Source organism: Glycine soja, chromosome 19 (assembly GCF_004193775.1).
Source record: "Glycine soja cultivar W05 chromosome 19, ASM419377v2, whole genome shotgun sequence".
NCBI lineage: Eukaryota > Viridiplantae > Streptophyta > Magnoliopsida > Fabales > Fabaceae > Glycine > Glycine soja.
Window position 1 is genome coordinate 38,239,220 of NC_041020.1, and position 129,930 is coordinate 38,369,149.

A 129,930-nucleotide genomic window follows, 5' to 3' on the forward strand; every position below is an offset into this window, starting at 1 on the left:
GATTTGTTTTATATTTATTTTGAGTCTTAAAAATATAATTCATATGTATATGTTTTGTTTGTTGTTTTATTTACTCATGATAAATAGCATGCATTAAACACATTCAAATGATAATGAATGTTATCTTGTAATTTATGTTAGGTAGTTATGAATCATAGATGGATAAATGGTAGTTACACAAGTGACAAATATGAGAGTGAGGTAGAATATTTTTTGGAAATTTCTCAAAAAAATATTTCTTATAGTAATAGGAGGTTCAATTCTTCTTGTGTAAAATGTTTGGATTAAAGGCAATTAAGTGTTCTGGAAATAAGACAATACGTACTCTACGATGGGTTTTACAAGAGTTATACGTCATGGAAATGACATAGGGAATTATTACAAATGTGGCCTATTGGATTTGAGTCCCAAATTGTCAAAGTTGATGTGCATGAGTTATCAATTAGAGAACATGATCTCCCATATTGGTGGAGATCTTTGAGAATACAAATGTGTATGACAACTTGTGTAGTGATGCAATGACATTTTTATACCTAGGTTGTAATAAATTCACATTATTATCAACAATGTTGAAAATGTTCAATTTAAAATAAAAAAATGGGTAGAGTAATAAGAGTTTACACAATTGATTGAATTGTTAAAAAACATATGAAATAAAAATTGTGTAGAGTAATAAGAGTTTAAATAATTGATTGAATTATTGAAACATACTTTTATGGAGATAATACATTGCCAAATCATACCTATGAAGCAAAAAAAGGTCTTGTGCCCAATAGATATAAGATACCAAAAGTTGTTTACCTATTTCAATGATTGCATTCTGTATATAAAATGCTAAAAAATGTTACAAAAGTGTTAAAAAAGCAAGACATCTCAATACAAAATGAGATATACGGTTTTTTTTTAATGATGTGAGGCCTAAAATGCCTTTTGCAAAGGTGTTTAGCATTTTCAACAAAACTATTGAGTCATAAGATGAATTAAGACTCTTAAAGATTTTGATTTGATACAAATAAATACTAAGTTTAAAAAGTTGCTTTTGAAATGCTAACAATCGAAAGCATTATATATGCGTTTAACGGAACAAGAGTTAATAAACAAACACTAATTCTGTGAAGCATTAAAGACTAAGTTAACACTTTGATCTATTGATTCTTTATGCAAAAAATGTTTGTATATTTTTCCTAGGATCTGCTGAAGTGAATAAAGCAAGAGACTAATGAAGTTTAAACTCTTCTTTCTACATAAAAGACATGCCATTATTGTGTAGATTTGTTCTGATCAAAAGTTTATGTGATTATCGAAGCCAATTAAATTGTGTTACTAAAGAAATATAAATAGAATGGTTTATCATAATAGACTGAAATAAAAGTTAACATGCATTTAATGCAACATTTAATGCTCCAACAAATAGCTAGTCCAGATGATGCAATAGATGCAAACAGAAGGTCATTTAGACACAACGATTACTTGTTGAAGAAGCATTGTTACTTGCCTAATTCTTTTCAATGTAACAGAAGGTCGTTTAGACACAACGGTTTAGAGTTAAATGAGTGAATATGTGATGAAAAACTTTGTTACTTAGCTAATTCTTTTCAATGCTAAGAAATTTATCAATCATTTCTTGGATTTAGCAATATGAGTCAAGATTCTATGATCAAGAACTTAGAAAAGGAATAACAAAACAAGATCACAAGCTTTATAATCAAATATATTTTTTTACTTGAAATTCACAATAAAGAACAATTAAAATTAGACCAATTATAAATATTTAGTTTTAGGCTTTTATGTTACATTTCACAATTTGTTTTTTTTTAAAGGATTGTGATTTTTAATACAAGTTACTTTAATTATTCAAGGTTCTACGTCAATTATATATAGCCTTTTCAAGCCTAAGAAAACAATTTTTGGCTTAATTTTGAATTTGAAATAAAAACTTAAGATTTATTAATTGTATGAAATTGGAATTATATTTCCAATTATACAATAATTGGTTTTACTATTTTCTGGCTATGACTATTAGTAAAAAAAAAACTTGATATTTTTATCTCTTAACTTGACCTAGCATTTTAAGACTTCTAATACTAGTAAAGCTTTTCCTAAAACAAAATAAGATTACACTTTTTCCTCAAGTCTTGATGAAGATTAATGAGGATCAAAGAATTAACAATTTATAGAGTTTGCTCAATACCTTTAATATGACCTTCAATTTAATATTTCCTAACAACAAATTTTCCAAACATATCAATATTCAACTGAGTCAAGATATCTCTATCTTGATCAATAGTTGTTGGGCCTCCATGCGAACATTTATGTTATGTGTAAGAGACAATATTTAATATGCTAGGTGGGTGATCTCAGCAGCTTCAAAGCGAAAATATTTGTCATCATTAAGAAGAGATTCACCACATCTAAGGAGAGCATTATGATCAAAGTGCAAGTGGCAAAGGACTACAACATAGGAATTTGAGAAGGCCTCTCTCCAACTATAATTAACAACATATCTATCTTTTTTCCTAGAGACAAACAAATTGTTGCAACAATGACTTTGCCAAGTACAGTTATCGCCAATGGAGAGAATATATACAAAGTTACAGAAATCCATCATGTTAGAAAATAAATTGCTCTAGAATTAGAAAAACTGTCTCATTTTTGTTTAAAAGGCTAGATGACATAATTAAAATCTCCCAACATCAAGGTAATTATGTCTCTCGTGTTTTTATATAACTCCACGATTTAGTACTATCTATTGTTGCTACATAACATTAACCAATGTGATCCTCAAGTTAATTCAATTTTAGTTAAACTCATTTTACTTGAATATTGCATCTAAAATATATACATATTAATTGATTATTAAAAAAAGAAATAAAATGACATAGTGCATTTGATGGTATTTCAATCATCATAATACATATAATAAAAAATATCTTAAAATACAACAATACACACCATACTAAACTTAAATACATTCAATGAGAAATACATATGAAAATAGGCAGGAAATTATTATACTAAACTTATTCATCAAGTCGGCCATGACTATAACATCTCTAAACCATTGTTGTTGGGAGAACTTTGAGGAAACCTCATCCTCCATAGAAAATAAGGGGAAAATAGAATAAAGTTGAAAACATGTCACTTCTTTAACTAAACAAGGGATTAAACTCTTTGAGTGTGAGGAGCTACCTGTTATAAACCAATTTCTAAAAGTTAAAACTCTAGAGACATAAGTGTTGGGAAAGAGAAAAAATGCTCATCATCCAGCACATGTGTAGTAGTGATCTCTCATGTATATTGGATTACTTTAGGAAGTGGAAGTACAAACTGAACAAGATCATATCCAATTCCATTGTCATGGAAATCGAGGTCGAAATTTTTAGCACCTTAAGGTGATCTCGACATCTACTCCCAAGAACACAAACATTACAATTATAGCATTTACACACAAGCATGCAAGGGAAATAATCATACATTTGTACATATATGATAAATAAATAATGATGTTAAAGCATTTCATCATTTGCAATGGATATCAATCACATGTATAATACCATTGACTAAACTCAATATCATAAAGGCATAGATAAGCAAACAAAATAATACAACGACTGATTGTCATGCTATTTATGAAGACTAAACTCAATAGACATTTCTAACAACTTGAACGACTAGTTAGACGTATCTCTTAAAGATGTTACAACAACAACAACAACCTCACAACTCACAAGGTAAAAAGGTAACATGTGCCTAAAATAATTTTGGTGACACAAGAATTGAGTCATGTAGAGGGGAAGAGTACATTGTCAAGATAGACATGCGAGGGTAATTTCTATCATGATACAAGATTTGAAATATTCCAATTCCTCTTTGAATCCTAGATCTGCCTATCCTCTCGGAGCGGTTACTATTATTGAATCAACCACATAAGTGAACTTGACACCACTTTTTAATCCAAAATCTTAGGGTTCAAATTTATGGGTTTTGCCTTCACTTATATAGTTCTCAAACTTTTCATTCTTATACAATGTGGGACTTCACCTCACACTTATACTCCAACAATTAATCATGACTTCAATAGAAATGAATTAGGTCTCTCTAATTATAGATTTACATAGTTCTCTTTTTATTTTCGATTAATGATATTCAGTTGTACGACGTTGACTGGTGGGTTGGTGAGGGGGTGCCAATCTCGTTCGGATGCTCTCGCCTACTATCTTTCTCAATACACATTGCCAATGTTAAAAGTTTTTTTTATACTAATTTATATTTTAAGGTTTTGTTTGATTTACTTTTTTAAAGTATTTTTCTATTTAAATGTAAAACTCCTTTATTTTCAAGTTTTGATCATTAAAATTGTTACTTCTATTTTTAAGATTTTTTTACTTCAAAAATTATATTTACTCTGAATTTTTTTTAAGAAGAAAAGCTAAAAGAGAAAGTCCAAAACACCATTTCAAAATACAAATGATCCTATATCGAAGAAGTGAATAATTTTTTTTCTTATTTTGATTTGTATGTTTAAATAATAAATAAATCATGCCAAATAAACTTATTAAGCTGTTAATGGGCTGGGATATAAATAATGCTATGAATAACGTTGCGTGTAAGAGCCTGAATTGGGTCACCACAAACTTGTTTTAATCTAGAACATCTTGTTTCCATTATTGTTTTGATGGTAAAGTTTCATGATGTTATCTGTTATCAATCATACAACATAAATATAACTAATATTGCAAATAGGACCCATTGTCATGCTATATAACCACAAAGTAGCTTAGGCCAAATCATTGTGATATAACAGGAGTAGAATTTTCCCTTATCTTATCTACCCCAACCCTATATACTTAGGAGTGGAATCTTCAATTGATCTTAAACTCAAAAAATTGGCATGATTAGGGCAAAGAATTTGGGAGAAGGAGATGGAAAAGAAAGAAAAAGGAATAGCGTATGAGTGGGTGTATCCTACCTATACACAACTTACTTCTTTCCTTTTCTAATCTTCTCTTCTCCCGCATTGGACGAAAAACATTTTTTTGTGATAAAGTAGGCTTAGCTGTGGGGCACAAAGGCATCTGCATCTCCTTCTCATCCAAACGTAGCTTTCAAATTCTTGCGTTATTGCATTCGTCATCTCTTTTTCCTTCATTGGTCGTTTGTTTGCTCACTCCTTCTTAATTATTATTGTCTTTGAAGGGTTTGAATTTTAGTAATGTCCCTCGCCCAAAATGTTATCTGTTTATGTGGAGGCATCCTTTTTTGGGTTTAACTCATCAAATTATTTGCTTACTAGGAATTTTCATAAATAGGATAATTAGCTTATTTGTTTAGTTGCTAGTATTTTTTTTTATCTAGACCACGAAATTTTTTGAGATAATATTATTTGGGTCGCGTAAAAAATCATCATGGACGATAAATTTTTTTTGCATCTGTTGATCTACATGTCTAGTAAATATTAAAATAACACACACACACACACACACATATATATATATATATATATATATATATATAATATCATAATTTTATTTGCTGATCAAAAGAGGAGTCATTGTCGTTGATTTAAACCTTATTGCTATCATAATTGAGTAATTATCGGAATGGCTTTTTCTTAGTAAATAATAATAGGTCGCCTTGGGGTGAACTGTGACCACCTTAAATAACTTCATTTGTTATGTTACAGGTGAATTTCAGAGTTATTATTTTGAAAAGAATTTTACTTAGTCAATACTTTTTTGTAGGATAAATGGGTGTCTTTTAACCTATCAGATTAAAGAAAAACTTTGTTTACGGTGTGTGACTGATCCAATAAAAATTTTGTATATAATAAAAATTAAACACAAATTCTTTAATTAAATAAATCATTTTTACTCATATGAAACACAAATTCTTTAATTAAATAAATCATTTTTACTCATATGAATACAATAAAATCTTGCACAATTTCACCAATCTTTTGGATTAGTTAGTCAATACTTTTGATTTAAAGATCATAGTCTCACAATTATACACGTAAGAAAGTGGACTAAAGATTAAAAAAAAACAGATATTTTTTAAAACATAGTAAATGTAAAGACCTTGGAAGAAGGATACGATTACTAAAAAAATCTTTAATAGAAGTCTTTTTAGCAAAAATATATAATAAGTAAGTTGAAATTAAATTTTTTTAACTTAATATATTAAAAGTGTTTAAAAAAATAGTCATTGAACTAATTAAAAAATATAAAATGACACAAATATACGTATTATATGATTATTATTTTATTAATTTTTATTTTGTACTTTAGGTGATTAAACTTCTAGTTTTATAGTTAACTATGATAGTTCCCTTATAAAGATATTAAATTTATATTTTATAGGAGTAATTTTTTTATACTATTTTAATTTTTAACATATTTTATTTAGTTTAAATTTAATAAATATATATTAGTATCTATATGTCAATAAATATTTAAATATATTTTATGAATTTATTTATTTTTAATTATAATATATAACATTCAATAAATATATAAAATACATTAATGTTGATTTAAATTATTTTATTGAACAATCTATTAAAATTGTGTAAGTGTATGTTTCCTAATAATAAAGTATATTTGTGTGAACTAATTTAAATTTTACTTGTGTAAATTAAGAGAAAACACCATAAATGACTCTTTATTAATTGTGTTCACATAAAATTTAATTTTAACAACAATTAATATGTTTTAAAGTATACTTGTAATTATATATTTTTCACATTTTACTTTGATTAACAAAAAATATATCATACCAATTTAGATAATTCTTAAACCTATCATATAAAATAAAAAAATAGAATAAATATAATATATAAATATTTTCATTTATATGGTTCTTATGTATTATAATTGATTTAAGATTCTATAAGTAATTTAATTGATTCTATTGAAAATAGAATAAATATAAAATCTATATTAATTAAACTACTTGAAGGAAATAAATATGAGAATAACACGTGACATTATTCCAAAGAATAAAATCTTCTTTTATATACAATAATATAAATATTAGCATAGTAACTCGTGCAAAGCACGAGTATTAAATTTATATTTGAGAGTTTATAATTATTATATAGTATTATAATTTTGTAATATATTATCAACTACTTTGTGTATTTTTTTTAATAAATGTGTATGCTAGTATGTAAATTAAGTGTTATATTAAATTATCTTTGAAAATAATTATCTATTTTAAATTAATTTTTTATTTTAAATTTTAGTATACCAAAATAATACCGTTAAATTATTTTCGTAATATTTTGACTTTTGAGAATTTATCATATTAAAAGAAGAAAATATAATAGCATAAAATAAACTATAAAAGAATAAATTAAAGATAAAAGTTAAAATTATTACATTAGAGGAAGAAGATAAAAAAATGAAACTATAAACAAACTTGTTTACACCAAGAATATATTTCAACCAAAAGTGTTATGTTAACTACTAATTTGTGCAAAATATAAAGATCACTGAAATATGTATCATCTGTTTTAACAAAATCTTCGCATCGCTAGCTGGAAATCAAACTAAATTATATATAGTAGACATATAGTCTTCTTTGTATGTCAACTACTAATTTTATTATATATTTTAGGTATTTATAATAAGATAGTTATTTGCATAAATAGAATAATAATTAAACATTTTCCTAATAGAATTGAATGAAAATATAATAAAATAAAATTTGTTTACATAATAGAATAATATTTATTTGAATGAATAACTAAATTGAATAATGTCATTTAATTTTAGAGGAAATGAATATAAAATTATCAAACGATATTATTTCATAGAATCAAACATTCTTGTTATATATATATGTGAGATTTTGACTCTTGTTATTGTTGTTTAAAGATTGAATATTTTATCATAAAATAAAATAAATAGTATATAAATGTAAATAATATTAAAATAGTGTGTATTTGGGTGAATATGAGATATGTCTAGTTAAATATTAATCCTTTGAGGTTGATTTAAATAATCATTGTAAATATTTTTGTTTGACCAAAATAATGCTATAAGCATATTTGAGTTGATAAGATAAAACTTAAAATTAGTTGAATTTTGAATTTTTGATACCATTATTTCGGTGTGATATTACACCAATGTATATTTTTTGTATAATCTAATCATATAATATCATGTGGATTACATAATCACATCGGCCAATCAAGTTTAATTTATTTTTATTTTTGTAATTCAAATTTAAGGACCTAATAACAATTTTTTTATTTTTTTTATTTTTGATTTTTAATTTAATATTTTATTGAAAGATCACTTTATCTCTAATCTTTCTAATTTAATCTCTAATTTCCTAATCTTCCCCACACAACAACCACAACCAAAGCTTTTATGTTAACTCGATTGGGAGGAGCAGGTCAGAGTCAACCATGCGGAGGAGGAGTTAACAACATTAGTATTTTTCCTACCGCTCTCCCTCCACAAAGTGGAGGAGAATTACTTGTGAATGAACAAGTAATTAAGTAAACAGTACCAGCAACAACGTGGTTCCAAACCTGAAGAAAAGGTCTTGCTTCTAGGTGTGCATCCACCACTGTTTTCAGGAATTCACTAGCATCCCAACACCTTGAACGCATTCATATTTAGAAAATTAGGGATTGAATTAGAAAGATTATAGATAAAGTAATCTTTTAATAAAATATTAAATTAAAAAGCAAAATATAAGATTTGAATTGTAAAAAAATGATTGACTGATGTGATTATATAATTTATATGAAATTACATGATTAGATTATACAAAACATATATCGGTATGACTTATTTTAAAGTCGCATCAAAGTAATGGTTATTTTTTATGCATATATCTTTATTGGAGATAAACATGTATGTTTAAGATCCTATTTATCATGTTATCAATTTTAATAAAGAATTATTTTTTATTTTATTATCATATTTATTGTTTTATTAAATTATTAATTTGACAAGTTCTTGATTAAAATTAGAAACTTGTTATCATGATAGAGATTATAATAATGAGAAACAAGTTCTTTATAATTTTAATCTAAGTTTTTTTTATGAGATTATTGTGAACATGACATCAATAATCCGAATAGATCAATACATATGTAATGATCTTTATTAAATAAAGATTAATAGATTTCATTTATTAAATTGCATGTATAGATTATGTATATGTGGATGTTATCATTGAACTAACTTAATTGAAAATAACTAGTGATTAATATTACCTTATATGTCAATAAGAAGTTTTCCAAGAAGAAATATAATAGTTTCCTTTGATTTGATATTATCAAGTTATTTGTTATATTTTAATTTTGGACACATACTGTCTTAGGGCACTAGTTGAATGAATATGAGATATGATTAAATACTTGAATTAATGATTAATCAACAAGGAATTCATCAACTCTAGGCAATGAGTTTGAGTTCTATAATAGAATTAAGGCATTGGTAATTGAATGAAAGAAGAAAAAAGTTTCAAGTTATTCATTGATTAAACATGTTAGTTTACTAGAATTTGACAATAATACTATATTCTAGAGTTGACCTTGAGCGATAAACGATGGAAGTAAATACTACATTATTCTTGTGTTAAAGAACGTTGTTAAACACCTACCTTGATTAATACTACCGTATTGAACCTACAGAATCACATACAAATAAGTGTTTCAATCTTTGTAAAAGAAAATAATTTATTTGATAATTAAATTAGAGAATTTAATTTAATCATATAAATATTTTAGTGGAATATTGTTATATTTTTTGTTAACACCAAGAATGTAATTAATATAAAAAAGAGTATTATTTTATAAATGTGGAAGTTGTCCATAAAATAAGAATAATATTCTAGTGCTACATATAAAATCAAATCATGTGATTAATTCTAAATTATTTTTGTATTTTTGTCTTACATAAAGAAGCTTCTTAAAATAAAAGTTATAAGATATTTTTTTTTTATAAAAGCAAAGATATATGAAATTTTTAAATAAAATCTTTTTTTCTTTTAAAAAAAGCCTAAATCTATGTTTCTTTAATTGCACAGAAAATATATACTTAATACTAAGTGCACCAGACACAAATTAGACAAGTTTTAGACCTGAAAAAAAAAAAAAAAAGATGATTTATTCTTTAAAATTCAACTTATCAAAGAGTTGATGATTAATCTCGATGTAAATACATATAAATTTTTTACACTATTAAAAAGAATTGTTGTTTCAAAAACACACATTCACATAGATAAGTCTATTTTTCTTTATTTATTAATGTTATATATTTTATAATGAAAAATATATCATAATTTTTTGGTGTAAGTGTGGAGCACAGTTCTCTGTAACTATCATTGTCAATGTTTTTAACACTATAACGATTTGTAAAAAGAAAAAGTTCTATGCAAAAAGTGTCACGGGAAACCACGTTCTGAGTTGAACGCTGTGCTTCAAATGCTATAGCGATTTGTAAAAAGAAAAACCACGTTCTGAGTTGAACGCTGCGCTTCAAAAAGCGCTTATACTAAAAGTTATTTCCAATTAAGTGAGCAGGTCAGGGAAAGTGGAGATAAATGTCATCCAATGACTGAAATGCTTTAAAAAAATCTTTTAAACGGCGGGAGAAGACCTGGTTTGCATTGATTCAATAATTTAAGAATAGATTAACATATTTTTATATTATTATTTAATTATAAATTGTTAAGTATACTATAATAAGTTTATTCACTTTTCCATTAAAATAAAGGTTATATCTATGACTGTGTAAAAAAAAATTATACTACATTATAAAGATATTAAATTCATAATTTACTTATCTGATTTTAGGATGTGTTTTGTAAAAAATATATATGGCCTACTTCTTTTTTACCCCTTTCAAACAACCTTAGTCGATCAATCTTTCAAGTTCCATCTAGATATCCTATGATATATAATTTTTTTGCATTTTTATATCCATGGTGGATAGACACTTGACATTCTTGAGAAAAGAAACCCCGCAATAGAAAATAGTTTTAGAGACACCTCAAGACCCCAAGTCAGACTATTCTCCTACATAACAGTTGTTTGATTCTTATATTAAACCCCTTGACTAGAGTAAACCCTACATGCTTTCGATTAAGTTAATACCAACTAGTTTCATTAAATAATAATAATTATTTTTATATGTTACGTTAAATTAAATAAAAAGCGTCCTCGAATTCTCAGACCCGGTCGTTCTAGATTTGTATGCAGAATATTATAAAATATGAGAACACGTTACCATATAAATGTTTTAGAACCAAATAATAATAAGCTTAAGTGTTAATTAATAAACTAATGAAGTGATCACATGGTCACATGGATATGTTCGCTGAAACAAGTCGAACTAGTCAAGCACAACACAGGGGAGAACTTCATGTTGATAACACTTTTCATGACTTAGGTAATTTGGTGCCCAAGCTGCTTCTACTTCAAATTCTTTTTCCTCCAAAAAATGAGAAAAAAACGGTAAAAAAAGACAAAGCGAAATGGATACATAAATTCGATGATTTAAATTAGTGGGCCTCAGCAATGACACACACAAGTGTAACATACATGTAAAATTTTGGTTTATAGCGCAGATCTTGATTCAGAAGGCTTTGGTTTTTTAAAATTGATTTTGACTAAAGGATTCGGTGACATGAAAGCTACGGAAATGATTAAGCAGAAACGGACATGGTTGTCAAAAATGCAAAATGAAAAAAGAAAAGCCCCCAAATTAACAAAAACGAATCTTACCCTACAGTGGCTGGGGGCACTCTTTCAACGAAAGTGAAAGATATGTGTATATTATCTAAACTCAAACAATAAAAGCGCGCCCCGTTGCTTTTTTTTAACCTGGCCCACCTAGTCACATTAACACAGATTTTATCATTTTATTTTAACTTTGGCATCATATGTAATCGGTACTACCAACAAATATTGACACAAATAGCAATAAATTATGTTTTTTTAACAAAATTATTCGACAAAAGTGAATAGTCACTACCTTTAGCTGAAGTTAATTCATATATAATTAGAAGAAAAAGATATAATAGGCACTCTTTAATGCAGCTGAAACCCGGAAATTGTAAGAAAATTTACTCCATCACCAAAGTTGAGCCAAACCCACATAGACTCACTCAAGAAGAGACCCCCCATGCCATAAGTTTGCAAGACCAAGTCAGAGTTCTTAGACCAAACGACTATATACTTGGACAAGCAGCATAGCCAAGTTGACACGCTGCACATGGCCATGGTGTCTCATACATATCTTCTTTCATATATAGTTCAATTTATTTTTAGGAGTATATAAAAAAAACAGCAATTTCCGACATTAGTTATGGTGGTTTCGGAACACAAATTAACGGTATACATCAACCACATGATGTGGTCCAAGTCTACACTGTTCATAGATAACTTAGAATTTCATTAATTTGGTTAATTAAACTAAACAAAGCTCTCATTATCTCCATTCCATTACACCCCGTCATAGTAATAATAATAATAAAGGAACTATGTAACAGAAATTACATAAAGAAAAAAAAAAAAAGATACTAGTTTCATATCCATTTTCCCTTCCCAAATTTACATAAGATCAGCCTAGCTAGCTAACTTCCCCCGTCCAGATTCATTAACCCACGAGAGGGGCAAAAAGGGAAAAAGCCAAAAGAAAATTTTCAGCGAATCTATCTCATCTCAAATTCTCAATATTTTTTTTTTCTCTCACATGACTTTCCACGACTCGAGAGTGGGGAAGTTGGAGAAGGTGTCAAAATCTAACCCTGAGGAAGCGAAGGAAGCAGCGTGAGCGTCAAGGAGGGGTTGGGCGAAGGGGAGTGGGCCGGGCCCAGAAAGCCCGGTGCCGGGCCCAGAGTTAACAGAGGCGGGCACCACCTGCTGCTGGTGATGGTCCAGCAGGAAGGCCGACGTGTCGAGCGTCGGAAGGCACCCCACGCCGGCGGGGAACCTGGCGAGGCCCGAGGCGCGCTGCGGCTCGGGCTTCACCACCGCCGCCGGCGCAATTGGCGCGCCGCCGAACCGCACGCCGGTAACCTGCTGGACCATCTGCCGGAAGTTGGCGGGGTCCGCGGTGATGAACGTCGTCTGCGAGCGCTTCGAGGCGCGCGACTTCCTCTTGGAGATCTTCCCAGAGGGCGGAGGCGCCGCACGGCGGCGCGGCGCCGACTCCTGATCGGAGCCGGAGAGGCTGGACACGGTGGGGGTGGCGGCGGCGGCGGCGGGCTGGTGCAGAAACGGAGAAAGGTGGTTGTCCTGCGGCAGAACAGCGCCGGAGAGAGACTTCTGAAGAGCCCTGGTTAGGGTATCGGCGTCGCGAGCGAAGAACTCTGCGAGCCATGAATCGGTGACAGGTGGGCGAAGCATCCATGGCTCAATGCTGGCTACGTTCTGAGATGATGCCATGAGAAACTAAGAGTGAAGAAGTTTTTGTTGGGTTTGGTTTGTTACGAAAATACATAAAATATTGTGGAGAAGTAAGTGAAGAGTGAAGAGATTATAGAGAGGAAGTGAAGAGTTGGGAATGGGGTGATAAATAGGGCGGTGGACTAGTAGAGAGAGATGGAAAGCGCGTTGTTTGGGAGAAGAGAGGACACGCGTCACTTTTTCCGTACGGTGTTGTGAGCTAAGCTGATGCTATTGCTAAACTCGCTTTAACCCAACCATGGTTTGCTTACTCTATGCCACTGTAACCTAACGCCCTTCTTTTCTTTCCTTTCCCTTTTTTTTACTGCTTCTAGTAGCTTTCGGTTTCACGATTTTTGATCAGCCATGTTAAATAATTAATAATGTTTTCAATGGTTTTTTAATTTATAAATGCTTTAATTAATCATTTTTTCAATGAAGTTTTTAAGATATTAATAATTTTTATAATGAAGTTTTTTAAAAATATTTTAATTAGTATTTATATTTGTTGTCTAATTAATTAATGAAATAATATAAGTATTAATCTAAAAAAATACTATAAAGAAATGCTTGTTTGTCGGAGGTAATGTACTTTGTGTAAGTACCTTTCAATCATGATATTGATATAACTGTATGTTCTTTTTTCGGCGCTCTTAGTTGGTAATTACTATTAGTATGGACTAATTTTTTTGGAATTAAAATGAATGCTTTATATTAGTAGTAAATATTCTCATTGTTTTTTAAAAAATATTAAAATTTTAAATTTGTACTATTAAATGTTTTATTTTAAATTTGTAATACACGTCTCACCATTCATGACTGTACATTAATTAAAATTAAATATTTTGATAATTTTAGTTCTTTTGAAATAAAATAATTGAGTCACATACTCACATTAGAATTATTCATTTTTTTAAAAAAGATTGACCTCTCATTACATTTTTTTCATACATAGGCAGAGGTTAAATTCAAAATCACATATTTAATAAATAAAATTATTTATCAATCATATTATATATAATATTATTGCTTGGAATTACTCACTTTAGAGTTTAGAGAAATAAAAAGTTTGGAACATTTATAAAAAAAAAACTTAATAGTTGATTTTTTATATAAAAAAAGAGTTTAGATAATATAGATATTCATGCATTTGAGTTAAGACATCTCTAATATTTGAAGAAATACATATAAACTGTTTGTTGATCAAATTCTTACAATGGTAATGAGATTCAAATTTCGGTAGTGTGAGACAATTCTAATCTTTATCAATTTGAACGATATTCAATAAAAAAAAAAAAGTCAGGTGTTATGTATATATTCTCATGCATAGTATAATAAATATTTTTATATATTGTTTAAGAAGAATGAAATAAAATATTATATAATGAATATAAATATATATTTTTGACAGGAATATAACATTAAATATTAAACATTTAAAACGTTTAATTTACTATTTAATGTTGAAAACAATTAAAAGTTTTTAATGAACTATTAAATACTTTAACTTTTACTTTGTTGCATTTATTAGAAAATCCAACTAATTTAATGTACACTATTTATTAATATATATATTTTTATCATGACATGATTTTCTATGCGGTGAAGCTATGGCCATTTGGGAGTTTTTATCAAAAAACATTTAAAAAAATATTTAACTAAATAATACAATCCAAAAAATATTTACCTTAATGATACTGTCGCAACCTACCATTCGACGGGAGAGCAAGGCGAAAGGCAAAAGTATGCCTTCTCATGAAGAAAACGTTAGAAAAATCAAAAAGAGGTCTGCGAATTTTGAAAATAAAGATTCGGGAGTTGTTTACGCATAGGAAATGTATTAGCATCACACGCGCCCGCCAAAAGGAGCTGCAGCCTTTAATCGAGTGTGCATAACGTGACTTCAAAATTATTTATTTTCCCTTTTTTATATTTTTTTGCTTTTTTGGGGTCGACAAGGTTGTTGTCCTTGCTCCTACGTATCCTCATGTGCGATGAGGAATTCAAACCTACGTACGTAGTTTTTTAAGTCTGAAAGCTTGTGTGTTGAGTTGGTTTTATGCTTTTAAAAGGTTGTGTGTTTAGTTGCGAACAAAGAGTCGTTTAAGACATTGGACCTTGAAACAATGTTTTAAATTTTGAAAAGCGGAGAGAATCGATAAAGTGTTGGACCTTGAATCGTTCTTCAACAACATTTCACACATTCTCTTCTTTAGCCAACAAACTGAATTAAATTCAACATGAGTTCACAAAAATGAAGTTTCTACTTTATAAATTTATACAAGAATGAAAATATTTACAATCTTCACAAAAGAAACCGTAAATTAGAGGCACACTACTATTTTTTTACTTATTTTCAATGCAATAAAAGTTCATGAATAGCAATTAACAAACTCCCCCAAATTTATAGTTTTGTTTGTCCTCAAGCAAAGAAAATAACAGTTTTCTTGTCCTCAAGCAAAAGGAATCAACAGTGGTTAACCAAAATGGTGCTTGTTTCATATGTTTCAATCACACAAACAGAGATGACTAAACATGCATCAACCAACAACCTTCCAAAGTGAAGTGCCTTATATTCAAAGACATGAGCATGTGCATTAAGTAGCAAAAATGAAATAGGCTAGCAGGCATGACAAGTATCAAGGAAGGTCAACCAAGCTTAATCCTCACGACCACTGTTTCTCTCATATGCACAGGTGTTTTAGGTATTCTTCATATAGACAACTAACACAATTTCCAACTTTTGCATTTCATCTCATTCCATACAGTCATAAACACACAAAATGAATCTGAAAGACTTTTTTTGGCTTGTAATGAGGCTGGGCTAAGAATAATTCATGGTTTTTTTAAGATGCAAAAAATAGGTTCTAGGAGAGCATTCATTCATAGATCACCCTTTTCTTTAACTTTCCAGCTTTTATTGACATGCCACAAATAACAGCATAATTAACAGCACACAGAGTTTTCTTTATTTTTGATGTTCTTTTTCTTTGTCTTTTTTTAGCAGTTTATAATTACTGTTAATGGCTGAGACTTTAACGCTTTGTGCAGCTATTACTTACGTTCTTGAAATATAATTCACCCAAACACACTCCCCCAAATTTGGGACAAATTTGTCTTAAACCATACAATGCTCTCCTATAACCTAAGATAGGGTATACAGAGATAGCATTTACATTTAGGTTCAGGGTTCAATGACACATTCATTCATATTCAAGCTCAAAAAGGTGCAAGGGTTTAATCATTCATAAACATGGTAAGGTTATTTGGCTAAGTGGCTAAAATCAATTCAACATGGCCTTCATGATTTCCAAATCATGCATTCATTCAATATTCATAGATTCATCCAAAAATCAGTACTTGATGCTAGTCGTCCTCTCACAGTTTAAGATTCACAAACTGACCGGGTTACAACAATTGGTTATACCTTCACTATTTTCCTGTCATGCAAGATAACATTTTCACTCACGCCCCTAATTTTCATGCCTTTTCTCTTCTACATAAGGCAGACTTATTCGAGGTATATGATATTGCAACGCAAGTCACTCATATTATGTAATCAATTTAGTTTAAACCAAATATCAAAACAAACATCATTTCTAAATAAAATCATGAAATGCAAGAGTCAACCACTGTTCAAATTCAAAGCAGTAAAATACTAAGTAAATCAATAACTAAATTAAAATCTGTTCAAAAATCAAAATAATTAAATCAAGTCCTGTCAAGTTTCAATCATCCTGATTTGGAGTGGGCCATGGATCCCAAGTCCCCTGTGCCGCAATGACATCTGCTACGTAGTCAACATCAATGTCTGCCTCTGTTGCGCCTGAAACTCCCTCCTCAACAGCCTCCACTGGTGCATCCTTAGCCCCTGCCTCTGCCTCTGGGGTATCCTCAGCCTCCCCAGCCTCTGAAGTGTCTTCAGAGGCCTGCATCTATGGTTCCTGGGCCACAAGAGCCTCACCTCCCCCCAAAAAGGAAGGCTAGACTCCGGGCCAAGGCCACCTATGCCAAGAAGTCCTCCATGCTCATGATCGGCCGCTACTGAGATAAATCCTGCATACTCTGCATCACCAAACAAAGGTCGTGATGAATGCTCTGTAGCATCGGCACAATGACATCACTGCTCTATGCTGAGATTAATCTTTTAATGTACACTATTTATTAATATATATATTTTTATCATGACATGATTTTCTATGCGGTGAAGCTATGGCCATTTGGGAGTTTTTACTTAAAAATATTTTAAAAAATGTTTACCCAAGTAATAGAATCCAAAAAATATTTACCTCAATAATACTATCGCAACCTACCCTTCGATGAGAGGACAAGGTGAAAAGCAAAAATGTGTCTTCTCATGAAGAAAATGTCTGGAGTCGCCACCAACGTTTATTTAAGGAAAACATTAGAAAAACCAAAAAGAGGTCTGCGAATTTTGAAAATAAGGGTTCGGGAGTTGTTTGCGCATAAGAAAGGTATTAGCACCCCACGCGTTCACCACAAGGGGCAACAACCTTTAATCGAGTGTGCATAACGTGACTTCAAAATTATTTATTTTTCCTTTTTATATTTTTTTGCTTTTCTGGGGTCGACAATGGTGTTGTCCTTGCTCCTACGTATCCTCAAGTGCGACGAGAAATTCAGACCTACGTAGTTCTTTAAGTCTGAAAGCTTGTGTGTTGAGTTGGTTTTATACTTTTGAAAGATTCATTTTAGTTGCAAACAAAGAGTCGTTTAAGGCATTGAACCTTGAAACGATGTTTTAAATTTTGAAAAGCAGAGAGAATCGTTAAAGCGTTGGACCTTGGAACGATCTCAAGTGATATTTGATGAAATGAAGTTAGTTATAAGTTGGTTTTATCTTGGTTTTGTTTATTAACTTTCAATCTTTATAAAGACAATTTTACTCCACTAGTGATCGGTTAAGATTGAACTATATAAAGAAAAAGAGATTAACGATGATAGATGGAAAAGATGAATGTGCACAAAACAACAAAGGGGAACCCCTAAGGGTGCATAGATCAAATTCAAATCTTAAAAGCAAAACTAACCGATGGTCGCACGAAAAACACCGAACAAGGAACGATGTAGGGATTGGTCAAAGTCGTGATTCGGTAGCGCCTCGGCTTCGTTTCCTCTTCTTTCTCTCTTCTCTCAATTCTCTCCACTTCTGAGCCTTGGAACCCCCTCTCAACCTCCCCTTCACGCCTATTTATAGAAAAAAAGGCACTTGGGACAATGGCAGCTCGCCCAAGCGAGCTAAGGCTTACTCCTGAAGTAACTGGCTCGCCCAGACGAGCTGATTCCTTCACCTTGAAGTCATTTGGGGGCCCAGGCGAGCTAGAGGCTAACCTAGGCGAGCTAGAGGCTAGCGGGCGAACTAGGATATAGGAAGCTCAATAAAAAGATCATTTTGCCCCTCCTTTTTGGTATCTTTCGCATTCTTGATCAAAACATTGAACGATCTTTTATCTTGTGGGGTAACTAGTGTCGAACAAACGCAGTTCGACTAGCGAGAATCAAAACATCAGTAAATGATAGTCCCCAGACGAAATTAGGATATGACAAATACAAACTCGATAACAAGATCCTTAAAAACGTAATACTTAAAGAAAAAAAAAACAAAACACATATTACCAAATTGATTTCCCAATAATTGATTTAATAATATTTATAAAAAAAGTACCTTTTAATTACTTAAAAAAATAAGTAAAAAATAAGTTTGGGAACCAATTTTTCACTTGTTACAATATTTTACATCATTGGAATAAATATTTTTTAGATTATATTATTTAGATAAAAAAATATATTTTTTTGGTAAAAAAACTCGTCATTTGGTCAATCTAGTGCCAGAATACTGTTGTCATTATACATACGAAAAAAATCTAAATGTTGTGATATTATGTAATGTTTTACATTTTTACATATACAAACCATGTTTTTAAAATAAATACTAAATTAGTACATAATAATATTTTAAAATGGTTAATAAAAATGACCTTTTCATTCTTCCTTTTAAAATGTTTTTAAGTAGTAGTAGACTTTTTAAAAGGTGCAAAAGTATGAATTCGTGTTTTTTTTAATTTTAGTGCAAGTGAAGAATAACAAATTTTAGGTGTCAAGTGTTATTTTAGAATAAGAAGTATTCTTTTTTTGGTAACGAAATAAAAATAAAATAAGATTCCATGGAAGATGGATAACGGATATAGGATACAGATACTAATATTAGTGGAGAAAAACAGAAAAAGGTGTGAGAGAGGGTTGTTGTGATTGTACGTAGTATGCATGGTTTAGAGAGAAAAATAAATAAAAAATGAATTAAAATAAAATATAAAAATAAGGATCCTTTGAAAAATTATAATATTTCTCAACAATTTTATTTCTCAACAATTTTATTTCTCTGCTTCCTTCTAAACAGACCAGTAATGTCAGCAGAGCAGAGTATTGAAATTGTTGACGGTCAAGCCGCGTCGTCTTCCTTTACGCGTAAACTCGCTTCCCGATCCCTGTTTCTATATGCAGTACATTTTTAAATTCATTAATTATATATAGAATTGTGTTAGCTATTATACAACTTACAAAAAGATTCAATTACTTTAAAAGTTTCTCTTTATCTTTTATTTTCTTCTAATTTAAGGATTTTATTAAATTATAAAAAAATAAAAAATGGGAATGAAAAATAACTTTTTAAAAATTATTATTGAAGTAATTTCATCTCTACTTACAACTTACATAATATATTAGTAGTAATTTACACCACAACACTATTTTGAGATAAATCTTTATTTTTACTTGTAAAATCGATATTACTTCTATAAAATAATATTGGCTCATAGGCTGTTGTTTTAGAATAAATATTCATTTTCTACTTGTAAAATCGACATTACTTCTACAATCGATTCGAGGGTTAATGTTTTGGGATAAACATTCATTTTTACTTGTAAAGCTGGCATTGCTTCTACAAAATAATATTGACTTGGGGCCTATTGAGTCCAAAGACATTTACGTATGAAAGACTAATCAAGATTCTTAATTATTTTGATTATATACAAATAAATACAAAAGAAATATGTTACATGATCTGCGTTTGATGTTTTCATACGATAGACAAATAATATCATAATTTGATATTTAATACTTTATTTATTTTTCTATGTCTCAGATTTTGTTTGCAAAAACATTTTCTTAGGATCTGTTGAATCCTATAAAAAATAAATGAAATCAAGATCTAATATGCCATTAAAAGACAGGACCTGCTCTAATACAAATATGTGATCGTTTGTTGCAAACCTCCATACACACAAGCCTTAAAGGAAGAGCTACATGCATGAAGAAAGGATGTGCATTAAATGCACCCAACAATATCTTTTTATCATACAAAAATCATGGCAAGATCTACCTATTATGAGACAACGATTATATGAAGTCAAAGATCTATATAAACCAGAAGTCTTTTGAAGATAGATAGAGTTCATCTTCTATGCATAATTTTTACTACTCTTCTTAAACAATATTTTCTCTATATCTTCTTATTAGATTAGAAAAGCTCTCAAAAAATACATTGAATATCTTGAGAGAAAAAGACTAAGTGCTTAGATTGAATATCTTTGAGTCATCTTTCATCACAAAAATCTTGTCTGAATTGATTAGAGCCAATAGTGGCTTGGTAGAAGAAAGAACATTGGGTATATATTAAACTAGAGTAGAGTTTAATTTCTAAGAGCCAGAAGAGTCATAAATGGTCGTGATACAATACTTGTATTTCTTGAAAAGTTAGTGAAATTTGATGATTTATCAAGAACTAGACGCAATCTCAGGGGTAGAGACAGACTAATATAAATCTCTGTTTATTCTTGTTTCTTATCTATTTGTTAGCTAGCTTTGGGACTAAATTGTGTTTTAACTGTTATAAGATAAGCAATGTCTTTGAAAATTCATTTTTCTCATCGTCTAAAGTGTTATTGTGTTAAAGACTTGTTTTCTTATGAAGTTCTTTATACAGACAAAAAATTTTGTTGCTTTCAAAAATATTAATCTATTACGTTAAATAACCCCTCACCTTCTTATGATATTTGTTTTTACAGTTTTGGTATTAGAGCAAATAGGCACTAGTGTTCTGAGACAAATATTCATTTCTACTTGTAAAGTTGTCATTGTTTCTGCAAAACAATATCGACTTGGGGGCTACTGTTCTGGGACAAATCTTCATTTCCACCTTTGAAGTCGACATACTTCTACATAGCAATATTGACTCGAGGGCTACTGTTTTGGGTAAATCTTCATTTCTTTCTACTTGTGAAGCTAGCATTGCTTCTACAAAGTAATATTGACTCGCTGGCTACTGTTCTGGGTAAATCTTCATTTATAGTTGTGAAGTTGACATTCCTACAAAGCAGTATCAACTCGAGGGCTATTGTCTAGGATAAATCTCCATTTCTATCTACTTGTGAAGCTAACATTGCTTCTACAAAGCAATATTGACTCAGGGGCTATTGTTTTGTGATAAATATTGACTTAAAGTCTAAGGGCCCCTAAGATTAGAGATCTAAGGAAAATATGACTTAGGGGTGAAAACCTTAAAGAAGATAAAGCCAATGTTACAAATTAATTGGAAGAACAAGACCCCCAATGCAAAAATAGCCAGTAGGACCCTGACACGTGGTCAGAGGTGTCCAATCAATTACACTATAAATAAGAGGTCCACAACTAAGTTTGAATGTAACTAACACACTCATTCAATACAAAATCAGCAAAGACTTTCCCTTTAGAATTCTCTATATCCTCTAACAATTAAGTTAAATTATAATTTTATCCCTATGATCTTTAATTGCAAAATTTGGTTCCCTAATTTTATAAATTGTTGATTTTGGTCCCACAGTAGATTATTAACTGATAATTATGATTAATAGAGCTATTAAATTAATTATAAATTGAATAAAAACTATTAATCATTAAAAAAATTAAATAAAATATTATTAGTCTTAATGTGGTGCAATTGTCGATAGAGTTGTATAAGATAATGGAGGTGAAAGAAGTATTTGTGGAAAAGAGGAATAGTATAATGTTGTGGAGGATTAGATTAATAATTTTTTATTAAAGTTTTTAAATAATTTATAATTAACTAAATAACTCTATAAATAAAAAATATTTATTAATATTCTACCAGGGGATCAAACTTGTCAACTTATAAAATTAAAGGACCAAATTTATAATTAAAAATTTGGAAAATTAAAATCATAAATTTAAGAAATTTAAATAACCAAAATTATAATTTATCCTAATAATTATATGTCACGGGTTGGATGGGTTATGAGTTCAAAAAATAGAATGTTATCCAACTATTCCTTAACAAATCTCAACGAATTGAATTAAATTTAACTCTAAATTCTCAAGGATTCAAAAAGAACTAATTTATGAATTATTCAAACACATGAACATCTTTGAAATGAGTTTGAACTTTCATCATTTATTTATTTTTTCTATTTTTTCATTACCAAGTTTTTAAGAAAATAGATTTTAATCTTAATGTATCATCTCTATTTTATTTATTTATCGAAAAATTTAAAAAATAAAATGAAAGAAAAAGAGATGAAGAAGATAACCCCCCAAAAAAAAAACTTAGTCAAGCCTTTCCAATTCTGAGTAGCCATCTCCGCGTTATCATTACAAATGAAATGATTATCATAAGCCATTGATTAAAGATATAAAACAAAATGCAGAATACCTCGCTTTAGACATTTGAGGCAAAGGGAATTTTGGTGTCACGTGCGGTGCCATATTGTTTGTCAAGCCACGTTAAAAGCACCACTTATCCTTATAAAAGCAATGTAAATTGAGCTAATTGTGAATTGGATGAATATTTTATTCACTACTAAAAATGATTTTTTATTTATGCTCAATTACCCGTGTAAATAGTGACTAAGTATGTCGCGCTTTTGATTAATCAGTAATTAGTTTTAGTAAGGAATTATGAAACTTGAATTTCAAGACATACCTTTTCACACTAATATTGGCAATAAAATTTAAACACGTGACTTCAGACAAATTACCTAAAATTTAACCACTAGGTCGACCTTAATATTGAATTTCAGGATATATAAAAGAGGATTGAAAGAGATTTTTCATTTTATTCAATCTTATATCAAAGTCTTATTTTCCTAAGAATTGAAATTTTATTAATATATTTGGATTGAATTATTTTCAGATATGATTTAAATTAATAATTAATTATAAATATGATTATTTATTGTTATAACATATCATGATTAATAAGTTTTATATTTAAATATTTTAAATGAAAATGGTTTCAATATAATTTATTCTGTTTTAATTAGTTTTACTATAAAAATTTTATAATAAATTTTTAAAAATAATATAAAATTATTTATAATAGTTGGTTTATGATTAAATTAAAGCTTAATTGTATTTATGGTCTCCTTTTTTTTATTTGTCTCCTAACTTTATCTCATAATCTTTTAGACCTGTAAAACTACCAAAGTCACTAAGCCATTTAATTTTTGGGGTAAATAATATTTTATACATAACTTGACTTCTGTATGAGTTTTTTTTAAGAGACTTCTCTATGAGTTAGTTAGATTTTTTTTTTCTCTCAAGCACCACAACTATGCAATTTTTTATTTGCTATTAAATTTTTATTATTTTAATTTTAAAAATAGAAAATAACAAATATTTTAATATTAAAATAAAATACATTATACTTAATGTGATAAAAAAGAATAAAGAGATAAGAAGAAAATCGATGGAAAAAGAGATGAAAGAAAAAATGAGTAAATGTTTATATTTGTTGTGTAAAAAAATAATAAAATTTAAGATGATAATTTTATTTATCAGAAATCTTTATTTTAATTATACACATTTATAAATTATACAAAATTATATGTAAATTAATAAAACTTTATGTAAATTATAAAATACATGTAAATTTATCATATGTAAGTTGTAAACTAATGAAAATAAGTAAATTGTACTAATTAACCATTCATGGGTTTCTAACCGTGATCTTATCTTGCTTGTGTAGTCCCTCTTGTAAAATAGCATATTTTTAATATGTTTTATGCATTATTATTTGATAGATAAAATGTTTTGCAACCAAAAAAACTTCATGTAACCAAAAAGATAGATAAAGTGTTTGTAAAATTTATTAAATAAGGTGTAAAATACATTAAATATAAATTGATGCTCACATTATCTAATGGAATTTATAGTACATTATTCAATAATAAAGAATATATGTTAAAAAAGATATATCAAAGAGTTTTGCTTCAATTAAGATGGGTCTAATTAACTGCCGCGTTATTTTTCTTGTACTTTCTTTTAGTATGGTCTTGTTTCAAAAAGTTTAAAATATAACCGTTTGGAAAAAAAAAGTACAGGGCTTTTTTATACGATTTTTTTGAGGCTAGGGCTTTTTTTATATATATACTAAAGGACACGCATTATTGATACAAAGTTTTCTTATAAAGTTGATTTTTCCATATATTTGGAAAATTTATATTATCTGATGCATATGATAAAATGTATAGTGCTAGGAAATTGACAAAGAATAATTTTAAGCCATCTAAAGCCAATTAATTGGATAAAGCTAATTGACACCAATCGTAGGACGAAAAGTCGAAAAGCATTCACTCATTGCCTCCTATATATCCGGCTGTCTTACATCTACATCTACTCTGTTCAGGGTAGTGACAAGCAAAGTTTCACACACTTATAATATTTAGTTGGAGGTAAAATATACTTTTGTTGACTCAAAATATTAGTTTTTATTTTATTTTATAAAATTTCATATGCTTTTAGTTTTTATATTTTTAATATAAGAAATTAAAATCACGTCACATTGAATATCAGAATTACTAAACGTCTTACTTATTGATTGATTAATGTCAGCGAGTTATTGTAATTTTTTTTTTGTTTAAGTTGAATTCTTATGAATAAAAAATATATATAGAGACTAAAAATATATATAAAAATTATAATCAGCATTTTGAAATATTTAAAAAGATTATAAATATATTTTGTATTTTATTTAATATTAATTTTTTAAATTTTTTTAAATTTTGAAATAAGAAAAATAGTGATACTAAATATGATATCGTTATTATAGTGAATATATAATATAAAATGTTTGAATTTTTTTTTCACATTTCAATATTTAATATTAAAATATTTTTTGTTTTTTTTTAAGTTATTAAAATATTTCTAGTTGATTGTCATAAATTAATCCATTTCTTAAAATCATAGAAAAATTAAAAAATAAATTTATAATAATTTATGCATCTTGCTCAATTAACTAGACTCTCGTTCATCTTTACAAATTAAAATGATCATCCATTATAATTATTAAAATAACGTTTTATAATTTTAACAATGATTTGATGCTCATAATATTCAAAATTCACCTATAGAAATGCTATTCAGCTACAGTATAATTTTTTCAGATTCCAAACAAAAAGCAACTATACTAAACTTCTCCATGTATTGGTGTGATGATCTACTCATTGTCAAGATCTCACCTGAATTTTCAACTGCTTGAATTCCAATCATTAAAAATAAAATTTACAAAATAAATTATAAAATAAAATATAAGTTAAATATTTTACACCGTTATATGAATCTGCATCACCGTGTGCAGTTCTTTTTGAACTGAAGGTGATTCTATTCCTTACTTGATTGCATCTTTATGAGTGCATGCAGACTCTATGTTGAAGCATAGCTGGTTCGAATTTCTTATAAGTATCCTCACACAGTATTTTGAAACTTGGACTCCACTACTCAATGCTTGCGTAACTAGTAAGTAGGATATTCTGAAATGTAAGCAAAATGTAAAATGTAAAAAAAAAAATATATTCTTGAGTATATAAGAAAATATTAAAAAAATATGATTTTATATCAAAATAAAATAGAATAATCTTAGTGTTTAATTTTTTAAATTTAAGATTATAATTTTTTTACAAATATTTATCATGTCTAATGTTAATTGAACAGATTTGGACATTTAATAAATAAATTAAAAAATTAAAAATACTTTGATAAATAAATTCAAAATGTATTTTGAATAAATAATTAATTAAAGAGAGAAAAATAACTTAATTTTATATTAAATTTTAAAAGACATGTTCTAAAAAAATGAAACGCGACTGCATAGAAATGTGACTACACAAAGAAATTATTTTATTTTTAAAATAAAGATATATAATTATTAAACTTGCACGTATATCTTTCCTATAAATAAAACAGTATTCGTTAGAAGAAGAAGAAGAAAAAAAAAAGACTCAAACAGTGGAATGATATTTTGAAGAGACGATTTTATTTTATATTTTAATTTTTTTTCCTATAAATAAAATTGATGAGATGTGAAACTAAAAAATTCTGGCCAAATGTAAACATAAAAAAGCATGAAAAGTTATGGGGTAGACCGTATGAAAAAGAATGCTTCTTTAATGGTAGCAAACGGGATTATGTGGCTTTGGTATCCGTCTCATATGTCCCTACACCCTTAACCCTATCCTATCTTTGTTCACATTATGCAGATTTTTTTATGCTTTAATGCTTTGGCATCTCCACAGAACGCCATTTTGCTATCAATTTGATTTTCGTTAACTCGGATTATGATAATTTTATGAGTTAATGCTATTACTTTTTTTTCTTCCATAGTGAAGTCAATAATAATAATCATAATAATAATAGCAGCCATTGGTACAATGTCTAATTTATAAAGATACTCCACTTATCAATATATTTTGCAAAAATAAATAATAATAATAATAATAATAATAATAATAATAAGGCTTTACTAATATATATTCTCACTTATTTTTTTAAAAGAAGTACAATCTCAACTCTCACATTATAATTATGATTATTTGTTTAGAAGAAGTATGCTATCTTATAATTGTGATTTTCTTAAATATATTTAAGGCATAGTTTATTAACATTTTTTAAAAAAAGTAGGACTTCTATTTGTTCTCAAATATAACCAAAAAAAACTTATTCACCCTAATTAAAAAAAGTTAGTTAAGAAACAATGTTAAATTGTACAAATTTTAATTAAAAAGTTATTTTTTTTCAACTTATCATTCAATGGACCTGGTATCAAGAATAAAAAAAAGTTATTACAACTAATACCTCAATTAAATTAAATGTATTTTAGAAATAATAACATTAAATAAAAAAAATTAATTGATTTTTTTTATATTTTTGCACCAAGAAAATATTGTTTTTTTTCCTTATATTTTAGATCAGAGAAAGTATATGTTAACAAATTTTGACATATGCTAATATAAATCTATTGACAGCTTAGAATTACTACTTAAAGTAAACTTATAACTTTGAATTTTTTTTAAATACATCCAAAGTGTAACTTGCTAATATACTTCTTTTTATAAATAAGTGAGTGTAAGTTAATAAATCTCATAATAAGAATATAATTTATTGTATAATTTTAATGTTTAGTTACTTGATTTTTTTTTGTCTAAACCATTTATATTCTTAACTAAAGACAATCTTACTTAAGTTGAATAAGGTCATATGTAGGATAAATTTTTTTTCCAAGTATTTAATGTAGTTATATGCTTAGAACTTAAAACATAATAGTTAAGTCAGAAAAACTCTGGATGTGCATCTAAGTGTTTAATGGTCAAATAAATGAAAGTGTCTAACATATTTTTTTAAATATGTTCTTTATTGTTTGATAAAATAAAGATAATTTCAGTAAATAACATAAGAGTCACTCATTAATTATTGTGTTTTATTTACTCTCCATTTGTTAAGATTTCGTGTATTCCACTCAATAATAAATAAGGTTAACCATATTCTTAATCCACTAAACATTGAAAAATTTATTTTTAGTTTGTCTATTTTAAATCGTTGATTTTTAGTCTTATCTCATAAAATGTGTCATCATTAAACCTAGTTTCCAACTCAATCAAGTGAAGTTAACAATAAATTTATAATAAAAAAAATCTACAATAACTATTTTTTTATTAAAAAAAGACCCAATTAGTTATGCTATAAAAATCCATTAAAGTAAATTTTGACAAATGACCCGTACAAACTAATATTTGATTTACTTTTTCAAATTTTATATAATGATGTTTAGACTTGTAAGTCAGACGTAGATCAGAACCTAACCAACAATGATAAAAAGAACAAAATTGAGATGAGAGAAACAAAAAGAATATAAAAATAATAATAATAAAAAAGAATAGTTATTGGTATGTTTCAAAATTAAAGTTGTCAATTCCTTAGATAGTGTTCATAAACTTATCCCATAGATAAATGTTAATAATAAGTAGCATTTAATTCCTCAAACCAATTATAGCTAATATAAAAAAGAGAATAATAAAGTCATTTAATTGTAAATGCAAATATTTTGATATTTTATATTTTAAACCATCATTTTCATTTTCTTTTAATGTGTAAACAAATTCTTGTATGTGTAAGCTCACTTGACAGTAAATAACGGGACTGATATTTTTAAGCATGTTACGTGGAGGAAGTAGCTGAATCGTTCTCAATTAGAAGAATTTTCTTTAGCGTCTTTTATCAACATAGATAGATAGCTAGACAACTTACCAACTATTTGCTTGAAATTTGTTTCCCCTGACTTGGGTTGAGATATTTTGTATGAATGGGGTTAGTTGGGTGATATATTTACTTTAAATTGGGTTTATTTGTCAATATCCTCTTAGTATTAAAAAATTGATATTAAACCAAATATTATATCATGTCATAACTGCTAACTTTACAAGAACATGCATGTAAAACATAGAAACCTTGGATGTAATGGTCTGCATGTGTATATACACATATCAATGTTTCACTTGAGGAATAATGAAATATATGGATAAATGACATCATGTTTAAGGGTAAGTTAATAGCACTCACACAAGAGCAAGTCCACTTTACATAATAATGATAAGAGACTTAAATCTGGATATCAAACCTAGAGGATCGGTTGCGTTTTCAAATAATCAATTTGTTATGAATTAGACAATTTAAGTTTTATCAAATAGAGAAATGTTTGTGATCAATTATCTTTTAACGAAAAAAAGAATTAAAGCACAAGAATTGGTGAAAAAATAATTATTATAAAAAGTCAAGGATTGTGAATTCGCACATTCCTTATTTTTGTCAATTCTAATTCTAATAAATCCCTAATTATTATCAATTATTAGTATTTTCCTAATTCAATTATTAGCCTTTAATCTTAGTCTTATAATGCTCCTTGACCTAAATCAATATGCAATTGATCGTAGAAATATTAATTTAGGTCAAGGGATTGAGTTCTTAAACCAAATGGATGATTACTTAATTAATCTATTGAGAGTTCACACAATCAATTTGACCATACAAGTTACATGAAAACAATTACTTCTCAAATCAATCGATTACAAGCAGATTATCACTAACAATAAATTAATTAATATTTAGAGTGATCACTTCTAAATTTTCACTTAAGAACATAAAATAAATCTAATGATTAAATAACATCAAGAACTTTATGATTTAGAGTGATCAGTTCTAAAACTGCACTTAAGAACATAGAAGAAATCTAATGACTAAATAACATCAAGAATTTTATTAGAATCAGAAATAAAGGATTCAATGGTATGCCTACATCACAGTTCTAGACTAATAGGGATTAGCCGCTCATGATCATGACAAAACTAGAAATTCTAAGAGAAAACATATAAATGACAAAAGAGCATGTACACAAATCGATCCTATTATGATCTCCAACTCTCCTTAGTAGCCAAAAGATATATACCTGCAATGCTCTCCTCCCTTCAAAATTGAATAAAAAGATGAATATCAAATTGAAGTTTTCCTTCAAAACCGTTATTTATAAAGCCTAACTTGAGTGATTGCCAACATAGATGGACCACAACCATGGTCAAAAGTTTGTTGAAATCTGACGCTTAGATTATCATATGTGTGAGAAACAATTTATGAGAGGTTATCATAGGTTGATTGAATTTTGAAATATATATTTTTAGTCAAAAACTAAAGCCAATTGAATTATTTTGAAGGCATAAGATTGTGGCCCAAAGGATAATAACCTAAATCTTTGGATGCATTAATATATCTACCCTTACCCTCACTCAAACACAATAATATACTCATTCTTTCTCCATAACTAATAAACCAAGCTCTTTGCCACTCTCCAACACACTTCTTACTTCATTCTTTCTCCCAAACTCTGAATCTCCATAACTCAACCTTATTTCTTGATCTATGAAGTAGTTGTTCAACTCTGAAGAGGTCGTCTTGATCTCCACATAATTGATGGCATCTTAGTCATGTCATCCATACAACCTCACTCAATTTCTTATTGTTCATCAAAGCTCTCTGCCATTCAGGCATTGAATTTGTTTTGACTACTGTCCAAAAAGCCTCCTTCATACACAATCTATGCTCGAGGTTCTCATCCAAGGCTTGTAAAGTAGGCAACAAGCCTTGAACATGAAGAATACGTCCATATTATTATGTATATAGTATTGTCATAGTTAAAAACTTAAAGCAATAAAATGAAGTTACTTTTTGCTAATATAGGATGAATGTCCACTTCATCTTCTTTATATTGTTCAAGCAATGAATAAAAAATTTAACAAACCAAGCCTTTTTTCAACTTCAACAATGAAAATTCTAAGAATTCATGGGCTTGGTTTGCTACGTTCTTGGTTAAATAATTATTATTATTAGATTTAATTATCCATTTAGTTCATATATTTTTTAAACTTATCCCTTTTAGTTTCATAGTTAATAAGTGGATTTGGACTAAAATGAGATTTGGATCATGAGAAGAATTGAAAAACAAGAATGTAAATTAAAACTAGCAAATAATAAAAGATTAAGGGAAATTCAAAATAGAAAAAACTTTCAAGACTGAGTTTCAGATATGACACTCAATCAATTAATTCCAATACCTATGCGTTTTTACTTGTTATGGTCGAAGGTAAATTAACCAAAGTACCTTTTGTTCCCTTTAGAGAATCAAAGGGGTATTTAATCAAATTGGCCCCTACTTTTGTGGTGACTATATTCAATTAGATTCATTAAGTTTTTTGTCAATTCAATTGTTCCTCAAAGGTTTCAACCTACTTTCATGATTTAGACCTAAGTTTCTTCCTATGAATTGGGTGGTTGGGTTAACCTTTTAATACTACCCCAAATCCCTAAGGTTATGTAAAATGTTTGTCGCAACCAGGACCGCAGTGGGATGGCAAGTATTTAGTTTTAAAATAGAAGAATCACACCATAGTTTAGTAGGAGAAAAATTACGAAAAATCCTTTTTGAAAATAAATTAATTTTTAAAACCAGATTTTTGAGTTTTGGAGCCAATTAGCGTAGGAAAAATGTTAGGAAAGAAAAAAGGTTTTTAACAGGAAAAAATATTATTATTATTATTTTTTGGAAAAGAGAGTTAATATTTTATTACTTCAATTTTTTTTATATTTATTGGATTTAGGACTTTTGAATTGTGATAGCTCATACTCCTAAAATATTATTAAAGCCGATAACAAGGAGAATAAATCAAGGAACATCGAAAGAATATAACATTCTTTACACCGTAATTACACAATGAAATAAATTACCAAATGGAAGGTTGTCTTTTATCAATAATTCAATGCACAAATACAAGTTGGATCCTTTTTGAGTCAGGAAGATTACAAGTTCTTCTCCTCACAATTCCCTTTTCCCTTTGATCTCTTCTTCAGTTAGCACTTCCCATTTTCGTTTGTAGTCAGTGGCCTATGAGGCAGAGCATATGACTCTACATGGCTTGTGAATACACCATGGAAAACATAAGACTGCTGCAAATTAGAAATTTCTTAAGTGAAACTTTCTCTTTTTCTTTCCTTTATTTTTATAAAATAGTGAGTAATTCGGATAAAATTGGGTGTTGATAATGTTGACCATATTATTTTCCATAGTAGAAAAGAAATCAAATGAGGAGAAAGTTTCACGCAAAGGCAATACGAAATTAATTCATTAAGACATCCATAGGGTTACGCACAATCCTAGAACAAGGGAAAACTACTCAACATAAACATGAATAGATCCCAAAGAAAAACAGAGGTTCAAACAAGTAAAGAATCGTTGAAAAAGGGGAGCAACCATGATTCTATATCATCACAAGTTAAGAAGTTCTTACTAAAAGGAAAATGTACAGGTCTAGTCTAATAAGGGTTCAAACCCAAATGCAAAACAGAACCAAAATATGCAAAACAAAAACTATGGCCGTGTTCATACCCTTGTGATCATGGTTTTTCCCAGAAAACTAATGAAATTTAAATTCTGATATGGGTCGTGATCTTGATCACATTTCCATGATCTTCTTGTAAAGTATAATTAAACCTCCATATTTTAACTATTTTAACCTACACGATTTACATGGATGATACAGTGTTATATACATCCGTCGAGACTGTGATGAAGAATGACAAGTGTTGTCCCATTCCCAAGTGAAGCAGTGTCGGTAAATAATCTCTTACATTCTTATGTAATGTAATCAATCAATCAAAGCAATAACTTAAATTCCTTTCTCTGTTAAAAGACTAGAAAGCTTATCAACAGCCAATTTATATACAAAATTCCAACATGGCTATCCAGCTGGGGTATACATATATATGAGGTGTCTTATCTATATAATTTAACGAATTCGTATAAAAGAATCCATTGTTTGACTCAACAAAATGTGTAGGCTAGCGTGGTGAAGTAAATAAATTTGTATATGATGGTCAAATTTTTTAGTCCGATTGACCAATAGAACAAAACAAAGAGAGAAACCGAAACAAACACGGCATTAAAATATTACACTTTTGGAAAGCACTTATAGGAAACCTAGCCCTGATGACTCTCCCATGTGGCCATGTCCCACCCCCTCTCCATTGGAGCCACGTTTAAGATCTACTTGTCTTACTCTCTGTTTGGACGTTACCAACCTCGTCAACTTCATTAAGTCGTGACATAGATAGAAAACGATGTGTTTTCGCATCCTTCATATATCATCAATTTCATTCTAGCTAGCTGTTTTAACGCGCTTGGCTTGACCTGTTGATGCATGATGTCTTATTCTTAGCACAATAATTTGGAGAAGGTTGATTAATTGATTTCTTATTTGGATTTGGAAATATGCAACGGGACAAGAGAGGGGTTGGTTAATTTCTTAATTGGGTTGAATCAATAATACGATCTAATATTTTTGCTTAACTACGCATCCTTATGTTTGATTGAAACAAATTAAATGTCCACCAGGATTTTGGTTGATTCAGAAGGGGTGAAAGTAATTGAATTGAAATCTTAATTTAATCATTTCTAAGCATAATAATATACATTCTCTTAAAAGAAAGCATAATAATATAGATAAACAATAACTTAAGGAATGGTAGAGTGCCGTAGGTTTTATCTTCAATTCCTTAGTGTAGACTTTTGGCGATAGACAGATTTACCATGTGTTTATTACACGCACGCATTTATGTACATCAATTTTGTTTTCTTGTTTATAAAAGAAACATAAAGGCTTATCGTACAATACATGCTTCTCGCATACATTACATTAGATCGGTATTAAAAGTACAACATCTTTGGCAACATGTTCATAAACTTAGGCATAAGAATCTTATTAATTAAACGTATTAGATTCTGTCAAAAGTACTTATTTTTTCTATGACAATAATAAAACAACCAATTTCCTCATTATTATTATTATTATTTTAATTTAGGCGATGTGTAAGCAATTTCCTCACTCGGAATTTTATGTCCTTATTTGTTAATCTTGAAATCAGAAGTCTTTTTTCTTCTTCAATTAGATGCTTTTTGTAGTGTTCATCCAGTAGAGCTCTACAGAAACTAGTTCAGATAACAATCTTCAGGGTAGGGCCTAACGAATGTGTACAAAAGTTGACTAACTGCTTATATCAAAACTTTCAAAATATATGTAACCAAGGAAAATGATCAAAATATATACAATATTAAATTAGTCATTCAAAATTTAAAAATATTCTTTTAGACTTTATAATATAAAATAATTATCACTTAATTGAAGACCACATCATGTTTTAAAGGACATTAAATTAATAATTTTATTCATGTTTATTTTAAATATTAAATTAATTACCAAATATGTAAAGGACCAATTTAATGTCATGCATATCTTTAAATAATTAATTGAATCATTCTCTCGAAAATTTACTTCTATGATAAATAAATGCTTTTTAAATATTTAATTTCTTTCTTTCACACGCTTTCATAAATTATATATTTGTAGAATTGATTTATGACTGTCATTGTTGAATAAATAGAAATTTCCCTAATGTCAAACACTTTAGAGAGTCAAAGGCATCCCAGCATAACGCCTTGACAATGACACAGCTAGCTCGCAATGTCGCAGAAACTCTACTGACAATAATTATTTTCTGGATGAGTTGATCATCCACCAAAAAATTTAAGAACTTATCTCTTTATCTTTTGTATTATTTATTATTTTTATTGGTTGACAGAAACCAAGTTTTTTTGCCACAACTGGGTATACTTCAGTTTCTCGATAAATATCAAAGATCCATATTGACTAGACACAATATCTGTACCCTAGCTGGTCCAACTTCAAAATGTAACCCAGGTTTGATAGACCAATCTATTCAAAATTATGATATATAACAAATTTAGAAAGGGGTATAATTTAACGGTAGATCGACAAAATTTTCTAATTCCCCCACTTTTGTGTGGTGTTTGTGGTTGGTCCGGGTGAAGAAGAGTCAAAAAAAGTGACAAGATGAAAGGATACAAGTTATTAGAAAAGCTTTCTATTGTTTTGGATAAAAGCCAATTGGGTGAAGATAAAAAGCTTGATGTGAATGATGTCATGTAGTATGCGTTCGAGTGAAGGAAGGGATATGTAACCAAATAAATACAAATAAAGCACAAAAAGCACAACAAAAGGATAGCTAGTATCTTTCATCCTCAAAACCTGGTTTCTTTTCCAGCAAGATATATATATTTTTTAAATGGAATCTTCTTGTCCTCACTTTTTGGGTACAGAATTGAGTAAATCAAACGGGAACAGGATAAATTAGCTAGATAGGTTTTCACCTTTTTGGAACAAAATTAGCCAGACAAGTTAAAATATGGCATAAGTGAACAAGTGTAGTTTTTGAAAGATAAATTGATGTAGAATATATTTTAAGGAAGTAATTTATAAGATTATGCTATAGAAGTTGAGAAATGAAAAGGGTAGTAGGGTTTTTTGTTTTTTTTTTTTTATAATGATGACAACGAGGATGAAATCTAAAATTTCATACATATTGATCCAACCTTATCACTAGGTGAATCCTAATAAGTTGGTGTAATAATTTAACTCACGTAACAAAAAAAACACATGATTTAAGGGGAGGGGGAAGGGTGTCAAAACATAGAACGAGTTAGTATCCTCAATGTATTTTGACTTATAACAAATAAAGTACTAAGTTTTTATAAAGATAAAAGAAATCACGATGATAAGAGAAAAGACACTAGATGTCTTTGTACATCTTATTAGACAATGTAAACATGCTTTTAATATTTTATATTGATCTCATCTTTGCTTCTATAGTTTATGGGCATATCATAATCTTGAACAACAGACTTGTAATTTTTGAAGAATGCCTTAGAAGTATCAAAAGAGATATCAACATAAAAGTGATCATGTAATGTCTTAAAGGGCGTGCTAAGCTAGAAGAAAGAGAACATCAATGTATATATTTGAGAAAAAAGATATTTGCTCTCTGCAACAAGACATCCTGTACGAGAAAGGAGAAAGTTATATATTTATCATAGCAAAGTAACTACTTGGTGAAATACATTCAATGTTGTATTTAATGAACCCAACGACCTTGTTCTCTCTCGGAAGATCTCGGACAAAGGAACATAGAAGCAAGAGGAAGACTTGTAAGACAACAGTTATTTCTTGAAAACTACCTATATACAATGGAGATCTTTGCACAAAAAAGAGAGTGAGAAAACACTACTAAGCTTTATAAGAGTTTTAAAGATTTCTTTGTGACTTAGTGAAAACCTCTCTTTATGAAAAAAAATCATGTACTTAAATTGTATATCCATATGATAGGACAATAAGATTGTGAGATTTATTCTTAACCAAAATTCTTAGTGATTTTGGTGGAAGCTTGGATAAGTTTTGATTCAAAGAATACAAAAGGCGCTTTGCTTGAAGAGACAATTGTAAAGACTTCAATAACTTGTATAAGTATTTTTTTTTCCAAATCACTTATATAGTCTGTGTGCTTGAAGTGATTAAAAAAAAATACATGTATCATGTAAAGATATAGTAGAATTTGATGGTTTGACATAACCCCAATAGTAAAAATGAACTAATATAAAATTGTTCGTGTTATTTGTATTATTTACCGTCAAATTGTTTAGCAAAAGAGGTACTAGGTTTGTTTCTTGTATAATAATTTTTTTAACCTTCTGGAAAATGTTAAAGAATCCAAGATTATCTCTAAGTACTAATTATTCACATTCTAACAAATAGGTGGTTCTCAGTTGTAAAAATACCTCATCCATTGCTAATATTATAGACAAAATATTCCAAACAGTCATAAATAGACATAGGCCCATAACAAAAAGGTTTATCCCCATTGTCGAATTTTCATTGCAAATGCAATCACCAAACCAGCTCCAGCCTAGCCTTCTATCTTTAGGCAAAGTAAATCATTTCTCCACAAACGGCATACTTAAACTTTTCTAAAGCCTTCACGTAAGAGTCATAATCATTTTTTAAGCAGATGTATGATTTGAGAAAGTACTCCAGTGACAGCAGTGCTTTTATGAAAGCCAACATATAAGTTTGCTCAAAGTAAGTTCTCGTGTAACATATTTTTCAATTTCCATATATAGCAATAACCATACAGGAAATTAAAACCACAAGGCACCTATTAGGAAAGTAAATACATGGGGATAATTATAAGCAGAAGAGAGAGCATTCGTGTAAATAGAAAGAAATGGAAAGCATTCTTTCAATGACATTCTAGTCATAGTGCAAACAAATTCAGTTTCTTTAGAGACTTCCTTAATAGCATGTCACAAAAGAAAGATTAAGGATTAAGTTCAAGACAGTTTTAGGAGACCCGAAGCTCATTAGCCATTACACCCTCGACTACAATAACCATCCTTGTAGTACATTAATTATGTTTGTTAATCATTTGTTACGAGTTTCAAGTGAAGAACTGTTATTAGTGTATAAGATAAGCATGAAGTATCAACTTTATTTTTGCTCTGTTTAAATTACTCACATTACTTTCTAAGTTTTAAGTCCTAAATAACAGCAACCAATGATCATAATATGAAAAATATGTGTTACAGTGTTAGGTTGTCATTCAAGTCATAAGATTGTCTTAAATTATGGCAAGACAAAAGCTGTGATATATATATCTCACTCAAGATCGTAACTGGGTTGTATCAATATCAGATAATTGTTAATTATGACTGACATTCTTGGCATTGAACATGCATTTGTTGCAAATGAAGTCTACAGTCCTTTCCTTCCATGGGGACAATTACACAGATAATTGACAAACAAGTACTTCAAATTCAAGGAGCAAAAATTTCGATCAACAATGAAAAATAGCTACACTTTCTAAAATTCAAACAAACTGGACCATTAATTAGTTAGCTCCATAATGGCAGCAACAATGTCGCCACTGGCCGCCTTGAGAGCTTTAACAGCTTTAGGCCTTGACACACCAGCTTGAGTCATCACCAACTCTATGTCCTTGGGATCTACGCCAGCCTCATCCACTTCCTCATCATCTTGAGCAACAGCAGAAGATTCGGGCTTCAATCCAACATTGCTCAAATTAGGAGCCTTGAATTGCTCTGCCGCCTGAGTTTGTAACTGTGAGCTCAAGTCTTCAATCTTGGCTTCCCCAAATATAATGTAAGTTTCAGATGTTGGACTCTTGAAAACATCTGGTTTTGAGATAACGAACAGGATCTAAACAAACAAAGTCCAAAGTTTCAATTTTTACCAAAGCAAAATAGATCTGACAAATGAAAAAGAGTGGTGAAAAGTGAAAAAGATGAGTCAAATGCTAACATTCTTGCTCTTCTTGACTGTCACTCGGCTGACACCTGTGACAGGTTTCATTCCAAGTTTAAGCATTGCCTTGCGACTCTTCTTTTCACTTCTGGTCTGCTTCGACCTACCAGATGCATCACCTTCTAGTCCTGCAATAGAACACAAATTCCTGAGATTGTAATTGGAACTATCTTTGTAGCTTCAGTTCATGTACAATGAAAATATCAATATTAACTCAGTCAGACAGAACATAGACTTGTTATGATCTCCATGCATGTTCATTTTTATTCTGATACCAGATACAAGATCCACCCAACCTATTTATGACATTGGCAATATTTATTACAACTCTCGACTCAAGTCTAAATACAGAACAATCCTGAAAAGTATAGACATGACATGGGACACGTGATACAACTCAAAGACACATAGAACAAATTTTAAAAATTGTACAATGTATAAAATTAACATAAAATATAAATTTTAAATCAAATGAGAGAATCAATGTTTTAAAAATGGACATGAGTCATTGTAGATATAATAAAATGCTACAATTTATCAAATTATTGTGATACACTTTATATGTATGGGTGTACAAGTTAAAAAAAATAGTATAAAATAGGTAAACTACAACTTAGTATATTTGCAGTGCCTGAATATTCAATTTGCATCATTAAATCATGTGAATGATCACACAAACCGCATTTGCCGCATTTGTTCACAATTTATTGCGATAGCAACAAACACGACAAAACTGCGACCGTTTTTTAAAACCTTGGTCCCTTGTAAGTTGAGACAAGCCAAATTAATCTTAAAACCATGTACATAATTTTCACATACGATATAATTCCAATCAAACTATCAAAGGAGTGCTATGAAACCTTTGCCAAATGCAAGAATGAAAGTGAGCAAGTCATGAGCACTCTTCAGTTAATCTCATTTACCAACATACCTTCGGCATGGTCATCATCCTCATCATCATCATCATCATCATCCTCTTCCTCATCATCATCATCCTCGACAACAGGTTCACCATCCTAGAAAAAGATATTATTCAAAAGTTCAAAATTCTAGAAAACAGAGCAAATAGCAAATAGTAGGTTGTTAAATATGGACTGGATCAGAACATAATGGGACAGAATGAATTAAAAGTGTTATTTTATTGTTTGGATATTCTATAATAGAATGGAATGGACATTCCATAATTTCCATTCCATTGTTTGGAAAAAAAACGAAATAAGTTATTACTCGATAGTTTCTATATTACCCCACTTTAATATCACTTTCAAAGGATTATGTTTATTTAGCAGGTCAAAATAGGGATTTTTTATTTTACAAGATTTGTTCCAACCCCTACACCCCAAATTGAGAGGGAATACAAATTGGACTAAATGGAATGGGATGAATCAGGTCCCATCCCGATCTACTTTCGGTTTTTTACAAAAGAAACTATTGATCAACTTTCTGATCCACTCTATTTCTCTCCACTCCACCATCTACCATCAATCCAAACACAGGCTAAGGTTATGCAGAAAAACAAAAATAATATTCAGAGACACACCTTCTGCCGTTAGTTGTAATTGTTCTTCTAGAACGACTAAGGTTTTTTTTCTTTCTAAAGACGGAGTTCTTCTACTAAGTTTGATTTGGAAACTAAACTCTTCTTTTTCCTAAAAATTGATGAATCCCCAGAAACCTTTCAATTGATTGCACAGAAAAAGTTCAGCCTTTAACCAATAGAAAACCAAGTAATTTACATTCTCTTCCACATCTCTAGTCACTGATCGAATCTCTAATGAAAAAACAGAGAAAGCAAACTGCATTTACCCACTACTACGAGTCCTTGAGACTCCACAGGCTACAATTCCTAAAACAGTTAAGTGATGAAAAACATTTGCACATAATCAAACTCAATTGGAGTATTTTCGAGTCCAATTCAAAATTAAGAGGAAAAACTCATAAAAGGAAAAGGAGAGAGTTTTTAATGTGGATTACATGGATCTTTTGCTGTTCGAGGTGTTGCGCAAGAAGCTCCTCTTGGGTCTGAGCAGTCATAGTAACTTGGATTTAGGGTCACAAATTGGATTCTGCAGCAGTGGATCTCAACACATCCAACTACCTAAAACCCTAACGATCAGACTTTATATACCTCTCAGTTTTTTTAGATTCTTTTTATGTATTTGGTTTGACCTGATTAAAACCCGTGTTCTTGAAGAAAAAAAAAACATGACGAGCTCATATTAGAAAAAAATAGTATTGTAATTTGTGTAATGTATATTTTATATAATTAAAGTTCATGATAAATAAATATTTTTAAATATTTCAACTATAATATAACTAATAATTAAATATTTTTTAATCTAGAAATTATATTTTAAATTTATAATGATATTTATATCAGGATAAAGGTTTAAATATGATTTTCAATCCTTTAAAGATAAAGTCATTTTTATTTTGGCACTTTATTTGTTTACTTTTTTTTGGCCTATAAAATTTAATATCTTTTAATTTAGTTCCGAGAGTTATATTAAGGTAATAGTAATATTTACATTCTAATGATATGTCATGTCAATAAAATGTTTAATAGGATAATTATATGTAATTTTTAATAAATTATATTTTTAAATTCTAATGATGGTGTTTTATAGGATAATTATATGTAATTTTTAAGGTAATTGTTATATCATTTGTTAATGTTATTAGTTGGCAATAGAGACTAAAACAAAAAAATATTAAATTTTATACGGACTAGAAAAATAAAGGATCAAAATCAAAATGATCCTATTTTTTAGAGATCAAAATCTTATTTAAATTTATGATAAAATATTCTTTAATTATTGATAATTTATTTTAAAATATTTTAAAATTTAAGTTAGCATTAAAAATGATAACCTGAAAGAGATAAAAAAAATCGACAAAAAAAATCTAAAAGCACTTTTGTTAAAGAAATACAACTAAAAATATTATTGTTAAAGAATTACAATTAAAAATGTTCTCGAGTCAAAATAATTATTCTAGTTTATAAATAAAGAGGGATTAATCTTTTGGAGCAAGCTTGATGAATTTAATTTATATGCACTCGGATATTAAACTTTTTTACATATGTATATAATAGAATTTTTTTTATAACTACGTCATCTAGTTTATTAATATAATATGATAGTGGTGAAATACTACTATAGATAAAGAGGGATTAATCTTTTGAGGCAAGCTTGATGAATTCAATTTATATGCACTCGAATATTAAACTTTTTTACATATGTATATAATAGATTTTTTTTTATAACTACGCCATCTAGTTTATTAATATAATATGATAGTAGTGAAATACTAATATAGACTTATATTTAAAATAATGTGAACTCAAATTATAAATAAAAACTAGATTATTTTAATAATATCAGAATGGAGGACGAAAAACGTTGAGCTAGAGTTTCGGAGGATGATCCAAACAGTTCGAAGAAGGAAAAATTTAGAGAAAATGAAGTGGTGGTTGATGAAGACATGGCTCCTGTGTTTATGGAGAATGATGCTCCATACAAGGAGAAATTGTTGACGATGCATGAGGAGGAGAAATATGAGTGGGATGGGTATCATGAGGAGGAGTTGTCTATAGAGAAGTGGGAGAAAAATATCATGGAGAAGACTCAAGTGGAGGAGAGCATGTATTTTCCTTAGAAAAAATGTAAATTATATTAAACCCAAAATGATATAATAATAAACGAAATATACACAGCCGTTAGAGAAAATCAAAAGTCTCCCTAATATAATAAGGCCTATATCAAGATGTTAAAACAAATGCAACAGATGCACATATATTTTCTTTGTCCTGAGATGAGGACAATGTTTTAATCCACGCTAAAAATTGTCTCACTCCCTAATTCTATTTTAATTCAGAGGGTGAAACTTGATTACAACCTTGTTCATTGTAGCAAAACTAACTATCATTTTTTCAGTGAAAAACATACACATCCTAATAGATTGTAGCAAGGACGCAACAAGCCTATAAATTACATAATCAACAGTCAATCCTCAAAATTGATTGTTGAAGTAGATAAAGAAATTCCTTCCTCATACTACCACCAAGCCAAACGAAGAATAACATATATACTTCTGAGCCCAAAATTTAAAAACGATAGTAATAATTAAAAAAAAAAAGGCATTTCTCTATAAGGTTGTGTAAAGTGAATAAATTTGTACCCAAGCAAAAGAAATAGTGTTATATGCAGAATGACATTCAGCTTCAACCACTGATGTCTAAAATAACTACCTGAAATTCACAAGACATTGGTCCACTGCAGTAAGGTGAAAGGGGAGCACAAAAATGGAAAAAGGAATCACATAATTAAATCAACAATAAAATACATTTATGAAAAAGGCCCATTATCGCGCACACAGGGGGAAAATTGGTAGATTTGTACTACGACAAGTCCATGTGACCCTAGCTTAGCTCATGCATACAAAACTTTCATTTCTTGCTAGCCACTTTGAAAGTCCATATCATAAAATGGTATATAAACATGAGTCAAAATTATTCCAAATAATGTAAGACTTGACCTTTTGTGATATCCTTAAAACTATAACAAATATTATGAACAAAATATTTCAAACAGTCATAAATAGACATAGGCCCATAACAAAAAGGTTTATCCCCATTGTCGAATTTTCATTGTAAATGCAATCACTAAACCCGCTCCAGCCTAGCCTTCTATCTTTAGCAAAGTAAATCATTTCTATGTAAACGGCATACTTAAACTTTTCTAAAGCCTTCACATAAGAGTCAATCATTTTTTAAGCGGATGTATGATTTGAGAAAGTACTTCAGTAGCAGCAGTGCTTCTATGAAAGCCAACATATAACTTTGCTCAAAGTAAGTTCTCGTTCAACACATTTTTCAATTTCCATATATAGCAATGACCATACAGGAAATTAGAACCACAAGGCACCTATTAGGAAAATAAATACATGGGGATAATTATAAGCAGAAGAGAGAGCATTCGTGAAAACAGAAAGAAATGGAAAGCATTTCTTCAATGAGGTTCTTGCCATAGTGCAAACAAAGTTAGTTTTTTATAAGCTTCTTTAATACTCCCTCCGGATTCATATATAAACAAAAAAATAGTCTCATATATTAAATTTAAATATAAGTAAATCTAATTAATTGTCATATTTAATGTTATCATTCCGAAAACATCCTTTATATACTTTTTATTCTATTTTCAATGACTTTTTTTTTTGTATGATATCAAGTTTTAATGAAGAATAATTTTAAAATAATTTTATTTTTTACTTAAAATTAATAAAATTAAATGATGTCAATTATTTTTTTAATCAATATAAAATTAGTTAATTTTACTTACATATAAGTTTAAGAGGGAATAACATGTCACAAAAGTAAAATTAAGGATTAAGTATCAAGTTAATTTTAAGAGAACAAAAACTCATTAACCATTACACCACCCGACTACACTAACCGTCCTAATAGTATACTCCCTCCATTCCTTTTTAAGGTTGTTTTGTAGGAACCAAGAAAAACAATAAATTTTCTTGATTTTAATAAAATAATCATTATGTTTCCTTTTTTACCCCTTTTTCTACTCACTCCACAATAAATACATGCATAAAATAATTAATATTAGAAAATAAAGAAGAATATAATTGATAAAAGAATAATAAATATTATCTTGAATTTTACAAAACATATATATAGAAACTAAAATTTTCCAAAAATCCAACACTAAAAAAAAAAGAGGGAGTATTAATGATGTTAATCATTTGTTACGAGTTTCCATGTTAGTGTATAAAATAAGCATGAAGTATCCATTTTATTTTTGCTCAACAGCAACCAATGATCATAATATTAAAAAGATGTGTTACAGTGTTAGGTTGTCATTCAAGTCATAAGATTGTCTTAAATAATGGCAAGACAAATGCAGTGATATATAAATCTCATTCAAGATCGTAACTGGGTTGTATCTATATTAGATAATTGCTAATTATGACTGACATACTTGGCATTGAACATGCATTTGTTGCAAATGAAGTCTACAGTCTTTTCCTTCCATGCCGACAATTACACAGATAATTGACAAACCAGTATTTCAAATTCAAGGAGAACAAAAATTAAGATCAAAGAAAAATGGCTACACATTCTAAAATTCAACCAAACCGGACCATTAATTAGTTAGCTCCATAATGGCCGCAACAATGTCACCACCGGCTGCCTTCAGAGCTTTAACGGCTTTAGGTCTTGAAACACCAGCTTGAGTCATCACCAACTCTATGTCCTTGGGATCTACACCAGCCTCATCCACTTCCTCATCATCTTGAGCAACAGCAGAAGATTCGGGCTTCAATCCATCATTGCTCAAATTAGGAGCCTTGAATTGCTCTGCCGCCTGAGTTTGTAGCTGTGAGCTCAAGTCTTCAATCTTGGCTTCCCCAAATATAATGTACGTGTCAGATGTTGGACTCTTGAAAACGTCTGGTTTTGAGATTACGAACAGGATCTAAACAAACAAAGTCCAAAGTTTCAATTTTTACCAAAGCAAAATAGATCTGACAAATGAAAAAGGGTGGTGAAAAGCGAAAAAGATGAGTCAAATGCTAACATTCTTGCTCTTCTTGACTGTCACTCGACTGACACCTGTGACAGGTTTCATTCCAAGTTTAAGCATTGCCTTGCGACTCTTCTTTTCACTTCTGGTCTGCTTCGACCTACCAGATGCATCACCTTCTAGTCCTGCAATAGAACACAAATTCCTCTGAGATTGTAAATTGGATCTATCTTTGTAGCTTCAGTTCATGTACAAAGAAAATATCAATATTAACTCAGTCAGACAGAACATAGACTTGTTATGATCTCCATGCATGTTCATTTTTATTCTGATACCAGATCCAAGATCCACCCAGCCTATTATGACATTGGCATTATTTATTACAATTCTCGACTCAAGTCTAAATACAGAACAATCCTGAAATGTATAGACATGACATGGGACACGTGATACAACTCAAAGACACAGAACAAATTTTAAAAATTGTACAATGTATAAAATTAACATAAAATATAAATTTTAAATCAAATGAGAGAATCAATGTTTTAAAAATGAACATGAGTCATTGTAGATATAATAAAATGCTACAATTTATCAAATTATTGTGATTCACTTTATATTTATTGGTATATAAGTTTAAAAAATAGTATAAAATAGGTAAACTACAACTTAGTATATTTGCAGTGCCTGAATATTCAATTTGCATCATTAAATCATGAGAATGATTACACAAACCACATTTGTCCACAATTTACTGCGATAACAACAAATGCGATGAAATCACATCACAACTGTGACCAATTTTTAAAACCTTGGTCCCTTGTAAGTCGAGACAAGCCAAATTAATCTAAAAACCATGTACATTCTTTTCCCGTACGATATAATTCCAACCAAACTATTGAAGGAGTGCTACTAAACCTTTGCCAAATGCAAGAATGAAAGTGAGCAAGTCATGAGCACTCTTCAGTTAATCTCATTTACCAACTTACCTTCGTCATGGTCATCATCCTCATCGTCATCATCATCATCCACTTCCTCGTCATCATCATCCTCGACGACAGGTTCATCATCCTACAAAAGATATTATTCAAATGTTCAAAATACTAGAAACAGCAAATAGTAGGTTGTTAGATATGGAGTGGATTGGAAAATAATGGGATGGAATGAATTAAAATGTTATTTTACTGTTAGGATATTCTATAATAGAATGCAATGGAGATTCCATTCCATTGTTAGGAAAAAAGACAGAACGAAATAAGTTATAACTCGATAGTTTCTATATTACCCCAATCACTTTCAAAGGATTACGTTTATTTAGCTGGTCAAAATAGGGATTTTTTATTTTAAAAGATTAGCTACATCCCCTACACCCCAAATTGAGAGAGAATAAAAATTGGACTAAATGGAATGGGATGAATCAGGTCCCATCCCGATCTATTATTAGTTTTTCACAAAAGAAACAATCAATCGACTTTCTCATCCAATCCACCATCTACCATCAATCCAAACACAGGCTAAGGTTATGCTGAAAAACAAAAATAATATTCAGAGACACTTTCTGCTGTTAGTTGTAATTGTTCTTCTAGAACAGTAACTGAGGTTTTTTTTTTTTCTAAAGACGGAGTTCTTCTACTAAGTTTGATTTGAAAACTAAACTCTTCTTTTTCATAAAAATTGCTGAATCCCCAGAAACCTTTCAATTGATTGCACAGAAAAAAGTTCAGCTTAACCAATAGAAAACCTAGTAATTTACACTCTCTTCCTCATCTCTAGTTACTGATCGAATCCCTAATGAAAAAACAAAGAAGGCAAACTGCATAAAAATTACAAAGCTATCAAAAACCTCAATATTCTCGAATAATAATAAATAAAAAAACACCTTAACAGTAACCCATTACTACTAGTCCTTCAAAGTCCACAGGCTACAAATCCTAAAATAGTTAAGTGATGAAAAACATTTGCACATAATCAAACTCAATTGGAGTGTTTCGAATCCAATTCAAAATTAAGGAAAATAACGCATAAAAGGAAAAGGAGAGAGTTTTTAATGTGGATTACATGGATCTTTTGCTGTTCGAGGTGTTGCGCAAGAAGCTCCTCTTGGGTCTGCGCAGTCATAGTAACTTAGATTTAGTGTCACAAATTGGATTCTGCAGCAGTGGATCTCAACACATCTAACAGCCTAAAACCCTAACAATCAGACTTTATATACCTCAGTTTTTTTTGGATTCTTCATTTTTTATTTGGATTCTTTTTATGCGTTTGGTTTGACCATATTAAAACCCGTTTTCTTGTAAAAAAAATGACGAGTTCGTATTAGAAAAAACTAGTATTGTAATTTGTGCAATGTTTATTTTATATAATTATAATTTATAATAAATAAATATTTTTAAATGTGTAAATTATAATATAACTAATATTTATACTACTAATCAAATATTTTTAATATACAAATTATATTTTAAATTTATAATAAATAATTCATATTAGAATAAGGGTTTAAATATGATTTTGGAGTACTTCAAAGATAAAGTCATTTTGACTTTGGTCCTTTATTTGGTTTAGTCCAATATTATTTAATATTTTTTAATTTAATTATCACTGTCAAATAACAAGTTAATCGATAACATAATAGCGATGATCACATAATGACTTGTTACATTAGTATAGAGTGTGATATGACAATTACATGTAATTTTTTAGTAAAATATATTTTTAAATCCTTTATCAATTAATAATCTAACGTAGTCAATTGTTTTTTAATAGATAAGAATTTAAAAACACACGTTAATGTTATTGCTTCACTTAGTTGACTAAAACCAATAAGTATGAAATTTTATAGGGACTAAAAAAAATAAAGAACCAAAATCAAAAAAATTTTATTTTTTAAGAATCAAAATCATATTTAAACCTATAATAAAATATTATCTTTATTTATTGATAATTTTTTTCAAATATGTTGATATTCAAATTATAATTAAAAATATAGGAAATGATAAACTGAAAGAGATAAAATATATTTAGAAAAAAAACCTGAAAGCACTTTCGTTAAAGAAAAACAATTAAAAACACTCTTGTTAAAAAATGACAATTAAAAATGTTCTTTGATTCAAAATAATTATTATAGATTATAAATAAAAAGGGATTAATCTTTTGAAGCAATCTCGATAAATTTAATTTATATAATTTATATGAACTTGAATATAAATTTATCAATATAAAAATTATGTATAAAATAAAACTCAGGAAACATCTTTTTATGAAATCAAATAAGATTTTTTTATCCGTAATCAAATAAAAAAAATTAAATTTAACTTAAGAGAAAGAATATTTTCTACAAAATTTTTATATTTAAACTTATATGTCAATTATATTAATAAAAATAATTCTTATATATAATAATTAATAATATTACCTGTGCATTGACAATTTGTTGTTCATATAATTGAAAGTTATTTTCATAGACAATGCTAATCTTATAGTTAAAATGTAGGTGCACATGACTGAGTTCATATCCAAAATATTTCATCTAAATTCATATCATTATTTGATTAATCATTCCAAAATAATGGTAACGCCCGGGTTCTAATACTAGTATATTTATAATGCGGGCACCATATCACTATTTGGTATATTCCAATATAAGAGGCGCAAACACACCATTCTCAACGGGAACTGCATCCCTTTATAACTTATCTGTTCGCTCGTCGGGTGCATACAAATATGCTCGGGTTTCAGGAATGGAAATTGCTCCCCTGATATCCAAAGCATTAATTCTCCGGGTGTGTCACAGTTATGAACAAATGTGGTGCTTTACATGACAAACCCTAACCACCATCCACCATGCAGGGACCCAAGTTCAAAGAAACAGTCAGAATTCATTTCATTGCAAAAAGAAATTACCCAAGTATCATAATCCATTCATTTCAGGGGGAAAAAAGGATTACTTCAGGATCAACCTACTGCGGGTAAAGCTAATCTAAGTTCTCAGAGGTGAGGTGAGTTCACCAACCACCGCCAGAATTTCCAGACCCCCATCCGTTCCCAGATGCTGCTTTCTTTGTGGCAGATCCCCAGCCAGAGCTTCCTTGTTCACCATCACTTGGACCAGCACCACCACTTGCTTGTTCCCAGCCACCATTGTCACTGTTACTAGCTCCACCTCCACCGCTTCCACCACCACCCCAACCACCAGGAAAAGCTTCTCTTCCAGGAGAATTCTGAACCTTGGCCCCTGGAAAATTGCTTAAACCATCATCAGAATCCTTTGTATTATTAGAACCCCATCTGCCCCCATAACCAGAGTCCTGTCTTTCATTATTGGAGTTGTCTCCTCTATTATTATAAGAACCTCGGCCACGACCACGTCCTCGTCCACCACCATATGGACGAGGCACTCCACTAGGATGTTCGTCCTGATTCCCATTGTTTCTGTATTCACCTCGTCCTGTAGAACAAAAGAAACACGGACATAAATTTTAGATTGAAAAAAAAAATTGTCAGATCTTCCTGGAAAAATGACAGGTGAAAACTAATTGGATAACATGTTAAACACATAATCAATACCGAACACATAATCAATACCGGCATGGCGGAGCGGCCAATCCCACCCTCTATTCTAATATTTTTAATTAAATTTTAAACCAAGTGTTCCTTCATAAACTACGTTAACCATCCGTATTCTTCATAAACTACGTTAACCTGTGGGAGGAGAAGAGGAGGCGGTGGAGGGGGTGTTTGGAGACAGTGTCGATGACAGAAAAGTGGTCGGAGGGGAACAATCCAAGCATGGTGGAAATGGTCTGCTTCGCGGAGTCTCTGGCGGCGGGGGACACACCTTTCGAGATGGCGGAGTTGTCGAGGGGCTCGATGCGGTGGAGGATGGCGACGATCACGGTGAAGCCACGGTCGAAGTTGCACGTGGAGACAGCGTCGTCGGAGAGGCAGGAAGGGATGAAGCCGCCACGGCGGCACGTGAGGGGGAGGAGGACGGAGGGTGGCGGAGGAGGAGGAAAAGGGGAGGGTGCTTCGAAGTAGCGGCGCAAAAAACCGATCCAGAACCCGCGCCGCTCCGTCCTGTGCGGCCGCTCCAGCCGCGACACGAAACCGCTCCGCTACAGAGGTGCCCGTCGCGGATGGGGGCCGCTCCGCTCCACTCCGCCGCTATAGCGGCTGCTATTGACTACATAGGTTAAACAGAAACAAGGAGAAGAGGAAACCAGTCAGCATTTTAACTGTAGAAGACTTGTGATCCCTACAGATACATGAGCATGAAAGTGTGCATACTTAACAAGCAGCAGGTAGCCGGGGCTACCAGATGACATCCGAGGAAAAATAACTAAACTAAATTTATTTAACCCAGCAAAGCTGCAAGAGCATACTGATTAGATAACCAGACAACAATAATTAGCCAGTCCAACACCCAACTAGTTCCAAGAAGAATATATGAAAACTTAATACAGCTGAATTCAAAACCAAATCAATATACCTGTCTTGGAACCAGGAGTAGATGATCGATCCCCCCTATCATAAGAGTGACCTCTCCAGCCACCCTCACTGTTTGAACCACCACCCCAACCACTACCCCCAGATGCCCCAGATGAGCCACCAGTTGCAGGGCTTCGCATTGGTACCATAGCAGACACAGATCTAATCGAAGGGGCTGAATCATGCTGGGGATCATCAATATGCCTCTGAAAATATGCTACAAGCCTATCGATGTCCTCAAACATCTTTTTCCTAAACCTGAATCCTTTTGGGTAAAGCCCAATGTACTCATGGTGTGGATTTGTACTTCTTATGTAAGTTAATATAAATGTGCCAGGATGTTCATGGGAGATGCCAAAACTATAGACTATGCGCATCGGATACTCGGCTTTCTCCATCTTCAAAAGTTCATCAACTTCTGCTTTTGTACCCTTTCGGAATTTGCGATAGTTTAACATTGCCTTTAAGTGAGCCACCAAGGGATCAACATAGCGGTCCATAACCTAAACAACAATCAGTAGGAAAAAGTAAGTCATACAGTCACAAGCAATGCATCCAGAAAATTGGGGAAGACTTACCTCATCTAAGTCCTCAAAAGTGTCCTCTCCAATTTTTAGTGTCTTCCCAATTCGGAGTAAGCTTGTAATGTCCTTGTGTTCCTTCCCACCTTCAACTATATCCTTATGGGCATATACTCCATCATTAATTTTGAGAGTTAAAGTAAGATATGAAGGTCCTCGTGAACTAGGACGGATAATACTTTCTCCAGGATCTTTGTCAGACAAGAACTGTATAAAGATAGAGGCAAAGCTAAGCTAGCACCATATCAATCCTTAAATCTTTGCTAAAGAAAAAATCAAATTAGGATCTTTTTCATTTAATGACTACTTGCTCAGAAGATGGTGTTTTATATATCCAATCCTACCAAAGACCAAGTTCATCACACCAAAAACCCACACAAATTTTAAGAACTAGAACCCCAATGGATTTATTTGAATCTATGATCTCTAAGCACCAAAATTCAAGCAAGCAAAATTATTCATTATTTCAGAGAATATCATGGGCTTATTCTTCAAAATAAGAAGCAACCAATGAGAAAAAGAATAAAATAAGGAAATATTACTATGAATCTACCTCAAGTACATAAATCGTTTCAAAGTGATCACATCCAAACCAACTTTCCCAGTACATACAACCAATTTACGTTTAGGAGTCAATCATTGAAAAAAAAAATTCTCACCAATGATTGACTTCTAAATTCCAACTTCAAAGACATGTTGAGATGTGCATACACAGAAAACTAGAACAATTTCACAAGTTTGGAAAATCCAATTATGATTCTAACAGAAGGCCAATAAAATACATAATTTAACATAAAAATATTCAGTTACAAACCTCTATTGCTTCATCTGCAGTTATGTTCTGAAAGCGTGGATGAACAATCATCCTTGGCTTGAAATGCTTTTTTGCAAGCTCCTTTTCTTTCCTAGCTTTGTCTTGATCACTCTGAAAACAGCTTCGGTCTTCATGGTAATAGGGGTCAATATCACGGTTATTCTGTAACCGATTACTTCTCATTTCACTATCCTTACATACAAGGAAGACTTGATACCTATTCTTTTGGATTGACTTAATTTTACAAGTGAGCATGTCACCTTCATGTAGCCTATCAGATAATTCAATTATATCTCTCCAGTCATCTGTATAGTCTTCTTTCAAGAGGATTCCAGTCATTCCAGATTCAAGCCCGCATATTGCTTTCTGGGCTTGCACTCTGCGAACTGTGACTTGGACGATTTTGCCTTCAGCAAGGGTCTCTTCAGTCTCACCTGAAATCATATAGAATTCCTCATCTTGACTTGGTTCTTCATATTGCTTACGCCAATCCTGAAAACCTTGAATCAATTCTCTTTTTATGTCATAGAAAGTTTGTATTTTATTCTGACGTTTTTTCCCAGAAGCATATTGCTCAACATCAAGGTTTTTCAAATAACTAGGTCGGTCTCTCACATGCTCTATGGCCATCTCCAGTGCATCATCATCATCATTTGCATCACCTGTGCCATCTTCTTCATACACATCTTTGGCCAACTCTTGTGCAAGAATATAAGATTCAGGATGAATTCGTGTATCATCCAGCAAATCAATAAATTGGCTGCTGCTAGCAGCTAAACCACTTCGCCGGACACGCAAGAAACCAACCGCATTGACAAACACCTTTTTACCAAGTTTATGTTCAGTCAGAAAGTCCTTCCGAGTAAAAATTGCACCAGCTCTTACAAGGGATCTCTGTAAGGATGCAGCCTTCCGTGGACCAAGCCCAGAAACAAATTGTAACGGAGCAAATAACCATTCATGACTTATTGCTAAATTAATGTCTAAGCCAACCTGATTGGTGACATCTACCATAACCTGCTCGACCATTGCAAATTTATCATCCGGGTTGAGAAAACTCTCCAAAGGGCTCAGTTTCCATGACAGTATTTCCTTTCTAGGTCCACATAATGTTGCAACCATTGCCAATGGGTTCTGGAGATAACGTCCAAGAGCAACAGCTCGCCTCACTATACCTATTAAAGTAAGAAGATAAAATCTTATATATACCGATCAATGCAAAAAAAAAAAAAAATATATATATATATATATAGGATGAATTATGGGATTCCTTAAAGAGAGGGAGCTGCAAACCTTGTTGAGAAGGAAGTTGTTCAGAGGAAATTCTAGAATTTTCATAAAGACGAGGAAGAGATTCATCCCCATAGACAATGCTGAGCCCATCCATTTCATGCCCAACATCTCTAGGATTTTCCTCCACCATCTTAAAAATGACCTGATAAAAGTAGACCAAATCACAGATAAGACCCACCACATGACAACAACAAAAGCCTTTTCCCACTAGTGGAGAAAAATACATGAATCAAACAACTTATAGGATTCGTATGCAAATAAATAACTATAAACTAGTGACACCATTACTCAGGCAATTTATTACAGCTTAATTGTAATTATCATACATCATCAACTTACCCAGTAGAAGGTAAAGATGACCAATTCGAATAGTGTATTTGGGAAAATATGGGTATATTAAAAACAATCAAATCTACTAAGTGCATATTTGGTATGAGGGAGCAGAATGGGAATCAAAATAGGAATACGAATAAGAATTGAGCCTTCCCATTTCCATGTATGGTTAGGTGATTGGAATTAAAAGGGGATAAGAATTCCTACAATTGTGGGGAAAGGTACAACATCATAAAAGTGATGAATCCTCCAATCTATTTCACCAACATACAGGCATAACATAGAAATCAACACACAAACCTCATATATATCTTCCTTCAAACGGGTGCAAGACAAGTTAACTGCTCCTAAAACAACAACATGTGGTTGGTGATCGGTCATAAACTTCAACACCCGTTCCTGGTCATTCTTCTTCCGTTGTTGGTCATTAACATTCTGTGACCTAAAGGTAAGTGACCCAGTGTAAAGCACATCAAGCACTTCACCTGATGAATCTAACATGACAAAAGTTGTTAGTGGCTTTCCAGGGCCCCAACAGCACGCCATAACCCGAGGAGCAGCCTCATCATCTGAGCCAAGATCATTTTCCTTCTGTTGATAAGGTCCCACAGAAACCTTAGTCCATAAGGCTTTCCCGTATTCCATAAGTAACCAATTCTTTGCTTTACTTGCCAAGACACCTCTTGCCTCTTTTTCCATTGATGGTAAAAGGAATCGAAAAATGGCATCATGCAGTATCAATTTCCTCTGATCATTCCACAGTTGAGCAGATCTGCTAACACTGTCACTAATATAATATTCATTGAATTGGTCTATTAACTTATTAAGATACTGCTCAGGCAGTTTAATAATAACTTGAATGAGTTTCTCCTCTTCTGCTTTCTGTATAAGGAGCCATTGCAAATCATCGAACTTAGACAAAGGCTTCTCCCGCAGCCACTTCACCCCAGCAAATTGATGGAAAGAATCTATTGTTGTATTTCCATCAGCAGTAGGACAAGTTGAGACAACTGCATGATCAAGAAAGTGGCTACGTACATATTTCCTAATGCTAGGCTCACAACTTATCTCAACAGCTGCCTGGAACAAAATAACAAACAGGATCAAACAATGGCAGCCTTATAATGAGAACGAACAAAGTTACAGATACATACCATGTGCCTGGCACATTTAAGTACTTCTTCAGGGGTATCATACATAGCACATGTAAAGTTGGAAGCCATCTCTTCTGGTGTTTCCTTTGGATCTTCCAACTCTTGCTACAGGGCATGGAAAACAAAACCTTTAGTATAGGGTCAAAACAAACAGCAGTTCCAAATCTAAGCATGCTTACCAGGTTAACTTCAGTTAGACATAATCCAAGTTGCTCAGGACTACATCCAAACCTGCTTGCAACCTCCCAAAGACCAGCCTTACTGAAAGTGCTATACATAGACTTCCTTTTAGGCCTCTTGTATTGTCCTTCATCAACACCAGCTTCGCCAGGTGGGAAATGCAAGTTGAACTTGGAGTCAACATCATCAATCTCCTTCTCAGATCCTGCTTCCTTCAGCGATCTCATAACTGATTCAAACAATTGACGATTCAAGTTTAGTCTTGTTTCATCATACACACGACGGGACTCTTCTTCAAACCGTTTATTATAGTATGACTGGAGGGCACTCTTCCGCTTCTGAAGAAGCAACCACTTCTTGTCCAAGTCCTGAAGAGCCCAAAGTACCTAAACAATGCACAATGAATCCATTAGCAGATTTTTAACTGCATTATTAATAATAAACATACAAACATAATAGTAACAAATGATTACCAAAATCAATGTTCACAGACCTTGTGCCATTTCAGAGTAGGTGTCTTGTCATTCTTATCCCAATTATCATCACCAGCTTCAGGGTGCTCTAGGTCTTTTAATAGGCTTAAGCAGTCCTCCTTCCGATACATAGCAATAAAAGGAATCTAGAAGACAAAATTTCCACATTAGGAAAATTAAGATAAAACTAACAATATATTCAAAAACTCATGAATAAAATAATACTAACATCTAATTTTTGCACATGATGCAGTTCCAAAAATCTGATAATATCATCCTTGTCGACTGGTAAGTCATCCTCTTCATTATTCTGGGAGTTTGAAATCTTCTTGGGAATCCAAGAGATTGCTCCATCTTTAAGTTGCTTGCAAATCCATTGACTCTCTTCATCTATACTACTTGCATCCAACGGAGGAGCACCAGTACTCTCATCTGATATCTACATAATAATAAAAATAAAAGCAGTTTATCATACAAGAGAGCACTTCAATAATCAGAAAATTTTTATCTATGTCCACAGAGATCTCAGAAGACCTGCATTCTCTCGGGAATATCAAGCTCCCTAATCCGGTCATCCTTCTCTGTCATATATTTCTCAGAAAGAACAATAGGCTCAAATTCATCTTCAAGTCTAGTCTCTCTAAATTCACTCATTTCTAGATTTTTCTGGCGATTCAGAATCAACTCATCTGGATCACCAAATAATTCTTGAGCTTCTTGTAGAGCTGAAGAAGAGACTCCAGGAGCCTGCCTAGTTTTCTTTCTCTTCAGCTTCTTCTGCCTATATAGAATTGCAGTAACAGATCCTTAGATCAAATTAATTGATTCTTAACAATAAAAATTAAAAAACACATTTAAAATACCTCATAGGAGCCCCATTCTCATCAACTTCTTCTTCATCCACAATGAAGTCGGCCATTTCATCATCTTCTCCAATGTCTGCATCCTCTTCCTCTTCTCCTTGCTCCTCCTCTTCAGCAATGTCTTCAAGTGGAGCTCCTGTAATACATGGAAGGCATAGTAAACAAGTGCTTGGCTATTGGTGCATGTATGAGCATAAATTACTTTTGGCATACAAAATGGCATTCCACATGAGACAGTTAACTCTTTCTTACAAAATTGTTCTTCAGAGAATATCTCCAAGCTCAGAATTCATTTATCCAAAAGTGATATATCTATAATTCATTCAGTGTGAAAGTAATTTTCCCACAACAATCAAGTACTGTCAATGTAAAACCAAAAGAATAGACCACCACAACCGGAGCATACCTTCATCATCACCAAATAAACTGCGTTTAAGCTTCTCCTCAGCAGTTCGCCCAACTTTACCACTTCCAACAAACTCCTCCTCATCAGACAGCCCAGAGGGCTCCTCCTCGGTATCCCTCCTGCCTTTTTTCAGCCGCTTGAACTTTTTGCTCTCCTTATGAATTATAAAAAATTATTGTCAATAAATTTGTATATATAGCATGGTATTTATCCACTGAAAGCCAACATTAATAAAAAAAAATTGAAACACATATACAAAAAATTCAAAACCTTCCGACGATGAATATTGATATTATTGTCCTCCAGCAATTCATAATCATCTTCATCAAGGACATACTCCTCCCTAAAATAGTGAGATTAATTTGTCAAATATGAATGTTAACATCGTTGATGTTTAAAATTTCAACCAAGTATAGACAAAAGCAAATAATCAAAAAAATTCAATCCAATGTCGATCTCCCTCCAAAGGGACACAGAATGAACCAAGGGGTACCAGAGAAAAAAGGAAGGGCAGAAGCCAGCCATGCGCATTGTTGAACTTTTAAAAAAAATAAAAGACAGATTTATATGTAATTATGTCATTCAAACAACATGTGAATAGTTTTAAGGAAAAAACCTATCAGCTACTTGATGCAAGAGTGATTATCAAATAAATACACATACACACATACAAATATATCTAAATTAATAAAAAAAAAATTATATATTACCAATCATTGTGCTTTCTTCTCTAAACATATAAGTTCATCAACTTCAACCACAAACAGAGGTAAAAAAATACATTAGTGATAAAAATTAAACTGACTTTTTCTTCCTCTTTTTCTTCTTCTGTCGCTCATCATCACTTTCTGCTCTCTCTTCTTCTTCATCCTCCTCCTCTTCGTCCTCAATGTCGTCCACTATAAACCCATCGTTTTCATATTCATCCTGCCCTTCTGAAGTGAGGAGGAACAGAAAAAGAGGATCAGCAACAATAATAAGATGGCATAAAGCCCATGAAGGGATAATCCTATGGACATTATTATTGGCTACAGAAAATAAGAAACCATCTTAAATATCACATTCATATAAGCAAAAACAAAATGAAAAACATCAAAAACAAAAAAAGAACAAAATGCTAAACTCTCAAGGTTGAAACCCTAATGTTCTAACAAACCCAACACCGCCACTGAAGAAATTAGCATGCGAATAAAAAAAACTGGAAAATAAAATAAAACAAAAAATAACATTCACGAAGCGCGTAGTTCAGAAATTTCGAACCAATCAAAGCCCATACCCTCTTCTTCGTCCTCTTCTTCGTTGTCTACATCGCGACCCTCTTCCAATTCGTCACCGTCGACGGGTTCCCTCTCTTCCTCGTCGAGTTCGACGTCGTCTGCGCGCATTGAAGTGCCAAATAAACAGAAAATGTGAGAAACTTCGAAGGGGAAAAGACTGCAAAGAGGAATTAGGGAGTTTCTAGGGCTCACCTTCTTCGTCTGAGATTACGCCTTTGGCCATGATTGAGGAGCTACGAAACGCAGCGAATTAGCAAAAACGACAGAGGGAGCGAAAACGAAACGAACGCAGTTGCTGTCGAATGCGAATCAGAAGAAGCGAAGGGAGAGAGTTGAGTTTTGAAGTGAAGGATGGAAGGGGAAACCCAGGTAAGTGTTGCAATTTAAATTTATATTTGTTTATATTTTGTTTATGTTCGTTAATTTAAAAAATAAAAAAATTAGTTAGTAGTATTAAAATAAATTTAAAAATATAGTAAAAATATAGACATAAAATTTTAAAAAGAATAGTAATTGTTATGTTGAAAATATCTTTAAAAATATTTTTAAATAAAAATATATTAAAAATATCTTTAAAAAATATTTATTTAACAGTTATTTTTTGTTTAAGTGATAAAAATTAATATTTTTATTATTTATGACTTGCATCCTAAAAATACTCATAATTTTTAAATATGAATTATTTTTTTATAATAAAAATACATTAAAAATATCTCTAAAGATATTCAATTAGCAATTATTGTTTTGTCTGCTGTCATAGGGGCAACAGTATTAACTAGAACGTTAAGAGGTCATTCAGTTTCAACTTGTATTACTAATGAGATAAACAAAGAAAAAAAAATGAAGAAAAATAAAAAAAAATGTAAAATTGGCTAACAACATGGTCATAAAAGAAACAATTGTCCTAACATATCTTCATCATAATTTTTTTCCTTAGTCAAAGTGTAATTGTTTAAGTATTTTATTGATAATATAATGTATTGTTCTTTTATAAATAAGTTGTTAAACAAAAAATCATCTCATTTCTAATAATTAAATCTAATGACATAAACACACTAATTATATTTAGTAATATAATTATATTAAAAATAATTATATTATAAAATTCAGATTTTAAATAAAAATATTCACCTAAAAAATATGTTAAGTAAATTAAATAATAAAATAAAAATAATTATATTTAATAATATCATTCTTTAAAAAATTATAAAATTTAATTATAAAATTTAATTTAATAAATAAGTAATTTTAAAAGCAATTAAAAAATTATATAATACAATATTTATATTTTATAATATCTTAAATTAAAAAAAACAAAAAAGAGAGAGAAGGTTGAAGTAGTGTATATTGGGAATTAAATTCCAAAATAGTGTAGATTGGAAAAGAAACAAAAGAAAGAAGGTGTATTTATGAAAAAAAAACCATGTGTTTGTTTAGTGGATTGAAAATTTTATTCTCAAAATTGTAAGTTGAGAATATGATATTTTTCTCTCATAAGAGTTTTGAAAAATTATTTTAAGTATTATTGGAATATTGTTGAAAAAAAAGATTTTGGAGAATAATAATATTATATTTGACTTTATGTTTATTTTCAGATAAGTAGAAAATATATATTTTCCATAAGAACGCGTTAAATTGTTTTTTTTACATGATTATAATTATAATTTCTATTGTAATTATTATTTATTCTAATCACTTTAAATTTCTATTTAATTTTTATATTTTCAAAAAAGTAGAAAAATATTTATTTACATGAGCCACAAATTTTAACAAGAACGTCATTTTTACATTGGAATCGATAAAATAATTTCTTGTTTTATGTTGGTTGAATTGAAAATTAATGTAAAAATGTTTATTTATGTGGCATAAAAGATATGATGGTAGCATTTTTAAATAATTAGATAACCTATTTGAAATTTTTAATAATTGAGGGATCCAATTAAATTTTTTAATAATTAAGGGTGTCAAATGAACTTTAAATTTAATTAAGAAATCAATTGTATAATTAAGCCTTTAAAAAAAAACAAAATATGAAATAGTTGGTGGACCAAAAACTTATTTAACCCTAAAATTTGTCAAGAATGATGCAAAAAGAGAAATGATTGAGTGTAAGCAATAGGGGTTTTATGATCAACTATAAACCATTCATAGATTTAGATGCATGTCGTCTTAAGACAAAATATAGAGGATAATTGTTGATAACCATGTAGGGAGATGATAATAATTAATATTTTTCTTTAGTTTGGGTTGTTGTGGAGACAAAAACAACAAAAAAATTTAGATAATTTTATAATCTCTTACTTTAAGATATTGAGAATGTAAGAATAAATAGACGGATATTTATGAATGCGGACTAGGAACCTTTTTCACTAATGTTATTAATAAGGCTTGTTTCTAACATTTGATGAGATTGGAAGGTGTTGAGCATAAATTTTATGCAAGACATTTGTATAGTAATTTCAAGAAGAATTTTGTTGGTGGTACATTGTCAAGGGATTTGCTAAGACTACCTATGTGGAGGCATGGGATGATCAAATGCAACAAATCAAGTAGATTACCATTAAAGTGTATGATTGGTTGAATGCGATTCTATCTCAATCTTGTAAGCACATATTTAGTTTCCATGCAAATGTGATGTTTTGATAAATAACTTATTTGAAACATTTAATAACACAATATTGATATGTAGTCTATATGCAAAAACTCAAATGAAAAGCTAAAATTTGTAAGGTATAATAAGTGTATAACATTGTAGGTTAGTTATTCACACAAAAGTTAATTTTGATTGATGATTTAAGTTTTTGGTAATAATGTAAAAAGCTAATTTGAAGGCAAAAGTAATTGACATGAAACATGATAAAAGTAATTAGAAGAGAAAATTGTTAAGACAACATATATTTGTTCATGCATTATCAAATATTAAAGTCTTAACCATGTGTTTCTCTCACTATACATAAAAATTTAATCGAGTACTTAAATCACTTATACATAAATATTGTATTAAAATATTTTCTTATTTCAAAATGATAAAAATTAATTATATTAAAGAATTAATATTTATGTGACAAAAAATAGTCTCACAAATTGTAACACAAAAAAAAGTAATAAGAAAATAGAAATAACCAAATTCAGTCCCATCAAAGATATAAAATGAATTAACTCAAAGAAGTCAAATACATATTTCTATTAAAATTAACCATGTGTTTCTCTCATTATACATAAGCATTTAATCGAGTATTTAAATCACTTATACATAAATATTGTATTAAAATATTTTCTTATTTCAAAATGGTAAAACTTAATTATATTAAAAAAACTAGTATTTATGTGACAAAAAAATAGTCTAATACTTTGTGGCACAAAAAAAGTAATAATAAAATAGAAGTAACTAAATCCAGTATCGCCAACGATATCAGATGGAATTAACTCAAAGAAGTCAAATACATATTTCTATTCTACAAAATATAGAAATAAAAACAAGGAAGGGAAATAATCAAAACCCTTAAAAGGTGAAGGAACTTATAAGAAAAGTAAATTCATTATTGAATATGGATTTGTTTTTTTAGACTTAAAAATGCTTTTAAAAAAAGTGATTTATTTTTAAGCAACTATAATATAAGCAAAAATTGTTTTATGTTTGGTTACAATTATAAAAAAACATTTTTTTTTAAAAAAATTAAAAGCGCTTTTTAACTTGTTTGGGTGTACCAATTGTAGAAGTATTTTTTACAAAATTACACAAAAGATCTTATAAGTACTTCTACAGTAACATGTTTGATTAGGAAAAAAATACTTTTTATACATATTAGATAAAACTATAAAAATTTAAACATTTTTTAACCAAAACTATGCGTTCACATTTGTTTAGTTTAAAGTTTAAACTAAAAAGTAAACATATAATATAAGTATAACATTCATATTTGTCTAAAATTTAAATGTTAAAAGAAGTATATTGAGTCATTCATTCAAAACATCCAATGAGGCTTTTGATATATTCAAAATAATAGTTACAATCACAAAACTTTGAGTGATCAACACTCTCAATCATTTCTTTAAATGAAGGTTAAGGAAACCTCATTATGAATTGTCCAACATATGTGCCAGTGAGAGTGTTACTCTGTTTAGCTACCAATAACCTAATTCCCGATATATAAAAAATACATAAGACTCATTTTCCATATTTTTCTTCAAGTGTAGTATATGACTCAATTAAATAGTAATTAAGAGCCTCTTGTACCTTACCTATCTTATTAGGACCAACCTTTATTAATTGCACAAAAACAAAATACACGAATGCATTGTGAGACATAATAACACATCCCACAATGCCCACAACCTAACAAATTGTTTTCAAGCTTAGCCTTAAAACCAAAATACCTAACAATAGGAATAAACACAATTATATTATACTTATATATTATTAAGGTTTTTAAATGTACAATATATGTTTGGTTTTATTTCTTATTTTCTATTTTCAAAATCTCCTAAAAATAGTAATCAATATATGTTATATGTCCTTATACAATAAATAATACATATTGTACAAAGCAAATTAAATTATGTATATAAAAAAAAGTCAATTAAATTATGCAACGAATATAATAAACTTTGGAGCACCATGATAGCATACTTTATTCATGAGAACAATATATATTCATGATACTTGTTGAGCAAAAGTATATTGTGGAATCAAAGTTGTCTAAGTTTATATTGATGATGCCAAAGACTCAAGTCAAAAATCAAGAGTCAAACAAGTTTCAAGAATCAAAGAGTTGTTCAATCAAGAATCAAGATTCAGTGAAATTTCAAGAGAATACTCAAGATATGCAAGAACTTCAAGAACCATTAAGATAAGTATAAAAAGATTTTTTCAAAAGAAAAATTTGAATAACACAATTTTGATCAAGAGAATTTTTCAAAAAGAAAAATCTTTTACCAAAGAGTTTTATTCTCTAGTAATCGATTACCAGTAGTCAACATTATTTTCAAACTGATTTACAAAGGTGTAATCAATGACCATAATCATGTAATCGATTACCAATGTTTTAAAACGTTAAATTTCAAATTTCAAGAGTCACAACTTGTGATAAAACCTTTTCAAATCATTTCAAACTTGTGTAATCGATTACACAATACTTGTAATCAATTACCAGTGTTTCTAAACGTTTTGATTTTCAAATTTAAACATGAAGAGTCACATCTGTTGATGTGTAATCGATTACACTATGATGGTAATCGATTACCAGTGACTTATTTTGAAAAATAAATTAACAAAAGTCACAATTCTTAAAGTGACTTATTTCTGAAGATTTTTTCAAAAGTCACAACCTTTAAGTGACTAGTTTTCAAAAGAGTCATAACTTTTAAAGTGACTAGTTTTCAAAAGAGTCACAACTTTTAAAAAGTGACTAGTTTTGAAGAAATTGCCAAGAGTCACAACTTTTAACTTGAGTCATCAAATGACTATAAATATGTGACCATGACACGGATTTCAAAGACAGATTCCTTTCATTCAAAGAGAGAACTTTCTGATTCATTTCTCAACATCTTTCTAAGAGTTTTTGCCTCTTGCCAAAAGATTCAAAGGACTAACCGCCTGAGAATTCTTTTGATTCTTCCTTCTTCCTCTTGCCAAAAGATTCAAAGGACTAACCGCCTGAGATATCTTTTGTTTCCCCTTACAAAGATTCAAGGGACTAACCGCCTAAGAATTCTTTGTCTTAACACATTGGAGGGTACATCCTTTGTGGTACAAGTAAAGCGTACATCTACTTGGGTTGTAATACTGAGAACAAGAGAGGGTACATCTCTTGTGGATCAGTTCCAGCGAAGGGTACATCCACTTGGTTGTTCAAAGAGAACAAGGAAGGGTACATCCCTTGTGGATCTTTGCTTGTAAAGGATTTTACAAGGTTATTGGAAATCTCAAGAACCGGTGGTTGCTTGGGGACTGGATCTAGGCACGGGTTATTGCCGAACCAATATAAAAACTTGTGTTTGTTTTCTTCTTCCCTACACTATTTACTTTTTCGCTATGTACTTTTTATTTCTGCTTTACTTTTGTCTAAGTTATTATTTCTGTTCTTTACTTTCTCATAACTTAGTAGTAAAGCCTAATTGAATCTAGTAATATTAAGAAGGATAAATTTTTTAATTAATCAAGACAAGTTCATAATTAATTCAACCTTCCCCTTCTTAATTATTTCGAGGCCACTCGATCCAACATATATTTTGTAATTAAGTCACTTAGAAATTATTGGATTCCCCCTCTTTTATCACTTCCTTTTGTGTGAATCATTAGGATTTTGGCATCCTCTGAGTTTTTGTCAAGCAGATGCTCAAACTGATAAATTTATATTGTTTTGGTGGTGTATTTTTTTGTAGAAACACAAAAGAAGACATGGAAGAGAGTTGAAGGCATAGAGACTCTCGCTCAGTACGATATAATCGCTCAACAGGCAGTCCTCGCTTAGCACAAAGAAGCCACTTTGGGAGTCAGATGTCACATGAAGGCGCGCTTAGCGCGTGGCCACTTACTCATAGCTAAACGTGTAGCCTCACTAAAAGCGTAGAATCACAAAAATAAAAAATTGAGTTACGTTTTAAGTGGGAAAAAGAGAGGGAACATTATTATTCAGTTTCCCATACTGAAGAACACCCTAGGGCACGTCCAAGAGGGGGAACTCATCCATTTTGAAGCAATCTTTCCACCTTCTCTCCATTTCCCTTCATTCTCTTCATCCATCTTCATCTCTTTTTGTAATTATAAGTCTCTCATGGCAATGAGAGGCTAAACCATCCATTGTTGGGAGCTTAGCAACCAAAAACTCTTGATGTAATGATTCTTACTATCTATTTAATATTATTTCAGTTTCATTGTCTCTTTTTTATGCTTATTTTCATGCTTGTGACTTGATCATCCATATTCATGCTATGCTTTAGGATTTAGGTATTGGAAAATATTTATCTCTTAAGAACTGGAAAAGAACATCTAAATAGTTCATTTCTAGGGATAGAATTGTGTTATTTAGCCTGTTATATGCATCTTCGTTAATTATACAATTTAACTAGTTTATCTCTTAAGAGATTAGGTAAATTAGGCTCTTTCGTGTGAGAATTTATGGCTAGAGTATACGAGTAGATAGAGGTGATAATTGGGATAATATTGAATAGAGAAAAATCATTAACATTGCATCAAGAGTAGTTTCGATAGGCTAAGTCCCAACATATTCGTAATTCTGCACCGACCGTCGTTTCATCACTCCGAGTGTTTGTTTTTCTCGCCTTGCACATGCTAGATAATTATTTTAATTTTACGTCAATTTACTTTTAATGTCACATGTCACAAATATTTGAATCAATTCATTAATTACTTTAAAATTGAATATACATAACTCTGAGTACAAACAAAGTCCCTATGGGCTTGATACTGGACTTTCATTTTATTTACTACTTGGACAAATTGGTGCACTTGACAATGAGTTAACAATTTATTATGAGCAAACAAAATGAAGAAAAAAGAATGATTTTACCTTGTATTCTACATAGAGAAAAAACAAAATAAGAGAGAAAATAGATGACGAGATGGTTGTATACGGAATCAGTTGGAAAAAAAATTAAGTAGTTAAAATCACCATTTTCAGAAAGTGTGTTTTCAAAAATGATATTTTTTTTTCATTTTCAAAATTGATATTCTTTTGCTAAAAATTTTAAAGAATACAATTTCTAAAATTAAAACCAAACATAATTTTAGTATAATTTTTTGTTTTCAATGAACATGAAAATAAAAAGTAGGTAAATCAAGCACCCCCTAGACTTTATCAATGCAAGGCTAATTTCAATTACAATAAATAAAGGTAAAACATCATCACAAAACATCACCACAAACTTAATTCAATTTCACAAAAGATCTCAAATGCATTAATTATCAGACTTGAAATAGTACCTTTAATATTGTGACCCTAAAAAATAGTGTAAATACATTTACATAACACGACTTAATTAAATGTAAAAAAAACACAATATACCATTTGTTTTTCTAAGCTGATGTTTTTCATTTTTAAATCTTCATTTGTTGGGCTTACTTTCCCTTTGCCCCTTAGTGATTGTTTGTTGTTTCCCTTGAAATTCTCTGCCTACAATGAAAGTTTTAGTATTTTAGTCGAAATAATTCAAAATAGGTTGTTAACATTATAATTATGTTTGTAGAAAATTAACAAGCATGTATTATCATTTCATTTTCGTTTCACCTTAACACAATAAGATCACAACATAACATCTTGCTTGCAAGCATCTCCCTCATTCATCTCTAGTGTTAATTTTTTACCTTCTCAATAGTGGAACTTGTGATTCCAATAGAAAACCTCAACCTAATCTCATCTACCACTTGATTAATTGTTATGTGTGGGTTACACTTTAATTTCTCCACTATTTGCTTTACACCCAAATTGTCTTTCCATTTTTATTGGCAAACATTCTTCCACACTTATACTTAGGATGTATGATTTTAATGGTATAAGTACAACTTTCTTTATCTCGACTACAAATACCCTAAAAATTACACTTCAGTGTACATTCCATTTTAACCTTTTTAGCATCATGCCTTACAAATGTTACTTCCTTCTCATTTAGAATTGAATGTTCCGTTACAACATTGTTAAATTGTTTCGAACTTGAGAACTTAATTTCAAGTATGAATTTAAAATTCTTACACATTGTGTTTCCTAAATTTAGTCACCATAACTTTAACTTCGACATATGAATTTGAGTCATTCTTGTTATCTAACTCTTTACTCAATTAATCATCAACAATTTGATGCTTAATTTTATGTCTCTTGACATAAATATGTTATCCTTCTTTGGTATCAATAAATAAGCTTTCAAATCCTCAACTTCTTCAATTTCAAACGCATCATTATTAGTATCTTCCTCACCATTATTTGAGTCTTCATCCATATCACCTTTCACACTAACCTCCATGTTAGCATTATGTTGGACCTGCACAATACCCCTCAACATCAATATGACTCTCCACAACAACTTTAATCCAGCCTTGAAACCAACATTAGCAATCTCATCTATCTCAGTTGTTGTCCATGTGTTTGAATTACTTGAAATATTTTTTCCTTAACTACCTTCAAATACTCAACATAAATATGTAAGACATTCTCACTTAAAACATCATAAGATGATAGTTTTAGAGCATGCTTATCATCAAATAACTCTAAAAAATTCTTTAAAAAAAAATCCTCTAACTTTTTCCACCATAATTTATAGCCTCCAAATTCGTACCCTATTAGTTGCTATTCATGAGTTAGTTTTGTATTGTATATTTGCTAGGAAATAACGCTTTACCTCCAATTTATGATTCTTTTTGTAGGAATTGTACATATTTTTATGTTTAGTGTGATTTCATAGAGTAGATACTCTCATTTTGTGAATTAATGTTGAAACAACTTCAGTTTCAGATGATGAGGTGGGAATTGTACATCATTCTCATTATCACTTAAATAACCAAATAGTGTATTCAAGTGATGAGGTGGGAAGCAAAGATTCATCATCATTTGCCAAATATCTATCTCTTTCAACAATGACATCACTAGAAAAACCTTAAACCACTTCCTCCACCTCAAGAACAACCTTAACATCCTTCTTCCCTCACCTTCTATGAAACTTTCAACCACCATAGCCATTTGAAACCCACAATTCGAATCAATAATTTGGAAAAAGAAAGAACAACAATGAATATGATTTTCAAAAGAACCTACTCGCCAAAGAGAAAATGGACTTTGTGCCCTATGCTCAAATTGACACACCAAGTGGGGAGAGAGAAATACTTCACACCGATGCTAATTACAACGACACTAAACATTTACAATGGACCCAAATTAGTTACGGAGCTTTTTGGGATGGCCAAGGGTGGTGTGGTGGTCACCACAGGACCAACGATGGGTTCATGGTGGTGTGGTTATGGCTTCATAGTGGTCACAGATGGGTTCGAAGATTTGGATCTCACACTTATGGTGGTTGGATCTTGGTGTGATAACAATGAACCTTGGTCAGGAGTATTATTCTTTTTGTGTGTGTTTGTTCTGACTACAGTGGTTGAGATTTCAAAGAAGACAAAGAAGGTTAAGGAAGTAGGTTTGGAAATTTTTGATATTTTTTTTCCCAATGAGTGGACTATTTGAACCCTAAAAAAATGTAAGAATATATAATAATCAACAATTGAACGAATAAGAAAAGTATAAAAAGAAAGTGACACTTAAGTATAAAAATCAATCGAGTGTAATTTTAGGCAAAAAATAATATATTTAAATTTTACAAGGACAAAAATAAATAATTTTTTTTACAAAATGTATATTTTGATAATTTTAGAAGAAAAAATGTTTTTTTAAAATATACACATTTTTTAAAGAAATCCTTATCTATTTTCACGAGCAAAGTACGAGAGAGAAAAAAACGTGGCGCATATTAACTTGGAAGAGTCAAACCTTACCTCACTGCTTCCCAAATGCTTTCTTCCTTGGCACACCTCACTCCTTTTTAATTTCTCCCTCCATTAGTGCTACTCAGTGCGCAATTTTTTATAGTAATAAATAAACGCATTTTCTTTTCTTTTCCTCTTTGCTTCCACTTCAAATTTTCACAATATGTAAAAAAAAAAAAAAAAACACAACACAACACCATCTCTCTCCAAAAGACAAAATGACACTAGCTGTCGAATTCCCTGCACAAGTTACTTCATTACTTCACTAATCACTATCCCCTCCACCCCCACTCTTCACCTTCAAACCCTAGAAAACTTCTAAATCTTCCCAACCCCACCCACCCTCTTGAAAAAAGATCCCATCTTCGTGCTCGGTTTCCTAATGGGTGCAACCAATGCGAATGGGTCGTGACCCTCTTCTTCTTTTTATTCTTCTTCTTCTTCTTCTTCTACAATGGGAAAGTCCGAGGAAGAACAGCAGCAACCTCTGCCCCTGTACGAGGATCCGCCGCGGAATGCGGCGTGTCGGTGCCGTTGTTTTCGGATTCGGAAACTTGTCGGCGTCAGATGCGTACTCGTACTGGTTGTGTCGGTGGCAGTGTTTCTCTCCGCGGCGTTTTGGTTGCCCCCTTTTATAAGCCTGGCAGATCGGAGGAACCTACATGGTGGTTCCAGATTCAAAGGTGGGGGTTTTGTGAGTGGCGGCATTGTTAGATCTGTTTCTGTTTTTGGGTTCGGAGGAAATGAGGTTTTGGGTTTTCGCGATTTGGGGGGTGTTTGAGAGGAATGTGGGTGAAATTGATTTAATTTTGAGCGTTGTTTTAGATTTTACCATAGAGCGCATGGAACAATTGACACGGGTAGTTTCAGCTTAATCAGTCATTTCGAGTTCGAGTCAATACTTGGTTTACCATTTTTTAGTAGGATTGCCTATTGAGGACACAAAAAATAAATTTAATTTGAGGTTTAGAATTGATGATTAATGAAGGGTGTGTTCCTTAGGAAATAAATTCGGTTCTTTTGTTAGCTATTTAATTTAATTCAATCAGGGGGGTTAAATGCGTTATTTCGTGTCTTAATTACTGTGGGTTTGTTAATAGGCCAATGGAAGAGATTTAGATATTGTGGGAAATTGAGTTTGTTTGTGGGATCGCGTTTTCTTCGTTTGGGTAGTTACTTTAATTGTATTTATAGCTAATTTAAGTAAGATTTGAGGATTTTTTGAGCTTCTTCAGTTTCTTTTTTTATAATGGTTTTGGCAGTGCATTGGACTCGTTTAGGCTTTATTTATTTACTTTATTTGGTGATTGTGTATTTTGACGGTGTTTATTCACAATTCTGAAAGTAGGGGGTCGAACTTAGGGTTATGTGGTTTTATACTTTTGAAATGTATATAGACGGGGTCATGGTTGTAAATTATATATAACATATAGAGAGATAAGTTCTCTATCTTAGTGATGACTATGAATTAAACAATTTTGCTATGGTGGCTTCTGATGTCAGTTGGATGACTTGGTCTATCCAAGCAATGGCTTGAATGAAGATTCTATGCTTTGCTGTGATTGAGCTATGGATATGACCCAACAAATTTTTATTGATAGTTCATGTTTTCCTTACAAGTCCTGTTTTTAATCTTGAAGTTGTGAAGCTTTTGGTTGATTTAGGAAATCTATTTACAATGGTACTGTGACACCATATGCCCTGCCACTAGATGTCATTTCAAATTCTACCTCATTATGCATCTGTTGTGCTGAACACATTTTTCACCGTAAGAGATTCAAAATGTTCTATTGCCGCAGAAATTTTCTTACTAATGGGGGAAATGATGTAGCAATGTGTGGTGTAACATTGGATCATAAGAAGGGAGTTTTGGAGGCAGGGGCTGAGAAAATAAATCAACAAAAAAAAATAAAGAAATTTGCGAGCAATTTTGTTGTTTGGTTTGGTAATTCGGATAGCTGTGATTGTAAATATATTTCCTTAATATTTTACACTTTGTATTTACCTCAGCATAAGATGATTCTTCACCAATCTCATTATTCAGTTTCTCTTCCTTTCTCTTGCAAAAATTATATTCAGCATTTCCGCACATATTGTCTGCATGCACCAGTTTAACATGCTTTATAAAATTTTCCTCATGCTTACATGCATCTATATGTATCATTTGTGGATAAATTTTGAGACATTGCTAGTGAAGAAGTTTTATTACTTAATCATGCATTGCCACACTAAAGAGTATGCAACAACTACCTAGAAAGTCAAACTCTTTTAATGACAAGCACAATTTATTAACTTTTTTTGCTTAATGATATTGTTTACTTTTGCAGGTCATGACATCGTAGCAAGCTTTATTGTTAATAAATCTGCCTCTTTGCTAGAAGATAACAAATTTCAGCTCACGAATGAAATTTTTGATGAGATAGATGCTCCCTCTAGCAAAGTACCTCTCTCTCAGTAGTTCCTTTCTGTACCTTCTATTAATATTTACATACTAATATCTTTCTCTTTTTTTGTTAAAATTCAGGTAGGCATCTGGTCTCTAGATCCCTTACCTGGGCCAAACAAGACAAGAGTGGTTTTTACAGTTGATCCTGAGGATAAACATACAGAAATGTCTTCAGCTGTCATCAGTTTGATAAGAGCATCATTTACAACCCTGGTTATACGCCCATCAATTCTTCACCTTACTTCTTCATCCTTGTTTGGAGATCCCTACTCTTTTGAAGTGCTGAAATTTAAGGGAGGAATTACTATAATTCCACAACAGACTGCATTTCCTCTTCAGAAAGAGCAAGCAAAATTCAGCTTTAAGTTGAATTTCCCCATTTATCAAATACAATCAAATTTTAAGGAGCTGACTAGTCAACTGAAGTCTGGATTATATCTGACATCCTTTGAGGTTTGTCTATTTTTTTTACTATTTATGGTTATCATTTTATATACCTTCTGGTGTGAGGTCAACTTTCAGTTCTGATTATATGTTATGTGTCAATGGTCACTACCCAGTTCTTGTGTAAGGGTTCTGTTGTAGGATTTGTCTGTTTCAAGTTAGTCATGTTTGGCATTGGACTATGCAAGAAAGAAAATTACATATTGAAAAAATAAGCCAGCTTGTTTGCTTTTGCACTAGTGTGAGTAGTGTCTTTAATTGTGTCGCAGAAAAGTGTCCTAAATGGGAAATTCCCTACATAATATACAATTTATTTTTCTCTTCTAGAAGATTCTTAAATGATGAAAATACTTGTCATAGGATGTTTACTGGGTTTTCAGGTTGGTTGCAGAACTTGTATATCAGCTTATCGAATTCTGAAGGTTCAACTGTTGATGCTCCTACTGTTGTCCAGTCAACCGTTCTACTTGCCGTTGGGATTACTCCATCAAAAGAGCGGCTAAAGCAACTGGCTCAAACCATCATGGGACCTCATAATCTAGGCTTGAATCACACTGAATTTGGTAAGGTTAAGCAGGTCCGACTTTCATCCATCTTGCAACACTCCCTTCATGGCAATGATGGTAGTGGTTCTGCGTGGTCGCCTTCTCCTGCTCCTCTGCCACATCCTCCACACCATCACCACCATCATCAACAACATCATCATCATCATCACCATCACCATGATGTCCATCGTACTCCTGCAACTTCTCCTGTACCCATGTCTATACATGTACCAGTACCTGTCCCAACTCCTACACCCTCACCCACACATGCACCTACACCTACACCTACACCTACACCTACACCCAGGAAGGGTGTGACTCCACCCAAAGTTGGTTCTCCTGCTGCCTCAAAAAGTGCACCTGCACCAGGAAAAAGTTCTCAATCTGAGCCTCCTAATTGTCATTTTAGAAAAAGGTCTACACATAATTCTGGGAAGCATGCTCATCCTCCAATGCCTGCAGTTGCCCCTATTATCAATCCACATCATCCCGTTCCTGTTGCATCACCAAAACTACAGGTTGAACCCCCAACACATGTCTCTCATTCAGTACCTGCTTTGAGTCCTTTACCAAATGTAGCTTTTGCTCATGCTGAGCCCCCTCCTAAGAATGAACCAGCCCCTGAACGTTCTCAAACACATTCTCATGGGCCACCACTGTCTTCATGTAAGTATGCTTAATAACATGGCAATAGTTATATAGTTTAAAGTTTATATTAGTTTTCTAATTTGTTCCCATGTTTGAGCACATCTTTCTTAGTTGGGTCATACATATGTGCAACTCTTCTTTAAACATTTCTCTTATCCAATTTCTACAAGGTTTTGCATGTAGGTTAACCAGCAAGCAGGATAATTGTTTAGTTCTTAGTGCTGCTGGTAACTCATCTTACATGACTTTTATGAAACATTGTTTCTTGTATGCTGATATCCCCCTTTTGCAGCTTCTGCAGGTTGTCTTAGAACTGTTAAATGGGCATCTTTAATGCTTATAGTACTCGTGTTACATGTATAACATAGTACTGGAATTGTATCACTCGGCCAAGACAAAACTAGAGTTCCACTACAAATGTGAGCTACGCAAAAGGCAAGCTGCACATTCATCTGAGTGGATATAAGCTGTGTCATCATGTGTGTAAATAGTTGATTAAAAAGATCCAGACGGTGTATGTATGTGTTTTCAGGTCAAATTCCCCAAGTGGCAGGCCTTGATCACACACATTGCCGCTGTTTGTGATGTAAGATGAAAAAAGAAAATGAAAGAAAGAAAAACAGAAGAAAGTAACAATTTCCTTTTTTGTTTCTCACCATCCCTTGCAATAAAATCATTATGTATGCTTCTCTAAGCCAGCTAAAGGTTATGTTGGCCGAGTTTGAGCAATGTAACACGGTTTTGTTGTTAAGATTCACCCTTTCCCATCTCACTCTCTCATTGCACGAGCTAAATTGCTAACTATGACAAAAAAAGCATGTTGTTCCTTCTACAAGGCGGTGGAGATTCACTAGTATTAAATGTAGAAAACAAAAATTGGAATGCATGTGTTTTTTTAGTCAAGGGATGTGGTTGGTTTGTTACTTGTTTTGGGGGGAAGGGGTGCAATTGTTTTAGAAGCTTATGAACATTTTATTGCATCGGTGGCTACTATTTTGTATATGATGATGCCTTTTATAAGTTGCACATGATTCTTGTTCATGAAGAAAAAAAGAAGGCATACAATATTTCTTTATGCTTACGGTTGCAAAGATAAGACACCAAGGCAAAAGATCTTGTCACGTGAATTGCCTTTGACTTTTTGGGACATATGAATGAAGTCGACTTTTCAAAACATCACGGGGCTGATCTCAAAGGGTGTTGTGTACCCCATTCTTATTTGTCTAGATATTACAAATTTCTAAATCCATTCTTATTTGTCTAGATATTACAAATTTCTAAATATTAGTTAGTGTCTGATAAGAAACTGCGTAGAATATTGAGCGTCCAAAATTTATCATCCCAAACGTTTTTGATTTGTATATTCATAAGTCAAAACCTTATGAATTTTCGGAAAGAAGAATTTGGCATGCAAGTTGTACAAATTTTAACTAGTGATTTCTCACTCATTGACTATTACTTTATACTCTACTCACTGAAATACACGATATACTTTTGAAACAAAGCATTCCAAGTTATTAGAATTGTGTATATATTTTTGGTCGAATGTTTTCTTCTACAATCACATTTTTTTTTTGGTCGGCAAAGTTTGAATTTGAGATTTTATTTAAGAAATTCAACTTAGTTTTATTTGAATCAACTTAATGTTGGTGTTCAATCTTTTATTCTGCTTTTATTTTTTTATAACTAAATTTGTTAAAAACTCTTATCAGATAGAATTTCATTGACTTGTTAATGTTGAAGAGTGGAGTCGAGGTTTAACTAGTATTGAATATCAAGGTATTCTTTAGAGAAGAGATGCTTACCAAATATCATTTTGGATGTTTTCAAGGAGAATCAAATTCACATTCACGGAGAAAGTGAGAAATTTCCTGTAAATCCTAAACTATAAATGCTAATTAACGTTGAAAAAAATACTACTATAAAAGTTTTAAAATTGTTTTTTTGTTAAATAACACCTTTTTATTTTTAAAACAGGCTTGAAAACTTCCATATATTAATATCTATGCCACACTCAAACTTTATTTTTCTTATGATGAATGAACTATAATGATCAAACCCAATAGGAATTGCCTAATGGTGGAATGTTGGAGTAGATGCATACGGATTAAGGTTTAATTCTCATTTTTACCATTGTATAAAAAAAGAAAACTATATTGATCTATTATTTGTGCGAAATTGACAAAAATGCCTTTATTAATTGCATATTTTGACTCGTTACATAAAACTCTATTTATATACCTCTGTACAAAATAAAACTGTACCCAAAACTCTATTTTTATACCTTAGTCTTAGACAAACTCCTCATATTTTACAAATGCATCGCCATTAAGTTCTCTCTATTATAGTAAAAAAATAAAATAATTAAATTACAAAAACTTTACAAAAAATAAGGTGACATAAAAGAATAAATAATAAAATTTATTAAATTTAGATATTTATTCCCAACAAACTTCGTACTTTCACAATAATTTTTTTTTGGTGAATACTTTCACAACAATTTTAATAACAAAAAAATTAGCTTAGAAATTTATATTTTATACTTTCTCAACAGACTTTATACATTTTTTATCATTTAATTCTTAGAAAATTAATCTTGTTATATTAGTTTCTATTTGTATTATTAGTATGTCATAAAAATTTATGATATAGAGTTTTATTTTATTTTATTTTAGTACAACAATTTTAAAATACTTAAATGAATCTACTTCAAAATAGTTTCACATTGTTTAAGAATCTACAAAAAAAAGTTTATAATCACCTCCTCTCCTAACCTATTTAAGTGTCTTTTAAGGATAAAATTGTGAGACTCATGTCAACACCAAAACGGACAATATCTCGAATGTAATGACCCTAACAACCTAACAAACTTTAGGTCAAAACATTGGTCATATAAGGATGGCCTAAGCTACAAACTTGTATAAACCTTTTCAAGTATTGAAGGTGTGTTGGAGATCTCACATCGGCTATAGATAAGACAAAAATATCATATATAAGTGTCGTGAAAATCTTACCTTACAAAATGATTTTGTAGGGTTGAATTAAATCCCAACTCACATTTTGAGATGTTCTTAAAGCCTATCCTAGCGATCATTGTTAGGCCTATTGTGCCACTATCATATCACCCTAGATGTCCAGTCATGTCAACTTATGCTTGAGATGTTTAGTTCTCGACATGAGAGGTGTGTGTTGGATATCCCACATCGGACTAGTGATAAAGCCAAAATAATATACATACATGATGTACAAATCTCATTTTATAAGATCGAGTTAGACGCAAACCATATTGACCCTATAAGGAGGGTCTGAACCACAAACTTTTATATACCTTTTTCAAGTATTAAATGCATATAATTTTCTACACAATTCTTCGATCCATCAAAGTTTAATATCTTATTATAATTAAAATTATGAGATTTTTGAGAAGTTAAACATTTTCCATGTTTTTAGTTTCAACATTTATTTGAGATAAAATTAAACACATTTGTAAAGTATCACTTACGACATCAAAATTTAAAACTAATAAATACAAATAAATATATATTAAAACAAACAAATATTTATTTTTATATAATGTGCAATGTGTTAAATTGTCATACAAAGATAACATGATGCATATTTTGATGCATTTAGTAATCAAATGAGCAAATGATCAATTTGATTTCTGAATTATTATTTAAGTGTCATTTTAGTCCACCAAATTAAGTAAAACACAAATAAGTTTCCAATGTTTTTTTAGAATTTTATTTAAGTCTCTAAAATTAATCTCTTTTTTTTTTTTCATTTTGATTCCTAAATTTATGTTAATATTATCACTAAAGTCCCTAGACTAGGGATCAAAATGAGAAAAAATGATTAATATTATAAGTTTAAATGAAACTCTAAAAAATTTTAAGAATTTATTTTAATTTTTCTTAATTTTAGAGACTAAAAATAACAGTAAAATACATATCCATGGATTAAATGGACTATTTACTCTAATACATCAAATCAGTAAAAATGATTTTAGAATAAATAATATTAAAGTTCTCGTTATATATATGTGTAAAAATTGAACTTATCCTTAGTGTCATACTTTCCTATAACAAAAATATTAGCCATTAGGTTTATATTGTTAAAAGGTTCCAAACACCTAAATGTTTTTATATCGTTAACATTTTAAAAGTAATTATTATTAAAGTTAATATAAATTATATATGATAATTTATGATTGTGATGTACTCAAAAGAAGAGAGTATAAGAAAACAATTCTGTGTAAAATAAGTAAATAACACATGCATAATTTATCTGTTTTTGAGAAAAAAAAGTTTTCATTTTGCACCGTTAATTCCTGAAGTCAATTACACCACGAGAATTGAGGAGCTTCCAGCTACTGAAACTGTGATAGCAACAACGTCATTGCCCCGCACTCATCAGGAAAAAAAAATATCACATTATTATCTCTCTCTCACACACATAAAAACAAACACTACGTATCAAATCCCCGTAGCCAGAAACGTCTCTCTTCTTCTCTTTGTTTTCCCTCTCAAATTGCAGTCTATACTTTTCCATCAAAATATCTGCTTTCGAACCAGACAAACGCCACCCTTACACTCTCCAATACTCTCACATTTTAATTATTTATATATTATATTTTATTCCCTTTTGAAGACTCGCAAGATCATATCTTCTGCTTGAAGCAAAGGTGAGTTGAATTACGCTCTCTTTCTCTCTACCCATCTTCGTTTTCACACAAAAGATTTGATTTTTGTTCATCTCATTTCATGTTCTCGAGACTTTCTCTGTGTGGAATTCAGTTAACTTGAATTATGTTCAATGGGAATGCTGTGTTCGATTTGAAATCCAAGACATTAACGTTTTATGAACGAATTGTCAGAAATTGAAGCATTTCATAAGAAATGATTTTATTTTTTATTTTTTATATGCATAAGAAAAGGAATTGTTACTTGTGTTTTCCTCAATCATTTCCTTTTCTTGCTGGTGTGAGTTCCAGAGAATGTGAGCTTAGTGCCTAGAGTTTTGTAACTTTGATGCTGTCTATATATTGTGGATTGGTCTGATCTTTCATCAGCACTGATATTTGCACTTTTTTTGTTATCAATTTTCAGTTTTTGGCTAGAAATTTAGTGTTTTTGCTCTGTCACTATCCTTCTTGGAAGACATGGTGAATCCGGGATTGTTTTCTGCGAATAAGTCTACGAATTCGGTGAAAGTAAGCTTTCGGATACCGTATTTCACCCAATGGGGTCAGAGCTTGCTGGTGTGTGGCTCTGTACCAGTTCTTGGTTCCTGGAATGTGAAGAAGGGTGTGTTGCTCAGCCCCGTTCATCAAGGGGCTGAGCTCATATGGGGTGGAAGTATCACTGTGCCAAAAGGGTTCCAATGCCAGTACAGCTATTATGTTGTAGATGATAACAAAAATGTACTGAGATGGGAGATGGGGAAGAAGCGTGAACTGGTACTCCGTGAAGGGATTCAGAGTGGCCAGGAGATTGAGTTCCGTGATCTTTGGCAGGTGCTGCCTTTCTCTCATTCCACTTTCTTGTGTCTCTCTTTTGAGTAATTCTTTCTACTATTGCTTTTTGTATATTCTCTGAAGATATGGCCTAGTTTTAGTGCCATTCCTGATAAATTTAGATTCATTTTGTTAAATGATGTTACACTGTATAGTAGACCTTTTCAGTGAGTTCTTTACTTGGCAGCTGTAAGAATGAAAGTTATATTCTTAACAAAAATTATTTTTGAGCTCATGAAGATGCTTTTCTTGTTTTCCACTTGGGTTCAGTAGTCTGATATTTCTCAGTTGCCAATATCATAAAATAATTCATAGATCAGCTCTTGTTCCTGATCATTTTGCTCAGAGTCTTGCTAAAATATTTCACTTGGGGAAGTCTCTCAAAGTTGCCTGTGAGGAAATTACTTCTAGAAGTTGAATATAATTCTCATTCATAATATAATTCAATAAAGTTAGAATAAAAGTATTAGTTTTCAAAACTATATTCTGAAGATATTTCCTTATTTTATTGTCAAGTCCAGACTGGCTCAGATGCACTTCCTTTCAGAAGTGCTTTCAAAGATGTCATTTTTCGGCAAAGCTGGGACTTGAGCGATGCAACCGTAGGAGTAAACCACATTAATGTTGAACCGGAAGGTATATTTTTCAAATTAAAATTTTAATCTCTTATTGGGACTTATGGTTTCTGTATGTGTGTAGAGTGTTGGTTTATTATTTTGCTGAAAACTCCATTTTGATTTCTGATGACTAGGAGAAGCTATCTTGGTCCAATTCAAAATTTCCTGCCCAAATATTGAGAAAGACACATCAGTAAGACCTTTTTATCCCAAATGATTAATGTTGTTTATCTGCATGTGCTGTGAATTCATTAAAAGCATGTATATGTGTAGAACGATACATGCATCTATGATTTGTGATTAAAAGGTTTCTGCTTATCTTGAATTAGTGTTATTTCTTGAACTTTTGCAGATATATGTCATTGGCAGCAATACAAAGTTGGGGCAGTGGAAAGTTGAAAATGGACTAAAACTCAGCTATTTTGGTGAATCTGTCTGGAAAGCTGAATGTGTGATGCAAAGGAGTGATTTTCCAATCAAATATCCATTTTGGACTTTTCATCATTAACTATATAATGAAATTATGCTGTTATTAGTTTCATATGTTACTACCAGTACTCTTATCAAGCTTTATATTCGTCCTTAACAGCAATTCCACATATAGATATGGAAAATATGACAGGAGTGGGAACTTTTCTATAGAGAGTGGTCCAAATCGAGAAGTCTATGCTAACTCCCCAAGGAATGAGGCGAAATATATTTTTCTTTCAGATGGCATGATGCGGGTAAGTTGCTGAAATTACATTATCAGTGTATTGTGTTTCTTCTTTTTTTTTGAGTATTACAGTTCTAAGTTGTTGTTGGTTTTCTTTGCTAGGAAATACCTTGGCGTGGTGCTGGTGTAGCAGTCCCCATGTTTTCTGTTAGGTCAGAATCTGATCTGGGTGTTGGGGAGTTTCTTGACCTTAAGTTGCTAGTTGACTGGGCTGTAGCATCTGGTTTCCATTTAGTTCAACTTTTACCAATCAATGATACATCTGTGCATGGGATGTGGTGGGATTCTTATCCATACAGGTATGGCAGCTTCAAAATCATTGTAGACATCAGATAAATATGTAGTAAATCTCTTATTACTTGGCACTATGCAAACATGGTTTTTACTATAAATTAAATAAATTGAAGATATTAGAAACTGATAAAACTTGGTCTTCCAGAAAAGAAATAAGACTACTTAATTCAGAGTTAGCCCAATTTAATACAGTGAAATAACAAGAAAACACCAGAAAAAAAAATCCTGCTCTCAAATGCAAAGTGTACTCCCAAATACTCCTTATTCTCTCAATGACTGCCTTCCCCACTCTTTTTCTCCCTTTTCTATTTATCCCATCTTATGGTAGTAACACTGCATCATTCTCCTCTCCACTCATCACACCTGTTGTCCTCCTCTTGTCTACACTCAGCCCACTCTTCTCTTTCTCCCATTCACCTCAGTTGAGGGCAGCCCATGTTGTTTCTTCCTTCTACAGTTCAACCATAGACTTGGGGTACTAGAACATCAGAAACATAGTGTTATGGATAGCAATCAAGGACTACAGAAAGTAAGGCCCAAAAGGCAAGCCACTATCCCTACTTGAAGGCTACGTGCAGTTGGGTTCCATGCAGCATGCAGATGCAGTCCGTACGTGAAGGAAGCGCACTACTAGGATAGGATCATATCTTCTAGAATAAAGGGATTTTGTTGTTAGTGATATTTCTGCTTTTGTGTGCTTTTGCGTAGCACGGTTAGTGGATGTCGGGGTCTTGTCCCATTAGTAGCTATATATATCCGTTGTAAGGGCACTTGCAGGATATGAATGAAATAGCAAAGTTTTCCTTTCTCCCTTTTCCTCTGGAGGCATTGGCACCCTTGAAACCAGCCTATCTTCTCCTTCTTCCTCTTTGTTTCTGGAGGTGCTGACCCTCGAAGTTCAACAACAAGCCGCTGCACGTAACATTTGGTGCTTTCATTGACCTCCCGTGGCCGCCTTCCATGGCTACCACTCACCATATGAAGCTTCCATGGCTGCCTACCACCACCCACACTACTCGTCGTACGGAGCTTCCATGGCTGCCCTCCACAACTGCAAGACCACCCTCCACTACCCCCCACAACAACCACCACACCACCTTGAGTTTTCGTCTGCCACCGAGGACCGCCTTGGCCAAACTTGATGCCGCTACACGCTGTCTCGACTCCCAACTAGACGCCCTTCTCCTACGACTGCCTCGGAGACCCGGCCACCACTACCCTCCTCAGTTTCCATGCTCTGCACCCATACAACCAAGTCCCGCACCATTACCGCCTCCGCCATTGCCTCTGTCGTTGCCTCCGTCACTCGAGTCGACTCCATCACCCATGCTTATCGCATCCACGACCATGCCACCTCTGCCAGCCTGGCCGCCTCCGCCACCTCCGCCGTTCGCACCCATACAGCCGCAGTCCACAACCTTGCCGCGGCCCACAACCTTGATGGGTCTAGTTTCCATTGTGGTTGTTTCCCTCCTTGCAATCAGCAACCTCCACGTGTCCTCCGACTGCCGCGGGATCACCATTCCTCGAGTCCGCAAGGAGCACTTCAGCCGCTGCGAGGAGCTCGACCACTCCTTCTTCCTCAACTTTTACGCCGCAAAATGGCTCTACTTCCGCAACACCAACCTCCATTCACTCATTCCTTCACCCATTTTAATTTGGGATCCCGGTTCGCATTTTTAAGCCATGGTTTGAAGCCCCAACACCTTGAGGACAAGGTGTTTCTGATGAGGGCGGGAATGTTACAGATAGCAATCAAGGGCTACAGAAAGTAAGGCCCAAAAGGCAAGCCACTATCCCTACTTGAAGGCTATGTGCAGTTGGGTTCCATGCAGCATGCAGATACAGTCCGTACATGAAGGAAGCGCACTACTAGGATAGGATCGTATCTTCTAGAATAAAGGGATTTTGCTGTTAGTGATATTTCTGCTTTTGTGTGCTTTTGCGTAGCACGGTTAGTGGATGTCAGGGCCTTGTCCCCTTAGTAGCTATATAGATCCGTTGTAGGGGCACTTGCAGGATATGAATGAAATAGCAAAGTTTTCCTTTCTCCCTTTTCCTCTGGAGGCATTGGCACCCTCGAAACCAGCCTATCTTCTCCTTCTTCCTCTTTGTTTCTGGAGGTGCTGACCCTCAAAGTTCAGCAACAAGCCGCTGCACGTAACACATAGGCAAAAAGGCAAAAAGGAAAAATGAAAAACTTAAGATGTAGGAAATTGAATTTTACAAGATTTGTTTGAAGTTGCTAAAACTCTCATCTTTGATCTCCTTACAACTTTGGGGTGGCATATATTTGATTTCCCAAGTTTGTAATTTCCATTTTGACTTAAAACTATCTCAAACTTTTATTTAGATAAGATACAAACTGCATGCAGCAAATCGAACCAAGTCTCTGACATTAATTTTTTCACACATGATGAAAATAAAATATTTCTTGTGACTAATTATTGTTTCACAACAATTCATAGACTCTGTACCAAAAAAATAAATAAATTCATATACTAATTGTTGAGACTTGAAGTTGTGATCTTGTGTATGCTTGGTTTTCAGTTCACTCTCAGTCTTTGCATTGCATCCATTGTACCTGAGAGTACAAGCACTTTCTAAGAACATACCCGAGGAGATCAAGGTTATGTTTAGAAATTTTATTTTCTTTTGAATAGCATTGGTAGCAGATTCAAAATCCTGATATTTGAAATGCTCTGCTTCTCCTTTAAACAGAAAGAGATTGAAAAGGCAAAACAGCAATTGGATGGGAAGGTAATGCTACCTAATCTTTGTATATATCTTGATACCATAAAAAAAAGGTTCTCTAATTTATAATATGCATGGTTGAAAGGACGTTACGAAGTCTAAATAATTTGCCTTTTAGTCACTCCTAATATTCATGTTGTTCTAAATAAATATCAGTTCTAAGCAAACACCATTATAACCTAATTATGTTTTTATAATAGAAAAGAGGTGTGTTGCTATGGTTGTAAGATTGGTGGTAAATTAATTTCAGTCTTCAATGTAGCACTCCACGCACTTTTCATTTTTTTTTAAGTGACATAGCAGTATAGCACCTTTAGATGGAACCAAGATTGCATATATTTTGGTGTAGCAAAACCAATTTTTTTTTTTAAAATCCAATTGCTGCAATTAGTTGAATAGAATACTGTTTAGATTCGATTCCAGGGTTCAAATAAGAAAAACCAAAAGAACACCCTTTCAACGTGCAAAAAATTATGAGATGTTGCAGCCTTTGTTTTTAACTGTATAAATTTAGTACTTTGGAAACTGAGATACCTGTATTCTTAGTAAACCTCCATTCTAGTCCTTGATATTGTAAGGTTAGTCACTGTAGTTCCTAACTTTACTAAATCCTCACTTTAGTCAGTGACTTTACAAAAGGTCATTCATTGTAGTCCTTTCAACCTTATTTTTCACTGTTGTTCTGCCCCAAATTGGACTAAAGTCAATAACACTTTGTTAAGTAAAGGATTAAAGTGAGAATTTTTTAAAGTCAAGGACTAAAGTGACCGATGCTAATATTTAGGGATTAAAATGAGGGTTACTCATGTTTTATTTTGGTTGTATTTTATACAAATATGTTGTTACTGTCATCATGATTTTTATACACAAACATACTGGTAAATGACAACTTCCTTATGGTTAATTTTATTTGTGTTCCTACAGGATGTTGATTATGAGGCTACAATGGCTACTAAACTCTCAATTGCTAAGAAAGTTTTCGCTCAAGAGAAAGATTTGATACTTAATTCAAGTTCCTTTAAGGAGTTCTTTTCTGAGAATGAGGTCTTACTACTGCAGAGTGTTGCTGTTTAATATGCCGTCAAAAGATATTTTATCTGTCTTATCTTTGTTTCTTGTACATTTTTCCTTTCCTTTATAATAAACTTGCCATGATCAATTATTTCTTACAAAAACAACAAAAAACCAGCCCTTTTCCCTTTTTCTCACTAGGTGGGGTTGGCTACATGGATCAAATAACATCATGATATTATGAATCATATCTATAGAAAAACCATTAATCTCTAAATCTTTTTAATGGGTAGTTTTTTTGGTCTCCCTCTACTTCTAGTGATAGGGCAACCCTGCATCTGACTTGGCTTTATTTTTGATGGTAATAGGGTTGGTTGAAACCTTATGCTGCTTTCTGTTTCCTGCGGGACTTCTTTGAAACATCAGATCGCACTCAATGGGGTTGTTTTGCTCATTACTCAGAGGATAAGGTATATACCTTAGGTTATTTTTATTTATTTTTAAAATAAATGTGGTTAAGTTGAGGTTTTCTATTTCCTATTGTTTACAGCTAGAGAAACTTGTATCCAAGGACAGCCTGCATTATGAGATAATTTGCTTCCACTACTATGTTCAATACCATTTACATTTACAAGTATGTTAAATTGAACACTACTCTCTGTAAGTTCTTCATGGCAGTCAAATCACTAAAACAAATGAATCTTATCGTTTGCTATCTTCTTGTTCTGACAGTTATCAGAAGCTGCAGAATATGCAAGAAAGAAGGGAGTGATACTAAAGGGAGATCTTCCTATTGGAGTTGACAGAAACAGTGTGGATACCTGGGTTTATCCAAATTTGTTTCGAATGAACACTTCTACTGGGGCACCTCCAGATTATTTTGATAAAAATGGCCAGAATTGGGGTTTCCCTACTTATAATTGGGAAGAAATGTCAAAGGACAACTATGGTTGGTGGAGAGCTCGATTGACACAGGTTTTGGTTTTGAATTCTTGATCTTGTCCTTATATGGACAATAGTCCATCCAAAGTTAAATATAGAGGCTGAATCTTTTTTATTTATTTTGTATTTTTTTTTAAATCCACAACAGATGGCAAAATATTTTACAGCTTACAGGATTGATCACATTTTGGGATTCTTCCGAATTTGGGAACTTCCGGATCATGCTGCGACAGGTCTTGTTGGAAAATTCCGACCATCTATTCCTCTTAGTCAGGTATACTCTTGTTCTTTTAAATTTAAAGGGCACTTGATGCAGTGAAATGCGTCCTGAACTGCTCTAACTAGCAAAATATATTTTTTTTGTACTTTTAGTCAATTTATATTTCATGTCTTATCTGTTGTAGGAAGAACTTGAACGAGAAGGAATATGGGACTTTAATCGCCTAAGTTACCCATATATTAAGCGGGAACTATTACAGGTTAGTAGTCTACCTTTTTAGCTACTACAACTGAATTTTTGCAGTATGTGAAAAAATTAACTCCAGGTTGCTGTCTGGATTTCTATAATATGTGTTGTAGTCTTGTACATGTGTTTGCCAAGGTAAGTTGCAATATATCATGTTCATTCTTGTTACAGGAAAAATTTGGTGATGCTTGGACTTTTGTTGCAACAACTTTTCTAAAGGAAATTGACAAGAACTTCTATGAGGTGATTATCCTTTTCTGTCTAATATTTATTGATTTGTATGGTTATATACTCATATAGCATACATTTAGTTTTAGTCATAAGGGAAGTAGGGAGCAACTTTTCTGAATATAATTAGAAGCACTGTTTTTAGTTGACTATTATCTTAATTTAATTAATAAATATTTGATAACCAACTCCTGTAGGTTTATATAACACACCTTTAGATTTGATCATCATGAATTTATATTAGAACAGAGAAAGAAATAATTTTATTTCTCTTATCCAGTTTGAATAATACATCTACTGATTTATAAACAGAATTAGTCCCAAAGAGGAAACCAAATCTGCTATAATCAGGAAATAAAAGAAAGAAATCAGGAAGCAATAAATAACCTATCATCTATGATCTGATCAAAATTCAGATTTTATTCAAATCTGATTCTGAACAGATTTATTACAAATTAAATCAAGGCATAAGTTAGGAAATAATGGATACAAAATGAAGGACAAACTTCAACAATTTTCGTGAATGAACTCTGCTTGGTTAAGTCTTCATTAAGACGGATGGTTTTATTGAGATGGAACCTAATTCCAAACTAAAACCATGAAGAGAAATGTTAGGAACACACTTTTTGTTACATTGTTTTGAACACACTCTCTTTTATTAGTTGAATTACTTATTTGGTTCCTATATCTGAATCAACTTTTTGTTTTAGTCCCTATATTTAAAAACTCAATGTTTAGTCCCTAGAGCATTTTTTTTAGTGTTTAAGTACTTATGTCTCCTTTTGTGGCAGTTTTACACCATCAAAAAACTAACAACAAGAATTAAAATATAAAAATTACTCGTATAGGGACTAAAATGTAGAGTTTTTTTAGGTACAGGGACTAAAACAAAAAGTTGATGTAGGTATAAGGACCAAATGATTAATTAAACCCATTTAATATTGTTAGGAAAAGGACAAGGATCCTATCAAGTGGGGTTTGGGAATGGTAGATGTATGAAACCATAGCCTTACAAGCAGAGTGGTTGTTTCCAGGATTTGAACCTGTGACTTCTAGGCCACAAGACAGCATTCAATTATTTTCAGAAAAAATTTCAAAATTTTAGTTGAAAAGAAAAGAATAATAAGATGGGAGGAAAAAAAAGAGGTAGAAGGAGGTGAGGGTGGAAGTTAATGGTTGGGTGAATTTCAAAATAACTTCCATTGTTATGGAAAAGTACGATATCCATCCGCATCATGGGATTAAAATGTAAGCAAAACATTTTCTTGGGATTAAAAAATGTCCAATTTTTTCATAGCATGTATGAAGCATATATTCCCATGTTCACTTTCCTTGGAAGAAACACGACAAACCTCTTAACAAATACACCCTAAGTGGATAAAACCAGAAATTAGGCATTTTTTAGTTAATTGTATGTCTGAGTGTTGACGTGTTAAATTTCTGTTAACTCTGTTGTAATCATTATATATATTCAGTCTGTGTGTTGAAGTTTCTTGCTCAATAATATATTTATTTTCAATAAATGGTTTTAGTTCAAGGAGGATTGCAACACAGAGAAAAAAATTGCTTCCAAACTGAAAACTTGTGCAGAAAGTTCTCTCTTGTTGGAGAGTGTAGACAAATTGCAGCGTAATCTCTTTGATCTTTCACAGGTAGCTTTATCGAATTTTCTTCCTTGTTCATATTCCTCTTCTCTCCCCCCCTCTTTTCCTGTGTTGATATTTACTCTGAAAGTTAACACTAATTAATCTTGGATTTAATTTTGATTTACTAACTGAGTTTTACTCTATTAGGTAAACCATATGGTTCCATTTTTGTAAAGATAATATTCCACTGAAAGTGAAAACCTTAGTTACTGCAATGATGTGGCACTTTCTTATTAATTATTGGCATAAAAGTTTTACAATGATGATGAATTAATTTTACACTCTTCAATCTTAAAATTGGCTTTCCTTTAAATGTATTTTGAATCTTTTTGTCTTGTGTTGTGTCCTCTTGGTATTGCAAGTCCGACATTATGTTATATGCTATTATTGGCTTGCAGAATATAGTTCTAATCCGAGATCCAGAGGATCCAAGAAAATTTTATCCTCGTTTCAACCTTGAAGATACCATAAGTTTCCAGGATTTGGATGATCATAGGTACCTTACCTATCTCAGTGTGTGCGTACTGTCCATTGAGGATGGTTCCTGCAATTATACCCACTTTTACACATAATTTTATGCTGAAAACTGTTCTGCATACAGTACAAAAATTCTTTCGACATTCTGAATTTTGACTTCCTTGAGATATGTTCTCATTCTCACTAGTTTTCCATATATAATACAGCAAGAATGTTCTCAAACGATTATACCATGACTACTATTTCTGTCGTCAAGAGAATCTTTGGAGGCAAAATGCATTGAAGACCCTGCCTGTACTTCTAAATTCATCAGACATGCTGGCCTGTGGGGAAGATTTGGGTCTCATTCCATCTTGTGTCCATCCTGTATGCCCATTATGTTTTCCTTAAGCTCTCCTAATCAAGAAAATCTATCTCTATTTCACTTGCAGACACACAAGCACGCACACACACACACACATACTCACATTCTGACTTATCCTAAAGATATTAAAAGAATTAGATTTTTATTTTTATCTTAATTTGGGTACATTGTTAGGATTTGACTATAAATTTGTTAATGTAGGTTATGCAAGAACTGGGATTAGTTGGGTTGCGCATTCAGCGCATGCCCAATGAACCTGATCTGGAATTTGGTATTCCTTCTAAGTACAGCTACATGACGGTAAGGTTTCTATGTTCTATTGCTTCTCCTCCTTTTCCTTATTTTATTTAGGTGCCGTTGGTTGAACTAATGGAAACATATTGACTTTTTGTATTTTTATTGAGGCTTCACGGTTCCATATAGAAAAATAGAAAAAAAAAAAAACTTCCATAGGTTGGCAGGATGATGAATCCTCTAAAAAGAAATCTTATTGTCTAAAGTGTTTCGAAACCTATCAGAATATATGAAGAATATCTAATAATATCTAGACTGTATCTTGGAATAATTTAGAATGTTAGATTATCTCTTAGGATTAGTTTCTATAAATAGTTCGAGTGCTTTGTGTTTTGCATCATTTATATCAAATCAATATACATTTCAGAATACTCTCTGTTCTATCCTTTTTCCTCTCTCAATAGCTACAACCCGAACTCAAACTTTTATCTGATTGTGTTATATCCTTGCCACATTTAAATGTCTTTTGGTTTTATGACTCAATGAACAAAAAGTTTCTGGTTTTGGTGGTGCCTATAGTTGTGGTTCCGAGGAAATGTAATTAGATTTTTAGGGTTTCCTTGTTATAATATGCTAAATCTGAGTCCATCTTCATTGAGAACTAATGTAAGTTTTTCTATTTGGAGCTCTTTTGTTTGATTGGTTATCTTGAGGCAATGTGCAGGTATGTGCCCCTTCATGTCATGACTGTTCCACCTTGCGTGCTTGGTGGGAAGAAGATGAAGAAAGAAGACTCCGGTTTTTCAAGAATGTGATGGAGTCCGATGGGTTGCCGCCCGATCAATGTGTTCCAGAAGTTGCACATTTTGTTATAAGGCAGCATTTTGAAGCCCCATCAATGTGGGCAATCTTCCCTCTTCAGGTATTCTGACTGACATGTTATTTTAACAGGGTGAAATAAACTTATTGTGGTTTTCCATTTTAATTTCCCAAGACAGCCCTTTCAGCTTGCACTAGTTGGTTTATGGTTGTCGGGGACAACTTCATTTTAGTTATTTCTCTGTACATGGAACTCATGCTCCTAATGTGGCGGACCTCGAATGCAGGACTTGTTAGCATTAAAAGAAGAATATACAACACGCCCTGCAACAGAGGAGACAATCAATGACCCTACGAATCCGAAGCACTATTGGAGATTCCGTGAGTCTTAAGCTTAGTCTCAGTTAACTCCGCTAGATAATCTGTTACTATTGAACCACCTTATGGAAAATTATGATCCAAGTGTGCTTTTAACTGTTGTCAGGTGTGCATGTGACTTTGGAATCATTGATCAAGGATAATGACCTCCAAACCACCATCAAAGATCTCGTCGGTTGGAGTGGAAGATCACTCCCTAAGGAAGACGACTCAGAAATAGAAGCGAGCCCAGTGTCGGTGTTGTCAGCAGCAGAAGCTCTTTCTGAGAAGCAGAAGTTTGCCAGTACCACGGAAAAGCCTGTTCTTGTCAAATAAAAATTGTAGCTGATGTTATTCATGCTAGTCCTTCAAATCATATTATATCCTATAACCTGCTAAGATGAAGATAACAATAAGGATCATCCGTGCTCTGTTCCATCTGTTTGCATTATGTTTCTTAATGAAGTCTACAAATAAATCTTGATGCATGTATTGTTTATGTCCTGCCCATAAGTTGTAGCTTTTATAATAATAGTAATAGTAATTATAAGAGGTACTCCGTACTCATAATGCAACTGTAAATAAAACAATATTGTGCAACATTTAAGTCAGGCTTTCTGCTTGATACTCACTGGCCTGCTACAAATGTCTTGGAATTGAGAAAAATATTTACTTAGATTAAATTAACAACTGTTAGTTTATCACGCAATGTAAAGATCTATATGATTAATAGATATTTAATTTAATTCAGTATAAAGTGATTATGTAATTGTTGTTGGCTAGTTTAGTGTATCTAACTAGTATAGATGCCCATTCTCTATTGAATGCGATTCTCATGCTCACTACCTAGCCTAGTGCGATCAAACAACTATTGGCGTTGGTTGCGTAAGGATTATTATATTGGATCATTCTTATACGTTGAGTTTAAAAGTTTTTCAATTGACAAAAGATCAGAAATCATAATATCAGTAACAAACTTATTTTATATAATAATTTATGATTGATCGAATAACAATACATATACTATTTTCTCTTGGATCATTGGAACGTGGAAGTTAGCTATCCCCCCCCCCCCCCCCCCCTCCATTGAGTTTGAATTGAAAAATTGAATCCTAGTTTACTTAAAAAATAACGCTAATCATAAATTTCTTTTACTTAAAATAAAGAAAAGCTTTTGGAAGAACAAATTTGAATATCAATAGGGTCTTGAGAAGTTCTTTTTTTAATTTTGCTTTTCAGAAAAGGTAAGTTTTTCTTTTTTGATAGAATAGGTGATGAGCTTTTCAGAATAGGTAAGTTATTAAGCCATGTATAGTATAATAGTAATGCTTTTTATGTTTCTCGTATTTCTTTTGTTCGGAATCTATTAATTTGTTACTTCATTAGCAAAAAGAGTCATAATAATAAGTAAATAAAATGAATAGTCACTCCAACATATACATATATTATTTTTTTAGCGGCATTTCTGGTCTATATGGAAATTGTCGTCATAAGGGATTGAGTTTGAATCCTACATTACATAAACAAAATATTATTCTTTTTTTTAAATAACCACATATATTATTCTTATTCTGTTATAATTATAATTTTTCATTCTTTATCTAACTTTTATTTATATAATTTTTACTTGTCTGAAAATTAGACAATTCCAATTTCGCACAAACAAATGTTCATGTTAGTCCTAATATCATTCTGAGGCTGTTTTAGAACAACAAATCGAGCAAAAACTAGGAGAAACAAACCTGCGGTACCGAGCGAGAACCTTCTAACGGCCATAAATAACGGTTACAGTTTTAAGGTTGGTAGTTGTTAGTTATTAGTTAGTTAATACTAAAATAATAACATTAGTTTGTGTCCGAAAAAGATGCCAAGTGTGGAACCAAAAATAGTAACGTTGGAGAAGGGAAAAAAAGAGAACATTGTTAAAAAGAGGAAAAGGTGGAAAATGGTGAAAGAAGGGGTTTGTGCTTTGAGGCTGGGGATATTAACGTTGGGAGTGGGAGTGGGAGTGGTGTGGAGTTTTATTCCGATATTACTCCGGCGACGGTTTGATTATCTCGCGCGCTCCCGTTGCTTCTCGTTTCCCTGAATACCTTCAGTGTTCAGGGTATATACATAAAGCCTTCTCTTTCTACAATCATTTTAAATTTGCTTAGCATTTGAAATATAAGTCATGTCATTCGATTATTTTCTGTGCGACTGTGTCTCGAACAGAATTGTCTTTGAGAAGAGCAAACTTGTGGAAACCAAGAAAAAAAAAATTCATACAATAATTTTCCATATACTTTCTACAACATTGTGTTTTCTTTCTGTCTCTCTTTCAATTATATTCTTTATCTTATCTCACACTTTGTTGTCTTTACATACTAATTATACAAATATGATTTTTGTTTGAAAATCGGTGCATTGCCATGCACGTCATTTGGAAATTATTAAGGGAGGCCTTTTAGATCTTGTGATGATTGTTAGATGTGATTGTTGACAGTTTGTGTTTCAAGATTTTGTTTTGTATGCTTAGATATGTGGACAAAGAAAACCTAATATATACAACATATTGTGAAATATGGTTTGAAAATTTGTGAACTCATGTGCTTAGGAGCGAGGGATGAATTTGGTTTTTCTGTATTTCATTTATATGACATATGAGATATACAGTTGTACATTTTCATTTGAACATTCTTGTTTACATTTTTCTGCTTGGGAAATTTGCAGGTTATTAGGGATTCAAGAAAAAAAAAATGTGCAGAGTTAGCCTGTTTTTCTACTAATTTGGTATCCAGAGTTTAAGCGATGAGTCCCAGCATTTGAAAATATACCCCATTGAAGCCAATACACAGTAAGAAATTTGCCTACATTTTCCCCATTGCTTAATTTAGTTTGTTGTTGATGTTTGTATGATAAAAAGGGACAGATTTTCTAGTATATTTAAAGAATAATGCAATTGTTCGAGCGGGTTGTCATCAATTGAAGCATAGATCGATCATTCTGTGCCGATGCTTTACTATTTTAAAAGCAATGGAAATCGTAGAGACAAGAACATGAGAAAATTTTCATTGTATGGTCTTGTTTTCTTGTTCTATCTATCAATGCTCGCCCAAGTTTTTATCTTACTGTAGCCATCTCTAAAATATTGAAAGAATTGTTTGCACTTAATTAATCCGCGGGACAATCATTAGTGAACCAGAATGGATCATATTCATGGACCAAACTTGCATTGCGTGCAAGAATTTTGTTTGCCTTACGCATAAGATTGTTTAGTTTAAGAGTTTACTTTTGATACACATTGTGGGTTAATGTAAAGATTTTTATACAGTTGAACAATTAAAAACCATCTTAAATATGATGTTTAAAGTAACAATTTGTTATCATATATAATAATTGATGATAATATAACAATTTTATACTAAAAGTACATTCAAATTAAACTCCTCGTTTATTATTAAGGTTATTAAGGTATGTATAAAAAAATGTTTTATTCTCTTATACTTTTGTTCAAACTTAATTTTAATCTTTGAAGTTTTAAATCAATTATTTTGGTCTATATACTTTTAAAAGTAGGTGAATTTAATTCTTGTGTACTTCAAGGAATTAAACATGGAATAAATTTGCTTATTTTTTAAAATATAAAGAAATTAATAATTTTAAAACTATAAGGAATAAAATCAAATTTGTTTGAAAGTACATGTAAAAAAATATATTTTTACCATTTAAGATATTACACATGAAAATGAAATTTGAATGTAGTAATACACATGATTGTTGTTTAGAATAATCTTGTTTTGCTTCAATTTCAATTTCAATTTCCTTACCAGGAGGAAATAGGTTTAACTTTCTATACTAAAGTTGTGATGAATTTACCTGCAGAAGCCATCGCCTTGAGAAAACCACTTTGAGGTGATTTGGTGGAATGCGCATCTGAATGAGATTGTTAAAAAATGGTTGTGAGCATTGACCAACATCATGGATTTAAGCCATTTAGCCGAACACAGAGGTGCAAGCTCCAATCCTATGGTCACCTTGATCCTAACATCATTGAACTTAGCCAAACTGGTGGTGCTCTTTCTTCTTCTTCAAACTCCTTTGGATTAGCATTTCAAGCGGAAAACATTCACCGCAGTTTCTCCACTCCATGCCTCCCCCTAACTACAATGCTAGGAGGGGAAGACTTCACGTCTTCTTCTCATCCAAGGGTTGAGATTGTTGGTGGAAGTGAAGCTCCTCCAGTGCATGCTCTAGTTGTTGAGGTTGCCATAGCCATGGCCTCAGGTGTTCATCCTATACCCCTCCCAAGTGGCCTAGGTGGTGCCTATGTTTTCCCCAACCAAAACGGTAACAACATTGCTGTAGCAAAGCCAGTGGATGAAGAGCCTTTAGCCTTGAACAACCCAAAGGGCTTAGGGGGTCAAATGCTGGGCCAACCCGGCCTAAAGAAATCGATTCGAATCGGTGAAACCGGTATCCGAGAGTTAGCTGCTTATCTTCTTGACCATGGAGGCCTTGCTGGTGTGCCTCCTACTGCTTTAGTCAAATTCTCTCATGCTGCGTTCTTTGGTGCAACGGCCACTATTTCTCACATGCCTAAAATTGCGTCACTCCAACGCTTCGTTGGTCATGATTTTGATGCAGGAGAATTGGGCCCTTCTTTCTTCCAAGTTTCTTCAGTCCACCAAATTGGGATCCTAGACATTAGGATTATGAACCTTGATAGAAATGCTGGGAATATGCTTGTGATGAAACATGACCACAACAATAGTGGCTATGTTGATGGAGTTGCTGACCTTGTTCCCATTGACCATGGTTTTTGCCTACCTGAGTGGCTGGATGATCCATATTTTGAGTGGCTGCACTGGCCACAAGCCTCTATTCCTTTCTCTGACTATGTACTTGAATACATTTCCAAACTTGATCCCTTTAGAGATGCAGAGATTTTGAGAACCAACCTTCCTTCGCTGAGGGAGTCCTCAATTCGCGTTCTTATCGCTTGCACCATTTTCTTGAAGCAAGCTGCTGCTGCAGGCCTTTGTCTTGCTCAAATAGGCCAAATGATGACTAGGGAATTTTGTGATGGTGAAGAGTCACCAAGTGAATTAGAAAATATTTGCTTGAAGGTCAAGACTACTAGCGTCCCTCGGGGTTCCGACGATAACGTGAATAACCGCAAAGATGAAACTGAAGAATGTGATGAAGTTGGTGGCATTATTTCCTTGGCTGACCTCAACCAAGGTGAATGGGAAGCGTTTTTGGAGGGTTTTAGTGAGCTTTTGCATGGATTTTTTGAGGGTAAGAGGTGCAAAAGCAAAAGTTGGAACTTAAATGGAAGTTACTGAACTTCAGGAAGATAGGTAACCAAAGCAAGAGATGAATCATTCTCGCTTGTAACTGTACATTAACGCCAAGATATATATTCTTAGTGTAGTTTGTATATATATATATATATATATATATGAGAAGGATGGAATAGCGATTGGTTAATTAGGTGGTAATGCCATCCATTCCATTCTGCAACTTTGTTTTTTTTTTTCCTTGGAACCTTTTACCCTTCTTTGTCAAAATAGAGTTGTATCCTATTTTAGTATTTTTTTTTTTTGAATTTTGGGGATTCAAATTGTAATGGGATGCATTGTTTATAGTAATTCTTCCTAATATTATGTTGCTTATGTGTTGCGCACTTCACTTTTATAAGTGCATGCATTATACTATATAAGTCCGCAACTTTCACATGTTGAAACTGGAAAATATTTACTCAGGATGCATATATCCTTGAGAAAGAGAGACATGAAAAGAAGAGGGAAAATAATAAATGTCATACCTGAAATTTTAAGAAAAAAAAGGAATGCAGGTATAAAAGTAGCTAGAAGTGCGAAAAAAAAAATAGTTTGAAATTTTGTGTAAGTACGTTACGGTCCAAAATGACAAAAATTGTATGGCCTGCCCACAAAAGATACATGATTACAGGTTAATTAAGAGATTATTTTCTTTTCTTTTGTCCCTTTTGCTTTATTCATTCAAGGGAGTTCACAAACTATACAATTTACAAAACACATAAGTGAGAATTTTTTCCTTCCACTAAAAATGGAGTTTAATTCAGGAGCTTTTGCAAACAAACTATACATATAAAAGTATACACATGAGGAAAAAAAGGTGATTGAAAAAAAAAGTTGATTAAAGATGATCAGTCAACAGGTTTTTCAATATAAAAATCAATTATCAATAAAATTTGTAAATACTTTACATCAATAACATGTTCATAATCTTTAAAAAAAAATACACTAAAGGCCATGCCTACACGAAAATCACATGGTTTATTATTTCTGTTAAAGAACTTTTCCCAGTTTAAAACTTAATAAGGACCAGTGAATTGATTCATCTTCGTGGTAGGAATGTATGTATTTCTACACATGCCTGAGTAAAAAAGAAACAGACACATAACAACTACGTGTCTAAATAATCTTTGATATATTGACGCGTTTAAAAATATGCCTAACGGCAAAACATATCCTATGGAAGTAGTAACAAGGATGCGAGTCTAGATATCGTACCCAAAGCACTAATTCACGATTACCAATTTTGAAAAATTCTTATGTTGTTTAAACCTAAAGTTTGAAAGTTGTGTTTATGAAAGATGCAAAAATTAAGTTTGCAAAGAACATTAACTGCTACAGAATAAATTCTCAGAAAGCAAAGTCTAGGACTATGATTTCAAGTACACTTTAAATTCCCCAATTCTATTTTATGTGAACCCTAATTTAAACTTCAATTACTAATTTTGCCTATGACTCCTGTTGTTGTCATCGTTGCATCTGTGGTCACTTCCTTCTATTTTTTTCTTCTTCTTTTGCTCATGGTAGGAGATGTTGTAGACGAAGGCGACATTGTTGTTGTGGAGGGTGTTGAGGTCACCGAAGTAGTTATTGGAAGAGGGGTCGACGATGTAGTCGAAATTGTGAAAGGTGTTGTACTACTCGTCGACGAGGAAGAGTTCGATGGTGGCGTAGCTATGGGGGCCTAGAGCTAGTCATAGGAGGGGTTGAGGCTTACTAAGTGTTGGGTTGAGTCGATGGTGAAGAATCTCATTGCAAAAATTGAAATTTGATTTGCTCTTCTTAGTTTTAGTGCTCTGTCCACCTAGGAGTTTTAATTGATTCTTTAAATCTCATGATACTTTTTTTGGTTATTGGGTGATGACCATCATCATAGCTATAAAAGAACCATTCCCCTATACCCAAGCTGCTAAAATTGATGTGTATTGGGACCTTTCTTTTGCTAGATTTGGTGTTGGTCCTGAACCCATTGGAGGGGTTTTATCTAGGAGTAGTTGTACTTCTTGGAGATTTAGAGAAAAAAGGTTTTCAAGTAGTCCAATGCCATTCCGTTACCCTCGCAATGAGTATTTCCTTAGTTCCTTAAATTGTGATTTCATATGTAGTTACATAAACACAAAGATAAAAGTAGTGCCACAAGGCATTTTTCTTAATGCAACAAAGAGTAGTCCAAGGGAAAGAAAAGAAAGATTAGATCTCAGCAGGCACACGTTTGTATAAATGTGAGGGGAGCCTAGGAGAAACCACAGCTTGTATTGGAGTCCTCATGTATGTGACTAGCCCTGGATTCTCTCCCATGTCAATTTCCTCAGGCTTCATTCCTTCAGGTGGGGTCCAACAGAAATGGTGCAAGAGGTGGCCCAACATGGATGCTGCCAAGTTGATACCAAGTTGGGCACCCGGGCATACTCGTCGACCCGACCCGAATGGAAGTAGCCTAAAGTCATGGCCCTTCATGTCTACATCCTCCTCAAGGAACCTTTCGGGTCGGAACTCCAATGGATCCTTCCACACGGCCGGGTCGCGGGCCACCGCCCACACATTCACATGCACATTGGACCCTTTGGGAATGTCATAGCCTCCAACTTTGACATTGGCATTGGCACGGTGTGGGAGCATTAGTGGGGTTGGTGGGTGAAGCCTCATTGCTTCTTTGGTCACACATTGTAGGTAAGGGAGATTTGAGAAGTCTGCTTCAGTCATCACCCTTTCAAGCCCAATTACCCTGTCTAGCTCCTCTTGGACCTTTTGTTGCACCCTTGGGTTTCTTATCAACTCAGCCATGGCCCACTCAACTGAAATTGCAGTTGTGTCCATCCCTGCTGTGATCATATCCTATCAAATCAAGAAAAAAAAAAATTACATACATCAATTATAATTTTGAAACACCAAACAGTCGCTAAAGTTTTAACAAAGCAAACATGAAAATGTAGTTAGCACTACTGGTAGGTGTTTGGATTCATGTTAGATCATTCAAAATGATGTTAAAATATGACTTAATGTACTTTTTTTTTAAAATATTTATTTATTATTATATATAGTCTCACATTGAAAATTTGATCTTGAATTGAATCAAATTTAATAGTGTGTTTTGGTAGCGAAGATAAAAGAAATAAAAATAAAAAAGATGTCTCAGCATGATTTTCCACCACACCATAGAGAGTAATCTTGAGACTACCGTGGTTTTTTTCAACATGATCTACCACATCTACAAATACACACTAAATAATTTTTGATTCGGACAATATTAAGATTCAAAATGAAAACATTCAAACATAAATAACTGCAAAGATGAATGTTCATCCAAACACATTGTTTAATAAAACATACCCAAAGGAGACCAATGATGGTGTCTTCACTAAGGTCATATTTGTCTTGCAATGTGAGGAGGGCATCAACAAAATGTTGCTTGGCACCACCAGATTTCTTGCGTGCTTCAGTGTGCTCTGCCATGATGGCTCTGGTGAGTCGGTCGCGGCGGGCTCCATGCTTGGCAAAAGCTCCTTCTTCCAGTGGGAACATCCAGCGAAGCCAAGGGATGTGTTCTGCCATGGCTAGAGATGCTCCTAGCTTTAACCCATTTTCCACAATGGCCTTGAATTCTACTCCTTGCTCATCCATCACACCTTCTGAGTTCACAAATCTTTTCCCAAATGCCAACCTGGTTATGTTGTTGAATGCCACAACCCCCAAGTGCTTCCTCAACAATATTCCTTTCCCCAAATTTTCTGGTCAAATATTGCACAAATACACATTTGGTAAATTAAAATGCACCTCAAATTTCATGATTTTTTTTAAAGAATAGGCAAGTTATATTTAAATATAATATTTTTTCATGAATATATTGAACTTAGGATTACAACGTACAATGATAGTTAGGGAGAACAAATTTACTTAAAAATGCTACAATTTCAAATCAACCATTTCACATACCTAAAAAATGGAGTTCTCTGACATTACACAAGTAAAAATGAAGATAAACAACTCTATGTCCCTATCACACATGATTGATATAATTCCAGTTACGTATTTTAAAATGATTGGTTGTAATTATAAATTTCATGATCACATATGATGGAGTTATTTAATCTCATTTTTACTTGCAATAATTAAACAATCCAAAAAAAAATTATTAAAGAAATTAATTTTATTTAATTTTGTGAAACTTTACTTTGACAAAGTTTCAGAATAATTATTCTTTCCGTGTCACAAAAGTACCGAAAAATTAGGTATACCAACTTAACGCCGAAGGTGGGAAGAAACACCTAATGTAAGTAGTTGCCCTGTTTAGGGGAGAAAAGACTTCAAAGTTGCTTGAACATGTAATAAACAAGTCGGCATCATATTCCACAATGCAACCAACCGTACCGAACCATTAATAATTAGGCAAAGCTTTCAAAACAAATTTTAAAAAATGGAAAATTTGTTGAATTTCAAATTTAAAGCATGCTATAAGTCTCAGTTTAACCAAAACATTTTATTCAACTTATTTGATTTTATCAAACTAACTGAGCAATATTCTTTATTTCTACTCAATTAGTTTTCATCAGTAGTTAAAACCAACTGAGTAATGTGCGGCGCAAACTATTATATATGGACCTAAATTCCTAAGGAAGACACCTTTTCTTTGCATACAAAATAGGTTAACAATACCAACCACAAGTTATCATAACGCCATAAGACGCCGGAAGCCTCAACCCATCAGCAATGTCTGACTTTTTGGTTATTTACTATCCATCACATAATTAGTTGCTTGTTGTTACTAACATCCTAACAAATTCATATGAATAGAGTGCAAATTTGTGTCCAAAAATGATATCTATATATTTTAAGAAAGAAGAAAATAAATATATTTAAAATTCAAGTAAAAGCATTAAGAATTTTGCTTTTCAATTTTCACTTGCATCATTCGATTATGGTCTATTACCTTTTCTTTCCTTATACTTTTGTTTTACCTCAGCCAAAAGATTATGATTACAAATAGCTCATTTCAGGGACTTAATAAGTGCTCAATTTCGAATAAATAGACAAAACGAAAACCATGTGATAAGTCAAAGCCCAAATGTCTCGTGTGATAAAGTTGGGAAAATAGTTGTTCATCTATATTTGACTATGCTCATAATGAAGTAGATATAGGATTCACATTAAAAGATTAAATAAATTAAAATTATAACTATAATATTTACATGTCATTCTATTTATTTTGCTTTTAGAACTAAAATAACTTGTAACGCATACTTTTTATCCTTATTTTTAATTAAAAGTATCAATATAACGTAAAAATATCAATGTGTATGATAAAATCCAAATTAAAATAAATGAAAATCTATTTTTAAAAGAAACACAACGTTTTCATAAAATAATAATAAAAAAAGAACGTTAAGCAGTGCTAGTGCACAAATAACTTATTTTAAAAATACAAGAACAAAAACAAAATGAAAATAAAAAGTATTCCGACAATTGGTCCCTACGTGGGGCACCACGCACAAGGGCCTTTTGGCACTAAAAAAAAGGCATAGGTTAACAAAAGAGATTAAAATAACTTAATTTCCTTCTTTCCTCCAATAAAAAAAATAACACGCAATTAAAAAAAGTATACTCCATTTTAAAATGTAGTGTTTTTTTTAGAGGAATCAAATGCATATAAGGTAGGAAAACTTACAAAGTTAATAGCTTTTTTTGACTTACTTGGAGTCTCGAAACTAATATAAAATTTAATTTAATTTCACTCCACCAACTATTTGTATTTTTTTTTATCTTTTTTTGACAGAAACTCTTTGTGTTTATAATGTTTTCAATTTTTAGCTTTTAATATTTGTTCTTTAAACGTTACTCCTTTAGAAAGACAGAAAGCAAAACATACGACGGAGACACGATTCCTAGCCAAATATAATTAGAAACCTCCGAAGAAGTTAATAGCTCGCACGAGTCATGCCACTCGTGAAGAAATAGAAAAGCAAATCAAAAGTATTTCCAAAAAGTTTTTTCCTATCAATACAAGGTATCTTAACTCAATACGGAAAAGAAAATTGAAAAGTACTCCCCAAAAAAGATAGGAAAGTGATTCTTCGGTGAATTCGGTATATCTTCTATAGAATCAGAAATTAACTTCTGAGATTTAATGAGAGAGGTAATATTTCTTAATAGATATTTTCCAAGAAATTAAATCATCATGCTTTTTTTCTTTTTTCTACAATACTCTAACCCATTTCTTATTTAATGGATTCAAACTCATTCTACTCGAATCAATTAATCCTATTAAGCCATTTTGGCATAGAAGGGAAAATAAACTTGAGGTTCTCTTTTCTTTAATTTCTAATTTATTATTCAACCAATAACATTATTATAATATAAAAATTCCATTAAAACAACAGTAACGTATATCATAAGCGAAATTAACAAATACTTGTGATATCTGAATAAGACAGAAAGAAAATATAATATAAAGGGAGATATAAAGCTGGTTGGATAAAGAAATAAGGAAGGAAGAAAAAAGAAGAAGAAGAAGAAGAAATCATGGTTTGAATTCAAAGATAAAAGAAAAAACGTACCAGTGCTGGTGCAGTGATTGTAAACGGAGTCAACCATGGAGGTGACCTCGTCCTCCCTAATGGGCCTCAGGGCCTCGAGGCGCTTCGGCGAGAAAAGCTCGAGCGTGCAAACCTTCCTCACCTTCACGTAGTGCGGCCCATAATCGGCCCAAATTAGATCCTTCCCGTCGCGGCTGAACTTCGCCGCCGACCGGCTCCGGTGGCGGTCCGCCAGCAGCTGATCGTGCTCCTTCAGCACCTCCTTCGCCAGCTCCGAGTTCGAAACGATGACGTTTAGGGTCGAACCGAACCAAACCGATATTATGGGGCCGTAAGACTGCGCCCACTCCGCGAAGCACCGGAAGCGGACGGGTTTTATGTCGTAGAGGTTACCGACTACCGGCCAGGGCCGTGGACCCGGAGGGAGCTTGAATCTTAATCGCTGGTATAGGGTGTAACCGAGCCAGAGGGTGACCAGTGAGATGGGAATTATCAGAAGCAGCGCCATTTTGTTGGGTGAATGATGAGATGTTTTGTGGAGCCTGTGTGGTGGTTCCTGGAAGAGTTGGAGGCAGGTTGAATTGATATATATATATATATTAGAGAAAGAGAGAGATGGAGTTGGTGAAAATTGGATGTATGTGTGTAGTGAAACGTTTCGTTTAATACATGCTAAGCATGCATTGAATTTTTAATTTAAGGTTTTCTTTGGGTTTATTATTCTTACTTTTATTTTATTGGAAGCATGTTTCTGATACTAAGGTGTTAGATTTTGTAGATTTTTATTTTAATTTAATATATTTAATTTCTGTGGCTACCAGTAATGTATTTGAGGTTACCATTTACCAACCGTGTAGAGCATGATAAGGCGATGGAATAAGGCATGGGAAATTAAATTGTATAATAATGAGGTGAGCGGAACAGTCCTATTCGTTTCTGACTTTAGGACGAAACTGAGATATTATGTTTATTATTGATTATTATTAATTATATCTATAAAGTTTGGCTTTTTTATTTATTTATAAAAATGATATATTTTGTTGTTAAAGTTATTAAAATAGTATATTTTACTAAATGAATCACTTACAGGTAAAAGTTAACTTTCTAAAAGTTCATTTTGATTTTGTTAAATCGATTTGTAACAGGGTTTCTTTCAATGACAAAATACTTGTCGCAATTTTAAAATTGTAAAAAAAGAGTGTAAAAGTCGTTAGAAATTAATTTCATAAAACCAAAATCGTCTTATATCCTGTAGGCATTATTTTTAAAAAATATCCCGTTATGGTAATTTTAAAAGCAAAATATATTATTTTTAAAAAATGTCAAAATTTCTTGTTAGTGTAGGTTGTGTACTCGACTAATCGAGCAAAGCTTAAATATTTGTTGAATGATATTTTAAAGAATTTCTATTAACATTTTAATTATTGTATAGGTAAATAATAATTAAATTTACTAATACGGTCATAACCATCCAAATCTAATGGAATGATGTGACAATAGAGTTAGTTTGATGAAGTATTAAGACTATTTAGACTTAATAGTTAATAAATATATAGTAGCCTCATGGCAAAAATATCAAATAAGATTTTTTTTACAAATTATTTATTTAAATGGATTTGTTTTGAAATTATTTATTTTGTGGATTTATTTTTTTTACAATAATGCGTCTCTCGGAGAGACGCGTTCCCCGTAACGTTGACACGTGACATGACTTGAGATGCGTCCTGCTTATAGACGCGATTGGTAGCACTGTTGCGCGTTGGGTCGCGTTGGGACCCAGGCACGTCCAGCTGACCCGTGGTCCCTCTAAGCCACTCCTTCCCTGGAAAAATAATAAGATATGCCATTATTAATTTTTTTTTCTATACGAAAATTAAATTATATATGTAAGTCAGGCCACGTGTCAATGTTATGAAAAACATGTCCTTCGAAAAGACGCATTGTAGTAAAAAAAACAGACTCATGAAATAAATAATTTTAAAACAAATCTATTTAAATAAATAATTTATAAAAGAAACCCATTTAGTATTTTTGTCATTGACCAAATTATGATGAAGGGTCGCGTGGCGTTAGGGTGAGCATCAAGTGACGCGGAATGGGTAAACATTGATTGCAACATGGGGACAATTCTTTTTTGGATATGATGGTTGGTGAAGTGAGTGACTTTAACCATTGGAGCAGGTTTTGTGGGTAAGAATCATTGTTGAAGAATCAAGGGTTGGTGATGATGCTGACCCCTTACAACTATGCAGCCCACAGACACTTGCAAGCGAAAATTTTCAAATTGGAGTGGAATTGCTTGTTAAATTTGAGTTAAAAAATTGGTATGAAGGACCATAGACATGCTGAAGTTGCTGCTTTTTGCATCAATGGATTAGGAGAAGAGAATACCAAATGATGACACCTGAACGCACACTTTTTTTTTTATTTTTTTATCGATGATGATATATATTAATTATATACCTTCTACTTTGGTTACGCGATTTACTTGCCAATCATTTTATATTATGCAAGCCAATTTATATTTTATAATTTTTTTTAAGATGATACGCCTTATTGTGCGGCTGTGACAACTTTTAAATTAATATTCTTCAACCTCCTGTGTTAAAATTAAAGTATTTCATTTAATAAAGTTTTGTAGTTTCGTTAAAAAAATAGTTTTGTAATTATAAGGAAGTTTAAATTATCAATTATGTCTTTAATCTAACTAAAAATAAAATGTGAACGTGCTCATCAAATAGTAATAATAAAGAGTATTTAATGCGAGACATAAATAAATATATAACAAAAAGTAAAAATAATAATAAGAAAATATAATTAATTATTTCGAGACTAAAAAACTGCTTTTAATAGATTTAATTTTCGGCATCTTTCCCTTCTATGGCAGTATTGAATTGTTGATACTATTTAAGTTTAACTGCATTTTTTAATTTTTATTCCTAGTTTTTTTTTTTTGGAATTTTATCTCCAATAGATCAATTTGGCATACTTTTCTGTAGCCTTTTAGAAACCTATAAATTTTACCTTCCGTTATTTGAGCTAATGTGATAGGCTAAGATACTTGCACTTTTTATTCTCAATTTATTTTTTATTTTTTGCTTAACTTTATCTCCATTTTTTTGTATTTTATTTTTGTCAAATTTTATCTCTAACGTTTTACTATTTAGAATTTTTACCCCAACTTTTGCGGAGAATTAATGGATAAATGAAAAAGGGTAAAATTTGCAAACTTTTTAAAAATTAAGGGTAAAATACATTTAATTAATTTGTTAAGTAGAAAATTCGCTAAAAAGTAAAAAACTACAATTAAATATTTTTAAAATAATATAGGAAATTAGCTTTTTCTAGATTTGGTTCGTGGGTTAGTCAGCATTTCTACCACATATTATAAATATTGTCTAACATAGGAAAGCCATGATGATAGTTTTTGCTTATTTTGTAAATGGGTGTAGGATACCCTTGTACCTAAATCAATATATGTTTGCCATTTTTTTTAAAAATTCTTTCTAAAATGAAACAAAAAATATCAAGTCTTATTAATAATTAGATTAGAGTATATTTGGTTTGTCATTCCTTTTCATGTGGCGTGCATTCCAAGACAGATCAATCGATCGAACAAATAAGCAACAAGGTTGATGATGTGTGGCCAACTTAGGTATTGTACAAAGAAGCGACAAGACTTAGAAATGAATACAAATAACAAACATCTTATTGTACATGAGAACCACTTAGATGAGGTTTATTACATTAACTAGATTTAAAACCCTGCAGTGTCTGAGTTTGTTTAAATTACATATTTTAAAATTTGTATTTAGTACTTTTTAAAAGTATATATATGTTGAAAAATAAAATTAGAGTAAATTGTACGAATTTTCCTTGAGTTTTAATGAAATTACACCCGACATTTCCATGTTTTAAAACATTACATTTACCTTTATCTATAAACGACGTTAATTAACGGTAATATTTCAGCTTACATAGACGGGAGAAAAATCCTTTTTGTGTAAGATACCCATCCTGCTCATGTGATTTAACTCCGTAGTTGTCATTTGTGGGACTTTTACTAAAAGGGTAATTTTTTTTTTTCATTTGAGATTAATTTTAAATTATTATAAAAAATAGAGACTTTGAGTTAGAAGTAATAAAATCAGTTATGATTTTTTTTTATATTTTTTGCATTCAAGTCGTAAAGGTTGTAAGGACTTTAGTTTAATTTTTTTTTATTTATGACTTCAATTTTGCATGTTTTTTTTAACTTAGGACTTTAAAGTGGTAAGTTGTTTTTTTAAGGATTTTTTATTTCTTTGTATTTTTCTATTTCAATTTTTTTTAAAATTGAAAATAAATTTTAGTTATTTAATTATTAAATAAATATTTTTAATTTTACTTATTATTAGTTTTATTTAATATCTTATATATAATTTTTATATGATTTTATTTAATATGTTACATATTTTTATAATATTTTTTTATTTAAAATATTTTATATAATTTTTGAATAATTATTTATTTAATATATTTTGTATATTTAAAATTTAGATAATTTTTTTAATAATGTTATTTCATAAATTATAAGTTAATATTCGTAACATAATATTTTAATATATTTTTTTAAAATTTTAGTTTTCTAAAACTTAAGTAATTAAAATAAAATAAATATTCAAAAACATATATTAAATATCATTAGGTTAGTTTTTTATTTTATTTATAAAACAAATAAAATTTAATAGCATTATTAAAAAATTATCTAAATTTTAAGTATACAAAATATATTAAATAAAACAATATTAAAAAATATATAACATACAAAATAAATTCATATAAAAAATATATAGAAGATATTAAATAAAACTAATAACAAGTAAAATTAAAAATATTTATTTAATAATTAAATAAATAAAATTATTTACAATTTTTTTAAAAAAATTGAAAGCAAAAGAAAAAAAATAAAAGAATCATAAAACAAAAAAACTTTAAACATAAAAAATAAAAAATAAAATACGACTTTAAAATCGTAAAAAAAAATCTTACAACTTTCAATTCGTGAGTTAAAAAAAATACATATATAACTTTGAAGTCGTAACTAAAAAATAAAAATAAAAATTATACTAAAGTCCTAAATTTTTTTATGATTATAATTAAAAAAATAAAAAAAAATCTAAGTAAGAAGTTATAAAGTCCATTATGATTTATTCTATTTTTAGTAATAATTTAAAATCGACTTTCAAGATGAAAAAAAAAATACCCCGTTTAGTAAAAGTCCCATCATTTGTTGGAGCTGCGCGCTGAGTTAGAGAAATCGTGAGAACTTATGTTTAGGGTTCAAAAAAAAGGGGAACTGCGAAAGGTGTTTAGAGGATGAAGAAGGTCGAGGTTCGATGGTTGGCTAAGTGAGGTAGAAGGTAAGCTGTGTGATGCATCTCATAACAATCCAATTGTTTTCTTTATTTATTTATTCACAACAAAACTCTTGTATATTGATTAATTAAAGAGGGGATAGGGCACAAGAAGTGCAAAATCCTATAGCATGTAAAAAAAATGGCTCACGGTTTCACACCATGAGGTAATATCAACAAAAGAACTACTTGACATGGTCAGCGAAAAACAAAAAGAAAGTGCTCAATACACCCCAGGAATTAGTTAAGCTACCACAAAGAATTTGCAGACATATAAGGATGAATCAAAGCCATTAAGAGAAGCCTTGCAGCAGCTTCAAGAGAAATACCGAATGGAGTCCATGATAGCCTCTGCATCACGTGAAGCATTGTTGAACATCATCTCATTTCTTTGTCTCCAAATGCACCATAGTGTTGCAGTCCACACTAACCCCTACGCACGCTTGGTCCCAATATGTTGCCAGAAGTGTGTAATGCAATTATTAGCCAGAATTCGCATATTCACCCTACCAAAGGTACCATTGAGTCCAAATATCATGATAGAATTTATGCTCAAACAAGAGTTGTTTCGTAGTTTGCACTTCTTCGTTAAATAGATCACAGGTGAGATTAGCATCCTTGGTTACAATCCTCTTTTTCTTCAAGTTCTCCATAGATTGAATTCTATTAAGTGCCACCTTCCAAACAAAGCCCTTCACCTTTGAGGGAATCGGGAGTTTCCAAATTTGTGCATAGAACTTAGCATCCACTAAGTTCCCCTTCAAATTAAGCTCCTCATATACCTTCCATACCACATAAGAACCATCTCCATTCAATGACCACCCTCAATATCAATCCACATTTGGTGCACCATAGATTGTTCCTATTGGAACCAAGGCATCCTCCATAATAGCTCCCAATGCCACTCTTCCCCGCGCCATGCACCCATCTCTGCTATGGAGTTGAACTTTTGTTCCGAATTAAGGAAAGCACAATTATGCTTGGTACTAAGATTCTCCTCACCAAGCCACTTTGCTTTCCAAAAGCTCACCTCCCTAGCTACCATCTCCCACCTTTCACTCAATATATTTTGGAAACCACCTAAGCTCATTCTTAAACATCTCACAACAAGATAAATTATCTCTCCACCATTGAGACCCTTTCATAAGGTACTTTTATGGTTTTATTTCACGCTAAATTCAACTTATAGGTCAAGTGTAACCCAATCATGTTGTAGTAATTGAAATATTGTTCAGGTCGTCTCCTAAAAGAATAAATGAGGATTTCATGTAATTATTTAACTAAGAACTAAATTTTTGTATTTTTGTTTTGTGATTGTCACAAAATAAATAACATAAAATAAATTACAATAAAAATTAAATGATAATAAAATAATTAAGTAAAGATAAAATACTAGACTTGGATTGTGACGTCAATCTTGATGAATGAATGTCTAGGTTTGGACTTGGAATTCGCTTGATTCACTATAACTTCACAATTCTCTACTCATCTCTCTTGCTCATTCCTAATTCACTAATGTATTCTATCCCAACTTTCGCATGATCGTAGATTCTAAACTACGTACTCAATACCCAATCCCTTGGACATACCAATATAAGCAATCAACATTAATGGTCGAGAATTAGTGAGACCTAACCAAGATTATTCTATCTCTAGAGATAATTCTAATTAAGTACTTGATTCATGTTCGAGTTTCAACAAGACTTGTCAAAGCGCAAGTCAATTCCTGAATTCATCTATAAGATGACCAATCAAATAAAAACATTAAGTACGGAAACAAATAAAGAACTCAAAATGAAGTATTGAATTGATAGAATTAAAGCAAAACAAGGTATATCCTTTCCTCTCCTAGGTGAAAGGTATTGCACTTACAACAATAATACAATGAAACTTAGAGTGTCTAATGGAATAATGGATGCGTCTAGTAGGTGGAAGTTTAAAATTTCTAAGAATTGTTCGGGACTTCTACACTCTTACAATGAATGTCTAGTCTCTTATTTATATAATTGTAGCTATATTTAATTAAAGAGATAATCATAAGAAATTACAAACAAACAATATATCTAATTAATTGAAGTAATTATCTTCTTCTTCAATTGATTTATTCTTGAAAAATATCTTGCTCTTGATTTTCTTAACTTTTATCTTCAATTTTTGCAATTTCTCATTCCAGAACTTTCTGTTGATTTTCGGTTGTTGGAGCTCTTGTCAGAATGACCTATTTTTGTTGAAAAACTATCAAAAATTCATTAAAAATAACTCAAACATAAAATTCTTCCTAAGACAAAGTCAAAAATGAATTTAAAGCTAATTTGATTCAAAAGATGGCCTAAAGTTAACTAAAATGCCAAATAAACGTCACAAAATACATATGAAAATCCGATAAATTTGACGTTTATCAGGTACCCCCCCTACAAGATAATCCAAGCTCAATATATTATATTTATTGAACACCTCTACATTTTTTATGCCTAACCCTCCACTTTCCATACGGGAACAAACAACGTCCCATTTTACACAAGACACTTTCCTCTCGTCCTTTCTTGCTCCCCAAAGGTTTTGATTCAAGTTTGAAGTCTTGTAGATTAGCCCTTTGGTTTTGGTTCATGATTTTACAATGCCAAACAAGTTTTAATAGATGTGGCATATGTATTGTATGTTTTTAGACTGGGCATGATGCTTGATATAATTGTAGTTTTTCTTATATCCATGCTTAGTATGATTCAAACATATTAGACAAGTGGATTGACCTCTAAGTTCCTTAGAAGCATAAGTTCAACATTGTGTAGTCGATTACAAGGTTTTGTAATTCATTACAAAGTGTTAGAACAAGCAACAACACCATCTTCTACTTGAAATTTAGTTAGAAGCACCAAATTAATTGATTACCAGTTTTGTAATCGATTATATGTGACAATTTCATAAGAAGGAAGGCTATGTAGCTTAAGATAACTAATTACCATTTATTGTAATCGATTAAATGCGTCTGAAAACTTAAGGAGTCCTCTATGTGGTTGAAATAATCGATTGCCATATTGATAATCAATTATTCCAAAAAGCATAGAAGCATGAGAAGCTCTATGTTTGAAATGAGATAATGATCATTTCCTGTAATCAATTACCATAGTTTTGGTAATGCAAAACAAGTGAGATTTTAATGAATTAATCAATTACCTAGTTTGATAATTTATTAAATTAGTTTTGTTAGTAAAATTATAAATACCTTCACTTGTTCTTTTCATTAGTGACTCTTGATACATTTTTATCTTTGAGAAAATATTTCAAGAGAGTCAACTAAGGGGTTTTCACTGCATTTCTTTTGGAGATTCAATCTAATCAGTATTCATTCATTGTTCATCATGATTTGATCATTTTTTAAAAAAGAGCTTGAAGATGTTTGTCTACACATAAAGGTGTATTCAATCCAATTTTAATTTCTTTATTGTTTCTGATCTTGGTTAGGATTACCAAGGGTTTGTGTGAGTTGATAGGGTTTCAATTCTTGTTCTTTCTCTTGTATGGCTCAAGGGAAGAGTAGAATTAAGAAATTGCATATGCATAGTACCTGATTATTTGTTAGTGGAAGTTCTAAGGGGCTTATAACAACTACATGTTGGTCCTTTTGAGGACTGAACCAACATAAATTTTGTGTGTGATTCTCTTTTTCTCTAACCCTTAGTCTTGTATTTCAATTTTGGTAATGGAATTGAATTTAAAGGGCCATAAAACTCCATTTTTCATATGATATTGATTTCATTATTTTCTTAGTTATGATAATCTTTTTGTGACAAACTTTTGAAAAAACTTTGATTAATCAAAAGGGATTGTTTTAATTGAATTAAGAAATTAAGTAGTAAAGTTTTCGAAAGAATTTATTCAACTTGCCATTCTAGATTCCCAGCTAACCCAACAAAAGGAAGTTCCTTTGAATACTATCAATCATACTAACAACCTTTCTAGGAATTTTCAAGAAGGAAATAAAGTATAGAGATAAGGAAGAAAGTATCAACTTAATCAAGCAAATTCTCCTACCAAAAGATAGGAATCTCCTCTTCCAAGATGACAACTTCCTCCTCATTTTATCAATAATTGGTTTCCAAGTAGAGGTTTTTCTTGCATCCGCTTCTATTGGTAACCCTAAATACACAAAAGGAATAGTCATAGTTTTGCAATGTTGCAAAGCTATTGACTTTCCTATGATCCACATTGATACCTACCAAGCTACTCTTGTAGAAGTTTACCTTATGCCCAAATGCCATCTCAAAGCATCTAAGGATTGCTTTCGCAATGATGGTGTCTCTAACCTCATCTTTAAAGAAAAAAATGGTGTCATCGATGAATTGCAAGAGAGAGATCTTTAAGTTGCCATTCCCAATCTCCATACCGGAAAGCATCCTTTTTGCCTCAACCTCCCTACGTAATCCACCCAACATTTCCTTCACTACCAATAAGAGAAAGAGAGCCAAGGGATCCCCTTGATGTAGTCCTCTTTGAGTAACGGACTCCTTGGTCGGGCTACCGTTCACAAGCACGAATATGGAGGATGTTTGTAGGCAACTCCACATCCATTGTATCTATTTGCCACAAAAGCACAACCTATATAACATATTTGCCAAGAAATTTAACCTAAATGAGACAATGTCTTTTCTTCTCTTTTGCTTCATGAACAACTTCATTCACAACCAACACCCCATCCAAAATATTCCTTTGCCTTATCATCAATAATACCACCCAAGACCTTCTTGATCCTATTAGCCAATGACTTTGCAAGAATTTTATACAAGCACCCAATGAGGGATATAGGTCTATACTCCCCTAAGCCTTGGGGATTCTCCTTCTTAGGGATAAGAGTGAGAAAAGAGGCATTACTATCTCTAAGAGTGATAACTACAATCCAATTTTTTTTATGAAGTTAAATTTGAATTCATCCGAGCTCAAAATCTTGACCCCCTCACAATCCCAAACTGCACATTTAATTTCCTCTTCCCTAAAATCTTGTACATGCATGACATTATCCTCTTCCTTGATGGTCTTGATTGAATGTTACACCATCCAACAACACTTGCATCTCCTTATCCTCCTTGAATTTGCTATGAAAGAACTCCTTGATCTTTTTCTTAACAATGGAAGGATCATCACACCACACCCTTCTCACCTCCAGGCCTTTGAAAATGTTGCTTCTTTTCTTTCAATTGACCATGACACGAAAAACCTTTGTATTGACATCACCTTCCTTAAGCCACTTGATTCTAGACTTTTGAAACATAATAGACTCTTGAATTCTTGTTGTCCTCCAAAATTTCTCAATAAGCTCTTTTCTCTCGTGCAACCTCTAAAGAAAGGCCCTCAATTTCATCCTAAGTGTCCAACTTGTTAATATTGGACACCAATTCTTCCACACAGTCCTTAGACTCCCCAAACTCCTCCTTACTTTATTTTTTGATCTCAAGCTTAAGCAACTTAAGCTTTTACTTAAACACAAAAGCACCCCAACCATGAACATCAATGGCCTCATACTTTGCTTTCTCAAACTCCCAAAACCCGATTCCTTGATCCAATAATTGAAGATCTTGAAGGGTCTCGATCCCCAATCAAGATGATTGTATTTTAATATAATATGGCAATGGTCAGATATTGATCATTCAAGCACATACTGGGTAACATTTGGCCATTTTTGTAGCCATAACATAGACACTAATATCCTATCAATACAACTCATAGAACTACCACAGGCTCTCACCCATGTGAACAGGGTATGTCTAACAACTCCATATTATCAACAAAATTATTGAATTCCCCCATCTCCCTAACACTTTGTTGGCTCCTACTCAATCTTTCCAATCTTTCATCACTCCTCCAGATAGCATTAAAGTTTCCAAGTACGCACCAAAACCCATCACCAATGCTTCTTTTTAGATTCACTAGTTGTTCCCAAAGAGTTTTTTTTATCAACTAATGCACACGATAAGTATACATTAACAATGTTAAGAACATCTGGATCTCCTAGCCAATGGTCTTGCAAAAAAAAAAAAAGAACCCATTCCCCCGCCCTTCAATCCAATAACTAAAAATCCTTCTCCCCCGCACATCCACACACTACTTCCTCCTTGATTTATAGTTGAAACGTGTTTCCAAACCACACCAGAATCCCCCCATATAGCACCACATACTTTATCAAGATTAACTTCCATCTTTGACTCTTGAATGCAAATCATGTCCAGTTCTTCTCTTGCAATAACCTCCCTAATCTCCTTCCACTTCGCCCTACCCCATAACCCTCTCACATTGTATGTTAGAAGCTTCATGGACAACTTCTAGTACCTCTCTTTGCCTCACTGCACTTTTTTGAACCAATCTTTTTATTGTCCCTTCCTTAAAAAAAGATTACCTCCTCAACAAATTCCTCCTTGCTACCCTTGAAGACTGCACCTATCTTATTTTTCGTGTTCGAGATTTTGTTGGCCTCATCCTCCCCAAGTCACTCCATAAAACGAGATCCTAGCCAATCACCCTCTACCGTGCCATCGAAAGAAGGTGCGGAGTTGTCACCATCCTTATCTTTGTTGTAGTAGCATGTACCTCCCTCTACTGTAGGTGCTTCCTTAACCACACTCACACAAAGGTTCTCCCTTCGACACTAAATCTTTGGTGAGACACCACCGGCATTAGTGCCAACTCCTGAGGTTCGTATTAACATCCTTGCGTAATCCACCTTCTCCAATGAGCTAATCTTCTCTGCCATATTGATGAATGTCCCTGTAGTGCTCACAAAAGCCAAAAACCCTTCATCGTTCCAAAAGATCAGCGGTGCCTATAGATACAAACCCATGCCAGTTTGTTATTGGCAACAAGGTATGGCTTCCAGAGTGAGAATGACTCGAACCACTGACCTAGCCAATCCTTGTTCTCCATAATTGCATGCACGTCCTCCTCTCCATTCTTAGGGATGAGGGTCAAATTATCCCGCACAGGTCTGATGCAGAAGAAGTTAAACTGATTTAGAAAGAAAACTTATTGGATGTTCAACACAAACACCTCCTTGACTAGGTAGCCCATGACACACCTTTTCAACCATTCTTCATTTGTACTGCGAATCCTAATTACTACCCTTCCCTCAACCCCGCTGCCTTGTCTCTGACCATTTTTCTCTTCTACACCTGGTTTGGGGCTTTTGTTGCTTGGGCATAATAACAACCTTCTCTCCTAAAAGCAGGTTCGAAATTTGTTTTGTTGTGTTCTACCTTTTTGTGTCCTTCATAATAAGCTTGATTCACACTCCTCCAAACACCATTTGTACCAAATCTTGGTCAGTTAACATATAGCCTTTTGTCCCATATACAAATATTGTTCAAAACATGCTCTAGTTTCCCTTCATTTTCCACTTCCATGAAACAGACAAAACCAAACTGTTGAACACTCTTGCTTCTTCTTTGAGGGATGAAGACATCAACCACCTTGCCCTCTTCTAGAAGATGCCCCATAAATCGCTCACAATTATGTTCTCAGGGAAATGCGTAAAATAAATGACTTCCCCACCCTTTCGTCCCACTCCTCGTTCCCCTCATCTCTCACACACACACACTCCTCTCTCTCACACCCATCTCTCACAATTGTTTTCTTTGATACTATACTACTGATTTGGTGCCTTTGGTATTATATAAAAAATTTCATTGATCCAAAAAGAAATTGATTTGGGATCTAATTTTATGGTTTTCTTATAAATAAATAAATATGTTTTCTATGTGTTGCTAAAAATATTGGTGTTCCATTTGAGTTACATATCCTTGAAGCATAGGATTGGGTTGACTGTGACTTCTTTGGCATATGTTATTCCCTATCAATAGCTTGCAAAAATGCAAATCCTTGCTTACGCTGAAGATGGTGGATTTCATATGTTTACTGCTGGAGTTTCTGGAATTGTGGCTGTCTTTATTATTGTTACGTTTTAGATCAATATTTGAGTCTTCAACTAGTTCTTATGTTAATTTGCTAATGTATATAGGATTGTTATATTTTGTATTTTTTCTTAGTTTTGTGTTGTTTGTTGTTGGGGCTAGACCTCTGCTAGTAATTAACAAAAAATAACAATTTTTACAGTAATTTTCCAAAGGTGATAAGGAGATTTTCCTAGTTCAAGTGAGAGAGAAGTGACACAATAGTGCCACATATGGTGGAGACTAAAATTGCGGGGAAAAAAATAAAGAACAAAATTACGGATAAGAAATTAAAAAGGGACTAAATTTCCAATTTAGATTTTAAATAATAAATATATTAAGAAGTATTAAATTAAAGATCATATATATTAAGGAATAAAATAAAAATAAAAAACAAATGTTAATGACTGAATTACAAGAATTTTGGTGCACAACGAAGATCATAAATTTAAATTAAAGATATTGTAGAAACTATCTAAATTCTTCACCATTTAACCGATCCTAATAGGTAGAGAAACAAGCTTTGCTTTAACAAGTTATACTCGAAGATTATTTAAGTTAATTAATTATATTTTTTTAACGAAAAGTAAGAAAGGAAACAACTTCAACCATTGACTTAGAATCGATAAGTTTAGTTAGAAAAAACCTCAGTAATTAAATTAATTTGATTTATAATATGAAATGTTTTTGTTAAAAAAGTTAATTAGTATTATAATTTATACACATACGGAATTTAAGTGTATATATCATAAGGTTTTTTTTTTAGTAGTTTCAAATAAAATTAAAATTTAAAACTTTATCGTACTAATTCATGAAAAAATTACAATAAAAATTCCGGATAAATTGTTAAAATAAAAATATAATCATAAATGAAAAAATAACACCAAAATTAGTCATGATATTTAATCTAGGTTAAGTAATTTATACCTTGGTTGGTGGCTTAATAAAGTTAGAGCCAGAGCTAGAAGGACCCACACGTGGGTGGGTTGGTGAGATAACGAAATCTTGGAAGTTGGAACAGGATGAATGGAAGGCAAACGGGGCAAAGTGAACACTACAGATAAATGAACGCGCTTTACAAAAGCTTATGAATATTGCACTATTAGAGAAATAGTATACTCCCGGGGTCCATTTCAGATTATATCATGTTTAAGATTTTGTTATAAATATTAAAGAAAATAATTAATTTATTGAATTTTAAAAAATATTAGATAATTTTTATTATATTATTTATTTCTTTAATTAATGATTCATTTATTCTTTCTGCATACTATTCTCATTAAGTATTGATTAAAGATAATCTTAAAAAATACTTAATACAACATTAATTTTATAAGAAAACATATATTTTAGAATATTTTTTTTTCTAAAACAGTCATATAATTTGAAATAAAGAGTATAAGAAATATATTTTCAGTTAGGTGAAAAAAACTACAAGAAAGAAAAGACTCAAAAGGGCATTGTACGTAACAATTATCATCAGAGGATGTCCCTGGAAATATTAAAAATAACTAGGTTAATTTAAATATGTTTTAAATTCATGCGTATATGGTTCTATCTGATTTTATTCATTGCAATTTTTATTTAAGATTCCCTATGAAAAATATTAATCAAAATATAATAATTAGATTTTTTTAGGTTGTAATTCAATTAATTAATATATTTATTATTTTATATAAATAAGATTATCATATATACTTTAATTTTATAATTCAAATATGTTTTTAAAATGCATCAAGTTTAATTTCTGTTGTGCATTGATGCAAAATCATAACATAAATTAATTTATATTGTGTATTTGATACAAAGGAAATTTGTTTCATTGAAGAATATTTTTTTTTTATGAGAAGTGCTAGTGACACACTCCTTCAAACACACCTTCTTTTATTGATTAAAGTTTGTTGAAAAATACAAAATTAGGAGAGATGATTATTAATTATTTATGTGAGACCCACAAATTTTACTTCCTTCGTCTCATCACTATTGGAAAAAACATTTTATACGACACCGAAATGAAAACGGTTCCTCAAGAACCGTCTTAGTACATAAGACGGTGACAATTTTGTATATACAGACGATTTTATAAAAATCGTCTTAGAAAACTGTCATTCTAAAACAGTTTTGTAAAAATCGTCTTAGAATGTTTTGTTTTTTTTAATATTTAATGTCCAACTCCCTTTATTCTCTTGTGCTCTATATTCTCACTCTTCGACTTCCCTCTAGGGTTCCCAAGCCGTTGCGAGAGGGACCAAGGCCACCTCTTCGTCAACGCCTCTATGAAACTTGTGATGTGAAATGAATGACCATAAGAATATATGAAATTGAAATAGCATGTGGCTAGGAATAGAAATTATTTTTTTTATTTTAAAAAAAGACATTCTGAGATGGTTTTTTGAAAAATCGTTTTAGAAAGTATATATGCTAAAACGATTTTTGGGAAAATCGTCTTAGAATTCTAATTTTTTTAGATTTTTTTTAGAAAAACATTCTCAGACAGTTATTTGAAAAACCATATTAGAAAGTTTACATTTTAAGATGGTTTTTGGAAAAATCGTCTTAGAATTCTCAATTATTTTTAATTTTTTTTTTAAAAATACAGTCTAAGATGATTTTTACGTAAAAACCATCTTAGAGTTCTCAATTTTTTTTTAAATACATTCTAAGTCGATTTTAAGTCAAAATCATCTTAGAAAAGTTGTCATTCTAAGATGGTTTTGACTTAAAAATCGTCTTAAAATAATATCCTTCTAAGACGATTGTTTGCCTGAAAACCGTCTTAGAATGATAACTTTTTTAAGACGATTTTTTAGGAACCGTCGTGGAAAGTTAAGTCTTTTCACGATGTTGACTTTAAAGATGATTCAAAATCACCGTTGAATGTGCCAAAAACCGTCGTTAAATATTTTTTTTCTAGTAATGCATTATAAATGTTGTCCTAGGTTGTTTAATACAAATCAAGAAAAACTAATATATAAATGAAAAAGAATAAAATTTTTAAAAAATTAACATTATCATCATTAATTTATTTTTTGTTTTTGTAGCCCATATCATTAATATTATATGCAATATACGTAAAAAAAATAATTAATATTACATTGAAAAACTAAAATGATAATTATTTTGGAATAATTTTCTTCTTCTTGCGCAATGATTATTATAGGAGAGAGAAAATGTCATTTTTAATAAATTTCAATTAATAAGAGAGTATGTATTTGAAAGAGAGTGTAGAAGGGTGAAAGAGTGTGTTCTATTCATTTATCATTATTAATTTCTAATGTGTATATGATACAAAGAAAGTTAGTTTTCCTATGGAGTATTTTTTTCATAAAAACATTAAAAAAATTCAAATGATGCGAAGAGAAAAAAATTTCAGATAGCAACCCCCATCAGCTTCTTTTTCTTCTTTTTTTTTTAAAAAAAAACTTTTCATAAGTCATGAGGAATCACATAAAGAAACTTGACATCACACTTTAACCCAAAACCTTAAGGCTTAGGTTTATGGGTCTTCTCCTCACTTATATGGTGCTTAACTTTTCTACTTCTACTCAATGTGAGACTTCACCTCATACTTGTACTCCAACAATATATATATATATATATATATATATATATATATATATATATATATATATATATATATATTGTCAGCTAGTATAGAGGTATATTTAGAAATCAAAATTAATAGATATTTTGGAATGCAAAATGTTATACAGTACATAGGTATCTCTACTTTGAAAGTTACTTTGGAATGCAAATTCACCTTCTAAACTAGTTCATCCTTGAAAGCATTGTGCTGAAGATGTTAGCTTCATGTCTATTGTATTCCTTTTGCTTACGTTTTAGCTCTTTGCACTCAAGTTTAATGTCTCTGATAATAAGCCAAGAGAAGAAACAATTATTTATTTTTCGAAGAGAAAATAAATCTTGTCAATAAAAAAATGTTAACCAATGCTTGTGAAGAGCAATAGTTGAATAAGGTATAGCTTAAAAATGCAATGGATGGTGCTTGGTACGTACCTGTTATTTGGATCAATAATCAAAGCTCTTTTAATGTCAGTCTCGGCTTTCACCAAGTCTGATGTTTTCAAGTATGCTTGACATCTTCTATAAAGAGCCTTTATAGTAAAGGGTCTTGTTGTAGGACCTCAGTATTTATGTAAGATAGAATTAATCTGAAGCACTTAACCTTATGTCAATTATTGCAAATACATTATTTTAGTAGCACTTATTTATTGTGGAGAAAACTTCTCATTTTCACATTCCTTTTTTTTGCATGTACATGTTAAATGTATTATTTGCATTGAACATTATCAATTGTTTTGATACTTAACAGGGTGAGACAACAAAATGAAAGAATATTCACACTCTATTTCACTTATCTCCTAAATTACCCAAGATTTTAAAATAGGATAAGCCGTTATTGGTTTCCCTTCTTTGGAACTTTTGATTGAGAGACATTTTATTATCATTATTAATTTACCCCCATTTAATTTGTGGATTCCACATTTCCACAACATAAATGTATATTTATGCAAGATAGAATTAATTTGAAGCATTCAATATGATGTCAATTATTGCAAAGTCAATGTCTTTTGATGTATTCATGCGCGTATAATTTAGTATGAGTAGCATTAATTTATTGTAGAAAAAATTTGTCCTTTTTGCTCACTTCTCCTAAGTTGTGCATGTTGAAGGTATTATTTGTATTGAACATAATCAATTTTTTTTATGCTTAATCAGGTGACATAGGAATTTGAAATAATGTTCACTCTCTATTTCATCTTTCTCATAATTATTATAACCAAAGAGCATGCATAACCTCATGGAATGTTTTGTTGACCCATCAAGGGCCTGAGAGACAACGATGTATATTTATGCAATATAGGATTAATCTAAAGCATTCAACATGTTGTCAATTATTGCAAAGAAAATGTCTTTTGATGCATTCACGCATATAATTTAGTACGAGTACAATCAATTTATTGTAGAAAAAATTTGCCCTTCTTGCTCACTTCTTCTGAATTATGCATGTTGAAGGTATTGTTTGTATTGAACATAATCAAGTTTTGATGCTTAATTAGGGTTAGATAGAAATTTCAAAGAATGTTCACTTTTTATTTCATCTATCTCATTACAATTATAACCTGAGAGCATGCATAACCTCATGCAATGTTTTGTTGTACCATCAGGGGAATGAGAGACATGAATGTGTATTTATGCAAGATAAGATTAATCTGAAGCATTCAACATGTTGTCAATTATTGTAAAAACAATGTTTTCTAATGCATTCATTCGTATAATTTAGTATGACTAGCACCAATTTATTGTAGAGAAAACATGTCCTTTTGGCTCATTTTTTCTGAGTTGTGCATGTTGAAGGTATTATTTGTATTGAACATAATCAAGTTTTGATGCTTAATCAGGGTTAGATAAGAATTTGAAAGAATGTTCACTCTTTATTTCATCTATCTCAAAACAATTATAACTCGAGAACATGCATAACCTGATGCAATGCTTTCTTTTCTATTGTCCATAGTACTCAAAATCAGGATCAACCATGACCATTCTTCATGAAACACGAATCGATCATTCACGAACTCATCAAATCATAATATGTAAACATGCATGATTACAAACAAATGAAGCTTGAGACATGTAAAATACACTATCATCAAGGACTTATTGATGTGATGTGCTCAAGATATAACATACTCTTCCCAAAATCAATTTGGGATAACAAAACTAACAAGCTCTTTTGTGAGAAACAGAGAAAACTCATATAGAGAAAGAGCAAAGGATCTATCTATGGCTCTCTAAACCTTCTTCAATATAAATGCTAATAGTAATTAATCATAATTAATTGCTAATTAATATGATTAAACATGTAATAATTTCAATTAAAATAACATCAATGTCATTAAAACAAAATAATTTCATGATAAAAACTTGAAAATATATCATTCTTATATTACTTTCTAAATAATTTTATAAAGTAATTATTATGAGATTTAACCTTTTGAAATATTTAATCAAATATACAACAATCTCCCACATATTTCAAAAGGTTAAAGAAGAAAAGATAAGAAATTTTTGGGTTATCTTTCTCTTGGATATAATGCGTTAGACCTAGTGTAGCAAGCTATTGAACTAGACTTGGACCAATAAGATTTAACACAACGTGGTGGATGTAGTAAGTTATTGAACCCAAAACACTATGTGTATTAACATTTTATCACTCACATCACACCCCCACAATCCTTGCTGTCATTGCTAGCTATTTTGTGCCACTAGGCCATGCGTACGTTCGATATTCATAAGTGCTTTAGAGACTTTACTAGAATCTCATACAAGTGGTCTCACTTGACACTCATATAGGTGATTTCATCAAGTGTATGCTGCAAATCATACACCACCCGTAAAGGCTACAAAAATCATTAAAAGCTTTATAAGTTGTTAAGTTTTCTCACAACCACATAAAGTTTAATGACTATAAACCTTGACCTCTCATTAATACAATGTCTAGCACTTTCTCACACCATAAGAAAGGTTTAAAAATTGAAATTGATTAAATCAATTTTATTGTTAGTAGAACTAACAAATGACTTGTTTTTCTCATTGAACATTCTCCAGGGGATCTCTAAATCACAAAGGTTAGGTTATCATCATTGCTTGTTTTCAAATGGCTTAATAAAGTCTCATTCCCCTCAATGTTTTATATAATAATTTCTTCCCTAGGGGTTTAAGGCTGTTGATCAGCTGAATCCATTAATAACTTCACATATATGATCAAAATATTTCAATCTCTTAAGCAATTGCTTCACATACTCTTGTTGTTGCCTTTTGGCAATCACAACATATAGAATATGCACTTTTCCGTAAGGGAATATGCTTGCTAAGGCATTTTCTTAGCCAACCAATCTCATACATTACAGAGACAAAACTCAGTCCACATAGTAAATCAAATTATACATGTCTACTTGATTGAATTCCAAGTGACAAAATTTCTAAAGATAAAATAAATTTGCTCATAAATTTATTCTCATCTCAATCAAAGATTCAATTAGCATCATTGTATCCTTAATATAATGGAAAATCCACTACGATATAATTAAAATATGTACCTTAACCAAGTGTAGTGATATAAACCTCTAGTGGATTTTGTCTCATATGGATCAAAGATTCATTTAACATCATTGTATATTCTAATACAATGAAAAATCCATGGTGTTCAATATCATAAATTATGATACTTAGTATATAGTATTATACAAATTTTGTAATACGAAAAACTCACACTTGACCCTACAACCAAGTGAAATTAATTACTCACAATATTACCATTACAAGAAAAATCGTTATTTTCCAGAGAATGTATCCCGTCAAAAATGATTACATTAACAACGAAATTTATTGACGGACCATAGTTCGTGGGAAAATATATAATTTCTGATGGATTAGGTTTTTGTCGGAAATTAAAATTATACCAAACATAAAAGATCCCAACCCTAACGAGGGACTTAGTGAATTCGCATTTGGTGATTTTTGAAATCCTTTACGCCTATTGTCACACCGTCACGCACGAGCTCCACCACTGTCACGCTGTCATATAACGAGCTCCATCACTGTCACACCATTCTCGGACGAGTTTCCCAAGCCTCTGTCGCACTTCGCAGCGCCGCCATTCAGCAGTGACTGTCGTTGCACTCACCACCGCATGACTGATTTCATTGCATCTTGTAACAATCTTTGTCAAAGCGAGAAGCAGAGGAACAACTGAATGAGGTGAGATGCAGATCTTTTGAGGAAACATCTGCTTTCTAATTTCTCTGAAGATTTCATTATATGCCATGATTTTATGTTGGGGCTTAAGAAAATTGAAGAGATTTTTGCTCAAGAACGGAAAGTTGTTGATGATTTGTTAGGCATAGCCAAGGTATTATGAACTTTCAACAAATGAAATCCTTCTTTGGTTGTGTTTGTGTTTTTTGTAAACATACATATCAATGTTCACAATTTGGTTGGCATGTGAAATTTAATTTATTTTTTTCAAGAAACTCAATTTACATCATCTAGCTGATAATTATAAATGTTACAAACTCTCAGGGCAATACGTGTAATTAAATAGGAAAAACCAACTCTCTGACTTGTTGGAGCTCTTAATGTAGGCAAATCTTCTTTGGTCCATGTATTCTCTACTAGCAAGCCTGAGGTATAAACCAAATGTTTGAATAATTTCTTTGTTAAAATCCATCTTTCATACACTGCTCTTATTTTAGGCTCTTTATATGGGTTTGAATTGATTTTTTTTTTATCTTACTAAGTATCCGATCCAAGTCTATGATAAATTATACATCTCTTTCAATTTCCTTCTTATGGGTCTGTCAATTCTGCCCAAAAAATTTAAGATGCATATGGTGATATCAATCAGTACACAATCACTTTGGTTAAAATTGCTACTGAAGGATAAATATTTTTTTTTATTTTGTTACTTGGTTGATATGTGGCATTTCCAATGGTTCTATGTTGGTGGTTCATAAATGTTCAAGTGAATTATGTCACAATTTTAGTGCTTTTTCCTTTTTTCTTTTTGAACATCCCTTCTCTTTGTTCTTGAAAGAATGGTTTTTACTAGACTATGAGTAAGTGCTTTTTAATTGTATATATAATTTCCTTAGTTTCCTTATGTCCTAATTTCCACAATTAACATATATACAATTAAAAGGAACCTAACTAATCATATGTACAATGAACCTAGATACTAAACTAAGCTAGATGAAATATTCACATGTTTTGCTTTAGGCTTCAACAAAACTTTTTAGATGTCGAATATTTAAAGATTCATCCATCCACTCTTTTTCTCACCCTTTCTCATTTCCTTTCTACCTAATATTTCAAATTTCTAACTATCCCTTCACAACAAGAGGAATTCTTATGGGTCATATTATTTTAAACTTTTAGAAGTTTTAGGTTAGCAATTTTTTGACTGGTATTGATTATTTGCTTTATAACATTTTTTCCCATTCTGAAATGCATATCACACAATTGTAATTAACATTTATTTTGTTTTTCTCAATTTTTAAGTAGTATTTATTAATCTCATTTGGTAATTGTATGTAATTTTTTTAGTTTTAATTATCTGTTTTCCTTGGTATTTTAAGTACGTTATTTGTGAGGTTCCCCATTAGATTTTAGATTCTAGATTGATAGCTGATCCAAAAAATGAAAATGAAATAAAGGTGTAACATGCTTCGGTAGGTAATAAGATGCTAAGTGTTCTTACTATTTGTTATTTTGGTTGTCTTATCATTTATGCAAAGAGCTTGGTAGATTTGTTGAAAATAACTCCTTTAAAGTGAGGGGTTCATTATGAGACAAAAATGTAAAGGTCATCAACTACTGCTGAGATTGTCATAAATATATGATTTTGCATAATAAATTATGAAATTGTTAACTCCATTGAATTCCAATTTAAAGTGCAAAAGGTGAAGTATTACAAGTTGAAATAATTAGCATTTGAGACATCTTATACTGTGTAAATATTGTTACTAATTAGAGTAACATACTTATTATTATATGAATGCCTTGCATTTAGACACAATACATATACTTTCAGAGCACACAAACACCAAAACATTTTTTAGAGCATTGTGTGGGAGAGATCTATGGGAAAGGGATTGCCCAAAATATTTTCCATGTAGTAGTGTGGAGAGCTTGGATCCACCACCACAAATTGCATGTCTTCTAGTGCATCTTTCTTTGATTGATAAACCAGTTGTTAATTTGCTTATGATCTAGCCCTGTTAATGCATAAAATAGCATTTCTGACGGATATTTCCGTTGAAAATTTCTAACGGACAGACAAAATCCGTCGGTTAAAATTTTCTACGACCAATTTTCCAACGGATATTAGTCCGTAAAAAATCCGTTGAAAATTATGAATTACCGATGAATTTTTAAGGTTTCTAATGGATTTTGACCATCAAAAATATACTTTTTTTTGTAGTGTATTAACAGTTCACAGAGTATCCAATGTCTCATGTCACAAAAGATATTTACTTTAAAAAAATCACATTCTCAAATATTTCATGTAAATATTTTTCTTACAATCCAATCATTTTATTGTCAATGTAAAATCAATCAACAATCCCGTATAACCCCCCACATTAATCATTCCTAGCTAATTAGAACACATAAAGGGTTCACTCATCATCTCAAAAATTTTCAATAACTTCTCTAAAATATTTAAAAACCACAAAAATAAATTATGAAAGTACGGGGGATTTAATTCTTAATACTGCATCTAACACTACCACATTATGCTTTTAAAACACACTAGTACTTTCAGAAGATAGTGTGTTCATAATTTTTAATCTCATCACTTGAAAGAAAAATCATTTTATAATAGTGTAACCAATCAATATTTATTCTACCAATTGAATTTGGCAACCAATTAGGAAAATTCACATAATAGTATCAATTGAAGTTTTATTATTAGAACCAAATAACCTGTAATCAACATCACTAGTACTAATCGATATAACAAAATCACAATGTAACACAATTCAAGTTACATTAACAAGTGAAATTCAGTCTCTTCAAAAATAAATCGAAATTAAAACACATGATTTCATGTCAAAAGTGAATATTAATATAAATAAATATACAACAATTAAAAGTAACAATTGAATGATAATTGTAAATAATTAAATAACAAAAAATTTCAAATATAATATTCAAAATGAATGAGTTGATATAACAGTCAATTGTAATTTTAATTAAATACACATTCAATTTTGAATTAATTGACATATTCATGTGTAAAGAAAAAAAAATTGTTGTGATGGTAACAGCTTGCGCAAACAATAAAAAACAAATTAACCAATAATACGAACAATTAAAACTCAACTCACAATTAATTTACCCAAATAAAATTGAAAACAAAATCAAGACACACTACATTTATGTAAATAAATGTTCCCATTAATATTAACATTATATCAAGTTAAAAAAATTCATATTTTTTCGCTATAACAAGCTAACATTAGTGAGTGGGCTATTCAATAAAACAATTAAAACTGGTTGCAAATGAAACATTATGAAATATCCATTTTTTTTCCATAGTAATAACACAATTGAAATATAAATAATCAATCAATTGCCTGTGTAGCAATTTACTACCTCCTCCGCTCCTTGTAGCATTTTCTCAACACTTAAAGTATTGCCTCAATATATATCAAACTTTTAGAAGTATTCTAATCACCAATAACCCATGTGAACGGTGAACCTATTTTCTCCTTCACAATTAGAGTGGAAACTTAGTGTAGTTGCCCTTTCACTCAACAAAGGAGTGGTAGACGACGTGTGAGGTACAACGAGAATATCAACATTCATCCCACATTTTGCAATTTCTCTACGCGCTACGCTGTCGTGAATGATTGATTGTAATTATTATGAGATTTAACCTTTTGAAATATTTAATCTAATATATAACGTTTCATCGAGGGACAGTGAGACAAGAATGTGGATTTATGCAAGATAAAATTAATCTGAAGCATTCAACATGTTATCAATTATTGCAAAGACAATGTCTTTTGATGCATTTATGCAGTAACACCAATTTATTGTAAAGAAAACTTATTTTTTGCTCTCTTTTCTGAATTGTGCATGTTGAAGATATTATTTGTATTGAACATAATCAATTGTTTTGATGCTAGGAGTTTGAAAGAATGTCCACACTTTATGTTATATATCTAATAACAATTATAACTTTGTAGCATGCATAACCTCATGCGACGTTTTCTTTCTTGCATGTCTCATCAGGGGAAGGAGAAACATGGAGATAGAAAAAAAAAATACTCAAATTAGGACAAGAGAGTATGAGTACCTTTGTGCACAATGCTTCAATGTACTCCCCCAATTTTAGTTTACCGGCAGCATTGTTCAAATTACAGGATAAACGTAAAGTATTATCACGATGCTTCTCATCTTCACTAAATGAGTGATCAAATTCTATGTATTTTACAGCCTACAATATCAATGAAGAACTTTATTCTGTTATGTACCTAATTAAGTGGCATTGAGAAAGAGATCCTTCTTTAAAAATACTCTATAATTAAGTATAATGAATAACTTGCAAGTTGTAGTAACAAATAACTTAACCTTTTCATATTTCTTGGATGCGCGCCTGAAATTTTCAGCCTTGAACAGCAGATTTCCATCATGCTTCTTCCTCTCACAAACTTCTATTTTCTCTTGTGTGTCCATTTTCCAAAATGGTTCTTCCTTTTCACAACAAACATTAATTTGAGAATAGTATAACACCGCATGAATACTGCTGTTGGTTTGTTGGAAATGAAATGAAACAAAGTAATAGAGTCACACACAAATTGCAATCAGTAGCTGTTTGTTGGAAATTTGAAAATAGAAAAATAATCTTGAATCATTATATCTTGATTGTTAAGGTTGAGAAAATTGATTGAAGGAAAGGGAAAAGCCTTATGTTGACGTTTTGAATTGATTGATACCTTGACCTATTGTATTCTTTGGAAAACTCCACACATATTTCCCTTTTCATATTAATGAAACTAATATTTACAAATTGCAATACATAGGATAGGAGCAACTAACCTTAACAAAATCAACCAATTCAACTTCATAATAAAGGACTTTATTATTGGTTTGTGTTTCCCCGTGAATTATTATAGTCGCTCAAATATTCAGCATCCACGGTCACAAGAGCTTGTTCTCCTTTCTTCGTTGTCATTATTGCTCTTTCTAGACCCTCGGGTACCGGTTCTGAAAATGCATAGAACAAAGCAGTACAAAGATTAAAATTAAAGCAGAAGAAAAAAAATAGAGAACACAAAGAAATTGTAACTGATATTAAATATGCATGCTCCATGATCATGAACAACAACAACATTATACCTTCCTGAGTTGTCAACTCAAAAGGTTCTTCCTCTGATCCTTTGCTTTCAATAACCGTACCATCTTCCCCTTTACACAAATATATCACTGCAGGAAGTGAAAACATTTATTAACAACCTTAGGATGCATTTGATTTTATGTTTAGTTAACATTTTTTTGTTTATAATTTGCCAAAATGCCACCATTATATCCAAGATCATGTTCTTGGGAATTGAGATAAAAGTTACCTTTCACTTGGGATCCCTCGTTAGGATGATCAAACCCCTCACCCGCTTTCTTAATTTTTTTAAGTATCTTCTTATCTCCCGTGACATCAGTAACAATTTTCAATGATACCAACTCAAGCTTGATGCAAGTTAAATTAGAATCTGCTGGAAGAACACCGTCTAGCTCAGTGATTTTATTTGAATTTTGACCGAGCCCGTCTGCAAGTTATGTCCTGATATTACAACATGGTTCGAATTGTGGCAATACATGCATGTTTCATGTGAAATAAAATGTGACTTCGATTAACTTACAACAGAATCTCAGACAGTTCTGCCACCTCGCCCTTCAAACATTCCATAGCAGGACATAGATAGCCTGTTCCAAACACTAATCTTTAAACATTCCATAGATGGATTAGTTTCTTATGATTATTTTAAGGATAAATTTTAAATACAATATCTTCTGTGTTCTTAGTGTTGCTCTTCTGTCAAAATTTAATTTTCACCTCAATATACTGACATTTAGTCATTTAATGAAAACTTTTATTATGCAAATTGTCATGGTGAAACTCTTAGTTTTGATGGGAGAATAACACTAAAAATACTTAAAGAAATTCATCCTATTTTAAACACCTAAGAAAATTTCTCAGAACTTATATATAATACCAGTCACAACTGACTATAGTAGTAGGCGCTGAAAGTATGCTCAACTCTCACTAACGTACCATCACTTACATTAAACTCGACTCCCTGATCAGACTTGGAGACAAGCATCCCATTCTCTAGTCTGGCTTCATATTTCACTGTAAACAAATAATTTATGTACAAGGTTAGCTATCTATTTCTATGTGACCAGGGTTGGTTATAAGATAGCATGCATTGATTATTTGATTACAAAAGTTCACTTTAATAAGATTATTTGATAATATAAGAACTGTTATAAAAATAACTTAGAAGTAGAGAAGACAGAGAGAAGAGATGAATGAGGAGTTCTTAGTTCTTACTATATTTCTACAAATGAGGTACTATTTATAGGTACAAAGCTGGTTTCCAATGATTTAATGTATTAAAGTGAAACTCAAATAGTAAAAAACTATCAGGGAATATTGAGTTATTGACAATTATATTACTATTAAATATGGACAATTACCTAGCACCTCATCAGCTTCTCTGGGAGTAGCCCATCCTTCTCCCTCCCGTATGATCTTTTTCTTGATGCCTCCATGGCGAGTCAAATCCCTTATGGTACTCCAAGACACCATTTCAATGTCAAAATGAGAGTAGCATTAGGAGGAATCAATGGAGGGGACCCTTCTTCCCCATATGCCAAGTTAGGTGGTATTTTGAAGATTGCACTCTCCCCTTTCTTCATGGTGGCAACTCCTTCATCCCAACCTTTGATAACTTCACCCGGTAGCACATGACAAAAAATACTTGGCCTAAGACATTGCCTAGTCTCTACTCATGGATTGAACAGTAATAATAGCCATACCAATTTCATTTCATTAACCACATTGTGTATTCAAGTAACTCAACTACTCATACTAGCTAGTTTATATAATTTAATGACTTTATTTTTTCCTTAGCAGTTCATACAAATGAAGTGCTTACATTGGCCTAATTTGAAACGAAACCGGGACCCTTTATCATAACTCGATTCAAGAGCTGCTCCGTTTTCAACTTGTCCTCTGAAATGAACTGAAAGGTTGAAACAAAAGAAGCAAAGATTAGGTGTGAAAAAAGAGAAGAAACTATAACTGAAGTATATGAAAGATTTGGAGAGTGTTTTATTGCTTTCTAGTTTCTAACCTTCCACTTCATCTCCAGAGAATGGACTTTGCCAAGTGACTCCTTTTCTGAGAATCCGTTTTGTGAGACCTTCATTTCCAATTTCCTTCACAGGGAATTCGGAGTCTTCAGCACCTTTCAGTTCATTTTCCAGAGACTGGCTTAGCTGAGAGAGTGCCATTGACATCACAGAAAGAGAGAAAAAAAAAAAGAAAAGAGAAGAGCTTCAAGTTTCTAAAACAGGATAAGCCGTTATTGGTTTCCCTCCTTTGGAGCTTTCGGTTTAGTGACATTTCTTCATTATTAATTTACCACCATTTTAGTTTGTGGATTCCACACTTTTCCACAACGTAAATGTTTATTTCAAGTTATTTTTATATAATCAAAATTTACAATTATAATTATGCTTAAATACGTAGATTATATTTTAAATTTATAATAAATAATTTAAATTATGATACAAGGTCATTTTTAATTATTGATAAATTTTTAAATAAATTGTTGGAATTAAAGTTATAGATACATAGAGTAGATTAAAAAAATATTCAGTTAAGAATATCAAATGTAAAATAAATTAGAAGAAAAAGATAATTTAAAATGATTGAAAGACAGATTTTTTGAATAATTGTGGCACTAACATATGAAATGAACTTCCAAAAGATAAAATAATTTGAAGGATGAAGGATAACTTTGCTGATTTTGCTTAAACAGGATTATCTCTAATAAAAGATACATCTAGTTTAGAAAAAGAAAAAGAAAATATTAAAATTTAATTAAAAGATTGAAGATGGTGAGAATCTTATTTTCGTTTTGTATTTTAATTTATGATAAAAAAATTATATATATATATATATATATATTATAATTTATCATTAAATTTCTTTATGCCTACAA

General features: G+C 31.6%; 8 protein-coding genes and 1 pseudogene across 10 annotated transcripts; 3 read left to right on the top strand and 6 right to left on the bottom strand.

Moving 5' to 3' along the window:
* Window positions 1-12,395: 12,395 nt before the first annotated feature.
* LOC114400763 (calmodulin-binding protein 25-like) lies at window positions 12,396-13,548 on the bottom strand. Its single transcript, XM_028363392.1, has one exon. It carries the CDS (start codon window positions 13,409-13,411, stop codon window positions 12,713-12,715), a length of 699 nt encoding a protein of 232 aa, XP_028219193.1. The 5' UTR covers window positions 13,412-13,548; the 3' UTR covers window positions 12,396-12,712.
* A 24,304-nt stretch (window positions 13,549-37,852) lies between these two features.
* LOC114400133 (nascent polypeptide-associated complex subunit alpha-like protein 1) lies at window positions 37,853-40,664 on the bottom strand. The gene is made up of 4 exons (XM_028362430.1): window positions 40,501-40,664; window positions 39,458-39,542; window positions 38,524-38,654; window positions 37,853-38,421 (listed from the first exon to the last, which is right to left on the bottom strand). Exons 1-4 carry the CDS (start codon window positions 40,558-40,560, stop codon window positions 38,089-38,091), a joined length of 609 nt encoding a protein of 202 aa, XP_028218231.1. The 5' UTR covers window positions 40,561-40,664; the 3' UTR covers window positions 37,853-38,088.
* Window positions 40,665-44,436: 3,772 nt separating this feature from the next.
* LOC114400134 (nascent polypeptide-associated complex subunit alpha-like protein 1) lies at window positions 44,437-47,277 on the bottom strand. Its single transcript, XM_028362431.1, has 4 exons — window positions 47,121-47,277; window positions 46,052-46,133; window positions 45,117-45,247; window positions 44,437-45,014 (listed from the first exon to the last, which is right to left on the bottom strand). Exons 1-4 carry the CDS (start codon window positions 47,178-47,180, stop codon window positions 44,682-44,684), a joined length of 606 nt encoding a protein of 201 aa, XP_028218232.1. The 5' UTR covers window positions 47,181-47,277; the 3' UTR covers window positions 44,437-44,681.
* Window positions 47,278-48,570: 1,293 nt separating this feature from the next.
* Window positions 48,571-58,287, bottom strand: LOC114399873 (transcription elongation factor SPT6 homolog). 3 transcript variants are annotated; one of them, XR_003663851.1, is made up of 18 exons: window positions 58,116-58,287; window positions 57,923-58,021; window positions 57,452-57,581; window positions 56,917-56,989; window positions 56,647-56,800; window positions 56,241-56,376; window positions 55,912-56,158; window positions 55,607-55,816; window positions 55,398-55,523; window positions 54,904-55,290; window positions 54,725-54,829; window positions 53,871-54,650; window positions 53,238-53,379; window positions 51,945-53,119; window positions 51,128-51,337; window positions 50,551-51,052; window positions 50,349-50,429; window positions 50,112-50,244 (listed from the first exon to the last, which is right to left on the bottom strand). XR_003663851.1 is itself a non-coding variant. In XM_028362088.1 (17 exons), exons 1-17 carry the CDS (start codon window positions 58,144-58,146, stop codon window positions 49,067-49,069), a joined length of 4,950 nt encoding a protein of 1,649 aa, XP_028217889.1. In that variant the 5' UTR covers window positions 58,147-58,287; the 3' UTR covers window positions 48,571-49,066. The 3 variants fall into 3 exon arrangements, 2 of the variants coding, with proteins under 2 accessions (XP_028217889.1, XP_028217890.1); XM_028362088.1 differs by lacking the exons at window positions 50,112-50,244; window positions 50,349-50,429 and adding an exon at window positions 48,571-49,509; XM_028362089.1 differs by lacking the exon at window positions 50,349-50,429 and having other exon boundaries at window positions 50,103-50,244.
* Window positions 58,288-68,495: 10,208 nt separating this feature from the next.
* LOC114400411 lies at window positions 68,496-73,262 on the top strand. The gene is made up of 5 exons (XM_028362851.1): window positions 68,496-69,095; window positions 70,740-70,852; window positions 70,937-71,311; window positions 71,694-72,513; window positions 72,788-73,262. Exons 1-5 carry the CDS (start codon window positions 68,867-68,869, stop codon window positions 72,856-72,858), a joined length of 1,608 nt encoding a protein of 535 aa, XP_028218652.1. The 5' UTR covers window positions 68,496-68,866; the 3' UTR covers window positions 72,859-73,262.
* Window positions 73,263-76,876: 3,614 nt separating this feature from the next.
* On the top strand, window positions 76,877-89,617 carry LOC114399386 (4-alpha-glucanotransferase DPE2-like). The gene is made up of 23 exons (XM_028361575.1): window positions 76,877-77,179; window positions 77,604-78,010; window positions 78,532-78,646; window positions 78,762-78,820; window positions 78,980-79,107; window positions 79,226-79,352; window positions 79,445-79,641; window positions 82,187-82,265; window positions 82,358-82,396; window positions 83,315-83,434; window positions 83,770-83,871; window positions 83,952-84,035; window positions 84,134-84,376; window positions 84,492-84,617; window positions 84,748-84,822; window positions 84,981-85,052; window positions 86,570-86,689; window positions 87,082-87,179; window positions 87,367-87,526; window positions 87,726-87,824; window positions 88,483-88,680; window positions 88,865-88,958; window positions 89,062-89,617. Exons 2-23 carry the CDS (start codon window positions 77,657-77,659, stop codon window positions 89,268-89,270), a joined length of 2,898 nt encoding a protein of 965 aa, XP_028217376.1. The 5' UTR covers window positions 76,877-77,179; window positions 77,604-77,656; the 3' UTR covers window positions 89,271-89,617.
* A 960-nt stretch (window positions 89,618-90,577) lies between these two features.
* LOC114400017 (phosphatidylinositol 4-kinase gamma 8-like) lies at window positions 90,578-94,562 on the top strand. Its single transcript, XM_028362260.1, has 3 exons — window positions 90,578-91,041; window positions 91,647-91,770; window positions 92,799-94,562. The coding sequence occupies exon 3, from the start codon at window positions 92,870-92,872 to the stop codon at window positions 94,259-94,261; it is 1,392 nt and encodes a 463-aa protein (XP_028218061.1). The 5' UTR covers window positions 90,578-91,041; window positions 91,647-91,770; window positions 92,799-92,869; the 3' UTR covers window positions 94,262-94,562.
* A 1,718-nt stretch (window positions 94,563-96,280) lies between these two features.
* LOC114399785 (cytochrome P450 98A2) lies at window positions 96,281-101,384 on the bottom strand. The gene is made up of 3 exons (XM_028362001.1): window positions 100,807-101,384; window positions 97,586-97,983; window positions 96,281-97,090 (listed from the first exon to the last, which is right to left on the bottom strand). The coding sequence occupies exons 1-3, from the start codon at window positions 101,291-101,293 to the stop codon at window positions 96,446-96,448; spliced, it is 1,530 nt and encodes a 509-aa protein (XP_028217802.1). The 5' UTR covers window positions 101,294-101,384; the 3' UTR covers window positions 96,281-96,445.
* A 23,655-nt stretch (window positions 101,385-125,039) lies between these two features.
* Window positions 125,040-129,266, bottom strand: LOC114398813 (annotated as a pseudogene).
* Window positions 129,267-129,930: the final 664 nt, after the last annotated feature.

What these genes read in the sequence shown, in the direction of transcription:
- LOC114400763 (XM_028363392.1), bottom strand. Translation starts at nt 13,411, where the DNA reads ATGGCATCATCTCAGAACGTAGCCAGCATTGAGCCATGGATGCTTCGC.
- LOC114400133 (XM_028362430.1), bottom strand. Translation starts at nt 40,560, where the DNA reads ATGACTGCTCAGACCCAAGAGGAGCTTCTTGCGCAACACCTCGAACAG. An exon ending in GGATGATGACCATGCCGAAG is followed by an intron (nt 38,655 to 39,457) that starts GTATGTTGGTAA and finishes GTTCTATTGCAG; the next exon opens with GACTAGAAGGTGATGCATCT. An exon ending in CAGTCAAGAAGAGCAAGAAT is followed by an intron (nt 38,422 to 38,523) that starts GTTAGCATTTGA and finishes TTGTTTGTTTAG; the next exon opens with ATCCTGTTCGTTATCTCAAA.
- LOC114400134 (XM_028362431.1), bottom strand. Translation starts at nt 47,180, where the DNA reads ATGACTGCGCAGACCCAAGAGGAGCTTCTTGCGCAACACCTCGAACAG. An exon ending in GGATGATGACCATGACGAAG is followed by an intron (nt 45,248 to 46,051) that starts GTAAGTTGGTAA and finishes GTTCTATTGCAG; the next exon opens with GACTAGAAGGTGATGCATCT. An exon ending in CAGTCAAGAAGAGCAAGAAT is followed by an intron (nt 45,015 to 45,116) that starts GTTAGCATTTGA and finishes TTGTTTGTTTAG; the next exon opens with ATCCTGTTCGTAATCTCAAA.
- LOC114399873 (XM_028362088.1), bottom strand. Translation starts at nt 58,146, where the DNA reads ATGGCCAAAGGCGTAATCTCAGACGAAGAAG. An exon ending in ATATTCCCGAGAGAATGCAG is followed by an intron (nt 55,817 to 55,911) that starts GTCTTCTGAGAT and finishes ATTATTATGTAG; the next exon opens with ATATCAGATGAGAGTACTGG. An exon ending in TGAAGGAAGATATATATGAG is followed by an intron (nt 53,380 to 53,870) that starts GTTTGTGTGTTG and finishes TACTTTTATCAG; the next exon opens with GTCATTTTTAAGATGGTGGA.
- LOC114400411 (XM_028362851.1), top strand. Translation starts at nt 68,867, where the DNA reads ATGGGAAAGTCCGAGGAAGAACAGCAGCAACCTCTGCCCCTGTACGAG. An exon ending in TAGATGCTCCCTCTAGCAAA is followed by an intron (nt 70,853 to 70,936) that starts GTACCTCTCTCT and finishes GTTAAAATTCAG; the next exon opens with GTAGGCATCTGGTCTCTAGA. An exon ending in TGGGCCACCACTGTCTTCAT is followed by an intron (nt 72,514 to 72,787) that starts GTAAGTATGCTT and finishes CCCCTTTTGCAG; the next exon opens with CTTCTGCAGGTTGTCTTAGA.
- LOC114399386 (XM_028361575.1), top strand. Translation starts at nt 77,657, where the DNA reads ATGGTGAATCCGGGATTGTTTTCTGCGAATAAGTCTACGAATTCGGTG. An exon ending in CATCTATTCCTCTTAGTCAG is followed by an intron (nt 84,618 to 84,747) that starts GTATACTCTTGT and finishes TATCTGTTGTAG; the next exon opens with GAAGAACTTGAACGAGAAGG. An exon ending in CAGGATTTGGATGATCATAG is followed by an intron (nt 87,180 to 87,366) that starts GTACCTTACCTA and finishes TATATAATACAG; the next exon opens with CAAGAATGTTCTCAAACGAT.
- LOC114400017 (XM_028362260.1), top strand. Translation starts at nt 92,870, where the DNA reads ATGGTTGTGAGCATTGACCAACATCATGGATTTAAGCCATTTAGCCGA.
- LOC114399785 (XM_028362001.1), bottom strand. Translation starts at nt 101,293, where the DNA reads ATGGCGCTGCTTCTGATAATTCCCATCTCACTGGTCACCCTCTGGCTC. An exon ending in CAATCACTGCACCAGCACTG is followed by an intron (nt 97,984 to 100,806) that starts GTACGTTTTTTC and finishes ATATTTGACCAG; the next exon opens with AAAATTTGGGGAAAGGAATA. An exon ending in CCATCATTGGTCTCCTTTGG is followed by an intron (nt 97,091 to 97,585) that starts GTATGTTTTATT and finishes TTGATTTGATAG; the next exon opens with GATATGATCACAGCAGGGAT.